General features: G+C 39.6%; 1 protein-coding gene across 1 annotated transcript; it reads right to left on the bottom strand.

The window, feature by feature from the left end:
• Window positions 1-47,799: 47,799 nt before the first annotated feature.
• Window positions 47,800-142,785, bottom strand: TACR1 (tachykinin receptor 1). Its single transcript, XM_065891039.1, has 5 exons — window positions 142,397-142,785; window positions 120,469-120,663; window positions 56,880-57,030; window positions 49,642-49,838; window positions 47,800-48,091 (listed from the first exon to the last, which is right to left on the bottom strand). Exons 1-5 carry the CDS (start codon window positions 142,783-142,785, stop codon window positions 47,800-47,802), a joined length of 1,224 nt encoding a protein of 407 aa, XP_065747111.1.
• Window positions 142,786-144,179: the final 1,394 nt, after the last annotated feature.

The raw sequence follows: 144,179 nt of genomic DNA, 5'->3' as shown, positions 1-144,179 counted from the left end.
TGAAGGTATTGTGTATCATTGAATCTTTTAATCTTTTCCAGTATGAGAGGTTTAAAAAAATAGTACCTTAGCAATTCATAAATTATGAGATTGAGCATGTTTTCATATGTTGGTAAGTCATTTGTATTTCTTTGTCTATAAATTGCCTATTTATGTCTTTATGGGTTGATTTAAAAAATTGTGTTATTAGCACTATTTTTGAGTGGGAAATCAGCCAGTGAGTGAGAGGGTAGGAAAGGAGAGAGGGAGCTGTACCCAGTGCTGGGAGCGCTAAATGTGGCTGGGAAGATCTATCTTGCTCAGATCTTTAATCTGCCTTCTTTGGGTTTGTGTCTCAATGTCTGGGTTTGAAACTCTCATAGGTTACCTTAGTCTTCCCTCCCCTTCCTACCCTGTCACGAGCACTGTGGGCACATATTGGTCAGCACTATGCAGGTGAGTGATGTTCAGTTACCAAGGGCAGGGGCACCGTGCTGGTTATCATCCACCTGCACCCTTCTCCATGCTGCCCTGTGCCCTGGGAAGCTGACCTGCATGCCCTTACATCAGTTCGCTTCCTTCAGTCTCCACAGGAGATGGGAGGCAGAGAGCGAGAGTCAAACCAATGGACATTTCCTTTCTCCCTGTGTGATCGCCACAAGTAGCTGTGGCCCTTGACCAAAGGCCTCAGCTTTTGACAGACCTCCTCTCAACTTAGCCTCCTCATCTTCGAGTTCCCTTAATCACACCTCCTTCACCCCTTCAGTCCTAGGGGTGAGATGATGGCTGTTTCTGACTTTGGGCTACCACACTACTCCTTGTGAAGTCCCTACTCCTTGCCTACACTTTTGTAAATAGTCCCTTAGTAAACTGCTCTCAAATTATCCAAAGTTGCATGTGACATCTCAGTTCAGGATGCTGGGGCCTTGACTGATACAGGCATCTCATGCTTAGCTGTATCCAGGGAGTCCTAAATAGGAAGATAATTAAGCAGCACCCAAGGCTGGTTTTAGATCCTTCAGCTACTCTCAAAAGGGGTCACACAGACTGGTACCAGGGACCAGTCAGCCCCACACTACACCATATTAGAGGGACCCTAAGAGCTGTATTTTGATAATGATGGCACCTAGGACCAGGTGGAGGAAGGATATAGTACCTGAGCAGTGAGATGCTCCTGGATTTACTTTAGCCCCTGGTGACCAACATAATTGAAAAAATTGTATTGGATGCAGCTCTGGGCCAACAGAGGTGGCTCTGTGCTTGAGGAAGAGGTGTCAACAACAGTAGAACTCTGTGATCAATCCCTGGGGCTTGGGTGAAGCTGGCTTCAGTGGGGATCCTAGGAGTGAGGGTGGCAATAACTCTAGGAGGGGCAGGGCATGAGGAAGATGGGATGGATTGGGGGATGGAAGGTGACCAGAATGTCTCAGCTGTAGGAGGACTCTGGGTAATGTTGGATTCAAGTCCAAAGCATCCCCAAGAGGCTGCCTGTGCCACAGTGCAGGTAGTGGAGCCTGGCTGGGTAGAAATCTGAGAAGATGCTTGGGTCAGGGAAGAAGTTAGGGTTGTAGCCAGTGGTCCAGCCTTTAGTACGTGGCTCACAGCCTGTGGGAGTCCAGGCTGTGAGAGAATTCCTTTCATTGCTGTTCCTGAGAGGCTCCAGGGGATGCTCACATGTCCTTCATATCCTTTCATTCCCACATGCAGCCGTAGCCAGTAGCTGCTCTGCTGGTCATTGCTTCTCATTACTCTTTTTCCAGGTGACTGTGCTTTCATCATAGTCCAGAAGTGACCTACTTTTTCTCTCCAAAGAACAGCCTAGAGCAGGCTTTACCTGAAGACTTGGTGAGAACAGGTGGTAATTACAATGCAGAAAAGGAAAATTCAAACTGCATGGTAGAGATCATGCCTCCTAGAGTTCCTTCCCGGAGGTTTTTCCCTTCCCCCACTCTGTCTTTAGCTCCTTAGCTGGGCTGCCTTTTACTCTTTAATTAATTAACTAGTTTATTTTTATTGTGGTAAAATGTACATAACATCAAATTTACCATTTTGATCATTTTAAGCGTACAGGTACAATTTAGGTGGCATTAGTTATATCTACTATGTTGTACAACCATCACCACTATCCATTTCCAGAACTTTTTCATCACCTGAACAGAAATGCTATATGCATTGAACAGTGACTTCTCATTTCTCCATCCCTGCCACCTCTGGTGACCTTTATTCCACCTTCTGTAACTGGGTCATCATTTTGCAGGATCCACCTCTGCTGGGTCTCGAGAGAAGAAAGTAACTTCTTCCTCCTTTCTTCAAGGGTAAAATAAAAAGATGAAAATAAAACAAAAAAGAGATACGGCTTAGCACATAAACCAGTATCTTTAATCTCTGAATTATTATGACAAATCTGTGATTTAAGCAGAGAAAACTGGACATAATATAATCATTTTGTGCTAATTACTGGAAGCTACTGTTAGGAAGTGGAATAGTTTAATGCTATACTAAATGGCCGCAACTTGTGCTTTGTGAGTTGACCTTATGTCTCTTTTATAATGTTTGGTCTCCTTTCCCTGATTTTTTGCTTCACATTTGCTGTGGACTGATAAACCAGACAGTTAAACTTGTTACTATGTGGTATAAAATAAGATCAATAAATTCTGAATGAGAGATTGAAGACTAATCCCATAAGTAGAATGCAGTAACTTTAACACCATTTTTTTTGTTGTTTGGAGACCTCTATGCATGTATTTTCTCAGACTTTATTTTCACCTATATTCCAAGGAGGTGAGGTTACCAGCTAATCTAGTTCTAGATTCGGGATTTGCACTGTACACTCTAGAAGGGACATGACCATGGTGGAACGGAGGGAGAGCAAAGAAAAGCCCCAAAGGTAGCTCCTGGCTTTGTTGCCTCTGTATATTGGGTACAGGATATGATGAACTGTTATGGCCAAAGGGCAGTGTGGCCAACAGATTTAGAAGAGACACTGTGGGCAGATGACCACCCTGACAGACTGGATCCCCAAGCACAGTTCTGTGGGGGTCCTGGGCTGTTTGTTTGGGTGCACTCCTTAGTACTGATGACATATTTAAGATCATTTAAAAATCAAAATGGAGTAACTATGGTTCAGGCATCCAAAATGGAGCCAGGTAGCCATTGTGGATATGGTTTCAGACATGTTTTTGCATCACTGAGAAGTTGAATTTTCTCTAAACTGTATCAAACTCAAGGACACTACCAGACATTTTCAAAACAATACCTGTTAAGCTGCTAGTTACAACCTTGTAGTTTCAAAGTAACCCCAATTCTGTCCTTTGCAACTATGTAATCATTTCAGACCCCAGCCAATCCTTGTTTAACAAGCACCCATACTTCTTGCCAGCTCCAGTCCTAATTCTTGACAAACAACTTATGCAACCTTGTGTTTTTTTGCCTTTATAAACCTCCTCTGTTTTGTAGTTCAGCAGAACATAATTTAAGTGCTTTTTGGATCTCCTGGGCTGCAGTCCTAACAAACCTCAAATAAATGCCTCTTTATTTCAATCAGGTCTCCATTTCTGAAGTTTTGGTTAACAGTACCTAGGCCATCCACCTCTGTTTTTTTTTTTTTTTTTTTAATATGTCCCATCTTTTGTCCTGGTCCTTGGTTCCTCACCTGAATCTTCTATTTCTGAGTCATATCTGTTTCTATATATCTCATTACCTTCCTAGTTCATTTTGACTCCAGCCTTCATAGTAATGCACAAACAAATCACTGCTTTTGGCTCTGATGTCTTGGCACTTGCTTGGATCTGGTGGGCCTGACTTTCCTGGGCTGGGATAAAATCACATGGGACAGTCAACTGGTATATAAAAAGAGGTATATATCCCACAGGATGGTTGTGTTGTAAAGATCCAGCAAGAAGATTCTCAGAAATGTGGGGGTTAATGAAAAATGGCTGATGCCACACAAACAAGCACTTATTTGTGGTCCCCAATCCAGATTCCCAGTAAGTGGGCAATGGAGCTTTGGTACCATCCTTCCTAATTCTGAGATAAGAAAACACAAGTCTCTGGGAAGAAAGATACATGTCCTAAGGTGAAAGAGCAGAATCTTTCTTGAGGAGCTCTTTGTCTCTCCTTTAGTCTAATCGGTATTGCCAATTGGCCTTCTAAGACCTTTAAGGAATGGGTGAAGTTGGGTGGGGGGGCAAAGGACTTTTGAATTTCTATTTTTTCTTTTGGCTGCACCACATGGCATGTGGGATCTTAGTTCCCCCACCAGGGATTGAACCCACGCCCCCTGTAGTGGAAGCACGGAGTCTTAACCACTGGACCACCAGGGAAGTCCTGGACTTTTGAATTAGAATTGCATTGTCTGGAAAAGGGGAAGATGTATCTCCAGTATTTACTAGGTAGCTTCCTTTTTAGCCACTTACCCTCCTGTGGGCAAATGCTATCCTATGGACTGGTACATGGTCTTCCTGTGGAGTCCGTAAGCAGATCTGTTAGCTCTACCACATGAGGACTTGACTCAGAGTCACACCACTGCCTTTAGGGCCCAGGTAACGAGGGGACCCTGTTATCATCTACTGCCTAGATAATTTCAAATCTAGTCTAGACCAGCACTGTCCAGTAGAACTCTCTACAATGATGAAAAATTTTGTCTGCCACTAAAAGTGTTTTCCTAATACCCTAATCTGGGTTGGGGACTGCAAATGGGTATTTGCTGGTGTAGCTTCATCAATTTTTCAGTAAACCCCATGTTTCTTAGAATCTTTTGGTTAGATCTTGACAACCCAACCATCCCCTGTCCAGCTGGCTATGAGATCAGTGGGCTGATTTGGCTCCTTGCAATGGCTTCTAGCATGCTCCTGGCACTTCTGTTCACAGCCCACATGTGGAACCATTTGCTCTTCCCTCCTTGTACCCCACTTCTTGCCCAGTCCCTTATCTTCCTCAATTTCTAACCATCTTTTTTTTTTCTTTTGGCTGCCTTGGGTCTTTGTTGCTGCACGCAGACTTTCTCTAGTTGCCGTGAGCAGGGGCTACTCTTCATTACAGTGCATGGGCTTCTCATTGCGGTGGTTTCTTTTATTGTGGAGCACGGGCTGTAGGTGCACGGACTTCAGTAGGTACACCACGCAGTCTCAGTAGTTGTGGCGCGCAGTCTCAGTAGTTGTGGCACATGGGCTTAGTTGCTCCGCATCATGTGGGATCTTCCTGGACCAGAGATTGAACCTGTGTCCCCTGCATTGGCAGGCGGATTCTTAACGACTGTGCCACCAGGGAAGTCCCTAACCATGTTCCATCTTGAACTCACTGGCAGGACCTTGGGAAAATTGTACTTCATAATGTGTAAAACAGAAGAGTCTCTAAGGACAAAAACCACTTGCTCTCATGTGTATAAGGTGATTTGCCAGATTCTTCCAGCCCTGTCCTTGGTCTCTGTTAAGCAGAGGTAATAACTAGGATAATAACAATAACACAAATGGAAACAATCCTTCCTGCACTCCTGCTAGAAGAATACAAAGAGATAATACATGTAAAATTACTTTGAAAATTTAGAAATGCTCTAAAATTTAAAGTATCATAGTTATTAAATCCTTGTTTTCCTCATGGGTGGGCCAACAATAAGTACTGCTCATTTTAGCCATCCCGTTTTGCTTTTTAATTTTCTCTTCCTTATTTCTTCTGGGCCAAGTAGAAGGTAGCTGATTAAAAAGTATCTTGGATTGAATGAGCTTCCCCCTCATGGTCTCCTTCAAAGTGCTTTCCTGTTGTCTTCTTTTATCTGAGTCACATTCAGAAATAGTTGGCTTTCTAGCTGGTTTGAAGAAACCACTTTCAAATTACTTGATAGAATAAAAAAAATCCAGACTCTGAAAACCCACAGGGCCTTGTGCATCCTATTGGCCATTTCCTTAAATGACATGAAGGAGTGTATGAATCTGATGACAAGCATGGCTTCAGTGAACAAATCCACCAAATTTGGACAAGTGACAGAGGACCCAGGATACTGAGGGTGATTTTAAAAGTACTCAGGGCTCCAGTAAACACATTTTGGAGGAGGGCATTTTATAGGGATTTTTATACTGAATGTCACCAGAAATGCACTTTAAAAGGTAAACAGAATATTATATTTTTAAATATTTTATAGCACAGAGCAAGAATTATTTTAAGTGAGTAGACACTGAGGTGCAGTGTATAAAGAAAGAAAATTCTCCATAACCCATTTATCTTGCTGGACTTAGAATGAGTTGAGTGACAGTTACAAATGACAGCCCTCTTAGGTATTCAGTTTCCTGTGGTATTTAAATGAGAAAATGTATTTTGGGGAATATTTACACAATAATAATAAAGTGGTGTTCAATTGCAGATGACAAAAACCAGGGTTGATTAAAATATTTTAATATGTGAATTGGATTTGTAAATTTTGTTTAAATATTTTCTGTTCATTATTGATATTAAAGAGGACAGAAGTGAAATCAAGAGGAAGGAAGGCCATCTAGGTGCTGAGATCAGGGCCCCAGAGGTGTCAGGCCATTATATTCATGGCTGGGTCTTTGCTTTTTTTGCCAGAAATTCAGAGACAGTCTCAGAAAAACCAAGTCCAAAGGAGATTTATGCATATGAGCACTCCATACCCCTGTAAGAGTGAGGACCTTGAAGATTGTCCCTGCAGAGGGCTGTGGACAAGGATGAGTGTCAGGTGCAGTCCATTGCCACTACTGTGGCCCTTGGTCTACCTCTCCTTGGTCTAACTGGGGCTTCCTCAGGCTGAGGTCCCTGGCTGGGCCATTGGAGGAACCTGTGTCTTCTCCTTCATCTCAAGTTTCTGTAGCCAGTGTTGCCTAGGTTTCCTATCAGAATCTACCCTCTGTGCCCCATGCCAAGAATTCCAGATAAACATGCTGCCTAGGGGAAGATGTTCCCAGATATAAAGGGAAAGAAGTGACCTCTGTTCTGTTTAGGACTGTACAATTGATCTGGTGCTCCCTCCTGAGCTTGAGGCCAAGGTTATTGGCAAGTCATCTGCACTTGCTCATGGAATGGGCTCATCAGGCTTTCCCTCTCTGCTAGTCAAGATGCTGACAAGGTGTGGGAGCTTCCTGGTTAGTTGAAGGCATCTAGTGATTCCTGGATAGGCTTCATGAAAATTATGGTGTTTTGTTCCTTACTTTCCACCCAGTCTTCTCTTGTAACCAAGATCCTTAAGAAAGAAAAGGTGGTGGTGGTGGTGTTCTGCAGTTGCAAAATTCTAGTGGCCAAGACAGCTGAAAACATACAGATCTTCACTAATTCTAGTTTATCTGATCCCACCCAGGCTTGCATGGCCAAGGCCAATGCCCACAGCACAGCACTGGGAGCCATATTATCAAGGGAAATCTCAGGTCTGGCAGTCTCTGTCCTGTTGCTTCTTTTCTTGGGAGCTGGTCCTAGTAGAGGTCAACCATCTGGTGTGGGGCTGAGAGTTGCTCACTATCCAGCTTGCTTCCATCTTCCAAAGAGTCTACCTTGAGGGTACCTGAACCATGTAAACTGGGAGAGCCATGCTGGATATGGCCACAAGTTACAAGTCTTAGTTTCTTGAGTTCACTCTTTATTATTTGTGTGTATGTGTGTATGTGTGTGTGTGTGTGTGTGTGTGTGTGTGTATATATATGTAATATGACACAGTAAATACAGCCTATATATTATATATAATATATACAGTATATATATATATATATATTATATATTTGGATAGTGAGGTTGTGAGAGAGGAGGGGAAGAATGCAGGTATACACTGTGTATATGTTATCATCTTATCTGAAATCAAGGATATGTAACTTAATGTTTTTATTTATTTATTTATTAGTTCAAACAAGTATTTATTAAATGCTTGAAAGTGTATAACACTGTGCTAAGAATGAAGGTGGGATACAGGACTTCAAAAGGTAAAAACGACATGTGTCCTGTCTTCAAAAAGCTCAGCATCTATGGGGGAGACAGGCATGTAACTTATCAAATTTTACATCTTACAAAAATTAAGTATCAAAAGAGAGATAAACTAAATATTGTGGAAGTTTTGATGAGAAAAGGATCAATTCTGTCGATGGGGATTAGGGGCCATGTTCCTGAGGAGGTAACCTTTGAGGTGGCCTTGAGAATATGAATAAAATTTCATTTCAATAGTTATGAAAAGAGTTAGTCTTGGCAGCAACACTCTTAACAACTTGTGTTTATTTAGCAGTTCCCCACTGACTGAGTAGCCTCACACACTTTCTTGTATTCAATTAGAACAATAACTTTGCAAAGTTAAGTAAGGGGATATTATTATTATTTTAAGGTCAAATTTTGGCTTAGAGAAGTTCTATGACTTGCCTACGAGGACACATTATTTAGTCGGGGTGGGGAAATGTAGATGTGGAACCAATATCTTCTATCTGCAAGTACTGTGAGAGCCCTTCCCCTGCCCACCCCTGCTTTTAGCAGGCTAACTAGAGGTGCATTCCTGGAGTTTACCAACTGTTGGTCATTCACAGCCTTACTAACTAGCCTCAGCAACTACTGATGGTGCACAAAGTGTGGTCGCCAGACAGCAGTATCAACATCACCTGGGAACTTGTTAGAAATATGAAGTCTCAGACCCCTTCCATACCTGCTGAATCAGAAATGCCAGCAATGTGTTTTAACAAGCCCCTCAGCTGATTCTGATGCAAGTTTAAGTGTGACCTAAACACTACACATTTGAGGATTCTTTTAACTTAAAATAGATGATATGAAACCATGAGAGCTGACTCTAGAAAAAAAAAAAAAGACCAATTAATCCTTACAGTATCTAGAAATTAAATTGTGTTCTCCTTTTCCTTCTGAGGATTGTTATTGAACAGGGTGATGTGGCATATAGGGCTGGAATAAATTTGGCATTAAAATTGCATTTACTTCTTTCTCATTGAAAAAGCAGATACATTCAAAGCCACAGGGAACATGGGACTCAGCCTGCAAAAGTCAAGGGCTCCAAGAGCTGAAGTACAAGGTCACACATTGCTTCAGAAAACAAAGGGTTAGATTTCTGACAAGGGTTACCCACAAAAGAGAGGCCTTAACCCTGAGAATTCATGAATCTGCTCTTGCGAACATGCAGTTTCCAAAGAAATTCAGCTGAAAATGGGAGATAGGCTGGTGTCATGGCATTTCATTCCTTTGAATAGTTTGTGAGAAAAAGCAAGAGAGATAAAGTTATTCTGTTACCATGACAACTTGGAGAGGCCCAGGCTGGATAATGATACAATGGAGCTGACAAAGCTTGGCATCCTAATTCTAGATGAGAAAAATGAGGCTGTGGAGGCCTGGGGATTATGTAGAATGAATATTCTTTTCTTCCCTTACAGTTCTGCCACATTGCCTGATTTAAAAAAACCCCATTAAACAGTGCACATAGTGACTATGACTGATGTACATCTATTCATGTGTTTTCCTGGAAGGCACTTCTCCCCTTTGTCTTGTTTCTATCTATCCTTTGCTGCATAGCTCCAAACGTGCTTCCTTAGGGAGGGTTCCTCATTGACTGGCCCTCAATGAACCACAGCATTGAAAGGCTCAGTCATGCATTTAGTCCCATTTTGCAATTTTTTTTTTTTTAAAGTTTTATTTATTTATTTATGGCTGTGTTGGGTCTTCGTTTCTGTGCGAGGGCTTTCTCTAGTTGCGGCAAGTGGGGGCCACTCCTCATTGCGGTGCGCGGGCCTCTCATTATTGCGGCCTCTCTTGTTGCGGAGCACAGGCTCCAGACGTGCAGGCTCAGTAGTTGTGGCTCACGGGCCTAGTTGCTCCGCGGCATGTGGGATCTTCCCAGACCAGGGCTCGAACCCGTGTGCCCTGCAATGGCAGGCAGATTCTCAACCACTGCGCCACCAGGGAAGCCCCTGCAATTTTTTTTTTAAACACATACAAACTCTTTCTTTCAGGGGAGAGAAAGACAATAATGTTACTTCCTTGTGACTTCAGGGTCTAAAAATAGCAAAACTGTCTATAATCATTTTTTTTTCCTCTTTTGTTTACAATAAAAATAGCTAAGAGTTATTGAGTGCTGATTGTATACCATTCCAGTACTACTTAAAGCGTGGTTGAAGACCAGCAGCAATAGCATCACCTGGGAACTTTTAAAAATGGAAATTTGAGGGCTCTACCCCAGACCTGCTCAATCTGAAACTCTAGAGGGTGGGGTCCAGGAATCTTTTTTTAATAAACGTTTAATAAATACCAAGTTTTCAGAATCACTGCATTAGACGTATCTAAGTGCATCATATTTTTTCTCACTTAATTTTCACAACAACCTGGGAATTAGTATCATCTCCCTGTACAGGTGGGGGAACTGAGGCACAGAAAGTATGAGTAAATTGCTCAAGGTCCCTGTAGTGTATTGTTTCCAAAGATTGTGGCAACAATCCCTTCTACTTTTTCAAAGTGACTTTGTCACTTCAATCAAGAAGTGTAGTCTATTTCTCTTTTCCTTAAACTGCACTGGTCTGTGACTTGCTTTGGCCAATAGAATGCAATGAAAGAGATATGGTACAACTTCTTTTGTTTTTTAAATTGAAGTATAGTTGATTTACAATGTTGTGTTAGTTTCAGGTATACACCAAAGCGAATCAGTGATTCATTGTATATATATATATATTCTTTTTCAGATTCTTTTCCCTTTTAGGTTATTACAAAATATTAAGTAGAGTTCCCTGTGCTATATAGTAGGTCCTTGTTGGTTATCTATTTTGTACACAGTAGTGTATATATGTTAATGCCAAATTCCTAATTTATCCCTCCCCCCATACTTTCCCCTTTGGTAACCGTAAATTTATTTTCTATGTCTGTGGGTCTATTTCTGTTTTGTAAATAGGTTCATTTATATCATCTTTTTTTTTAGATTCCACATATAAGCAATATCATATGATATTTGTCTTTGCCTGGCTTACTTCACTCAGTATGATAATCTCTAGGTCAATCCATGTTGCTGCAAATGGCATTATTTCATTCTTTTCATGGCTGAGTAATATGCCATTGTGTACATGTACCACATCTTCTTTATCCATTCCTCTGTCAATGGACATTTAGGTTTCTTCCATGTCTTGACTATTGTAAATAGTGCTGTAATGAACATTGGAGTACATGTATCTTTTCAAGTTATGGTTTTCTCTGGATATATGCTCGGGAGTGGGATCGCAGGATCATATGGTAGCTCTATTTTTAGTTTTTTAAGGGTCCTCATACTGTTTTCCATAGTGGTTGCACCGATTTATATTCCCACTGGCAGTGTAGGAGGGTTCCTTTTCCTCCACACCCTCTCCAGCATTTATTATTTGTAGACTTTTTGATGATGGACATTCTGACTTATGTGAGGTGATATCTCATTGTAGTTTTGATTTGCATTTTTCTAATAATTAGTGATGTTGAGCATCTTTTCATGTGCCTCTTGGCCATCTGTATGTCTTGTTTGGAGAAATGTCTGTTTAGATCTTCTGCCAGTTTTTTGATTGGGTTGTTTTTTTGATATTGATTTGATTTTTTTTTTTTTTTTTTGCTATGAGCTGTTTGTATATTTTGGAGATTAATCCCTTGTCAGTCACATACTTTGAAAATATTTTCTCCCATTCTTGTGGTTGCCTTTTCATTTTGTTTATGGTTTCTTTTGGAGGCCTTGCAGAGTCTGTTTTCATTCTCCTACTAACTTGACTCCCATGTAAAGTCCAGGCTGCTGGAGACAGAGGCCATATGATAATAGGGACCATGTGGAGATAGAGACCATGTGGAGGAGAACCAGAGTGTGCTAGCTGACAACCCCACCTAAGCCTTGTCCTGTGGGTGAAGCCATCTTGGACCTGTTAGCCCAGCCTAGTCACTAGCTGAATGCAGCCACGTGCAGGGGCCTTGCTAATGCCACATGGAGTAGAGACTTGCTTGCTGAGCCCTGCCCACATTTCCAACACGAAAAATTGTATGCAATAAAATGGTGGTGTTTTAAGCCACTGACTGTTGGGATAATATCTTATAGAGCAATAGATAATGGAAATAGTCATATAATTTGTCATCCGTAGATCCTGGAGTCCAACCCATGTACCTTTAGCTTTAGAGCTATCCATCTTAACCATTGCTCTTTTTTTTTAATTTAAAATTTTAAATTAATTAGTTAATTAATATTTTGGCTGTGTGGGTTCTCTGTTGCTGCACGTGGGCTTTCTCTAGTTGCGGTAAGCAGGCCTACTCTTCGTTGCACAGGCTTCTTATTGCAGTGGCTTCTCTTGTTGCAGAGCACAGTCTTTAGGCACATGGGCTTCCATAGTTGTGGCATCCGGGGTCAGTAGTTGTGGTGCACAGGCTTAGTTGCTCTGCGGCATGTGAAGTCTTCCTGGACCAGGGCTCAAACCTGTGTCCCCTGCATTGGCAGGTGGATTCTTAACCACTGCACCACCAGAGAAGTCCTTAACCATTGGCCTTTGCTTTGTTTCATTTTTTAAAAATTAGAATTGCTATTTTATTAACATATCAGTTTTTAAACTCACGTTCCAGGGCAGACAATCTGGTAAGTTTCTTTCAGTAAACCATGTAGCATATATAACACCCATTTTTACCCTAAGCTAGGTAATAATAATAGCTAACACTTTATGTTACTTGCTATATACCAGGCTAATCATGCTTTGATTATGTTTTAATTTGCTAATTTTTCTATAACTTTTGAAATACATACTTAGGTAATCAATTTTCAGCCTTTTTTCTAATGCAAGTATTTAAAGGTCTACATTTTCTTCTAAGTACTACTTTAGTTGCACCCTAAAATTTTTGATATGTTATATATTAACTATCATTTCATTTAGAATAATTGTTTTCCATTTAGAGTAATTTCTAATTTCCATTGTGATTTTTTTGACCCAGGAGTTTTGTTTTAGAAATATATTGCTTACTTTGGGATTTTTCTTACTGTCTTTTTATTAATTATTTTCTTCCTAAAATAATTCCATTGTGGTTGGAGGATATATATTCTATATGATTTCAAACATTTAAAATTGATTGGTGGACTTTCCAAGATGGCAGAGGAGTAGAAGGACATGGAGTTCATCTCTCCCCACAAATGCGTCAAGAATACAACTACAAATGGAACAATTCTCACAAAGCACCCGCTGAACACTAGCAGAGGACCTCAGACACCTAAAAGGACAAGAAAGATCCCCATGTAACCAGGTAGGATGAAATAAAGAAGAAAGGAAAAGGAAGAGGAGAGGAAGCAGGATGAGACTTGAGCCCCTGGCAGAGAGCTAAAGGTGAGGAGAGGTTCCTGTATCTGTGGAAGCCCCCTCACTGGTTGGGGGATCAACTGGGACAGAAGGGGAGTTTCAGGGGCTTGGAGGAGATCCTAGCAACCAGTCTGTGGCAGGCAGTACAGAGTGAGACCTACCCAGATTGTCCATGCCACAGCACTGCACACCCCAGGCTGAGACAGTTGTCTACCACTGTGCATGGGGGCTGAGTACTGGAACATGGGGTTTGGAGAGCAAACCCAGGGAGGGGACTGCTGTTATCTGTGAGGAGACAGCCTGAGGGTATGGTAATGAGGAGCTCCACAAATGGGAATGCTCGTGGAGGAAACCCAGACTGCCACAGAAGAGCAGTGCCATCATTGAGTGATGTACAAAGGGCTGGGCCACCATTGCAGCCTCTTTCCTCACATGCTCGCCCGGCCTCCATGGGCACTAGGGAGGGCTCCCACCAGAGCAGGCTCATGTTCCCCTGCTATTGCCTTCTCTGCCCCCACCTGCCCTGCCTGGGTGACCCACTCACCCTGATTGCCACCTCAGGTCCTTCCTGCCTGTTGGGCTCGTGTGCTCCAGCAACCTCTGGGGCAGACTGTGGTGGGAGGAAGACATGCAGAGGAAGGGCTGAAACCAGGGGTTGGCCATGTGACTAAGGAAGAAGAGCTGGAATCTCTCCTCATGGCTGTGCAAACTGTGGAGTTACACCTCCACTGACGGCTTCCTAAATTCAGCACCTGAGAAATATTGAAAAAGACAACAAGTGCTCCAGCAGCTGGGATGGGTCTGGCTTTAACAGCTGTGGGCTTTGTGGGCACATACATGCAGGGGTTGGGCTAAGCCAGAGTCTGAGCTACCTCCATAGCTCTCACAGCAGGTCCAGATGCACAACTACTGCAGTCCTGGGACCTGATCTCAGTGTATCTGTGCCAGTGGCCTGGTGAAAACAATGCCTGAGAGACACCAGGGCCAATTGCTGGCACACCCACAGTTAAGGTGGGACCAAGAGCAGTGCCAACAACAGTGTAATTTTTAAGTCCACACAGTGGGTGAAAGGGGACACAACAGAGCACATTCACAGGTGAACAGCTACAGAGGAGGAATACTCAGTGGCTTCTTTCGCAGTGGAAGTACTGAAATCCCACCTACCTCACACGACAGATCAGAAACACAATGAAGACACATATCTGGGGGCCTCTACTCCAATAACCAGAGAGCAGACCCTGACCCTGACAGGGAAGGGACAACCACAGAGCAAAGGGGAGGCCCCACTTAATATCCAGGGCAGACTCTTGTAACCACAAGTCAAACCCTCTATCAAGGGGATAATGGCATAAGCCTCTGAACCAACCTCACCCACCAGGGGACAGACACCAGAAGCAAGAGGACCTATGATCCTGCAGCCTGTGGAAAGGAGACCACAAACACAGTAAGTTTGACAAAATGAGATGACAAAGAAATATGTTGCAGATGAAGGAGCAAGGTACAAACTTACAAGAACAACTAAATGAAGAGGAGATAGGCAATCTACCTGAAAAAGAATTCAGAGTAATGATAGTAAAGATGATCCAAGATCTTGGAAAAAAAAATGGAGGCACAAATGGGAAAGCTCACTGGTAAAGGATTGAGAAGATACAAGAAACATTTAACAAAGGCCTAGAAGAACTAAAGAACAAACAAATAGGGATGAACAATACAAAAACTGAAACAAAAAATACACTAGAAGGAATCAATATCAGAATTACTGTGGCAGAAGAACAGATAAGTGAGCTTGAAGACAGAAGGGCATAAATCACTGCCATGGGACAGAATAAAGAAAAAAAGAATGAAAAGAAATGAAAACAGTCTAAGAGACCTCTTGGACAACATTAAATGCACCAACATTTGCATTATAGGTGTCCCAGAAGGAGAAGGGCCTGAAAAAATATTTGAAGAGATAACTGCTAAAAACTTTCCTAACATGGGAAAAGAAACAGTCACCCAAGTCCAGTAAATGCAGAGTCTCAGGCAGGATAAACCCAAAGAGGAACACGTTGAGACACATAGTAATCAAACTGACAAAAAATTAAACACAAAGAAAAAATATTAAAAGCAACAAGGGAAAAATGACAAATAACATACAAGGGAACTCACATAAAGTTATAGGCTGATTTCTCAGCAGAAACTCTGCAGGACAGGATTGGCACAACATATTTAAAGTGATGAAGTGGAAGAACCTTCAACCAAGAATACTCTACCCAATAAGACTCTCATTCAGATTCGACAGAGAAATTAAAAGCTTTACAGACAAGCAAAAGCTAAGAGAATTCAGCACCACCAGACAAGCTTTGCAACAAATGCTAAAGGGACTTCCCTAGGCAGGAAAGAGACCAGCAACTTAAAACAACCCTGTAGATATATAGACTACTATAGCAAAACCTCTTTGGAACAGCAAACCCCAGAACTACAATAGATACACACACAAAAAAGAAAAATCAACATCAACACAACACTAAAGATGGTCATCAAACCACACGAGAAGAGAACAAGAGAGGAAGGGAAGAAAAAAGACCTACAAAAATAAACCCAAAACAATTAAGAAAATGGCAATGGGAACATACATATTAATAATTACCTTAAAACAAATAGATTAAATTCTCCAACCAAAAGACATAGACTGGCTGAATGGATGCAGAAAATAAGACCCATATATATGCTGTCTACAAGAGACCTACTTCAGACATAGGGACACATACAGACTGAAAATGAGGGATGGAAAAAGGTACAGTAAGTCCCCTACATACAAACATTCAACTTGCAGACTTTCAAAGAGGCAAACGTGTGTTCACATGTCCAATCATGTAAGTTAGTTCATATGTCTGGTGTACATTGTCATGTGTGTGCATCCTCTACAAGTGGTTGTGCTTTTGTGTACTTTACTGTACAGTACTGTATAGACTACAATAGTACAGTATCTTTATTTCAAGCCAAGGATGTATGGAAGCAAGTGTAAAAGCAGTGGTGATGTAGTTGGTACTGCTAAGAAGCACCGAGTGCCAAGAAAGGATGAGAGAGACAAGAGGAAGAAGAAGTAACTGAAAAAAGAAGAGATTCATGACACAGGAAATGGCAAGGGGATTTTCTTTATTTGAGGAGGCACTGCTAGTTTTTGAGGCACCCAAACATAGAATGGTACACAAAGGTTGCACCAGCTGTTCAGAATGCAATCCAGTGCTACCATGTCATTATGATGAGACAAAAAGATCTACTACCCAGGCATCACTGGATTCATTTTTTCAAGAGGGTAGATAGAATTGAATCCAGCAAGGAACCAGAACCTGTGCCATCAACGTCAGGTATGAGTGAAATTTCAGCTTGTCCTCCATCTCCTATTGCTGATGATCCTTCAGCTCTACCACCTCCCACCTCCTCTCCCTTCCAGTCAGTAACTCTCCTTGCCTGTTCACTCGATGCCAGCCCCTGTATGCCAGCTGTTGTACTGTACTAGTCTACTTTTCAAGGTACTGTACTGTAAGATTTTAAATGTTTTCTTTATTTTTATCTGTTTTTTATGTATTATTTTGGTGAAAAGTATTATAAACCTATTACAGTACAGTACTATATAGCTGATTGTGTTAGTTGGGTATCTAGGTTAACTTTGAGGACTTATGAACAAATTGGACTTATGAATGTGTTCTCGGAACAGAACTTGTTCATATGTAGGAGACTTACTGTAGTCCATGCAAATGGAAATCAAAGGAAAGCTGGAGTAGCAATACTCATATCAGACAAAATAGACTTTAAAATAAAGAGTGTTACAAGAGGCAATGAAAGGCACTACATAATGATCAAGGAATCAATCCAAGAAGAAGATAACAATTGTAAATATATATGCAGTCAACACAGGAACACCTCAATGTATAAGGCAAATACTAACAGCCATAAAGGGAGAAATCGACAGTGACACAATAATGGTGGGGGACTTTAACACCCCATTTTCATCAATGGACAGATCATCCGGACAGAAAATCAATAAGGAAACACTGCCTTAAGTGACATATTAGACCAGATGGACTTAAATGATATTTATAGCGCACTCCAACCGAAAGCAGCAGAATACACATTCTTTTCATGTGCACATGAAACATTCTCCAGGATTGACCACATCCTGGGCCACAAAGTGAGCCTTGGTAAATTTAAGAAAATTGAAATCATATCAAGCATCTTTTCTGACCACACCGCTTTAAGATTAGAAGTAAACTACAAGGAAAAAAAGTGTAAAAAACACAAACACGTAGAGGATAAACAATATGCTATTAAAGAACCAATGGATCACTGGAGAAATCAAAGAGGAAATCAAAAAATACCTAGAGACAAATGAAAATGAGAGCACAATGATCCAAACCTAGGGGATGCAGCAAAAGCAGTTCTAAGAGGGAAGTTTATAGCAACACAATCTTACCGCAGGAAACAAGAAAAATCACAGATAAACAACCTAACCTTACACCTAAAGCAACTGGAGAAAGAAAAACCAACAAAACCTAAAATTAGTAGAAGGAAAGAAATCAAGAAATCAGAGCAGAAATAAATGAAATAGACATGAAGAAAACAGCAAAGATCAATGAAACTAAAAGCTGGTTCTTTAAAAATATAATATTTATAAACATTTAGCAGGACTCATCAAGAAAAAAAGGGGGAGAACACAAATCAATAACATCAGATATGAAAAAGAAGTTACAGTTGACACCACAGAAACACAAAGGATCAGAAGAGACTACAACAAGCAACTGTATGCCAAAAAGATGGACAACCTGGAAGAAACGGACAAATTCATAGAAAGATACAATCTCCCAAGACTGAACCAGGAAGAAATAGAAAATATGAACAGACCAGTCACAAGTACTGAAATTGAACCTGTGATTTAAAAACTGCCAGCAAACAAAAGTCTAAGGCCAGATGCCTTCACAGGTGAATTCTATCAAACATTTAGAGAAGAGCTAACAGCTATCCTTCTGAAACCATCCCAGAAATTTTCAGAGGAAGGAAAACTCCCAAACTCATTCTACGAGGCCACCATCATCCTGATACCAAAACTAACCAAAGATATCACACAAAAAATTATAGGCCAATATCACTGATGAATATAGATGCAAAAATTCTCTACAAAATACTAGCAAACAGAATCCAACAACACATTAAAAGGATCATACACCATGATCAAGTGGGGTTTATCCCAGGGATGCAAGGCTTCTTCAACATATGCAAACCAATCAATGTGATATACCATATTAACAAATTGAAGAATAAAATCCATATGATCATCTCAATAGATGCAGAAAAAGCTTTTGCCAAAACACAACACCTGTTTATGATGGAACTCTCCAGAAAGTAGGCAAAAACAGAACCTACCTCAACATCATAAAGGCCATATATGACAGACCCACAGCAAATATCATTCTCAATGGTGAAAAGCTGAAAGCATTTCCTCTAAGATCAGGAATAAGACAAGGATGTCTACTCTTGCCACTTTTATTCAACATAGCTTTGGAAGTGCTAGCCTTGGCAATCAGAGAAGAAAAAGAAGTAAAATGAATCCAAATGGGAATCCAAACTGTCACTGTTTGCAGATGACATGATACTATACATAGAAAATCCTAAAGATGCTACCAGAAAACTGCTAGAGATAATCAATGAATTTGGTAAAGTTGCAGGATACAAAATTAATACACATAAATCTCTTCCTATACACTAACAATGAAAGATCAGAAAGAGAAATTAAGAAAGCAATCCCATTTACCGTTGCAACAAAAAGAATAAAATACCTAGAAATAAGCCTACCTAAGGAAGTAAAAGAACCATACTCTGAAAACTATGACACTGATGAAAGAAATCAAAGATGACACAAACAGATGGAGAGATATACCATGTTCTTGGATTGGAAGAATCAATATTGTGAAAATGTCTATACTACCCAAAACAATCTAAAGATTCAATGCAATCCCTATCAAATTACCAGTGGCATTTTTCACAGAATTAGAACAAAAATTTTACAATTTATTTGGAAACACAAAGCACCCAAAATAGCCAAATCAAGCTTGAGAAAGAAAAACAGAGCTGGAGGAATAAGGAATCAGATTCCCTGACTTCAGACTGTACTACAAAGCTACAGCTATCAAGACAGTATCATACTGGCACAAAAACAGAAATATAGATCAATGGAACAGGATAGAAAGCCCAAAGATAAACCCACACACCTATGGTCACCTAATCTATGACAAAGAAGGCAATAATATACAATGGAGAAAAGAGAGTCTCTTCAGTAAGTGGTGCTGGGAAAACTGGACAGCTACATGTAAAAGAATGAAATTAGAACCCTCCCTAACACCATACACAAAAATAAACTCAAAATAGATTGAAGAGCTAAAAGTGAGACCAGACACTTTAAAACTATTAGAGGAAAACATAAGCAGAAAACTCTCTGACATAAAGCACAGCAAGATCTTTTTTGACCCACCTCCTAGAGTAATAAAAATAAAAACAAACAAAAGGGACCTAATTAAACTTAAAAGCTTTTGCACATTAAAGGAATACATAAACGAGACAAAAAGAGAGCCCTCAGAATGGGAGAAAATATTTGCAATCAAAGCAACTGACAAGGGATTAATCTCTAAAATATAGAAACGGCTCATGCAGCTCAATATTGAGAAAACATACAACCCAATCAAAAAGTGCACAGAAGACCTAAATAGACATTTCTCCAAAGAAGACATACAGATGGCCAAGAGGCACATGAAAAGATGTTCAACATTGCTAATTATTAGAGAAATGCATATCAAAACTACAATGAGGTGTCACCTCACACCAGTCAGAATGGCTATCATCAAAAAATCCACAAAGAATAAATGTTGGAAAAGGTGTGGAGAGAAGGGAACCCTCAGACACTGTTGGTGGGTATGTAAATTGGTATAGCCACTATGGACAACAGTATGGAGGGTACTGAAAAAACTAAAAGTAGAACCACCATATGACCCAACAATCCAACTCCTGGGCATATAACCAGAGGAAACCATAATTCGAAAATATACTTGCACCCCAATGTTCATTGCAGCACTATTTACAATAGCTAGGACATGGAAGCAACCTAAATATCCAACAACAGAGGAATGGATAAAGAAGATGTGGTACATATATAGAATGGAATATTACTCAGGCATTAAAAAGAATGAAATAATGCCACTTGCAGGAACACGGATGGGCCTAGAGATTGTCATACCGAGTGAAGTAAGTCAGACAGAGAAAGAAATATCATATGATATCGGTTATATGTAGATTCTAATAAAAATGATACAAATGAACTTATATACAAAACAGGAACAGACTCACAGACTTAGAGAAGGAACTTATGGTTACTGAGTGGGGGAAGGTTGAGGGGGAGGGATAGTTATTGAGTTTGGGATTGACATGTACACACTGTTATATTTAAAATGGATAACAAACAAGGACCTACTGTATAACACAAGGAACTCTGCTCAATATTATATAACAACCTAAATGGGAAAAGACTTTGAAAAAGGATAGATACATGTATATGTATAACTGAATCACTTTGCTATACACCTGAAACTAATACAATATTGTTAATTATACTGCTGGGCTTCCCTGGTGGCTCATTGGTTAAGAATCCACCTGCAGAGGGGGAGACCTTCAAGATGGCAGAGGAGTAAGACGTGGAGATTACCTTCCTCCCCACAAATACATCACAAATACATCTACATGTGGAATAGCTCCTACAGAACACCTACTGGACACTGGCAGAAGACCTCAGACTTCCCAAAAGGAAAGAAACTCCCCACGTACCTGGGTAGGGCAAAAGAAAAAAGAGATAAGAGAATAGGGACAGTACTTACACCTCTGGGAGGGAGCTGTGAAGGAGGAAAAGTTTCCACACACTAGGAAGCCCCTTCACTTGCAGAGATGGTGGGTGGGTGGGGGAAAGCTTCGGAGCCAGGGAGGAGAGCACACCAACAGGGGTGCAGAGGGCAAAGCGGAGAGATTCTCTCACAGAGAATCAGTGCTGACCAGCACTCACCAGCCCGAGAGGCTTGTCTGCTCACCCGCCAGGGCGGGTGGGGGCTGGGAGCTGAGGCTCAAGCTTCAGAGGTCAGAGCCCCTGGAGAAGACTGGGGTTGGTTGCGTGAACACAGCCTGAAGGGGACTAGTGAGCCACAGCTAGCTGGAAGGGAGTCCGGGAAAAAGTCTGGACCTGCCTAAGAGGCAAGAGACCATTGTTTCGGGGTGTGCGAGGAGAGGGGATGCAAAGCACTGCCTAAATGAGCTCCAGAGATGGGCTTGAGCCGTGGCTATCAGCTCAGACCCAGAGATGGGCATGAAACACTAAGGCTGCTGCTGCAGCCACCAAGAAGCCTGTGTGCAAGCACAGGTCACTATCCACACTTCCCTTCCTGGGAGCCTGTGCAGCCGGCCACTGCTAGCATCCTGTGATCCATGGAAAATGTCCCCAGGAGACCACACAGCATGCCTCAGGCTGTTGCAACGTCACTCCAGCTTCTGCCATGGCAGGCTCACCCTGCATTCTGTACACCTCCACTCACCCCACTTCCCCCAGACTGAGTGAGCCCGAGCCCCCTAATCAGAGGCTATTTTTACTCCGTACTGTCTGAATGGGGAACAGATGGCCTCAGGCAACCTACACGCAATGGTGGGGCCAAACCCAAGGCAGAACCCCAGGAGCTGTGCGAACAAAGAAGAGAAAGGGATATTTCTCCCAGCAGCCTCAGAAGCAGTGGATTAAATCTCCACAATCAACTTGATGTATGCTGCATCTCTGGAATACCTGAATAGACAACAAATCATCCAAAAACTGAGGTGGTGGACTTTGGGAACAACTTTAGACTTGGGGTTTGCTTTCTGCATCTAATATTTTCTGGTCTTATGTTTATATTAGTTTAGTATTTAGATTAGTATTAGTATTTAGTATTAGTATTTAGATTTAGTATTAGATTTTAGTGTTTTAGTATTAGTATTAGATTAGTATTAGTATTTTAGTATTAGTATTTAGATTTAGTATTAGATTAGTATTTAGATTAACAAATCATGGGTAGATTTGTTTATTGATTTGGTTGCTCTCTTCCTTTTTTAATATATATATAGATATGTATATATATTTTTCCTTTTTCTCTTTTTGTGAGTGTGCATGTGTATGCTTCTTTGTGTGATTTTGTCTGTATAGCTTTGCTTTTACCAATTGTCCTAGGGTTCTGTCTGTCCTTTTTTTTTAGTATAGTTTCTAGTGCTTGTTATCACTGGTGGATTTGTTTTTTGGTTTGAGTGCTCTCTTCTTTCTTTTATTAAATTACTTTTTAGTTTTTTATTTTTAATAATTTTTTATTTTAATAACTTCTTCCTTTCTTTCTTTATTTCATTCTTTCTTTCTCTTTATTTCTTCCTTCCTTCCTTCCTTTCTCTCTCTCTTTCCTTCTTTCTTTCTTTCTTTCTTTCTTTCTCCTTCCTTCCTTCCTTCCTTCCTTCCTTCCTTCCTTCCTTCCTTCCTTCCTTTCTTTCTTTGTTTCTTTCTTCCTTCCTTCCTTCCTCCTTTCTTTCTTTGTTTCTTTGTTTGTTTGTTTGTTTCTTTTGCTATTTTCTCCTGAGCTGTATGGCTGACAGGGTCTTCTTGCTCCAGCCAGGTGTGAGGCCTGTTCCTCTGAGGTGGGAGAGCCGAGTTCAGGACATTGGTCCACCAGAGACCTCCTGGCTCCATGTAATATCAAAAGGAAAAAGCTCTCCGAGAGATCTCCATCTCAATGCTAAGACCCAGCTCCACTCAACGACCAGCAACCTACAGTGCTGGAAACCCTATGCCAAACAACTAGAAAGACAGGAACACAACACAACCCATTAGCAGAGAGCCTGCCTAAAATCATAATAAGGTCACAGACACACCGAAATGCACCAATGGACAAGGTCCTGCCCACCAGAAAGACAAGATCCAGCCTCATCCACCAGAACACAGGCACCAGCCCACTCCACCAGGAAGCCTACACAACCCACTAAACCAAACTTAGCCCCTGGGGGCAGACACCAAAAACAATGGGAACTATGAAGCTGCAGCCTGTGAGAAGCAGACACCAAACACAGTAAGTTAAGAAAAATGAGAAGACAGAGAAACACACAGCAGATGAAGGAGCAAGGTAAAAACTCACCAGACCAAACAAACAAAGAGGGAGTAGGCAGGCTACCTGAAAAAGAGTTCAGAGTAATGATAGTAAAGAGGATCCAAAATCTTGGAAATAGAATGGAGAAAATACAACAAACGTTTAACAAGGACCTAGAAGAACAAAAGAGCAAACAACCAATGATGAAAAACACAATAAATGAAATTAAAAATTCTCTAGAAGGGGGCTTCCCTGGTGGCGCAGTTGTTGAGAGTCTGCCTGCCAATGCAGGGGACAAAGGTTCGTGCCCCGGTCCAGGAAGATCCCACATGCCGTGGAGCGGCTGGGCCTGTGAGCCATGGCTGCTGAGCCTGCGCATCCGGAGCCTGTGCTCCACAATGGGAGAGGCCACGTACAGAAAAAAAAAAATTCTCTAGAAGGAATCAATAGCAGAAATACTGAGGCAGAAGAACGGATAAGTGACCTGGAGGATAAAATAGTGGAAATAACGACCACAGAGCAGAATAAAGAATGAAAAGAATTGAGGACAGTCTCAGAGACCTCTGGGACAACATTAAATACACCAACATTCGAATGATAGAGGTCCCAGAAGAAGAGAAAAAGAAAGGGATGAGAAAATATTTGAAGAGTTTATAGTTGAAAACTTCCCTAATATGGGAAAGGAAAGAGTCAGTCAAGTTCAGGAATCACAGAGAGTCCCATACAGGATACATACAAGGAGAAACATGACAAGACACATATTAAGCTAACAAAAATTAAATACGAGGAAAAAATATTAAAAGCAACAAGAGAAATACAAGAAATAACATACAAAGGAAACCCTATAAGGTTAACAGCTGATCTTTCAGCAGAAACTCTGAAAGCCAGAAGGGAGTGGCAGGACATATTTAAAGTGATGAAAGAGAAAAACCTACAACCAACATTACCCAGGAAAATTCTCATTCAAATTCGACAGAGAAATTAAAACCTTTATGGACAAACAAAAGCTAAGAGAATTCAGCACCACCAAACCAGCTTTACACAAATGCTAAAGGAAATTCTCTAGGCAGGAAACAAAAGAGAAGGAAAAGACCTACAATAACAAACACAAAACAATTAAGAAAATGGGAATAGGAATATACATATTGATAATTACCTAAAATGTAAATATATTAAATGCTCCAACCAAGACATAGACTGGCTGAATGGATACAAAAGCATGACCCATGTATATGCTATCTACAAGAGACCCACTTCAGACCTAGGGGCACATAGAGACAGAAACTAAGGGAATGGAAAAAGATATTCCATGCAAATGGAAATCAAAAGAAACCTGGAGTAGCAATTCTCATATCAGACAAAATAGACTTTAAAATACAGACTATTACAAGAGACAAAAAAGGACACTACATAATGATCAAGGGATCATTCCAAGATAATCCAAGATATAACAATAGTAAATATTTATGCACCCAATATAGGAGTACCTCAATACATAAGGCAAATGCTAACAGCCATAAAAGGGGAAAATGACAGTAACACAATCATACTAGGGAAATTTTAAAACCACACTTTCACCAATGGACAGATAATCGAAAATGAAAATAAATAAAGAACCACATGCTTGAAATGATACATTAAACAAGATGGACTTAACTGATATTTATAGGACATTCCATCCAAAAACAACAGAATACACTTTCTTCTCAAGTGCTCATGGAACATTCACCAGAATACATCATATCTAGGGTCACAAATCAAGCCTTGATAAATTTAAGAAATTTGAAATCTTATCGAGTATCTTTTCTGACCACAACCCTATGAGACTAGATATCAACTAAAGGAAAAATCAGTAAAAAATAAAAATAGCTGGACGCTAAACAATACAGTACTAAATAACCAAGAGATCACTGATGAAATCAAAGAGGAAATCAAAAAATACCTAGAAACAAATGACAATGAAAACACGATGACCCAAACCTATGGGATGCAGCAAAAACAGTTCCAGAGGGAAGTTTACAGCGATACAATCCTACCTCAAGAAACAACTCAAATAAACAACCTAAACTTACACTTCAAGCAATTAGAGAAAGAAGGAAAAAAAAAACAACACAGTGTTAGCAGAATGACTGAAATGATAAAGATCAGATCACAAATAAATGAAAGAGAAATGAAGGAAATGATAGCAAAGATCAATAAAACTGAAAGTTGTTTCTTTGAGAAGATAAACAAAATTGATAAAGCATTAGCCAGACTTATCAAGAAAAAAAGGAAGAAAACTCAAATCAATAGAATTAGAAATGAAAAAGGAGAAGTAAAAACTGACACTGAAGAAATACAAAGGATCATGAGAGGTTAATTCAAGCAACTATATGCCAATAAAATGGACAACCTGGAAGAAATGGACAAATTCTTAGAAGTGCACAACCGTCCGAGACTGAACCAGGAAGAAATAGGAAGTATCAACAGACCAATCACAAGCACTGAAATTGAGACTGTGATTTAAAATCTTCCAACAAACAAAAGCCTAAGAACAGATGGCTTCACAGGCGAATTTTATCAAACATTTAGAGAAGAGCTGCCCCTATCCCTCTCAACTCTTCCAAAATATAGCAGTGAGAGGAAAACTCCCAAACTCATTCTATGAGGCCACCATCACTCTGATGCCAAAACCAGAGAAAGATGTCACAAAAAAAGCAAACTACAGGCCAATATCACTGATGAGCATAGATGCAAAAGTCCTCAACAAAATACTACCAAACAGAGTCCAACAGCACATTAAAAGGATCATACACTATGATCAAGTGCGGTTTATCCCAGGAATGCAAGGATTCTTCAATATATGCAAATCAATCAATGTGATACACCATATTAACCAACTGAAGGAGAAAAACCATATGATCATCTCAATAGATGCAGAGAGACCTTTCAACAACATACAACATCCATTTATGATAAAAACCCTCCAGAAGGTAGGCATACAAGGAAATTTCCTCAACATAATATAGGCCATATATGACAAACCCACAGCCAACATCATCCTCAATGGTGAAAAACTGAAACCTTTTCCACTAAGATCAGGAAGAGGACAAGGTAGCCCACTCTCACCACTATAATTCAACATAGTATTGGAAGTTTTAGCCACAGCAATTGGAGAAGAAAAAGAAATAAAGGAATCCAAACTGGAAAAGAAGAAGTGAAGATGTCACTGTTTGCAGATGACATGATACTATACATAGAGAATCCTAAAGATGCTACCAGAAAACTACAGACTTAATCAATGAATTTGGTAAAGTAGCAGGATACAAAATTAATGCACAGAAATCTTGCATTCCTATACACTAATGATGAAAAATCTGAAAGTGAAATTAAGAAAACACTCCCATTTACCATTGCAACAAAAAGAATAAAATATCTAGGAATAAACCTACCTAAAGAGATAAAAGACATGTATGCAGAAAATTATAAGACACTGATGAAAGAATTTAAAGATGATACAAATAGATGGAGAGATATACAATGTTCTTGGATTGGAAGAATCAACATTGTGAAAATGACTCTACTACCCAAAGCAATCTACAGATTCAATGCAATCCCTAACAAACTACCACTGGCATTTTTCACAGAGCTAGAAGAAAAAATTTCACAATTTGTATGGAAACACAAAAGACCCCGAATATCCAGAGCAATATTGAGAAAGAAAAATGGAGCTGGAGGAATCAGGATCTCTGGCTTCAGACTATACTACAAAGCTACAGTAATCAAGACAGTATGGTACTGGCACAGAAACAGAAATATAGATCAATGGAACAGTATAGAGAGCCCAGAGATAAACCCACACACATATGGTCACCTTATCTTTGATAAAGGAGGCAAGAATATACAGTGGAGAAAAGACAGCCTCTTCAGTAAGTGGTGCAGGGAAAACTGAACAGCTACATGTAAAAGAAGGAAAATAGAACACTCCCTAACACCATACACAAAAATAAACTCAAAATGGATTAAAGACCTAAATGTAAGGCCAGACACCATCAAACTCTTAGAGGAAAACATAGGCAGAACACACTTTGACATAAATCACAGCAAGATCTTTTTTGATCCACCACCTAGGGTAATGTAAATGAAAACAAATATAATGAAATGAATAATAATTATTATTATAACATATTATATATAATATTTATTATATATATAATATATATTATATAATATATATATGGTATATATATTATATATAATATATTATAATAATATAATAATAATAATGAAATGTAAATGAAAACAAAAATTAAAAAATGGGACCTAATGATACTTAAAAGCTTTTGCATAGCAGAAGGAAACCATAAACAAGACAAAGAAAGATAACCCTCAGAATGGAAGAAAATATTTGCAAATGAAGCAACTGACAAAGGATTAATATCCAAAATTACAGGCAGCTCATGCAGCTCAATATCAAAAAAAACAAACAACGCAATCCAAAAATGGGCAGAGTCTCTAAATAAATATTTCTCCAAAGAAGATATCCCGATTGCCAACAGATACATGAAAGAATGGTCAATATCATTAATCATTAAAGAAATGCAAATCAAATTACAGTGAGATATCATATCACACTAGTCAGAATGACCATTATCAAAAAATCTACAAACAATAAATGCTGGAGAGGGTGTGGAGAAAAGGGAACCCTCTTGCACTGTGGGTGGGAATGTAAATTGATACAGCCATGATGGAGAACAGTATGGAGGTTCCTTAAAAAACTAAAAATAGAACTACCATACGACCCAGCAATCTCACTACTGGGCATATACCCTGAGAAAACCATAATTCAAAAAGAGTCATGTACCAAAATATTCATTGCAGCTCTATTTGCAATAGCCAGGACATGGAAGCAACCAAAGTGTCCATCAACAGATGAATGGATAAAGATGTGACACATATATACAATGGAATATTATCAAGCCATAAAAAAGGAACAAAACTGAGTTATTTGTAGAGAGGTGGATGGACTTAGCGACTGTCATACAGAGTGAAGTAAGTCAGAAAGAGAAAAGCAAATACCATATGCTAACACATATATATGGTACCAAAAAAAAAAAAAGGTCCTGAAGAACCTAGACAAGACAGGAAAAATGATGCAGACTTACTGGAGAGTGGACTTGAGGATACAGGGAGGGGAAAGGGTATGCTGTGACAAAGTGAGAGAGTGGCATGGTCATATATACAGTACCAAGCGTAAAATAGATAGCTAGTGGGAAGCAGCCACATAGCAGAGGGAGATCACCTCAGTGCTTTGTGATCACTTAAAGTGGTGAGATATGGAGGGTGGGAGGGAGGGGCCAGCAAGAGGGAAGAGATATGGGAACATATATATATATGTATAACTGATTCATTTTGTTATAAAGCAGAAACTAACACACCATTGTAAAGAAATTACACTCCAATAAAGATGTTAAAAAAAGAAATAAATGAAAAAGAAATGAAGGAAATAATAGCAAAGATCAATAAAACTCAAAGCTGGTTCTTTGAGAAGATAAACAAAATTGATAAACCGTTAGCCAGACTCATCAAGAAAAAAAGGGAGAAGACTCAAATCAATAGAATTTGAAATGCAAAAGGAGAAGTAACAAGTGACACTGCAGAAATAAAACGATCATGAGAGATTACTACAGGCAATTCTATGCCAATAAAATGGACAACCTGGAAGACATGGGCAAATTCTTAGAAAAGCACAACCTCCTGAGACTGAACCAGGAAGAAATAGAAAATATAAACAGACCAATCACAAGCACTGAAATTGAGATTGTGATTAAAAATCATCTAACAAACAAAAGCCCACGACCAGATGGATTCACAGGTGAATTCTCTCAAATATTTAGAGAAGAGTTAACACCTATCCTTTTCAAACTCTTCCAAAATATAGCAGGCGGAGGAACACCCTCAATTCATTCTACGAGACCACCATCACCCTGATACCAAAACCAGACAAAGATGTCACATAGAAAGAAATCTACAGAACAATATCACTATGAACATAGATGCAAAAATCTTCAAAAAAAAATACTAGCAAACAGAATCCAACAGCACATTAAAAGAATCATGCACCATGATCAAGTGGGGTTTATCCCAGGAATGCAAGGATTCTTCAATATATGTAAATCAATCAATGTGATAAACCATGTTAACAAATTGAAGGATAAAAACCTGTGATCATCTGAATAGATGCAGAAAAGGCTTTGACAAAATTCAACGTCTATGTATGATTAAAAAAACTCCAGAAAGTGGGTATAGAGTGAACCTAGCTCAACATAATAAAGGCCATAGATGACAAACCCACAGCAAATATCATTCTCAATGGTGAAAAACTGAAAGCATTTCCTCAAAAATCAGGAACAAGACAAGGATGCCCATTCTCACCAATATTTTTCAACATAGTTTTGGAAGTCCTAGCCATGGCAATTAGAGAAGAAAAGAAATAAAAGTAATACAAATTGGAAAAGAAGAATTAAAACTGTCACTGTTTACAGATGACATGATCCTATATAGAGAATCTAAAAGATGCTACCAGAAAACTACTATAACTAATCAATGAATCTGGTAAAGTTCCAGGATACAAAATTAATGCACAGAAATCTCTTACATTCCTATACACTAACAATGAAAGATCACAAAGAGAAATTAAGGAAACAACCCCATTCACTATTGCAACAAAAAGAGTAAAATACCTAGGAATAAACCTACCTAAGGAGGTAAAAGACCTGTACTCAGAAAACTGTACAATGATAAAAGAAATCAAAGATGACACAAACAGGTGGAGAGATATACCATGTCCCTGGATTGGAAGAATCAATATTGTGAAAATGCCTATACTACCCAAAGAATCTACAGATTCAGTCCAATCCCTGTCATATTACCAATGCCATTTTTTACAGAACTAGAATGAAAAAATCTTAAAATTTGCATGGAGACACAAAAGATCCCAAATAGCCAAAGCAATCTTGAGGGAAAAAAACAGAGCTTGAGGAATCAGATGCCCTGACTTCAGACTATACTATAAAGCTGCAGTTATGAAGACATATGATACTGGCAAAAAAAACAAAATATAGATCAATGGAACAGGATACAAAGCCCAGAGATCAACCCACACACCTATGGTCAACTAATCTATGACAAAAAAGACTAGTATATACGACGGAGAAAAGACAGTCTCTTCAATAAGTGGTGCTGGGAAAACTGGACAGCTACATGTAAAAGAATGAAATTAGAACCCTCCCTAACACCATACACAAAAATAAACTCAAAACGGATTAAAGACCTAAATGTAAGACTGGACACTACAAAACTGTTAGAGGAAAACATAGGCAGAACAGTCTTCGACATAAATCACAGCAAGATGTATTTTGATCCATCTCCTAGAGTAACAAAAATAAAAACAAATATAAACAAATTGGACCTAATGAAACTTAAAAGCTTTTGCACAGCAAAGGAAACCACAAACAAGACAAAAAGACAACCCTCAGAATGGGAGAAAATATTTACATAGGAATCAATGGACAAAGGATTGCTCTCTAAAATATATAAACAGCTCATGCAGCTCAATATTAAAAAAACAAACAACCCAAAGATAAAGTGGGCAGAAGACCTAAATAGACATTTCTGCAAAGAAGACATACAGATGGCCAAGAGGCACATGAAAAGCTGTTCAACACCACTAATTATTAGAGAAATGCAATCAAAACTACAATGAGGTAGTTTTGAATGGGCATCATCAAAAATCTAGAAACAATAAATGCTGGAGAGGGTGTGGAGAAAAGGGAACCCTCTTGCACTGTTGGTGGGTATGTAAATTGATACAGCCACTATGGAGAACAGTATGGAGGTTCCTTAAAAAGCTAAAAACAGAATTGCCATATGACACAGCAAAAGTCCAGTCCCTCTACTGGACTTATACCCAGTGAAAACCATAATTCAAAAAACACATACACCCCAATGTTCATTACAGCACTGTTTACAATAGCCTGGTCATGAAAGCAACGTAAATGCCTATTGACAGACGAATGGATAAAGAAGATATAAATGGAATATTACTGAACCATAAAAAGGAACGAAATTGCGTCATTTGTAGAGACGTGGATGGACCTAGAGAGTGTCATACAGAGTGAAGTAAGTCAGAAAGAGGAAAACAAATATCGTATTTTAACGCATATATGTGGAACCTAGAAAAATGGAACAGATGTACCAGTTTTCAGGGCAGAAATAGACACAGATGTAGAAGACAAATGTATGGACACCAAGGGGGGAAAGCGGGGTGGGGCATGGTGGTGGTAATGGGATGAATTAGGAGATTGGGATTGACGTATATACACTAATATGTATAAAATAGAGAACTAATAAGAGCCTGCTGTATACAAAAATTAAATTAAAAAAGGGTGAAAATAGCAAAAAAAAGAAAAGAAAAAAGAAAAGGTAGAGTATCTTATTAGACAAGAAATTGTTTAAACCAGATACATATTGTTAGACCCTAATCAAGCATCCTGAGCAGAGTTTTAAGAGGCGGTAAATTGGAAAAATCAGGTTAAAAATAAAACTCACAAATCCATGACAAATTGGACTGATCAGTTGAAGCATAAACTTTCAAGGGAAGAATCAGAACTCCTTTGACCTGAAAATCTGAAATCAATTTTCAGAATGCAAGCACCATTATGGAGAATGGTTAGAGCCTTTAGAGTGATCACAGATTTGATGTCATACAGAATTCTAGAAGTCCTGCCCCCAAGCACAGTATGAACCGGTTAAGGAAAATCTAAAGGAGTCACAGGTTTCAAATTCTTTCTCTCCGTTTGTGTTAAATATTTTTTTCTGGTGAAATTTGGATAGTAATTGACATTTCTGATTAAACATTAAACTATCTCTCCCAAGGAATTTTTAGAGTCTTAACGAGGGGAAGGACATATTTCTGTGGTCACCACAGCTGCTAAAATGAAACAACTGAGGTAAACTAACAATACCAAACCTCTTTTAGATGAAAGGAAAAGGTTGTAGTATACCTATTTTGTTCTGAATGCATTATTCTTTTTGGATTTTTCTCATATGTTGAATCTCATGGATAGCTGTACTCATTTGCCAGAGGAATCAGAATACAGTTGTCACCATGACCCCTGGGCAACACATGCATATTTAAGTTCAAGTTATTTAATAAATTAAAAAGATTCTTTTAATTACGTACTCCTATTAGAGTAAGAGGCACATAATAGATGCTTATGTATAGCTGCTTCGAGAGTGGTTTCTATAATAGAGGATTCTTCCATTCTCTTTAAAGACCTCTAATGTTCTCACCAACGATTTTTTCATAGATTTCAGGGCTCTCCCTGGGTAGGAATCCAATAACTCCATTCTCCTTAAAACATATGAACATCCACCATATCCTGGAAGGTCCAGGAAAAGATATTTGGCTTCCAGAATTGTTTAAATGTTATCCCAAGTTGTGGGGTTTTTGCTCTCAATCTCCATTCACCGATTCCTCAGACAGTGCTCTCAGCATAAACTCAAAGTATGTTACTTTTTTGTTTGTTTAATTAAACTTATGTCTACTTTTCCTCTTTCCAAAAAGTTTTGAAGCAATTAGTAGCAACACAGCAAATAAAACGGAAATGGAAAGTGTTGACTGGAAGAAAAAGGCACAATGTGAGTGTTGTGAATAAAGGTTTATTCAGGGTCTTATTGAGGACCATAAACTGGGAGATAGCCTCTCAGATAGCTCTGAGGAACTGCTCCAAAGATGTAGGGGGGAAGCTAGTTTATATGTGATTTTTGTTAGGGAGTACATGCAGTTGAATATACATCTTGATGAAAAATTACTGAGAGTCACAAAGAACAGATATTTCAAGTTAATGATTATAGTGCTTTTCTATGTATGGCAAGATGCAAGAAGTGAGGTTCATTAAAATTCTTCTTGAAAAGCATCTAACAATCTAAGGTCTGTTTGTCCAAAGCACAGAACATCCTGTTATCACCTTTAATTTCTTCTCTCTGGATCACAGAGTGCTTCATCCTGTTATTGCCTTAATCTCTTTTTCTGAAGCACTGAGTATATTGTCAGTCAGTGACTGCAGCAGGTTAATATTTGTAGACTTGGATAGTGAGTGAAAAGCTCTTTGCTTTTCTTTTGTTTGTACTTCCCCCATTCTGGTCATAAATTCAGCCAAAGTTTGGGAGGCATTTCATGACAAATTTGTCCCATGGCCCTAGGAAGGCTAATTCCTAGGTCAAGAGAGTACTTCATTGATAGACCACTCGATGTGCTATGACTGAACTGGGCCCTGTTAATTGTAAATGTCTCTGGACCGCCTGTCTTACTAGTCTGTTATGGTCCAGGAAATGATTCTCCCTTGTTGCTTCTTCCCCTATCTAGAGTTTACACTATTACAATCAATCTTTTACTGTTATATAGAATTATATAGCTGGACAATTGTTTCAATTCACTTAGTCATCATTATTTTTATCACAGATTCAGTTGCACATTGTGTAATACAAGAAAAACAGTGTTAAGAGGAGGGGAAGATGGAGGAGGAGTAAGACACGGAGATCACCTTCCTCCCCACAGATACACCAGAAAAACATCTACATGGGGAGCAACTCCTACAGAACACCTACTGAACACTGGCGGAAGACCTCAGACCTCCCAAAAGGGAAGAAACTGCCCACGTAACTGGGTAGGGCAAAAGAAAAAAGAATAAAGAGAGACAAGGGGATAGGGATGGGACCTGCACCAGTGAGAGGGAGCTGTGAAGGAGGAAAGGTTTCCACACACGAAGCCCCTTCACGGGTGGAGACTGCGGGTGACGGAGGGGGAAGCGTCGGAGCCACAGAGGAGAGTGCAACAACAGGGGTGGGGAGGGCAAAGTGGAGAGATTCCCGCACAGAGGATCGGTGCCGACCGGCACTCACCAGCCCGAGAGGCTTGTCTGATCACCCGCCGGGGCCGGTGGGGCTGGTACCTGAGGCTCGGGTTTCGGTCGGAGCACAGGGAGAGGACTGGGGTTGGTGGCGGGAACACAGCCTGCAGGGTGTTAGTGCACCACTGCTAGCTGGGAGGGAGTCCGGGGAAAAGTCTGGACCTGCCAAAGAGGCAAGAGACTTTTTCTTCCCTCTTTGTTTCCTGGTGCGCGAGGAGAGGGGATTAAGAGCGCTGCTTAAAGGAGCTCCAGAGACGGACGCAAACTGTGGCTAAAAGCGCAGACCCTAGAGACGGGCAAGAGACGCTAAAGGCTTCTGTCGCCACCACCAAGAAGCCTGTGTGCGAGCACAGGTCACTATCCACACCCCCGTTCCGGGGAGCCTGTGCAGCCCGCCACTGCCAGGGTCCTGGGATCCAGGGACAATTTCCCCAGGAGAACGCACGGCACGCCTCAGGTTGGTGCAACGTTACGCTGGCCTCTGCCACCGCAGGCTCACCCCACACTCTGTGCCCCTCCCTCCCCCCCGGCCTGAGTGAGCCAGAGCCCCCAAATCAGCGGCTCCTTTAACCCCGTCCTGTCTGAGCGAAGAACAGATGCTCTCTGGTGACCTACACACTGAGGCAGGGCCAAATCCAAGGCTGAGCCCTTGGATGCTGTGAGAACAAAGAAGAGAAAGGGAGATCTCTCCCAGCAGCCTCAGAAGCAGCGAATTAAAGCTCCACAATCAACATGATGTACCCTGCATCTGTGGAATACATGAATAGACAACGAATCATCCCAAATTGAGGAGGTGGACTTTGAGAGCAAGATTTATGATTTTTTCCCCTTTTCCTCTTTTTGTAAGTGCGTATGTGTATGCTTCTGTGTGAGATTTTGTCTGTATAGCTTTGCTTCCACCATTTGTCCTAGGGTTCTATCCGTCTTTTTTAAAAATTTTTTTTCTTAATAATTACTTTTTATTTTAATAACTTTTTATATTTTATCTTATTTTATTTTATTTTACTATATCTTCTTTCTTGCTTACTTTTTTCCTTGCTTCTATCCTTCCTTCCTTCCTTCCTCCCTCCCTCCCTCCCTCCTTTCTTTCTACTTTGACTAATTCTTTCTTTCTACTTTTTCTCCCTTTTATTCTGAGCCATTTGGAAGAAAGGCTTTTGGTGCTGCAGCCAGGGGTCAGTGCTGTGCCTCTGAGGTGGGAGAGCCAACTTCAGGACACTGGTCCACAAGAGACCTCCCAGCTCCACAGAATATCAAATGGCAAAAATCTCCCAGAGATTTCCATCTCAAAGCCAGCACCCAGCTTCACTCAACGATGAGCAAGTTACAGTGCTGGACACCCTATGCCAAACAGCTAGCAAAACAGGAACACAACAACACCCATTAGCAGAGAGGCTGCCTAAAATCATAATAAGTCCACAGACACCCCAAAACACACCACCAGATGTGGACCTGCCCACCAGAAAGACAAGATCCAGCCTCATCTACCAGAACACAGGCACTAGTCCCCTCCACCAGGAGGCCTACATAACCCACTGAACCAACCTTAGCCACTGGGGACAGACACCAAAAACAACGGGAACTACAAACCTGCAGCCTGCAAAAAGGAGACCGCAAACACAGTAAGATAAGCAAAATGAGAAGACAGAAAAACACACAGCAGATGAAGGAACAAGGTTAAATCCCACCAGACCTAACAAATGAAGAGTAAATAGGCAGTCTACCAGAAAAAGAATTAAGAATAATGATAGTAAAGATGATCCAAGATCTTGGAAATAGAATAGAGAAAATGCAAGAAACATTTAACAAGGACCTAGAAGAACTAAAGATGAAACAAGCAATGATGAACAAAAATAACTGAAATTGAAAATACTGTAGAAGGGATCAATAGCAGAATAACTGAGGCAGAAGAACGGATAAGTGACCTGGAAGATAAAATAGTGGAAATAAGTACTGCAGAGGAGAATAAAGAAAAAAGAATGAGAAGAACTGAGGAGTGTCTCAGAGACCTCTGGGGCAACATTAAACACGCCAACATTCGAATTATAGGGATTCCAGAAGAAGAAGAGAAAAAGAAAGAGACTGAGAAAATATTTGAAGAGATTATAGTTGAAAACTTCCCTAATATGGGAAAAGAAATAGTTAATCAAATCCAGGAAGCACAGAGAGTCCCATACAGGATAAATCCAAGGAGAAACATGCCAAGGCACATATTAATCAAAGTGTCAAAAGTTAAATACAAAGAAAACATTTTAAAAGCAGCAAGGGAAAAACAACAAATAATACACAAGAGAATCCCCATAAGATTAACAGCTGATCTATCAGCAGAAACTGCAAGCCAGAAGGGACTGGCAGGACGTATTGAAAGTGATGAAGGAGAAAAAGCTACAACCAAGATTACTCTACCCAGCAAGGATCTCATTCAGATTTGATGGAGAAATTAAAATCTTTACAGACAAGAAAAAGCTGAGAGAGTTCAGCACCACCAAACCAGCTTTACAACAAATGCTAAAGTATCTTCTCTAGGCAAGAAACACAAGAGAAGGAAAACACCTACAATAACAAACCCAAAACAATTAAGAAAATGGGAATAGGAACATACATATCGATAATTACCTTAAATGTAAATGGATTAAATCCTCCACCCAAAAGACACAGACTGGCTTAAAGGATACAAAAACAAGACCCATATATATGCTGTCTACAAGAAACCCACTTCAGACCTAGAGACACATACAGACTGAAAGTGAGGGGATGGAAAAAGATATTCCATGCAAATGGAAACCAAAAGAAAGCTGGAGTAGCAATTCTCATATCAGACAAAATAGACTTTAAAATAAAGACTATTAGAAGAGACAAAGAAAGGCACTACATAATGATCAAGGGATTGATCCAAGAAGAAGATATAACATTGCAAATATATATGCACCCAACAAAGGAGCACCTCTATACATAAGGCAAATACTAACAGCCATAAAAGGGGAAATTGACAGTAACACGTTCATGCTAGGGGACTTTAACACCCCACTTTCACCAATGGACAGATCATCCAAAATGAAAATAAATAAGGAAACTCAAGCTTTAAATGATACATTAAACAAGATGGACTTAATTGATATTTATAGGACATTCCATCCAAAAACAACAGAATACACTTTCTTCTCAAGTGCACATGGGACATTCTCCAGGATAGATCATATCTTGGGTCACAAATCAAGCCTTGGTAAATTTAAGAAATTTGAAATTGTATCCAGTATCTTTTCCGACCACAATGCTATGAGACGAGATATCAATTAAAGGAAAAGATCTGTAAAAAATACAAACACATGGAGGCTAAACAATACACTACTTAATAACGAAGTGATCACTGAAGAAATCAAAGAGGAAATAAAAAAACACCTGGAAACAAATGACAATGGATACACAATGACCCAAAACCTATGGGATGCAGCTAAATCAGTTCTAAGAGGGAAGTTTATAGCAATACAAGCCCACCTTAGGAAACAGGAAACATCTCGAATAAACAACCTAAACTTGCACCTAAAGCAATTAGAGAAAGAAGAACAAAAAAACCCCAAAGTTAGCTGAAGGAAAGAAATCATAAAAATCAGATCAGAAATAAATGAAGAAGAAATGAAGGAAACAATAGCAAAGATCAATAAAAGTAAAAGGTGGTTCTTTGAGAAGATAAAAAAAATAGATAAACCATTAGCCAGATTCATCAAGAAAAAAAGGGAGAAGACTCAAGTCAATAGAATTTGAAATTAAAAAGAAGTAACAACTGACACTGCAGAAATACAAAAGATCATGAGAGATTACTTCAAGCAACTCTATGCCAATAAACTGGACAACCTGGAAGAAATGGAGAAATTCTTAGAAAGGCACAACGTGCCAAGACTGAATCAGGAAGAAATAGAAAATATGAACAGACCAATCACAAGCACTGAAATTGAAACTGTGATTAAAAATCTTCCAACAAACAAAAGCCCAGGACCAGACGGCTTCACAGGCGAATTCTATCAAACAGTTAGAGAAGAGCTAACACCTATCCTTCTCAAACTCTTCCAAAATATAGCAGAGGGAGGAGCACACCCAAATTCATTCTACGAGGCCAACATCACCTTGATACCAAAACCAGACAAGGATGTCACAAAGAAAGAAAATTACAGGCCAATATCACTGAAGAACATAGATGCAAATATCCTCAACAAAATACTAGCAAACAGAATCCAACAGCACATTGAAAGGATCATACACCATGATCAAGTGGGGTTTATTCTGGGAATGCAAGGATTCTTCAATATATGCAAATCAATCAATGTGATATAACATACTAACAAATTGAAGGAGAAAAACCATATGATCATCTCAATTGATGCAGAGAAAGCTTTTGACAAAATTCAACACCCATTTATGATAAAAACCCTGCAGAAAGTAGGCATAGAGGGAACTTTCCTCAACATAATAAAGGCCATGTATGACAAACTCACAGCCAACATCATCCTCAATGGTGAAAAACTGAAAGCATTTCCACTAAGATCAGGAACAAGACAAGGTTGCCCACTCTCACCACTATTATTCAACATAGTTTTAGAAGTTTTACCAATAGCAATCAGAAAAGAAAAGGAAATAAAATGAATTCAAATCGGAAAAGAAGAAGTAAAGCTGTCACTGTTTGCAGATGACATGATACTATACACAGAGAATCCTAAAGATGCTACCAGAAAACTTCTAGAGCTAATCAATGAATTTGGTAAAGTTGTAGGATACAAAATTAATGCACAGTAATCTGGCATTCTTTACACTAATGATGAAAAATCTGAAAGTGAAATCAAGAAAACACTCCCATTTACCATTGCAGCAAAATGAATAAAATATCTAGGAATAAACCTACCTAAGGAGACAAAACACTTGTATGCAGAAAATTATAAGACACTGATGAAAGAAATTAAAGATGAAACAAATAGATGGAGAGATATACCATGTTCTTGGATTGAAAGAATTAACATTGTGAAAATGACTCTACTACCCAAAACAATCTACAGATTCAATGCAATCACTATCAAACTACCACTGGCATTTTTCACAGAACTAGAACAAAAAATTTCACAATTTGTGTGGAAACACAAAAGACCCTGAATAGCCAAAGTAATCTTGAGAACGAAAAACGCAGCTGGAGGAATCAGGCTCCCTGACTTCAGACTATACTACAAAGCTACAGTAATCAAGACAGTGTGGTACTGGCACAAAAACAGAAAGATCAATGGAACAGGATAGAAAGCCCAGAGATAAACCCATGCACATATGGTCACCTTATCTTTGATAAAGGAGGCAGGAATGTACAGTGGAGAAATGACAGCCTCTTCAGTAAGTGGTGCTGGGAAAACTGGACAGCTACATGTAAAAGTATGAGATTAGATCACTTCCTAAGACCATACACAAAAATAAGCCCAGAATGGATTAAAGACCTAAATGTAAGGCCAGAAACTCTCAATCTCTTAGGGGAAAGCATAGGCAGAATACTCTATGATATAAATCACAGCAAGATCCTTTTTGACCCACCTCCTAGAGAAATGGAAATAAAAACAAAAATAAACAAATGGGACCTAATGAAACTTCAAAGCTTTTGCACAGCAAAGGAAACCATTAACAAGACCAAAAAACAACCCTCAGAATGGGAGAAAATATTTGCCAATGAAGCAACTGACAAAGGATTAATTTCCAAAATTTATAAGCAGCTCATGCAGCTCAATAACAAAAAAACAAGCAACCTAATCCAAAAATGGGCAGAAGACCTAAATAGACATTTCTCCACAGAATATATACAGATTGCCAAGAAACACCTGAAAGAATGCTCAACATCACTAATCATTAGAGAATTGCAAATCAAAACTACAATGAGATGTCATCTCACACCAGTCAGAATGTCCATCATCAAAAAATCTAGAAACAATAAATGCTGGAGAGGGTGTGGAGAAAAGGGAACACTCTTGCACTGCTGGTGGGAATGTGAATTGGTACAGCCACTATGGAGAACAGTATGTAGGTTCATTAAAAAACTACAAATAGAACTACCATATGACCCAGCAATCCCACTACTGGGCATATACCCTGAGAAAACCATAATTCAAAAAGTCATGTACCAAAATATTCATTGCAGCTCTATTTACAATAGCCCAGAGATGGAAACAACCTAAGTGTCCATCATCGGATGAATGGATAAAGAAGATGTGGCACATATATACAATGGAATATTACTCAGCCATAAAAAGAAATGAAATTTTGCTATTTGTAATGAGGTGGATAGACTTAGAGTCTGTCATACAGAGTGAAGTTAGTCAGAAAGAGAAAGACAAATACCTTATGCTAACACATATATATGGAATTTAAGAAAAAAAATGTCATGAAGAACCTAGGGGTAAGACAAGAATAAAGACACAGACCTGCTAGAGAACGGACCTGAGGATATGGAGAGGGGGAAGGGTGAGCTGTGACAAAGCGAGAGAGAGGCATGGACATATATACACTACCAAACGTAAAGTAGATAGCTAGTGGGAAGCAGCCACATAGCACAGGGAGATCAGCTCGGTGCTTTATGACCGCCTGGAGGGGTGGGATAGGGAGGGAGGGAGACGTAAGAGGGAAGAGATATGGGAACATGTGTATATGTATAACTGATTCACTTTGTTATAAAGCAGAAACTAACACACCATTGTAAAGCAATTATACTCCAATAAAGATGTTAAAAAAAAAAAAGAAGAGAGGAGGGTTATGAAAAGGCAAGAAGGGAGACTAGAAAAAAAAAACAACAACAATAAACCCAATTGAAAAATCCACAATTGAAAGAGGGTTAAAGAATTTGGAACTTCACAACCTAAAAAAGTAAGGATGTCTATCTGATATGAGAAAACTTAGGAGTTTGTGGAAGTCAGTCAGTGAGACAGGAAAACATTTTCTGTGAGTGATTGTATGTGCGTTGCCTGAGGAAAACCTTGGGCTTAAGATTTTGTTGTCTTTCGACAACATTTGGTGTGGGAGAACATCAAGGTTTCTTTCCAGCATCTCTACTTTGATATTCCTCCCACTGGACTGTGGTGAAACTGTCTACCCCTCTGGACTGTAAGTTTTTTGAGGGCAGGGACCATGCGCTATTGAAATTTATATTTCCAACCCCGCACAGACTGACTGCTACATCATGGCAAATCTTCAGTGGATGAAGTTGAATTACCAGCTGTCAAGACCTTATAGGTATAAAATAAGCAGAAAAGTGCTGCCTCTCTTTTTGAGATAGTGTTTGGGTTGTCCCCAAATTTCTGAGGTGAACCCAGAATCATGTTCATAATCATCCATAACAACATCTCTTTTTGACTATCTGGACCAGCCCAGGTGGCTGCCATGTTTCAGGAATAGTTATTGTCCCGTAGGACACTTTTGCCAAACCAGGTACTCCTCCAGGCGGTGGTTATGGAACAAGAGGGCAATGGGCATGGGTCAATGAGTCAGAAAAGGGCAGAGGAGCACGGCCAAATCCAGAAGGAGCTTTCTGGGCAGTGAGCATGCACTAACATTCTTCTTTAAATTCATGATTGGCATGGTTAGGAGATGACAGCACTGGAACCTGGCATCCCTCTGGAGTCTGCTGTTCTCCCAGCCCAGCCTAGTGGCTGGATCTCTTGCTTCAGCTGCTTCTTTTGAGTGTTGGCACTAATTCAGGAGCCCTGCTCTGAAAATCTTCTTAATTTCAGAAAATGGGTGAGTGGGAGGTGAGGTTAGGGGGTGAAAGAAAAGAGTGGGTGAGTGGGTACATGAAGTGGGCAAGAGGGTACTAGAGATAGGAAACGAGAATTTGTTAGGGATGGTGGGTTTTCACTATTCCACCAAATATGTTCTTTATTAAAATGTGTACTAAGAAGGCATCCAGAGTAGTGGGATTAAAACCTAGAGATTTCAGCAGGGAGTATGTTAGGAGGAGAGAGTTTCTAGGGATGAAAATAATTTTGGACTGAAGAGTGGAGTACAAAAGGATACTGGACATAAAAAGAAGAGGAAAGAGACAAAGGACATGTGAACACAATGCAGAGGACTTGGGTTTGAATCTGTCTGTGTGAAAATCTCTGAAGCTCGTGAAGTAGATGCTAACATGCCAGCAGGCAATGGTGAGGCAAGGGCAGCACCCCCGGTGGGGCTTATGTCATTGTTGATACACTTGGTCACTTGTCTCTAATTAGCAGCCTTTTCTCCTTGCTAGCTGCACTGCTTGAGAAAGAAGCCAGAACCCAAGGTTGAATTTTATGTTGAATTTGGTGTTCATGAGATGTGCCCTTCCATGCCTCATTCCACTTCCTCCCTGTTTTCCTAACTGGTAAAGATAAATGAGGGTGTCTCAGAACATTGCCTGTGGAGTTAAGGAAAGCAGTTTCTGCAGTCAAGTGCTCCCTTCACTTCTGAAAATGGAGAGGAATGCTTTCGGTGTGTCCCTACCTTGCCTGCCTCTGTTTGAGGCCTTGACTGAAACCCCCTCTTGGGTTCCAGAGCTGAGGAAATCCATTTACTCATGAAAAGAATCTGAGGCAGCTATGCAGAGAGAATTACCAAAGCCAGGCTGGCTCCTAAAGCTAAGCACCTTGAGCGCGTATGAGGTCACATGTGCCTACACAGGATTAAATGAAAACGTGCTTGCATTTCCACAAGAATGTCAGTACTCCACAGCTGATATTATTTGTTGACCTGTAACTAAGGTTAGTCTTTCTTCAGCTAACAAATATTCATATTTCCATGGAAGAGTAAGCACACCCCTTAATCATGAATTTGGTGTTTTTACTGCCACAAACATCTTTAAAGATGTTCTACAGCTTTAACACATCTGGGCGCCTGAGGTGAATTATGATTTTGTTCCAAAGTTGTTTCGAGTTTCATGGCAGCCACTCTGATTCTCCCAGGGCTCACCTACCTCCCAGTGTGCTCTGAAGGCCTCAGGGCTCCTCACCCCTCTCCCATAAACAATTTATTTTCTCTCCTTCTCTAGAGAGTGGAGGATGAATGATTTCTTCTGAAAAGATTCAGTTTTTGCACCCTTTATTACACACACACACACACACACACACACACACACACACAGTGTTTTACATATGATTTGTGGAGACCTTGAAGGGAAGTTGTGGATTTCTTGAAGCTTATCCAGGCATCTCAATTTAAGATGCCTTAGTTTAAACAGAGACATCTTTATTATTCGTTTCTGATACTCATCGTGTTGCGAAGCTATCTAGATTCTCCTCAAACCTCCCTCTTTTAATACAGACATAGAGAATGGACTTGAGGACACGCGGAGGGGGAAGGGTAAGCTGGGACGAAGTGAGAGAGTGGCAAGGACATATATACACTACCAAATGTAAAATAGATAGCTAGTGGGAAGCAGCCACATAGCACAGGGAGATCAGCTCAGTGCTTTGTGACCACATAGAGGGGTGGGTTAGGGAGTGTGGGAGGGAGGGAGACACAAGAGGGAGGAGATATGGGGATATATGTATATGTATAGCTGATTCACTTTGTTATAAAGCATAAACTAACACACCATTGTAAAGCAATTATACTCCAATAAAGATGTTTAAAAAAAAAACCCAAACTCCCTCTTGTAAAGGCTTTCCAATCTTTGTCATCGCAAGTTTGCTGACAGCTGCTCATCACTCTTTTGAGGATGCATGTCTGAGGGGTGAGGTGGTACAGGGTGGCCCCTACTTCCTGGGCTTCCGTTCGGGTTTGCTGGGCTTACAGAGATTAACCATTGACGTTTCTAATACTGCCAAGGGTTTCCTGATATGTGTTTTCAAACAGAGGGGGCTGGACCAAAGCTCTGGTGGAAGCTGTGGAAGTGATGGTACAGATCTCCCTTCAGGAGAGGCCCGGCAGTGGGTGTGCCATCAGCTGCCTGCTTCCAGCTGCTGTGATTTCAGGGACCACCACAGGGTTCAAGAGCAGACCACCCTCTCCCAGGAGAGCTCCCAGTCAGTGACCCAGCATGTTGAGGGTACCAGGCCTGGCCATTTCTGCCCACTGGGGCTTTTCTCTGGGCACCCTTTGCACACTGGTGGGCCAGCTGAGACTTTCTCAGGGCTGCTTCTCATATGGAAGCTCCTCCTGCCCAATCTTACCCTCCCCCTTTTTTCACAGGTGTCAGATCTGCATAGTGATCTCAAGGCCTCCCCTGCTTACCTTCCTCACCCCTTATCTTTCCCAAGTGTTCCCTCAATAAATCTCTTGCACTTCTGACTCTGTCTTGGTGTCTGCTTCTAGGAGGACCTGAACTGACACAGCTCTACTCATAGGTGACACTGTTGGTCACTTCATACAATCCCATATTACCTTCCCAGATTCCCACCTGGAAACAGTTCCCACATCTTGCCAACCCATTTTGTCACAGAGTTAGGAGTTTTCTGGGTGTTGGGTTCCATTCTTTGGTCTTTGCAATTTATTAAGATTCATAGTACCACCCCATTCAGTGTCTTGTAAGTTGCTTAGTTTCCCTGGAGATGAGACAGAGGCATGAGACAGTTAAAAACATACTTTATTTCTATATGGAGATTCTTTCTATGATCTCAGGTTGGAAAACATAGAAACTTCAAGAACTAGCCCTCTCCACTTACATGATTCTTCCTGAAACCAGGTCAATAAGGTTAGCTCCCAAGTCCCCTTTTCCAAGGGTTCCACTCAGTCCTTCCAAGAGAAAGGACATTCCAGTATGTCTTAGCACTCCAGTGGGAGGTGAGGAAGACAAGGACCCCTATCCTTTAGTTCTTGCCATGTAGTGTCCCTCCCCAACCCTCAGTTGCTATGGTACCACTGTGAGTCCATTATATACATCAGCTTCTCTGAAAGAATGAGGAGGAATCAGCACAATACATATAGCTCATTGACAGCAACTGGATCCCACATTTTAGAAGTAACATAACAGTGATAGCCCCATGATGCCTTATATTCTATTACTACTGAACAGAATATCAAGGAAAAACACTTAGGAGATAACACAGCATGACAGATTTCTATAAGAATGAGACCAATGCACAGTGCAGATCATGGTGTTTCTCACACATGGGAGGAGACAACAATTTTATAAGTTAAATGGGTATTGGAGAGTGGGTCAGAGGAAGACTTGCTGGGCTCTCTCAGAGGAAACGTTCTGCCATATTTGAAACTGTACACTCCTATTACGTGCAGGGATGATGCTGTCCAAACACAGCCCTTCAGTTCCCCTGGATTGGCTGGTGCTCTCTTTGGAATTATCTCAGAGAGCTCTCATTGCAAAAGGCTATCTTAAGGTCTTTGGCCCGATTACCCACGTTGAGTGTGGGTCTTTAGAATCCTGTGGAAAATCTGCTTCTCAACTTCCTCCATGCCTGCTGGGCAGCCTAGACCCACTAAGACTGGTGAGTTAACAATGTCCTGTTGGTAGGCTCCTCAAGAACAGAAGGAGCTGTGTGTCCCCAGCTCAGGGCCAAGTCCAGAGCAAGTGCTCAATAAACCTTGTTGAATTCAACTCTAACCTCTTCCATAGAGGGGATGTCCCCTACTCATTAACACTTTCTTCTTAGGTACTTCTCATAATCATGCCAGTTCTTTACATCCCTCTGAAGTGAATAATCCATACATGGCATGATTCTTTATCAGAAGTAAGACTAATGCTTTGGGCACTGACTTTTGTTACCCCTAAATTATGTGTTCCATTCATATATTTGCACTGAGCTGGTTTTCTTAGTTTATTTAATCCTTCTCATGCTGCTTTGGAGGATATCTTTCTGGCTTATACTGTTGCTATATAGCTTCTTCCTGGCCTGTCAATGCCCTGGTAGGGTTAGGGCCAGCACAGCTGGTAATGGCTGTAAACCCTATGTGCAGCACAGTTCTCCCTGAACATGATGGATGCAGAATATGTGCATGCATTCTTCAAACCACGAAGAAGGCATTTATGGTAGTTACATGAGGTTTCTGCTTTCAGCCACATCTGGACAAAGCACAGATCTGGGAGACAGAAAGAAACTGTACACTCACCTGCTATAACCCCAAAACTGTCAGGACACGAAGCTTTAAGTTTGTGACTCTCTGTCAACTGACTCTTCTGTAGGGTTGATCAATCATCCCACCTCTTTTAGACAGGAGGCCAGCAAAGCTGGTGGCAGGAAGGGGAGATTCAGAGAGTCTAAAGGGAAGATGCAAGGTGGCCTCTTCCCACAAGTGTTGTTGCAGGGTGCAGCCTCCTCAGTCACTGGGCATCTGAACTCATGCCTTATGCTAGTATAAAGCTAAAAATCTAGGTGAGTGCCCCTGCCCTAAGATACCCAAAAGTCCAGAGCAGGGAGCCTACATGTTTTTCTTCCCTGGTGGCATTCTCCAGCTGGGAGACTTAGCCTGTTAAATCCTTATAGAGAGATGTAGGATTTGACATGAAGTCCTCTGCTCTGTCAAAGGCCAAAATCTTCAGGAGAAGGAAAGTGCTCACAGTTTTAGGATAAATCAGAGAATGTCATATATGGATACTGATACATGGTCTTAGCAGTTGCTACATCTCTAGGTATTAATTCGCTGGACTTACTCCTTCTATTCTTCCTGAGACTACAAATTTTTTGTTGAACAGTAAAAAAAGACATACAATCATTGAACCAATGAATGTTAACATTCAAAAGGACACCTAAATGTAGTTCAGCTCATAATTTTACAAATAAGGAAAGAGAGGATCAGATAGATTAAGTATTGCACAGTTCTCCTGAGTCTTGGTTCATAACAGACATTAGCTAGTATCAGTGGACATATTCTATCAGCATTGATTGCTCAGGACAGTCACTGCGGACATAATGCAGATAAACTTGAGGCTCTCAATCCCATACTGCACTGAAATATTGAGATGCCAAAAAGGGGCAGAAGTATGCCTTCTTTTCATGGGTCCTTAGAAGAGAGTGTTACATCTTTCATTCAGATTTTATGTGGTTCCTCCTTTTGTTCACCTTATCAAGCAGAGGCTGATGCAGTATGAGCCACCAGCTAAAGGAAAATAATCTAAGCAAGACTGAGAACACCTTTATTGAAATAAGATAGCAGCTCTAGGCAAACAGATCAGTTGGATCTTTTGCTGCATTGCAGGAATTACCCTGAAATGAGTGCCAACATGCAATTAAAGTTAATTCTAGAATCTTGGAATGGACTGTAGAGAAAATCGAGTCTAACCTTCCCATTGTACAGGCTCAGAGAAGTTCGATGATTTGTTTTGGGTCACACAGCATGTGGGTGGCAAAGACATAGAAGAATGCAGGTTTTTGACTCCAGAATGGAATGTTTTTCCTAAACTATTCTGACCTTTTCACAAGCCGCAAAAGTGTTTCTTATGGTCTCTATATTGAGGATTTATCCATGCATGAAATGAAGCAAGACAAAGACAAAGGTGACTGCGCCTACTGAACGCCCCATAGTCTAGGAGAGCATGTTGGAGTAGAAGCTGAAGTTCTCCATCGTGGTCTTAGAGTCGCTGCGAGAGGAGTCATTGGAGGTCTTGTCCAGGGATGAGGGCATGGCCTTGGGGCCTTCCTCCAGGTCTTCCTCATGGGCCCCCACCACTGTGGAGACAGTGGTCTCCAGGCGGCTGACTTTATACACACTGCCCTGCGTCTGGAGGTACCTAGTGGATTTCATTTCAAGCCCCTCATAGTCACCAGCACTGATGAAAGGGCAGCACCGAAAGGCTTGCTTGAAGCCCAGACGGAACCTGAAGAGAGAGTAGAAGGAGAGGTAATCCTTGAGTATGGCCTGCTTTCAGAGGGTGTTCCCATCATTGTGGTAGCTCTTTAATATGTGGACATACCCAAATGAGACACTGTGTTATTATTTTCTTTAATTAATTGACAGCTGAAGATGCTAAGGGCAAAAAGATTCAAAGGTCAGTGATCAAGGTTAAATCCAGGACTAGAACCCAAGTTCATGTGAAATGCATGTCTGTACTTAGCGTGGCTGTTGAAATATACTGCCTCCACTGGTTCAGTGTCAGCTGATTTTGGGTCAATTCAACATCAGTAAAAACATTCACCAAGTGTTTACTATATGCACAATACTGTGTCAAGACTCAGTCCTTTCCTTCAAGTAGCCCACTGACTTTCTGCCAATCATGTCCCTTCAGAATCAGCTTTTGGGAGATTAAACTTAGAAGTGTTTAGGTATGTTGTGAGGCTCCTAGAAGAAAGATAAATCCATGAGTTAGACAAGCAAGACCATTTGGACAAGTCCCAGGGAATATCTGTCCCCAAATTCATAGCACCTGAGTGTCTCATTCAGAGAAGGCACGTTATAGACTGATAACTGTTGGCTATAAATGTGACAAGCCTTTTTTCCTTCCCCCTCCTTCTCCTGCCTTCTTTTTCACAGAGGCTGAGATGGTGCTCCAGATGAGTGAGCTGCCACCATGGCATACCAGCTGCCTCTTGGGGACTCTGCACACAGTGATGAATTCCCTATTACTGAACATCATTCTAGATGGCTCTCCCTTCTGTTACTTGTCTGAGGTTGGCTTCCACTTCAGGGAAGGCTCTCCTGGCCCCTGTGGCCAAGTAAAGGCAGAATCAGGCCTTTGAGGCTCTGACTTCTTTTTGCTTACCCTGTCCTGCTGGAAGTGCTGGAAGAAACTGGAAAAAGCTGCCCAGATTTTATGATGGGATGGGAAGAAGAAAATGAGAGACCAGAGAAGGGAAAAGATGCCATGTGGTGGATAATTATTCTAGGGGAATCAATCTCTCTCTTTCTCTCTTGTTCTCTCTCTCTCACTATCACTCTCTGACTCATTCACTCTCTGACTCTCTCTCTCTCTCTGATTCTCTTTCTCTCTGTCTGCATGGACAACCCTCTGTGCATGGAATCCATAGAGCAGATTGAGAAATTCATGAACTTGATCCAGCTTGCAACCTGCTTTATATACATTAATCACAGAGGTTTTTTAAATCTGCCCCTGCACCCCACCCTCTACTACTGATTTAGTAACAAGTGTTTAAAAGTCAGAAGATTTCACATAAAAACATGGATTTCTGGTTCATCTTGGAAAAGAAAAAAAAGTCTCCTCAGGGCTCATATTCCTGCATGGTGACAAGAAGACCATTTGTCTTTGTAGTCCCCAAGTAGCCAACCTAAGTGAGGAAAGCCAGCTGTGAGACAAGAGGGAGTGGTAAAGACTACAGCGAACTAATCATCACATGGTTCAGTCAGCAGGGATTGAACAGTGTGATGATTAGTTTCTTGTCCTGGAGAGAGTATGGGGGATGGGGTTCTTACCTGTCATTGAGGCAGCAGTAGATGATGGGGTTGTACATTGTAGAGCTCATGGCCAGCCACATGATGGCCAGGTAAACCTGCTGAATAAACTTCTCCAGGTAGAGATCAGGGTTGATGTAAGGCAGGAGGAAGAAGATGTGGAAGGGCAGCCAGCAGATGGCAAAGGTGCATACAACAATAATCATCATCTTAACCACCTGGCAAGAGGGTGAGACAGGTGAGACCACCAGCACATCCTCCCTTTCTCATGGTTATTTTCTCTCTTATCCTGCCCCCTGACTGTGCACAGTGTGATACGGAGTGTAAAGTAATTATAATAACACCTTTCAAGGTGGAGGAAGGACCATTTATATGTAGTACCAAAGGACTTTGGTTATGTCAGTGATTCTCAGAGGGTGGCCCCAGGACCAGCAACATGGCCATAACTTGAGTACTTGTCAGAAATGCAAATTCTTGGACCCCATTCTAGGCTAACTGAATCAAAAAGTTTGAGTGTGGAACCCAGAATTCGGACTTTGACAAGCCCTTCTGATTGTTCTGATGTGCATTCATGTTTGAGAACTTCTGTGTTATACCATACTTCTGGACAATGACTGGAGAAGCCAAGGGAGACCAGATTAATGAGCAAAGGGGAATGGGTGTTCAGGAGGAAAAGACCCAGGAATGGGGGGGAAGCAGCAGGGGGAAAGGGGCCATGAGCCAGAGTAGGCTTCTAGGTGTGAAGACTCAGGGAGAGGGAAAGAGAAGGGGTGGGATTTGGACAGCTGCAGCAAGGGAGTGTCAGATGTTTAAAGGGGATATTAATAAAATGGTTTTATGAATACTGGGTGATATAACCCATTCCTTTTTATTCCCAAGAAACCTTCAGAGAAAAAATGACCTAAGAGAGGTGTGGCCAAGATAGTGGAGTAGGAAGACACTGAGCTCACCTCCTCCCATGGGCACACCAACTAGTTACAGAGAAACTATTAATGAGAACGACCTGAAGACTAGCAGAAAAGATTTTCTTGAACTAAAGATATAAATAAGGAATCACAATGAGATGGATAGGAGGGACAGAGATGCAGTATAGTGAAGACCCATAACCCTGGGGAGGTCACCCCCAAATGGAAGGATGATCACAATTGCAGAGGTCCTCCCCAAGGAGCAAGAGGTCTGAGCCCCACATCAGCGGGGTATGCACTGGGAAGACAAACCCTCAGAATCTCTTGCTTTGAAGGCAAGCAGGGCTTGCACACAGGAGGGCTAGAGAGCTGTAGGAAACAGAGATTCTGCTCTTAAAGAGTGCACAAAAAGTCTCACATGCTCTGAGTCTCAGCACAGAGGCAGTGATTTGAGAGGAGCCTGAGCCAGACCCACTTGCTGACCTTGAAGAGCCTCCTGGAGAAGAAGGAGGCTATTGGGAACATCCCTGGGGACAAAAACACCAGTGGCAGCTGTTTTGGGGACCTCATTCTACCATGAGGACACTGGTTTTGGCAAATGCCATTTTGGAGTTCTTCTTTTAGTCTATTAGCTCTGGGAGGTTACCCACCCATCAGTGGGCTGGTACCAGCCCCAGGGCCCTCATAGACCCACAGCCATTTGCCCCAGGACCTGGCCCTGTGCACAAGTGCGCCAACAGTCACAAGGCAGAGTCGGCAGTGAACTGGGCTGGGGGCCAGCCCCACCTACCAACATGCCCACAGTAGTCAGTCCCACCACAACTGAACGGCCCACACAGCACACATAGGGGGCACCGCTAGAGCATATAGCTCTGTTGATCAGAGGAGAGTGTGCTGCTGGGCCCCACAGGACAGCTCCAACACAAGGCCACTTCTCCAAGATCAGAACATGTAACCAACTTACCTAATGCATAGAAATAAGCACAGAGAAATAAATACACACAATTTGAGGAGACAGAGGAATATGTTTTCAACAAAGGCACAAGACAAAACCTCAGAAAAAGAACTAAATGAGGTGGAGATAAGCAATCTACTTGAAAAAGATTTCAAAGTAATGATAATAAATATGCTCAATGAACTTGAGAGAAGAATGGATAAACCCAATGAGAATTTAAATAAAATTAGAAAATATGAAGAAGAACCAAACAGAGCTGAAGAATAACTGAAATAAAAAATTCACTAGAAGGAATCAACCGTGGATTAGGTGATACAGAGGAGTGGATCAGCAAACTGCAAGACACCCAAGTTGAACAAAAAATTAAAAAAGAAAATAATTAACAAAAAACTGAGTGTAGTTTAAGAGACCTCTGGGACAACCAAAGTATACAAATATTTGCATCATAGGGGTCCAAGAAGGATAAGAGAGAGAGAAAGCATCAAAGAACTTATTTGAAGGAATAATAGCTGAAAAGTTCCCCAATCTGGGAAAGGAAACAGACATCCATGTCCAAGAAGCACAAAGAGTCCCAAACAAGATGAACCCAAAGCAGCCCACACCAATACACATTATATTAATATGGCATATATTAAAGATAAAGAGAGAATATTAAGAGCAGCAGGAGGAAACAAATAGTTACACACATGGGAACTCCCATAAGACTGTCAGCTGACTTTTCAGTAGAAATTTTGCAGGCCAGAAGGGAGTGGCACCATATATTCAAAGTGATGAAAGGATAAAACATGCAACCAAGAATACTCTATCTGGCAAGATTATCATTCAGATTTGAAGGAGAGATACAAATTTTAAGACAAGCAACAGCTAAAAGAATTCAGCACCACTAAACTGGCTTAACAAGAAATGTTAAAGGGACTTCTCTAAGGGGAAAAGAAAAGACCACAACCAGAAATATGAAAATTATGAGAGGAAAAATCTCATTGGTTAAAGCAAACATACAATAAAGATAGTAAATCAACCACTTATAAAGCTAGTAGGAAGATTAAAGACAAAAGTCGTAAAATCATCTATATCCACAATAAGTAGTTAAGGGATACACAAAACAAAAAGATGTAAAATATGATGTCAAAAACATTAAATGTGAGGGGGGGCAAATAAAAATGAAGGGTGGTTAGAATGTGTTCAGACTTAACTGGTCACCAACTTAAAAATAATCACACGTGGGACTTCCCTTTGGTGCAGTGGTTAAGAATCTGCCTGCCAATGTGGGGGACACAGGTTCGAGCCCTGGTCTGGGAAGATCCCACATGCCACAGAGCCCACGCACCACAATTACTGAGCCTGCACTCTAGAGCCCGTGAGCCACAACTACTGAGGTTGCATGCCACAACTACTGAAGCCTGCGCACCTAGAGCCCATGATCCACAACAAGAGAAGCCACTGCAGTGAGAAGCCCTCACATCACAACGAAGAGTAGTCCCCACAACCCACAACTAGAGAAAGTCTGCATGTAGCAATGAAGACCCAACGCAGCCAAAAAAAAAAATCACACGTGTATGTATATATAGTTTGCTATATATAAACATCATGGTAACCACAAACCAAAAAAATCTCTAATAGATACACATGAAAAAAGAGAAAGGAATCCAAACATAACATTAAAGGCAGACGTTAAACCACAAGGGAAGAGAGCAAAAAAGAGAAGAAAAAAGAACTATAAAAACAACCAGAAAACAACAAAATGGCAATAAGTACATTACAGACCAATATAACTGATGAACATGGATGCAAAATCCTCAACAAAATATTAGCAAACAGAATTCAACAATACCTTAAAAGGATCATACACCATAATTGAGTGGAATTTGTGCCTGGGATGCAAGGATGTTTCAACATCAGCAAATTAGTCAATGTGTTACATCACACTAACAAATTGAAGAATAAAAATCATATGATCATTTTCATAAATATAGAAAAAACTTTTGACAGAATTCAGTATCCTTTTATGACAAAAACTCTCAACAAAGTGGGTATAGAGGGAACATACCTCAACATATAAAGGCCATATGTGACAAACCCATAGCTAACATCATATTCAGTGGTGAAAAGGTGAAAGCATTTCCTCTAAGATCAGAAACAAGAAAAGGTTGCCCACTCTCACCCTTTTTATTCAATGTAGTATTGGGAGTTCTATTCAAAGCAATCAGACAAGAAAAAGATATCCAAATTAGAAAGGAAGAATTCAAACTGTCACTGTTTGCAGATGACAAGATACTATACATTGAATATCCTAAAGAAGCCACCAAAAAACTATTAGAACTAATAAACAAATTCAATAAAGTTTCAGGATACAAAATTAACATACAGATATCTGTTGCATTTCTATATACTAACACTGAAATATCAGAATGAGAAATTAAGAAAACAGTCCCATTTACAACTGCATCAAAAAGAATAAAATACCTAAGAATAAACCTAACCAAGGAGGTAGACAACTTGTACTTGGAAAACTATAAGGCACTGATAAAATAACTTGAAGGGGACACAAGCAAAAACCAAAATATAGCATGCTCACATATTGGAAGAATTAATATTGTTAAAATGACCATACTACCCAAGGCAACCTACAGATTCAATGCAATCTATCAAAATACCAAAGGCAATTTCACAGAACTACAACAAATAATTCTAAAACTTATACAGAAACACAAAAAACCCCAAGTAGCCATAACAATCTTGAGAAAGAAGAACAAAGCTGGAGGCATTATGCTCTTGATTTCAAAATCATACTAAAAGCTACAGTAATCAAAACAATATGGTACTGGCACAAAACAGACACAGAGCTCAAAAGAACAGAATAGAGATCCCAGAAATAAACCCACACCCATATGGTCAATTAATCTATGACAAAGGAGGCAAGAATTATAGTGGGGAAAATACAGCCTCTTCAAAAAAACATGTTGGGAAAAGTTGACTGCTACATGCAAAAAAATAAAACAGGATTACATTCTCACATCATATATAAAAATAAATTCAAACTGGATTAAAAACTTAAATGGAAGACCTGAAACCACAAAACTTCTAGAAGAAAACAGGAAGCACCCTTTTTGACACTGGTATTAGCATTTTTTAAAAAAAATGTGTCTCCTCAGGCAAGGGAAACAAGAGCAAAAATTAACAAATGGGACTACATCAAAGTGAAAAGCTTTTGCACAGTGAAGGAAACTATAAACAAAACAAAAAGGCAGCTTACTGAATATTTGCAAATAATATATCTGATAGGGGATTAATATCTAAAATATACAAAGAACTAATATCACTCAACATCAAAAAAACCAAACAACTGCATTTTAAAAAATGGCAGGGACCTGAAGAGATGTTTTTCCAAATAAGGCATACAGATGGCAAAAAGGCACATGTAAAGATACCCAACATCACTCATCAAACCAAAACCACAATGAGATATCACTTCACATGTGTCAGAATGGCTATATCACAAAGACAGCAGATAACAAGCATTGGCAAGGATGTGGAGAAAAATGAGCCTTTGTAAACTGTTTGTGGAAATGTAAATTGGTGCAGCCATTCTGGAAAACAGTATGGAGATTCCTCAACAAATTGAAAAGAGAACTACCATACGATCCAGCAACTACACCCCTGGGTATTTATCCAAAGGAAACAAAAACACTTTGAAAAGATACAAGTACCCTGATGTTTATAGGAGCATTATTTACAATAGCCAAGATATGGAAGCAACCTAAGTGTCCATTGATAGAGGAATGGGTATAAAAATATATTTTATGTATATATATATACACACACACATACAATGGAATATTACCCAGACATTAAAAAATGAAATCTTGTCATTTGGGACAACATGGATGAATATAGAGGGTATTATCCTAAGAGAAAGTCAAATATCACATCATCTCACTTATATGTGGAATCTAAAAAACAAAACAAAGAAACAAACAAAACAAAAGCAGACTCATAAAGATGTAGAGAATAAAAGGGTGGTTGCCAGAAAGAAGGCGGATGGGTAGGTGGGTGAAATGGGTGAAGAGGATTAAGGGGTACAAACCTTAAATAAGTCATGGGGATGTAATAAGCAACATAAAGAATATGGTCAGTAACATTTTAATAACTTTGTATGGGGACAGATCGTTACTAGAATTATTGTGGTGCTAGTGGATGCAAATGTCAAATCATTATGTAATACACCTGAAATTAATATACTATTGTAAGTCAACTGTATTTCAATAAAAAAGAAAAGCTATCTAGCATCCACACAATGAAATACTATGCAAAGAAGTACCAAAAGAGAAAAATAAAGAATGAGAAATCTCTTTCTATATTGATTTTTGAAGATTTTGTGGATGTTGTTAAATTTAAAAATAAGAGGAAGAACAGCGTGTATTTACTATTTGTGTAAGAAAGAAAAGAATGTATATTTATTTGGCTTATAAATGCATTACAATATCTGAAAGGATTAACAACAACTGTGGTTATCATACTGTGTGTGTGTGTGTGTGTGTGTGTGTGTGCATACACATTTGGGAACTGTGTAGATGGAGGACCTAGAAAGGAGGGAGACCTTTCATGGTAAGACTCAATATATTTTTTGACTTTTAATTTCCGAATAATTTAAGACTCCCAAGAAGTTGCAAAAATAGGTCAGAGAGTTCCCAGGTACCCATCACACAGCTTCTCCCAATGATATCATCTTAGATAATTATGCCACATGATCAAAATCAGGAAACTGATGATAGTGCGGTACTATTAATGGACTGCATTTGGATTTTGCCAGTTTTTACATGCATTTTTTTGGGGGTGTATAGTTCTATGAAATTTTATCATATGCAGAGATAAGTGAAAAACCCACAGCAATCAGGATACATAGCTGCTCCATCATCACAAAGAAACTCACTCATGCTGTCCCTTTGTAGACAGACTCTTCCCCCAGTACTAATCCTGGCAACTCCTAGTCTATTCTCCATCACCATAATTTTGTTTCTTTTAGTACTTTTTGATGTTTGAACCAAGTAAATGTACTATTTTGTCAAATTTTAATAATAAAAGAGAACTGAATAACTCTTCATGCTTTTGTAGTTAAATATGTGTGTTTGTGTTTTAATGACTTGACAGTTTTCAATTAGCCTTAAGGCGAGAGTGAGGTGGCTTATGCCTGTACAGGCAGGCCTAGGTTACGAAAACATTGAAGAAAGATCTCTTCCCTCCCCTCCCTTCCCCTTTCCTCCACTCCCTTCTATTGTTCCCAGGACCCAGGGATGTTTTGTGCCTGCTGCCTCTGGGTCTCCTGAGGCTCTGGGGCTCATAAGCTTGCCGGTCTGTCACCTATGCCAGGGTGGGTTAAGTGCTGCCTGCCCTTTGCTCACCTTGCGCTTGGCAGAGACTTGCTCGTGGTAACGGTCAGAGGAGTCCCCAGGGATCTCGCTGGCCCACAGTGTGATACCCACTACAGTGTACGCATAGCCTATCACCAGCAGGGGGAGGAAGTAGATCAACACAGTCACACAGATGTGGTACCTGCAACAAGGTGGATGGAAGGGGTCAGTTCAAGAAATAATAGAGTTGGTCAAGCTTTGACGGTTACATTTCTCAGCATTTGCCATTAATAAGCTTTGATGATAAGGCTAGCCACCTGCATTGGATGGATGGGTGATATGTTAATGGATAAAGTAGAGAAAGCAAATCTCTTCAACTTATGTTTTTCTTATGGACTTTTTCCATAATGGAGATTCCTATTCAGAATGAAAAGAGAAGAACAAACACTGATCAGAGGGAACTGAATCTGTTGTATACCTACAGCAATTTTAGTTGATGTTAAGTTCAATATTGCTTACCTCTCCCTCCAAAGAGAAAATGAAATCTTAGGCTGCATTAATGGAAGTATATTCTCTAGAATAAAGGAGATGATTTTACTGCTCAATACATATTTGTCAGATTTAAACTTAGGGTCAGTTTTGGTGCAGGGACATAGACCAACTAGTACATTCAGATGAGAACCATCGTCATGGTTAATGAGACAATCTATCCTAAATGACAAATGGCTTCACAGATATAAGCATAATTATCTTGGAGAGAGATAAGACTTATCCTAGAATTAAGATCAGTAGGTGAGAGCCACAAAGTTTAAGCTACTTCTAGGCCTGGTCCTTAAATATATATGTCCAGATGGAAGCTGTCTGGGTCTCTGAGTCACCACTTGGAGGACAGATACCAAATGATTTGAGTCTGATTGGAATATGAGAAAGAAACAAACCTTTGCAGTGTTAAACCACAGATTTTGAGGTTTCTTACAACAGCACAACTTATCCTATTCTGTTTAAGATGAAGCTCATTGTAAGTTGGACATTTTAATAAGTTATTTGAATTTGGAGAAAGAGTATTTTTTCTCAGATGGTCCTTGGCATGTCTGGCTAGTTATAGGCCTTTCCCCCTGATGTGAGTTTAATGCAAAGCCTCAGCATTCCTGATAATAATAATAATAAGAAGAAGAAGAACAGCTAATATTTTGCGGGTTTTACTCTAGGTCACTGTGTTCATAATAACATTAATGATAGTATTAATAGCTGAACTGGAAGTTAGATTTTATTGAGTGAATAGCACAGTGCCATGCACTTTACTGGCATTATCTTCTTTAATCCTCAAAACAAATGATTAGGTAGATACTATCATAATCCCATTTTGTAGATAAGGAAACCAAAGCTTAGAATTTAATTAACTTTCCGAAATTCACAGCTGGTAAAATGAGGAACTGAGATTAGAACGCAGGACTGTGACCACAGAGCCAGCTTCTTTTCACTGGAGAAAAGTCACCCAGTGATATATATATATTTTAATATTTTAATTTAATTTAATTTATTTTTTTATACAGTAGGTTCTTATTAGTTATCTATTTTATACATATTAGTGTATACATGTCAATCCCAATCTCCCAATTCACCCAACCACCACCATCAGCACCACCACTTTCCCCCCTTGGTGTCCATACGTTTCTTCTCTACATTGTGTCTCTATTTCTGCCCTGCAAACTGGTTCATCTGTACCATTTTTCTAGGCTCCACATATATACGTTAATATACGATATTTGTTTTTCTCTTTCTGGCTCACTTCACTCTGTATGACAGTCTCTAGAACCATCCACGTCTCTACCAGTGACCCAATTTCATTCTTTTTTATGGCTGAGTAATATTCCATTGTATATATGTACCACATCTTATTTATCCATTCATCTGTTGATGGGCATTTAGGTTGCTTCCATGACCTGGCTATTGTAAATAGTGCTGCAAGGAACATCAGGGTGCATGTGTCTTTTTGAATTATGGTTTTCTCTGGGTGTATGCCCAGTAGTGGGATTGCTGGGTCACATGGTAATTCTATTTTTAGTTTTCAAAGGAACCTCCATACTGTTCTCGGTAGTGGCTGTATCAATTTATATTCCCACCAACAGTGCAAGAGGGTTCCCTTTACTCCACACCCTCTCCAGCATTTGTTGTTCGTAGATTTTCTGATGATGCCCATTCTAACTGGTGTAAGGTAATACCTCATTGTGGTTTTGATTTGCATTTCTCTAATAATTAGTGATGTTGAGCAGCTTTTCGTGTGCTTCTTGCCCATCTGTATGTCTTCTTTGGAGAAATGTCTATTTAAGTCTTCTGCCCATTTTTTGATTGGGTTATTTGTTTTATTAATATTGAGCTGCATGAGCTATTTATATATTTTGGAGATTAATCCTTTGTCCATTGATTCATTTGCAAATACATTCTCCCATTCTGAGGGTTTTCTTTTCATCTTGTTCATTGTTTCCTTGGCTGTGCAAAAACTTTTAAGCTTCATTAGGTCCCATTTGTTTATTTTTGTTTTTATTTCCATTACTCTAGGAGGTGGATCAAAAAAGATCTTGCTGTGATTTATGTCAAAGAGTGTTCTGCCTATGTTTTCCTCTAAGATTTTTATAGTGTCTGGTCTTACATTTACATCCATTTTGAGTTTATTTTTGTGTGTGGTGTTAGGGAGGGTTCTAATTTCATTCTTTAACATGTAGCTGTCCAGTTTTCCCAACACCACTTATTGAAGAGACTGTCTTTTCTCCATTGTGTATCCTTGCCTCCTTTGCCATAGATTAGTTTACCATAGGTGCGTGGGTTTACCTCTGGTCTTTCTATCCTGTTACATTGATCTATATTTCTGTTTTTGTGACAGTACCATATTTTCTTGATTACTGTAGCTTTGTAGTATAGTCTGAAGTCAGGGAGTCTGACTCCTCCACCTCCGTTTTTTTTTCCCCTCAAGACTGCTTTGGCTATTCAGGGTTTTTTGTCTCTATACAAATTTTAAGAGTTTTTTGTTCTAGTTCTGTAAAAAATGCCACTGGTAATTCAATAGGGATTGAATTGAATGTGTAGATTGCTTTGGGTAGTAGAGTCATTTTCACAATATTGATTCTTCCAATCCAAGAGCATGGTATATCTCTCCATCTGTTTGTGTCATCTTTGATTTCTTTCATCAGTGTCTTATAGTTTTCTGAGTACAGGTCTTTTACCTCCTTAGGTAGGTTTATTCCTAGGTATTTTATTCTTTTTGTTGAAATGGTGAATGGGATTATTTCCTTAATTTCTCTTTCTGATCTTTCATTCTTAGTGTATAGGAATGCAAGTGATTTCTGTGCATTAATTTTGTATCCTGCAACTTTACCAAATTCATTGATTAGCTCTAGTCACCCAATGATATTTTCTTCCACTATTTATGCTTATTTTCTGCAATATTTTTTTTCCAAAAAGGAAAACCCACTTACTCACTCACAATTTCTCCTTTATCAATTGTTTGTTTTCAATCACTTCTTTGCAAAGCCCCACAGTTTTACCACTTATTCTGCCTCCTCTGAATGCTAAAATTTGAAACTTGAAGAAACTTGGAAGAGTTCTTAAAGTAACAAGCCACAGATTCAGCAAAGCAGGGTGTTTAGTGCAAGCTGTTATGTACAGACTGGCTGTTCCATGCAGACAGGCTGTTCTGTGCAGACAGCCTGTTCCATGCAGACAGACTGTTCCAGTCTTACCAGACTTTCAATGTTCACTTTGATTGTCTCCTCCAGAAGACTTCTTGGGAGCCTCAGTTCTCTAGTCACCGCAGCAGTGACTACATACTTGTTTCCTACCTGATCTCAGTCCCTCTTCCTGATTGCTGTATAGATGCTGCTTGAAATCAAAATGTTTGGAGACTATGGTGTCAGGGAGACCCTGGGAACCTGCAGGTTGCACCTACTTCTTCTATCTGTAAGAACAGCCCTCCCTTTTGAAGACCAATACTTACTTGGCGATAAAAACATGTTAACTGAGCTTTGTGGGGTCTTTCCCTCAGAGCGCTGAGCATCTTTTTGGAGTCAGGGATGTGATGGGAGAACACTGCAGTCAAGTCACAGATGCTTCTTAACTTGGACCAGTGGTTCTCAAACTTAAACCAGCCTCAGAATCACCTAGAGGGCTTGTACAAATATGGAGGACTAGGCCCCACTCTGGGCCCCACCCAGTTTCCAACTTAGCATGTCTGAGGTAAGTCTGAGAATCTGAATTTATAACAAGTTCCCAGGTGACGCTGATGCTGGTTCTGGTTCAGACTTTGAGAAACATTTAGACCACTGGTTCTCAAGCTCAGAATCACATGAGAAACATCGGGGGAGATTATTAAATGATCAGTGTCCAGAGATACTCATGTAATTGGTCATGAGTGTGGGAGCAGAAAACCACAGTTTAGAAAATTCCCCAAGCCATTCTGGAATACAGCTGACATTGAGAATCACCTTTTCAGATCCAAGGCCTACAAGCCTGTTGGAACTACTATATTGTTGTTGGAGATTTAATGACATCAGTAAAGTACGTATTAACCATATTTTCTAGTTTCTGTATCTGATGCTTTGACATCTTGGGTCTTGCTGATGAATCTAGGAGGGACTGCGTGTCCAGAGCTAGCTAACTCCTAGAGATAACTCCTGCTAGTGTGACTTCATATTCAAACTAAACAACCCAAGGCCCCTACCTGCCGTCTATCTGCTTTTTCGGGGCTCTTACACTACAGGATACTATCCTCCTGCCCTAATCACCCCAGGGCCCCTTCAGACATCTATGGGCAGCCCCTACACTGGAGCCCACTGAAATGATTCAAACAAGAAAATGTTAGGCCTGTTTACCCTGCCTCACTGGTTGCTTCCCTCAAAAACATAGTAAAAGACTTTCCTACAGTTTCCCCATGCTCTCTGCCTGTGACCCTCTGTGGGGTGGTGTGCACCTTCCTCTTGGGAACTATGAGTAATAAACTATATTTTCAATGGAAATCATGTCCTGATCTGTTGGTCTCACTATACGTGAATTAAAAAAATGAAATCTATACTTTAAAACAAAGTGCTCCAGGGAGATCAGCTTGATGCTTTGTGACCACCTAGAGGGGTGGGATAGGGAGGGTGGGAGGGAGACGCAAGAGGGAGGAGGTATGGGGATATATGTATATGTATAGCTGATTCACTATGTTATAAAGCAGAAACTAACACACCATTGTAAAGCAATTATACTCCAATAAAGATGTTAAAAACAAAAAACAAAAAAAAACCCCACAAAGTGCTCTTTGGAAAATCACAGATCAGACCATTAGGAAAATGCTAAGCTAAATCAGTAAACATAAATTATCAGCCTCTTTTTTTTTTTTAAGAAGGAAAAGTTATTTTGTTATTCATTTGTAAGAAAGAAAAAGTATGGACTTAATTTCAACTAAAATGAGTTATAGACAGGTCCATGCTCTAACAGGGATAATTAAGAATAACAGGAATATGCCCCAGCAATTCCAGTTCTAGATACATACCCAGAATTGAATGCAGGGACTCAAACAAATACTTGTACACCAATGTTCATAGCAGCATTATTCACAATAACCAAAGGGTGGAAACAACCCAAATGCCCCTCAGTAGATGAATGGATAATCAAAATGTGGTATATACATAAAATAGAATATTATTTAGCCTTAAAAAGAATGAAGTTCTGATACATGCTACAACTGGATGAACCTTGCAAACATTATGCTAAGTGAATAAGCCAGACACAAAAGGACAAATATTGTATGACCCCACTTACATGAAATATTTAGAATAGGCAAATTCATAGAGACAGAAAATAGAACAGAGGTTACCAGGAGCTGGGATATGGGGATGGGAGTTACTGTTTAATAGGTACAGAATCTGGGATGATAAAAAGTTCTTGAAATGGATAGTGGTGACAGTTGCATAACATTGTGAATGTAAAATGATAAATTTTACATTATGAATATTTTATCACATATGTAAATGTCATACATACACATATATATTACATAATATAATAAAAAACCATAAGAACATTTAATCTGACCTGGGGTCCCGGGTCTCCAGATTTTCAGCCTTCTATTCCCCTCAGGTACTCCTCAAAAACCTCCAAAATAATAAAAATCCTCCACTGTGATCAAAAGGTAAGTAAATCTTGCTCAAATAAACCCTTTTCACATGGAAGTTGCAAGTGCTCAATCCAATGTCCAAGTTATCAAAAATTCTAAATGAATTTAGGTCAAATGAATGAAATTTAATCACTAGAAATTATGAAAATAAATATATTTCTTCCATCTTGACATATTCTTGGAGAAGTTTTACCTATTCTTGCAGTTAATTGGAGATAAACCTGCATTTTAATATTTTGCCAAAATCATTATTTTAGAGAACTGGTCAATAGGACCTAGTATAATCTTATTTTGTACAGCTTCATGGGTTTTTTTGGCTCTTGAATCTGATAGCTCTCAGAATTAATATCTGCCTTGGGAGAAGAGATCAGGGATCAGTGATCAGGAATGTGCCAAATGTGAGCCAGGGAAAGAATCAGGAGTGACTGCAATAGACTGTGACTGAAAGGACAGCTTGGTTCCCACATGATGAGATACATGAGACATGTGCATTGATTTTTTGTGTTTTTTATTAAGTCTTTTTAAAAACTGAGGCATAGTTGATTTATAAAATTATATGTTTCAGTGCAACATAGTGATTCACAATTTTAGAGGCTATACTCCATTTATAGTTATTATAAAATATTGACTATATCCCCTATACTGTACAATATATCCTTGTAACTTATTTATTTTATACATAGTAGTTTGTACCTCTTAATCCCATACTCCTATCTTGCCCCTCCACCCTTGCCTCTCACCACTGGTAAGCACTAGTTTGTCACTATATCTATGAATCTGTTTCTCTTTTGTTATATTCACTAGTTTGTTTTATTTTTTAGATTCCACATATAAGTGATAGCATACAGTATTTTGTCTTTCTCTGTCTGACTTATTTCACTAAGTACCTTCCAAGTCCATCCATGTTGTTGCAAGTGGCAAAATTTCATTCCTTTTTATGGCTGAGTAATAGTTCATTGTATTAATATTTATATACCACATCTTCTTTAGTCATTCATCTGGTGATGGAAACTTAGGTTGCTTGTCCTAGCTATTGTCAATTATGCTACTATGAACACTGGGATGCATGTATCTTTTTGATTTTTGAATTAGTGTTTTTGTTTTTTTGTATATACATCCAGGAATGGAATTGCTGGGTCATATGGCTAATTCTATTTTTAGTTTTTTGAGGAACCTCCTTTCTGATTTCCATAGTGGCTGCACCAATTTACATTCCCACCAACAGTGTAGGTTTCTTCACATCCTCACCAACATTTGTTATCTGTAGACTTTTTGAAGATAGCCATTCTGACAAGTGTGAGGTGATATCTCATTGTGGTTTTGATTTGCATTTCTCTGATGATTAGTGATACTAAGCATGTTTTCATGTGCCTGTTAACCATCTATATGTCTTCTTTGGAAATATGTCTAATCAGGTCTTCTGTCCATTTTTAATTGGGTTGTTTCTTGATATTGAGCTGTATGAACTGTTCATATATTTTAGATATTAAGCCCTTATTGGTTATATCATTTGTAAATATTTTCTCCCATTCAGTAGGTTGTCTTTTCATTTTGTCCATGGTTCCCTTTGCAGTACAAAAGCTTTTAAGTTCAATTAGGTCCCTTTTGTTTATTTTTGATTTTATTTCCTTTGCCTTAGGAGACAGATCCAAAACAATATTGTTATGATTTATGTCAAAGAGTGTTCTGCCTATGCTTTCTTCTAGGAGTTTTATGATTTCAAGCCTTGTATTTAGGTCTTTAACCCTAATATCATTTTCTTATATGTAGTTGTCCAATTTTTCCAGCATCACTTATTGAAGAAACTGTCTTTTTCCAATTGTATATTCCTGCCTCATTTGTCATAGATTAATTGACCATAAGTGCATGGGTTTATTTCTGGGCTCTCAATTCTGTTCCATTGATCTATGTGTCTGTTTTTGTGCCAGTACCATACTGTTTTTACTATGATAGTTTTGTAGTATAGTCTGATGTCCAGAAGCATGATCCTCCAGCTCTCTTCTTTTTCAAGATTATTTTGGCTATTCAGGGTCTTTTGCATTTCCATACAAATTTTAAAATTATTTGTTCTAGTTCTGTGAAAAATTACCCCAGCTTTCTTTTGATTTTCATTTGCATGGATTACCTTCTTCCATCCTCTACTTTCAGTCTGTGTCTTTAGATCTGAGGTGAGTATCTTGTAGGCAGCATTATATACAGGTCTTGTTTTATATTCTTTCAGCCACTCTATGTCTTTTGATAGGAGAATTTAGTCCATTTACATTTAAAGTAATTATTGTTATGTACTTTCTTACTGCTATTTTGTTTATTGTTTTTGCATTGTTTTTGTAGTTCTTTTTGTTTCTTCTTTTTTTCTCTTCTACTGTGATTTTATGTCTATCTTAGTGTTATGTTTGGCTTCCTTTCTCTTTTGTGTGTGTATCTATTATAGAGTTTTGGTTTGTGATTACCATAAAGTTTATATATATATAATTATCTATGTCTATATATGATTAAGTTGCTGATCTCTTAATTCAAACACACTTTAACAACCCTGCATTTGTACTCTCCTCTCCTCTCGATTACTGTTTTTGACTTCACATTTTACGTCTAATTGTTTGGGGTATCCCTTAGCTGCTTATTGTTGATATAGGTGACTTTTACTACTTCTGTCTTTTAACCTTCCTACTAGCTTTATGCATGGATCATTTCCTACCTTTACTGTATATTTGCCTTTACTAATGAGTCTTTTCCTTTCATAATTTCCATGTTTCTAGTTGTGGCCTTTCCTTTTTTTACTTAGAGAAGTCCCTTTAGTATTTCTATTAAAGCTGGTGTGGTTGCTGAACTATTTTAGCTTTTGCTTGTCTCTAAAATTTTTGACCCCTTCATCAAATCTGAAGGAGAGCCTTGCTGGGTACTGTGTTTTTGGTTGTAGGCTTCTCCTCTTTTATCACTTTAAATATATCATGCCACTCACTTCTGGCCTGCAGAGTTTCTACTGAAAAGTCAGCTGATGGCCTTATGGGAGTTTTCTTGTATGTTATTTGTTGCTTTTCCCTTGCTACTTTTAATATTCTTTCTTTATCTTTAATTTTTGTCATTTTAATTAGAATGTGTCTTGGTGTGTTCCTCTTTGGGTTAATCCTGTATGGGACTCTCTGCACTTCCTGGATTTGGATGACTGTTCCTTTCCCAGGTTAGGGAAGTTTTCAGCTATTATGTTTTCAAATATATTATCAGCCCCTTTCTCTTTCTCTCTTCTCCTGGAATCTCTATAAAGCAAATATTAGTGCACTTGGTGTTTTCCCAGAGGCCTTTTAAACTGTCCTCATTTCTTTACATTCTTTTCTTTCTGTTCAGTGGCAGTGATTTCCACTACCCTGTCTTCCAGCTCACTGGTTCATTCCTCTGTATCATTTAGTCTACTTTTGATTCCTTCTAGTGTATTTTTCATTTCAGTTATTGTGTTCTTCATCTCTATTTGGTTATTCTTTATATTTTCTAACTCTTTGTTAAAAACTTATAACTTCTGACTCTGTACATCTATTCTTCTCCCGAGTTCATTATCCTGAACTCTTTCTTGGGTATAGTGCATATCTCCACTTCACTTAGCTCCTCTTCTGGGGTTTTATCTTGTTCCTTCATTTTGAACAAGTTCCTCTGTTGCCTTATTTTTCCCAACTTGCTGTTTTTAATTCCTATGTATCTGGAAGTTTGGTTATATTTCCTGACTGTGGAAAGGTAGCCTTTCATAGGTGATGTCCTGTGTGTCTGACAGCACACTCCTCTCTCATCACTAGAGCTATATGTTCCCCTATGTGGGCTTTGTGTGTTCTTCTGTTGTGGCAGGTTGACTACTGTGAGTGGTCTGGTAGGCTTGGTTGGCCCTGGTCTGGTTGGTTGCTAGGCCCTGCCTTGTGTGAAGGTTGCTGGACACTAGTTGGTGAGGCTGGGTTACAAGGCATTTGGCTTCAGAACCCAAGGAGGACCAAGGGCTAGTGCTGATGCACTGGTGGATGGAGTTGGGGTCCAGGAGACTCCAGCATTGTTACCTGCCCACTGGTGGGTGAAGCCATGCTCTGGGGCTAATGCTGGTCCACTGGCAGGCAGAGTTGGGTCCTGGGATCTATCTTCAAGACCCAGGGGTCCCAGAGCTTGTGTCAGACTGCTGGTGGGTGGGGTCAGTTTCCGACACAGTAGGCTGTTTTGTCGGGTGTGTCCCAAAGCGTCTGTTGGCCTGCTAGTGGGCAGGGCCTGGGTTCAGTCAGACCAAGGGCCTGGGTTCAGTCAGTCCAAGCAGGTGTTGGACTGGTGGTGAGTGGGCTAGGTCTTCAGGCTGTGGGGTTGCAGTTGTCCTATGGCTGGGCTCCACCTGCGGTGGGTTATGCTTGTCCTGAGGAGAATATTCTCACTGGTGGGCAAAGCTGGGGCCCATCTTGTCCCAGGGCAGGATCTGGCCTGCTATTGTGTGGACTGGGTCCTCAGGCTATGGGGCTGTGTATGTTCTGTGGCTCATGTCTACCTGTTAGTGAGTGAGGCTGGTCTCAAGGCTAGAGCAGGGTTGGTGGGGCCAGGGATTCTGGGGAATGGGTTTGCCTACTGGTGGGTGAAGCTGAGTCCTGAGGTCTCTGAGTGCAAGGCCCTGGGGGTCCCAGTTTTCGTTCTTGCACTCTGGTGTGTGGGACCAGGTCCTGGACATTTTGGTGGGCCGGACTGTGTCCAGTGGTGGCTGTGGGCTCAGGGGGTTTTAAGGCACCCTGTTGTAGGTGGGGTGTTAAAGTCCCCTACTATTATTGTATTGCTGATTTCTTTTTTTAATATCTCTTAATATTTGCTTTATATATATAAGTGGTCCTGTATAGAGTGCATATATGTTAATATGTGTAGTACCCTCCTCTTGCACTGATCACTTTATCACTATATAATGCCCTTATTTGTCTTTTGTTATAGAATTTGTTTTAAATTCTATTTTGTCTGATATGAGTATTGCTATCTGCTTCCTTGTCATTTCCATTTGCATGAAATATCTATTTCTATCCGCTTAATTTCATTCTGTGTGTCTTTGGTTCTGCAGTGCATCTCTTGTAAGCAGCATATAGATAGGTCTTGTATCCATTCAGCCATTCTATATCTTTTGGTTGGAGCATTCAGTCCATTGACATTTAAAGTAATTATTGATAGATATGCACTTATTGACATTTTATTACTCATTTTCAAGTTGTTTTTGTAGTTTTTCCCTGTTCTCTTCTTTTTCTCTTAGTCTCTCCACTTGTGGTTTGATGATTTCCTTAGTGGTATGCTTGTCTTCCTCTCTCTCTTGTTTTTGAGTATTTACTGTAGCTTTTTGATTTATGGTTACCATGGGGTTCATATATGTTCACTTATAACTATATCTACTTGTTTTAAGCAGGTAGTCCTTTAAGTTCAAACATATTCTAAAAGATCTACATTTTTTATTCCCTTCCCCCATACATTGTGCTTTTGATGTCACATTTTACACCTTCATATTTATCCTTTTACTGATTATTCTAGTTATACTTGATTTTACACTTTTTTGTCCTTTAATCTTTGGATTAGCTTATTTAAGTTATTGATCCTCAGACTTTCAGCCTTTCTAGTGGGATTTTCCCCTTTCCTATAGAATCTTCATGTTTTAGCCTTTTCTTTTCCCTTTAGAGAAGACCCTTTAACATTTCTTTTAGGGAAGGTTTAGTATTGATTGACTCTTTTAGTTTTTGCTTATATGAAAATTTATTTACCTCTCCTTCTATTTTATTTTATTTTATTTTTTTTTTATTTTTATTTTTTTTTCTCCTTCTATTTTAAATGATAATCTTTCTGGGTAGATTATCCTTGGTTGCAGGCTTTTCCCTTTCAGTACTTTAAATATATCATGCTACTCCCTTCTGGTCTGCATAGTTTCTACAGAAAAAGCAGCTGTTAACCTTATGGGGGTTCCCTTGTATATAATTCTTGGTTTTTATTTTGCTACTTTTAGAATTCTCTCTTTAATTTTGCCATTTTAATTATGATATGTCTTGGTGTGGGTCTATTTAAGTTTATCTTGTTTGGGATTCTCTGTGCTTCCTGTACCTAGATATCTGTTTCCCTCTTTAGGCTTGGGAAGTTTTCAGCCATAATTTCATTAAATATATTTTTAACCCCCTTCTCTCTCTTTCCTCCTTCTGGGACCCCTATAATGTAAATGTTGGTATGTTTGCTATTGTCCTAAAGATCCCTTAAACTATTCTCATTGAAAAAAAATTTTTTTTTTGCTATTTTGATTGGGTGATTTCCATTATTCTATCATCTAGATCACATATGCATTCTTCTGTATCATCAAGTCTGCTGTTCATTCCTCTAGTGTGCTTGTCCTTTCATTTATTGTATTCTTTACTTCTGACTCATTCTTATTGATATATTCTAGTTCCTTGTTAAATTTCTCACTGTGTTCATCTGTTCTTTTTTCTAATTCAGTTAGCATTCTTATTACTAATGCTTTGAATTCTTTATCTGGTTTATTTCCGTTTTATTAGTTGTTTTTCCATGGATTTTCTCTTGTACTTTCAATTGTGACAAATTCCTCTGTCTTCTCATTTTGCTTATCTTTCTCTGTCTCTATGCAATTAAGTGAAACAGTTACCTATTGTAGTCTTGAAGATGTGTCCTTGTGTGAGAGTGTCCCTATACAGTCTCCCTATGTCCAGTGGCTTTGGTCAGAGAGCTGGATTTGATGTGAACACAAGTCACATCTTCTTCAGGGTGTGCTGGCAGCTATCATCTTGTAAAGAGCTGGGGCTGGGGATGGAAAGACTAGAGCCAGAGCCAAGTGTGACTCAGGGCTTCCCCTATGCTCAATGGCTGTTTCTGCCCTATCAGTTGTGGGGTCAGGTCCCAAGTTGCTGGAGCAGAAGAAATCCTGAAGGTTGGGTCCGAGTTGGCTCTGTTCCCTTTAAGTGTGTGTTCTTCTTCCTCTCAGCTCCTGCACCCAGCAGTACTGGTACAAGAGGGACTGTTGAGGGTAGTCAGCAAGGTTTGGGATGTGCGTTGTGGCAGTCTGGCTGCTGTCAGAAATCCAGACTGCCTCTGATGTGCCACCTGTACAATTGCCAATAATGGCTGCCTTTTCCCTGCTCAGACGCTACTTAGGGTTTGAGCTTCTTCAGCATCTCACAGCCCAGCTTTTCCCTTGGTTGTAGCAGTCCTTGCTCCAGTTTGGAGATGCAATGCAAGGCAAGCAGTGTTGGAGCATTTTCTCAGTTCAAGCTGGGGTGCATGCCGGGGAGGTGGAGGAAAACCAGTCAGCCACCAGTGTGATTTAAATTCTCCCTCTCTGCCCTGCTCAGGAGCAAGCAAGTGTTTATGTATTCCTCATGACTGAAGTTCAGGCTTCCCTCTGCTCTCCTGTTAGCGCCACCAGCCCTCCAACCAGCCAAGGGTGTTCATCTTGCTGGCATCAGACTCCAGGGTTGGGGTGGCCAATATGTGGCTCAAACTACTCACTCCCCAGGGAGGATCTCTGCCTGTGTAATTGCCCTTTTCCTCCTGGTCCCCTCCGAAGGGTACTGACCTGATCGCTTCTCTTCCCTTCTAACCCAAGTCCATGTGTATCTTTCTTACAGCTTTGATTGTACAGGAGTCTAGACTCTGCCAGTTTCCAGATAGTTTCCAGTGAGAATTGCTCCACACGTAGATGTATTTTTGATCTGTTTATGGGGAGAAGTAAACTCTGTGTTCCCTTACTATGCAATCTTGATCTCCCTCCCCATATCTGCTTGATTGGATGATATGGTCCTTAGAGGGAGGGCCCAGTGTTATTTCTCTTTAATTCCTTTTACAACACAGGCACCAAGGAAATATTGGGTTGGCCCGAATGAACTTTTTGGCCAACCCAATACTTCACAGAAAGGTATAATCTTAGGCTTCAAAGGACATTAGAATTCTCACCTCATCCATTCCGTACAGCAAGAAATCCCTCCTGATGGTATCCACCACAGGAGTGGATTCATTGTAAGTTGAAATTTTACAATTATGCTATTTAGTTATTGTCATTTCTTTTTTGTGAATTGACCACTTGCATAATTTACTTAATTTTACATTGGGGTGTTCATATTGTCTTTGCTAATTTGTAAGAACTCTTTATGGATTCTATCATATCATAGTTAAAATGTCTTTTCCATATAAAAATCATGAAAACATTCACTTATGCTTTCTCCTAGCTTATTTATTTATTTGCATTTAACTATTCAGTCTCTCAGGGATCTACTTTGGTATTATGAGAAAAGGCTCCAAATTTGCTTTCTCCAACAATTGTTAATAGTTTCCCAAGTACCATTATTGGATACTCCATCCTTTCCCTGATGATTTAAAATTGCACTTCTGTCTTATACACTCACATGGTTCTGTTTCTGGGCTTTTGCTGTTTCCTGGATCTATCCCTCCTTTCTGGTATCAGCTTCACACCATCTCAATTTCTGTGGCTTTGTAGTACATTTTTTTTAATCCTATGGCAGTACAAATCTCGTACTATTTTACTAAGCTCCAAAAAATAAAGTATCTCCATTCCTGCACATTTCTTAAGAAGAGGGTCAAGGGATGGTTTTAGTTATTTGCAGCCAGGTTTGCAGCTTCACAAAAGATATCATATGGTCAGTTCACTGGCCCATCCCAGCACTGATTTTCATGATGAAGTTCAGTGGTGGATGCTGTTGATCTGCCCAGGGTCTTATGTCCTTGTTTCAGATTCTTTCTTGGTCAGCTCTTTCAGGCAAACAGAAAGGTTCTATAAGGATGTGTTGCCAGGAATGGCTCCAGAGTTTGGAAATGCTCTAACAAGAAATATTTAAATACTGGACTCCAGCAGAAATAAACTCAGTTCCCTTATCCACACCCCTCCTCCTTCTAGCCTGCTTAGGGGCAGGGCAGGGATTTGTGTGGAGGCAGGTGGCTAGTAATCCTGCCTGAAATTTTTATTTGGTGGATATGTTAAAGAAAAAAACAAACCATAAATTACAAAGATTCTGCAGGCTTCATATATCTGAGAAAGAGGAACAAATTAGTAGTTGGTTTGTTGGTTGTTGGTAGTTGGTAGTTTGTTTGGCTGAGGATCTTATTGTGTTTTGTGATAAGAAAAGATAGGCCAATAGCTTAACTTAAGGTGGGGTGAAAAATGCCAAACTACTGTTTGTGAGGAAGAAAACTATCAAGAGTACCAGTAACAAGAAGGAGAGGGAAAAGGAGAGATTAAGAGAGAGAGAGAGAGAGAGAGAGAGAGAGAGAGAGAGAGAAAGACATTGAGAACCCTTGGTTGGTAACAGGGACTTGTAAAAGGACACATCTAGCAAGAAATTTTCTATGGTAAGGACTGCTCAGTATACTGCAGGAACCGTGGTATCTGAAAGTCAATTCAAGAAAGTACAATCCTGTCCTATACTGTAAATCTCTGATTTCTCTAACCACTCCCAAAATCTTCTGTAAAATATGCCTCACCCAACAACTCCATGTCAGTGGGACTTCGAGATGTGAATGAGGAGGACTGGTTTCCAGAGTGGAGCCAAGTGGGCTGGCCAGAAATAGTGGTGGCCACAAAGTTCCCATTACCTTGTGTGGGGTAGGAGATGTGGTGGAGAGGAAGTCTCTGTCTCAGGAAGCAGGGAGACAGAGACAGATTTCCTGAATCTGTATTATGCTCCCTGGTCAATCTTCCCAGTCTGGCAGATGACATCAAATCATGTAGATATTCCTTGAATCCCCATGGTAGTTCTGGAAACCCCAACCAGCCACAGGGCTCAGATAATTGACGTCTGAACAGACATTGCCACCACGTGGCACCAAACTGCAGCTGGCACCTGGACCATTCAGTATTTCATTTAGGTGACTGGTATTTCTGTAACCTATTAATAAAATAGCATGCATTTTATGTGCTTGAATTAATTGTAAACTGCATACTCCTCCTCCCAATCCCTTACCATGTCATGATGTCATTTTCCGGTATGTACCTTGGCCTGGTCTTTACCAACATGGCTTGGGCTTTGCAAACCTTCTCGGATAATTACAAGCCCATTGAGAACAAGATTGAATTTTATCTGTAATTTGTTTTTTCTGAGTGTCAGTGGACCTTGATAAATGTTTTGTTTATATAACTTACCCACTTTCAACCTCTCTAGATAGTGCTTAACTCTATGTGTTTTGCTCACCTCGAGGTTGGCTTCACTGACTATCACTGCAGTGGAATATTCCTTGCTATATAAGCAAGCAGGGACAGATCTGGGATGAGCTTATGCCTTGGCTACTGAAGCTTGTGATGAATGCTGAGCCAAAGAGGACTCAGATAAATGTAGCAGAACTGAAGCTTGTACTTTACCATTCTGTTGAGCATTTAAAATACTGTTATTTTTGGTAGGGCATTGTTTAAAATTTGATTGATGCTAACTGGTATTAGTAAACATTCCCTTATATAAGTAAGTTGCCTATAAATGTGGGTGTTTTTATACCCTAGTCCCTGGCATCTGAAAAATACAAAATAATCAAAACAATCGTAGTCACAAGAGCCTGCAACTAATAACCATTCATGTCCCCAGGTCTGGACTAAGTGCTCAGACCCATGGCCTTCATGCAGAGTGCCCATTTTCCTTGCTATGCCCTGATAGTATTTTCTCTCCACAAGGAAAATCTTGGCATAACAACCACTAACAAATGGCCAGGTAGTGGCCATTTTTCTTTTGATAAAGTCTGATGAAATTTAGTTTATCAAGTGTGGTACAACATAAACAGCCATTTGCTTGTAGAAGATGTAAAAACTTTACATTTTCTATGTGCAGTAGTTTCATTGTAAAGGTGTTTCTGAAAAGTGGATTTGACTTCATCTATTACTTCTGGGACTTAGGGTAAGGGACAGATATTGCTAACCCCATTTTAAATTGAAAAATAAAGGTACAAGGAAGATAACTGCTTTGTTCAAGTCACTCAGGGTTGAAATGGGAATAGAAAACAGATATGTTCTTTTCTCATTTCAACCCTTTGCATTTCTATTATTTCTGTTTAGATGAGCTTGAAAGAAGAATGGATAAATGTGTCTTAGAGCAGGGAAAACACAGTTTTCAAGAATAAGCACGTATATTAAGCACAAAAATTATTCACAGCATTTAATAATGCAGATAATTCACTGAAAAATATCATAGCTTAAAATATCAGACACAGAATTCCATTCCATCTACATGGGTGACTTGGAATGTGGCCAAGTCTTGGATTTCAGCTTACATCTGGATTCCTTTTTGTATTTCCACAGCCTTTTCCTGTCTTGAACCCTGAGCCCAAAGACTCTCAGTTGGCTGAAATATGTGGGAAAGACAAACACTTTACTTTCGGTACCTCAGCTAAAATTTCTCAGCATAGACAATAGACCGTTATGCTGTGAACCACACAAGCTGCTAGTCTATAGTTTTCATTAACAAATTGAGCAATGCAATTTGTGTGTTTCACAAGAAATTGTCAAGGAGACTACATTAATCAGTTTGAAGTCTGCTGTGAGTTATATGTGAGAGGACAAACATTTTTAATGAAGGAGTGTTGACAGCTTTTCATACCTCCTCAAGCAGGCCGAAGAGAATCTAGTCAATAGATGCTTTCATGCTTCTGTGGCTGAGGGGAATAGTTGTGACAGAGATCATAGGGCCTTCAAAACCTAAAATATTTACTACCTGGCCTCTTAAACTTTGCTCACTCTGTTCCACTGTACTGCAAAGAGAAGAGGCTATTACTAGTACAGAAAAAAAAGGGAGAGTATGCAAATCAATAAAATTAGAAATGAAAAAGGAGAAATCACAACTGATACCACAGAAATACAAAGGATTATGAGACTACTACTAGAAACAATATGCCAATAAAATGGACAACCTTGAATAAATGGACAACTTCTTGGAAAGGTACAGTTTTCCAAGACGGAACCAGGAAGAATTAGAAAATATAAACAGCTCTATCACAAGTAATGTAATTGAAACTGTAATTAAAAATTTTCCAACAAAGTCCAGGACCAGATGGCTTACCAGGCGAATTCCATCAAACATTTAGAGAAGAGCTAACACTGATTCTTCTCAAACTCTTGCAAAAAAATTGCAGAGGGAGGAACACTCCAAAATTCATTTTACAAAGCCACCATCACCCTGATGCCAAAACCAGAAAAAGATATCACAAAAAAAGAAAATTACAAACCAATATCACTGATGAACATGGATGAACAAAATACTAGCAAACTGAATCCAACAACATATTAAAAGGATCATGCACTATGATCAAGTGGGATTTATCCCAGGGATGCAAGGATTTATCAATATCTACAAATGAATCAGTGTGATATACTATATTAACAAATTAAGGAATAAAAACCATATGATCATCTCAATAGATGCAGAAAAAGCTTTTGACAAAATTCAACACCTTTTATGATAAAAAATAAAACTCTCCAGAAAATGGGCACAGAGGGAACCCATCTCAACATAATAAAGGCCATATATGACTAACCCACAGCAAACATCTTTCTCAATGGTGAAAAACTGAAAACATTTCCACTAAGATCAGGAACAAGACAAGATATCCACTCTCACCAATTTTATTCATCATGGGTTTGGAAGTCCTAGCCATAGCAATCAGAGAAGAAAAAGAAATAAACTGTATACAAATTGGAAAAGAAGAAGTAAAGCTGTCACTGCTTGCAGATGACATGATACTATACATAGAAAATCCTAAAGATGCCACCAGAAAACTACTAGAACTAATCAATGAATTTGGTAAGTTTGCAGGATACAAAATTAATGCACAGAAATCTCTGACATTCCTATACATTAACAATGAAAAAATCAGAAAAAGAAATTAAGGAAACAATTCCATTTACCATTGCAACAAAAAGAATAAAGTACCTAGGAATAAACCTGCCTAAGGAGGCGAAAGACTTGTACTCAGAAAACCATAAAACACTGAGGAAAGAAATCAAAGACGACATAAACAGACGGAGAAATATACCATGATCTTGGATTGGAAGAATCAATATTGTGAAAATTACCCAAAGCAATCTACAGATTCAATGTAATCCCTGTCAAACTACCAATGGCATTCTTCACAGAATTAGACAAACAATTTTACAATTTGTATGGAAACACAAAAGACCTCAAGTAGCCAAAGCAATCTTGAGAAAGAAAAACTGAGCTGGAGTAATCAGGCTTCCCAACTTCAAACTATACTATAAAGCTACAGTAATCAAGACATTATGGTACTGGCACAAAAACAGAATTATAGATCAATGGTACAGTGGGAGAAAATATTTGCAAATGAAAAAACGGACAAAGGATTAATGTCCAAAATATACAAATAGCCCATGGAGCTCAATATCAAAAAAAACAAACAACCCAATTAAAAAATGGGCAGAAGACCTTAATAGACATTTCACCAAAGAAGACATACAGATGGCCAAGAGGCACATGAAAAGATGCTCAATATCAATAATTATTAGAGAAATGCAAATCAAAACTACAATGCGGTATCACCTCACACTGGTCAGAATAGCCATTATCAAAAAATCTACAAACAATAAGTGCTGGGGAGGGTGTGGAGAAAAGGGAACCCTCTTGCACTGTTGGTGGGAATGTAATTTGATACAACCACTATGGAGAACAGTATGGAGGTTCCTTAAAAAACTAAAAATAGAAGTACTGTATGACCCAGCAATCCCACTGCTGGGCATATACCCTGAGAAAACCATAATTCAAAAAGAGACATGTACCACAATGTTCATTGCAGCACTATTTACAATAGCCAGGACATGGAAGCAACCCAAATATCCATCAAGAGATGAATGGATAAGGAAGATGTGCAACATATGGAATGGAATGGAATGGAATATTTCTCAGCCATAAAAAGAACTGAAATTGAGTTATTTGTGGTGAGGTGAATGGACCTTGAGTCCCTCATACAGAGTGAAATAAGTCAGAAAGAGAAAAACAAATACCATATGCTAATGCATATATATGGAATCTAAAAAAAAAAAAAAAAGGTTCTGATGAACCTAGTGGAGAAGCTGGGGCGAAGTGAGAGTAGCATCGACATATATACACTACCCAATGTAAAATAGATAGCTAGTGGGAAGCAGCAGCATAGCACAGGGAGATTAGCTCGGTGCTTTGTGACCACCTAGAAGGGTGGGATTGGGGGGGAGGCTCAAGAGGGTGGGGATATGGGGATATATATATGCATATGGCTGATTCACTTTGTTGTACAACAGAAACTAACACAGTATTGTGAAACAATTGTACTCCAATAAAGATGTATTAAAAAAAAAAGAAGAAAGTAGTATAGATCAACACTGTGCCTTCACTGGTCTTATTAGTGCTATTGTGATGCTCTCTCTTCTTCTGGCACCAACCCAACTCCTACCCTTCTTCAAGGTCCATCTCCTGATGCTGAGAACTTCTCTGGATGAGTCTAGTCTTCACAATTCCTCCTGTTCCTTTGATCTCCAAGACCACTTAACATCTACTAAGTTTTTGATTACTTGATGCCTTGTACAGTTCTTCATTTCAGGCAGCTTAGCTTTGTCTTCCAAGTTACCTGTAAACTCTGTGAAAGCACAGACCATGGGTATCTTTCTTCTCCCTACATTATCAACCATGGATTAAGTTTTCTACTACTCAGCTCTGATTGTTGATACAAATGTCCTCCCTGTTTAGGCTCCCTATTACCTACCAGATTAAGCATGAACTCCTTAGCACAACATTTAAAGCTCTCTATAATCTTCAGCCCCCATTCTTACTAGCTAACTAGTGCCCAGAGTGGCTGCTCAGGAATGGTCTTTTCTGCTTTCCCTTACTTTGCTTTCTCTTATGCTCTTACTTCATTGGAAGAGGCCTGAGAAGAGTTCTGGATTTGATAATGATGAGGTCAGTCATGAGCAATTTTAGTGTTAGGATGGGGACAAAAGCCAGAAAGCAGGAACAAAGGAATATGTCAATGAAAAAAATAACTGTAGCAGGCATAGTGTAGATGTTTGTGCTGAGAAGGAAGAGGTGGTGAGGCAGCCAGAAGACCAATGTTTAGTCTAGGGTGAGTACTGCATGGATTTGTGGGTGAATGACAGGAGTCAACGGCAATATGAAGAGGAAGTTAGCTAGGAATAGCTCAGAAGGAGCAGAAAGAGGGCTCAATTGCAGAGAGGGAGAGAGAAGAGAAGGGAGGTCCAGTTTCTGTCTTCTCAGTGTGGTTGACATGAGCCATCTACTGAGTCAAATATGTAGGACAGGATTAGAGATCTGAGGAGACTGGCCACAGGAAGGCAGCTGCTGACATCAGTAAGAGAAGATTGCCAAGTAGCATGAATTAATATGGACACGATTAGCCTCATTTCCTGGCTTTTGCTAGCATTCCTGGGAGATCTGAGTCTGATAGGGGAGAAAATATCAGGAGAAAATATAAGGTGGGAGAGTTGAAGTTGGGGATGACCATAGAAACCATGGAAAACCTTGGGAACAGTGCCTAGGTGAACACATTGGATTGAGCTACCTTTGATTTAGCACCAACTGCAGTCCAGAAAATTACCATGTCTTACCCTGTTTAACCAATTCTGTTAAGATTGGGGTTCATCATCCTAATTTTTCAATTTAATTTGAGGTTCAAAGATGTTCCTTGACTGATGTGGTTTGAGCTGAAACTTTAATCCAGATATTTATTTCTTTTCCCACTCTATCATTGTACCTTCGTACTATAGAAATGGTGTGCCAAGAGGCCCCAGGATACTACAGATTGGGTGGGGGGGTAAGTGAAGCCTTGAAAGGTTAAGATTCTTTAGCACCTTCATTTCTATCAACTCATATATCCTTCCTCATTGTGACACCATTCATCTAACCCCTCCTGGTCCACCCAGTCACATGCGTGGTGTTTGTTCTCTGCTGAATTTGTCTGTGAAAAGTGGAGTCCTGAGGGTACCAGTGTCCATCTGGGGGAACCATGGGTAGCACAGGTCACTCCTTGCTTTACCCTCTCTCCAGTAGAAGAAAATCAGGAGTGGAAAGGGGACCAGCAAGTGTCCAACCCCAAGACCCCTTTACTCTTTACTATGACTCTCCAAGAAAGACCTCTGTTAGGGACTGAATGTCTGTGTTCCCCAAATGGACCTGTTGAAATGCTAACTCCCAGAGGGATGGTATTAGGAGACGGGAGTCTTTGGGAGGTAATTAGGTCATGAGGGTGGAGCTCTTTTTTTTTTTTAAACATCTTTATTGGGGTATAATTGCTTTACAATGGTGTGTTAGTTTCTGCTTTATAACAAAATGAATCAGCTATACATATACATATGTTCCCATATGTCTTCCCTCTTGCGTCTCCCTCCCTCCCACTCTCCCCATCCCACCCCTCCAGGCTGTCACAAAGCACCGAGCTAATATCCCTGTGCCTTGCAGCTGCTTCCCCCTAGCTATCTACCTTACTACGTTTGTTAGTGTGTATATGTCCATGACACTCTCTCGCCCTGTCAAAACTCACCCTTCCCCCTCCCCATATCCTCAAGTCCGTTCTCCAGTAGGTCTGCATCTTTGTTCCTGTCTTAGAGGGTGGAGCTCTTATAAGAAGAGAGAAATGATCTCTCTTTCTCCACAACTGAGGATAGAGCAAGAAGGTGTCCCTCCACAAACCAGGAAGAGGGTTCTCACCAGGAAAAGAGTGGGCCAGCATCTTGATCTTGAATTTACCAGCCTTCAAAACTGTAAGAAATAAATGTTTGCTGTTTAAGCCACCTAGCCTATGGTATTTTGTTGCAGCAGCCCAAATTAAGATAACCCCAGTTTATTCCAGACTCAGATCTCTGAGCACAATTCTCTGGTGAAAACCTGTTTTGGTGCCATCTTGACAATAACAATAAAAAGTGTTTTTAAAGATAAGAAGGCAGTTTCATGGGTCTAGAAGCAGAAAGACAAGAGACTTTCCCATCATATTTAAACTCATTTCTTCCATCTTCATGGCAGTTAGTCTCAACAGAATGTTTTAAAAAATATCACTGTGAGCCAGCTTTAAAAATAATGATTTCTGGGCCCTACCCTAGGGATTCTGAGGGAAGTCCTGGGAGCACGAATTTTAACAAGTGCCTCAGTGATTCTGAGGCAGGTAGCTCTTCCTACATGTGAAAAAACGGTGCTCAGAGAGGGACATTGTGTCTGTCGTACACAATGGTGTTTCAGGGGATGGCTGGTTGGCCAGGCACCAAGAGACCCTCAAAGGCATTTTCCTTAATAAGTTTTCTATAGTGCAGGGGCTTGCTCCAGTCTTTGAGCCTCAGAACCCTCATTTGTCAGCATGCATAGCCTCACAGGCATGGACATACTAACCACACTCTCAGGAATCTGATTTGTAAACCATTTTTAAGGGAGAAATATGACTGCTAAGTAAACTGGGTGTTGGTGCTGGCCAAATCAAAAGGCTGCAGATCATGTAACCAGATTCAGCACCAGAGCGTTGGCTGGCTGAACCCAGGGCCTCCCTGGCATCAGACTCTGAGAGCCTGAAAGGCAGGTGCACCCCCTTCCACAGTGAGAATCTATTTGTCAGAGGGATGGACACACCTGTTCCTGAGGGGACACCTGCCCTTGCATAGTGCCTGGCACACAGTTGGTGTCCTGAAGGTGACTTAGCAGGGTGAGACCAGCTTCAGAACTCTTTCATCTAAAATCTCAAGATCTATGGTTCCCAGGCTTCTGCATCTCATGGAAAAATTTTAAATAAAATTTGGGAACTGATGTAGGTTTTGTTTTCAGTTTCTTATTGTTCCAAGTAAGGATGGAACAACAAAATTAACCTAAGCTAAACTAAGGTAAGCTGAACTAAGCTACTGATGATTGTCTTCATCATTCCATTTGGCAAAGTATATTTTAATAACAGAAAAGAAGGGTGGGTATAATTTCAGCATGAAAACCAGACCTTTAAATGAAAAAAACCTCATTACCCACAGGTATACAGACTGGGTATTTGGAAACACCTGACACTCTGGGCAATCAGTCTCTTTCTTTGCCTACAGTCACCCTCCAGACAAGCTACAATCGGATTCATTTTATTTCCATCTACTCACAATCATAGTCCAGCCCAACCTCTGAGATCACCCTGATTGGGGTTTTATGTGTTCTCAAACTGGGCAGTGTCACTTTCACAGACAAGCTTCTGATGTAAACACAGCTTTGGCATCCTCTGTGTGTGGAAGCTCCCAGTGAAAGTCTCAGAGGGTGATTTTATTTCCAAGAGGAGGCATTTGAGGAGAAGTGTGATGACTGCCTGGCGCTGGTCACCAGGGCTTGGAGCCTGCATCTTCACTCTGATCTCCCTCTTAGGGAGGGTGTGTGATAAGGGGGCCACACGATGGTGGTGTTGGCTGGGAAGACAGTAACTGGTTTGAGTCCAGTTTCTAAGTGGGACCAAGACAGAAGAAATAAAGAAACAAAAGGAATAAAGGATAAGCGCATGGTGGTTGCTCACAGGGGAGAGGGCAGCTTGCAGCTTTCCCTGCCTGGAGTCAGGTGGGCACCCACTGGGGCTGGCCTGGGAGGAGGGAGCAGTCAACCAGTGGGTAACGACGCTCCTCTGTCTGGAGACCAGTCACGGAGGAACTAGGAGAACAGAGAAAGGAATCTCTCCCACTTCCATTTAATGGAATTTCCCACAGCCTCACATAGGAATGGCCACCTCTTACCAAGAGACATAAGGCCAAATAAAGCAAGGCTCCCCAAACCCACCTGGAGGACCATTTCTGCTGGGCAGAGTGAGACATTTACAGAATAGGTTTCCTCAGCTCAGCTTTGAGGCCCTTTCCTACCCAAGAGCAACTTGACAAGCCCTGAAATAAAGGATACCTGCACCACCCCTCCCATTTTGTGTTCTGCCCAAACCCAAAACACATCTTGGAATTATATGACATGTATAGTGTCTGAGATGAACCACACATATTAGAGTTTATATTAGTGTATATTATTAAGTAGTGTGTTTTTTTAAAAAACACCTACTATGTAATATACTATCTACTAAATGGAAGGAAGTGTCAAAATATTTTCACAACTGGTGCAGCTGTGCCTGTTTGTTTCTGCTGAATGCCAGCCCAGCTCATGAGCAGCACCCAACTTATCTGCAAGGTAAGAAACGACTGACACAAGTGTTGGCTGGTGCTGTCGTAACTTGCTGCAAAGGAAAAAAATTGACGATGGGGGTTTTGTCATTTTTGTTTCCTGAAACTCCAGCCTCTAGCAAGAGCCCTATTAAATCTCTTAACTGTTAAGCCCTGTTAACAGTCCATCAGGAGCTCTTGGGCATACTGTGCCTTGTGGGGGAGGCAAAACTCAAACTTCATGTCCAAGTAACATGGCTCTATAGAATGTGGCTGATTTTTCCAGGTAGACTGGCCCTGGATCCTGCATCATTTTTGAGATGTCTTTCCCCACTATGGAGAAATAAGAATTTTTATAAAAATAGCTACTGAAGAATATACTGACATGAAATGCAATATGATCCAGATTTCTCTTTAAAACTTTTTTTTACAGATTTCTCTTTTAAAATGAGAAGTAAAATTATTTTATTCACCTTATTCACTAATAACAACAGTATTTTCAGGCAAGACGGTAGCTTCGAATTGTTGTCTATATGCTGCCATCTGCCATACAGAGGCCAGGCTAATTTGGGGTGTGTGTGCATGAGGATTAGTCTTCCTTCATGGAATAAAATGTTTTAGTCCTAATAGGGTTGGAGAGCATCTATATATGCAGTGTGAGTAGGTGACCAAATTGTCTTGGCTTGCCCGGGATTTTCCTGATTTTAAAATGAAAAGTCCTACATTCAGGGAAACCCCTCAGTTCCAGGCTCAGTGGCCACGACTCACGGACCCAGCCGCTCCGCGGCATGTGGGATCCTCCCAGACCGGGGCACGAACCCGCGTCCCCTGCATCGGCAGGCAGACTCGCAACCACTGAGCCACCAGGGAAGCCCTAAAATCCATTCTTTTGAGTTAAAACACTGTCCATATTAAAATGTAGGCATCTTTGAGAGGGGTGAACCATTATACCTGGAAGCAGCATTCTATGCAGCTGATCACTCCCTCTTCTTGAAACAAATATCTTCTTCCTCATAAAGATGCAAATTAAGATAGCATTTTACATTTACTATGTAGGCAAAAAATAAAGAAGTCTGGCAACACCAAGTGTTGACAAGGACACAGAACACCAGGAACTCTTATTTGCTGCTGGCAGGTATGTAGGTTGGTACACCCACTTTGGAAAACAATCATCATATAGACATTCTCTTATAAGGTTGAACATGTGTGAACTTAAGTTAATTTCACTTTAAGATATATGCCCTAGAGAAACTCTTCTACTTGGATCTCAGGAATCATACACAAGTATTTCATAGTAGCAAAAAATTGGAAACCACCTAAGTGATGACAAGTAATACAATGGATAAATGAATTATGGAGTACTTATACAGGAGACAATATGGAGCAGTTAACACTAATGAACCACAGCTACATAATGTCAAGCAAAAATGTTAAACTAATTATGAAAACTAAATGCAGCCTTTTCCATAAAGGTGAAAATCAAGAAAATTCCTATTTTTTAGGAATCCATACAGACTACCTATGGGAAGGAAGCAGAGATGGTTTCTATAGCTTAATAATGTTCTAGTTCACAAGATGAGTGTTAGATTCTTATATTATAAATTATTAATATGCCCAATTATTTACATATATGTTACATACATTTATTTGTAAAAATAAAAAATACATAACAAATGTTTTAGGAAAATAAAATGTGGAAATAAATCAAAATATTGTCAATGAATACAATAAACATAAAGAGACTAAATTCACTGGCTAAAAGGCCAGTAAGATTATATTTTAAACAACAACAATTATGAGAAATCCAGGTAAGTGCTCTTTATGAAAGTGACACACAAAACAAAAGAACACAGGAAAATTGACAGTAAAAGGGCAGAAGAAGATATTACAAGCAAGAGGTAACTATGTTAACATCAGACAAATAGATGTTAAGCCAAAATTTAGGAATATCCAATATCCTAATATCCAATATTAGGAATCAAGTCTCTGTAAAATCACCAGAAAGTTAAAACTTATTTCAATCTGTATAACATAGCTTTACTATGTTAGAAAGGTGTAAAGCAATACACAACATAAGTACTAGGAGAAATGGATAAATTCACAACAACACTGGGTGGGAGATTTTAACACAAGTGAATGGGAGATGCAGGTTTGTGCTTCAATCTGCCTCTGCTATTCTGTCCCTACTAATTTTTATGTGACCGTGAGCAAGTCTCTTCCTCTTGTTAAACCTTAGTTTCTCATATCTGAAAAGAAGAGACTGGACCATATGGACAGGAATTCCATGAAATACCCACAATCCTAGGCCAGGCAGTGTTTGGAAAAAGACCTTGTCATATGATGGATGCTTTTAAGAATCTACCACGTACTGTTTTCCCTGACAATGTCACCTCCCAACACCCCACTGCCTCTCACCCCCATCCCAGGAAGCTTTACAAATACAGAAGCTTATATGTGTTAGCTGAAAGGCTAAGAGAGTGAAAACACAGTCCAGTCGATCCAGCTTCTGGGAGCTGTACTTGTGGTTTGCCTCTTGAAGCTAATTAGAGTGAGGAAGGCAGTCCAAGCCACCTCCACTGGAAGGTTGGCATTAACACAGGACAAATGCACCTGCAAACCTGGAAGCAGCCATCTGTGAAAGTTGGGAGTACAGCTTCCTTCAGTGGCAATTCCAAGTGCAGCATAAAGGGACTAGTTGGACAGTGCTGGTGTGTAATAGAGGTTGGTTTTGCTGGCCTTGACAATCACTGGTGCAACGTTGGGCTGACTGCCGCTTATCTCTGTATCTCTTTCTCTTCTCTAAAGTGATTGGACTGGGTTCTAACCTCCAAGGCCTTCCCAGCTCTGGAAGAGACTGAGAACTCTAAGTCTTGGCAAGATAGCTCTTTTGTTAATTGACGTTTTTACTCAGTAGGAAAAGGGGAGTGTACTAGCATTTACTAGGTGCTACGAGGTTCCAGATGCTTTACACAAGTAATTTCATATAATTCTCACCATATACCTATTGTTATTTTAGTTTTACTTGTGAGAACTGAGGCTCAGAGAAAAAATACAGTAATATTGACAGGATTCAAACTCAGGTCTTTTGACACCACAGAGTGTGATTTTTCTATGCCAACCAACCTACAGTAGCTAATTCATCTCTAGTAAAAGATTGTTCAGATTGTTCTGCTGTGAATTTTTCTTCCTATAAGGTAGAATTCTTCCCGAAGAAGCTAAAAGAAAAGAGAGGTTTTTGGTAAATTGCTGACACAGGGCTACAAAAATTCCACAAATATCTGATGATTCACATGGGAACAACTCAAATACACAAACATTCTGGCAAGGGATGTGTAGGAGGTCATCCTGAGGCAGAGCCTTGTAGTCAACAAGGCAGCACATGCATTCATTCATTCTTACATCCACTTTTCAAATACTTTCTCAGCATTTATTGTGGGACAGGGCTGGAATGCCGAGGGTACAGTGATGAGCAACATAGACCCAGTCCCTGCTCTCTTTAGTTCTGCTAAATTCTCAGTAGCTCAGGTCTACTGAGAATTCAGTCACTGGATAATGCATTTCAATATGGTGTGAAAGTGCTGTGATGGGAGAGTACATGTATCATGGGAGCTTTTGGCTGGTGCCTGCTCCTCCAGACAAGAGGGTTCAGGGAAGGCTCCTAGGAACATAACCAATTAATGATCTTGTCCTCTTCTCTTTATCCTTCAATCTTCCCGTTTTTCTTGGTCTCAGCTCTGTGCTGTTCTCTCTTTCCTCCAATAATCAGACTCACATCAACTAACTCAGGTTGGAAAGCTCATCCACATCTATTGTGTTGCCCCTTCTGGAGAATCTACATTTTGATTTGGGACTCCTGATATCAAACAAACCAATTCTCTATTGGTGTGACTTCTATTATTAGAGCAGGGAAATGTTCCAGACTGGGAGTGAGATGGGCTCCCCTAGATCACCCAGGTAGGGCCTCTGACCATCAGCAGGGAGGAAAGAACAGGGGTTATTCATTTAAAGTACTTGGCATAGTACCTGGCTCATATAAGAGCTTGACAAAAAATTAATGTCATTCAAAATAATAATTTCATTTCTATTAGTTCCCCTTTGCTTCCATTTTATTATTTCTCCTTTCTATGAAGACCCTCTGCTTCTAGGCAAAATGTCCAATGGCATCTTGGTTTGCTTTTCCACGTTCCACTCTAATATGTTCCAATTACACCATCTATGCCACTTCCAACATTGTGGAGGTAGCACAGAGATGCAACCAGGGTCCTGGAAGTGATATATTCAGAGGAACTAAGGATCCTCTTTGGGCACCAAAAAAGCAAATAGTAACTCTAAGTGGTTTTCAAACCATGCATATTCTTGTCTGCCTTTGTTCCTTTTCTGATAGGAACAAAGTCACACTGTGTGCAAAATGTTTAGCACCATGACTTGTCTCCTATAGGCTCTTAGTAAATGAGAGTTTCTCTTTTTTGGTAGTTCTTCCACTACCCACCATATATATTTTAAAATCTATTTAGTAACAAATCCTGAAGATTCTCAGAATTATTAATGGGAAAATATGATAAAATAATTCTAAAGTTCATGTAAAGTGAACACAGACATTGAATCATGCACTCACAAGCTCTCTGACAAATGTATTAAAGCATCAAAATCCTGTCTGTGCTTGAGGCCTTACCAATGTCAGGGAGCTCACACTTCACAAGGCGGCAGTCTATACCATTACTTCTCAGTAGTAATTATTCCCAAAGTTGTCTTTACATGGATGCCACATAACATGCCTTCCTGCCACTTCCATTCATTGGTCCTAATTTGTTCTCTGGAACAACCCAAAGTAAGTCCCATACCTCTTTCATGTAAAAGGGCCGTAGGACTGTAGTGTTGTCCATCACAGTTGAAGGGGCTATTATAATAAGTCTCCTTAGCATATCTTTCTGTGTCTAGTCTCTCTTCCAGAGATAGTACATTAGTGCTCCCAGCCCCACCTTATACCTAGGCAAGAGGGGGTCATTATTCCATGTCCTTTGCTATAGGAGCCCCTGTCAGGCCCTTTCATGACCAGGACAACCCCATAAAGCAAGGAGTCTGTGCCCTTCCTGGGGTCAAGTAGACATGCCTGTAGGTGACCCCTCCACCCTCATCATGTTGTACTTGGAACCCTGGAATTCCCTAGACCCTATTTCTAGGGCCTGTGTAAGTCTCTTCCTTTGGGTCAGTCTCCCCAAGGGTAGACAATGCTGCTTGTGTTGCCTGTGGGGTGGCCAAGGGACAACTGCTTATAGGGACTGGATTTAGAAAGAACTTGGATGCAGCGATTGGGGTGTCACTGTGTGAGACCCCATCTCTGGGTAGGGGCAGAAGCAGTGGTGAGAAGGAAAGGAGACCAGTCTGCGAGCTAGAGGCTAGGTTGTCCTGCAAGATCATTTTCTCACAGAGAACGTCAAGGAGTAAAATGTTCAAACCTGGGCTTCAGGTCAACATTAAGGCATATTTTTTTCAAGATAAAGGATAAAGATGTTAATGAATGGTTTATTAGCTTGATTTATAACTTTTAAATATTTAGACATATTATGCGAGATGCACTCTTGTTTTGGCAGGCCTGCGTGCTACAGTAGTTTGGAGAAGGAAGAGACAAGCATTTGCTAAGCAGCTGCATCACCTGAGGCATCAGAAGATGCAGAGAAGGTTTTCAGAGGCTGGTTTTGAAGCAATTAAGTGGATCTGACCACAGATCACAGCATTAGCGGAAGCAGTTACTCTCTAATTTTGCAAATGGTTGTTACATGTTTATTACTTATACTTCAGGATATTAAGATTGTGAGGAAAGTAATTCTTACTGAAATTAACTGCAAGCATAAGGAAGGAAGGACCTCCCCTAGGAGATAAGGTTTGAATTTTGCCTTGCAGTATTTGTCAATATTGGGAAGGAATTCCAAGGCACACAAATTATTGAGCAAAGTCCTGGAGGTAATGAGGGTGACCTGGCTGGAGTCAGTCATTGTTGATTTCTTCCAGCCCCAACCACTCTTTATAGTCCCCCATGTGGCTAAATTCCTGACCTTTCTTCAAATCTTACTGAAGTTCCTCTTCTTCCATGGAGCTTACTTGGATTTCCTCATTTCATAGTCACCTTTCTTTTCTGCTTCCATTGGAATACTTTATCTACACCATCAGCATGTACAAGCATGTTTAGAAAATCTACTGTACATGGGCACTACTAGTTGGCACTAACCAGTTTAGAATTTAATTATGAACTAATACTTTTGGGAGTGTTATTTTGGCTCCAAAAACTAGAACTCGTGGAGATCAAGAGCCTTCAGTTAGAGAATGACAATAAAACTGGTCTGCGGCAAGGTCATTCTGACAGTTCTAAGTTGTTTGGGTTGAGGAGAGGGAAAACGAAGGAGGGGGAGCAATTATCAGTCTTCTCAGACTTTTTGATCAAAGTTGCTTCTTGCAGCAGAGGAACTGGGGACATGTGTATCCTCTGGGGAATCTGAGGGCATAGCCCTAAGCTATGCATGTCAAGCTCAGACATTTATGTATAAAGCCTCTTGCTTTATCTTAAAACTTCATGCAGATTTTATATTTTATGCCATGATACATTTTTGAATCTGTTAAAATTAAGTCTTAAATTACTTATCACTGAGTAAAACCAACTCTCCTGGAATATTTATCATGCCAGTTTTATAAAACATGAATTATTCTCAGGGCCAAGCACAGCACTTGACACATAGTGAACAATTGATAAATATTTGTTGAATGAATGAATCACATTGGGGAGTCTCATACGCCCAGTCCATTGCACTATATTTCCAGGAGGAAGCATGGCTGCATTTGAGTAGCTGGAGGTTAGATCACTATTTCAATGGTCATATCAGGTGTGAACAAAGAATGTTGCCTGCCATTTCAGTAAACAAAAGATGTTGCGGCCATCAAGCTATCAGCCATTACGGTGCACCCTGAGGGGATTCAGGATGGAGAAAAACAGGATACTGGCCCTAGATAGTTAGGGTGCATATCAAAGGAATAACTTCATTAAGCCAAGACTCTTGCATCTTTCCATACATAGAAAAGTGCTAAATTCATTAACTTGAGATGTCTGGTTTTTCTTTAATTAGCAGTAATGTTTTGATGTTGGCTTACCTGTTTTTGTTTTTGGTTTCTTTGCAAAAATTCCTATATATCCTGTCTCCTCCCTTACCTCGTTGGAAGAGTCCCTCAGAGCTTTTTGAGAGGCTGTATCCCAGGCTTAAGTCCTCAGTAATACCCCAAATAAAACACAATTTTTAACTTTTAGGTTGTGCATTTTTTTCAGTTGACAGTTTTAGCAACCAATGAAGGGACCCAGAGCAGACTTCTCTCCTTTGCCTGAACTCTATGAGGACCTGGAACCTTGGCATTGAGAAATGGAATATTTCCTGCCATATCAGTAAGCAAAGGATGTCACAGTCATCAGGGATTGCAGCCACAGCCTATGGTGAACTGGTGAGCCCTGAGGGAACTCAGGAAGTAAAGAATACCTGCCATCTAGCAACCAACAGACTTCAGCCACTTCCTACGGTGAGCCCTGAGGAAACTCAGGATATGAAAACAGAGGGTACTGGCCCCAGATAGCTGAGGTGCCTATCAAAGGAATGATTTCAGTGAGCTCAGACTCTTGCATCTTCCCATACATAGAAAAGTGCTAAGTTCCTTAACCTGGCATATCTGGTTTCCTTTAATTAACAGGAATCTGTTGATGTTCTCGACTCTCTGCCCTTTGTTGCAAAACTCCTGTATATACTAGCTCCCCCTTCGCCTCGTCGGGAACAGTTCTCTCAGGGTTACTTGAGATGCTGCCTCCCAGCCTTGAAGTCCTAAAAATTCCTGCCGAATAAAACGTAACTCTCAACTTTTAGGTTGTGAATATTTTTTAAGTCGACAGTATCAGCAGAGGCCTCTTGTGCCCATCTGCCTTCTCAGAGAGTCCAGACAAATTTGGGTGAGTCTCTTCCGGTTCTTGGATTTTCAGATTATTGGCAGATGATCCTGAATTTTATGTGGTGGTGTATAACAGGTACCTGACTCCCCAGTTGAAAGATACTGCAGGAATCTGGTTGAAAGACACTGGGAGTTGCTCATTTGAGAGACACTGAGCACTCTGGACTGGGTGATTATTTGAGAGGCTGGCTTAAATGAGGGGCACCAGAGAGCCGACCTCCAACTAACACTCCAGCTAGATTTATGTATGTACAAAACTTATACTTAACAAGTACTTACTTAATTGGGTGTTAAAGGAAATCTCCCCATGAAAATAGCCAATATGGGGCTCTTTCATTGCATACACATTAAGTTAGAGAATCTGTCTTGATGGAACATCTTTTCAGAATTCTGACCTTAAAGAAACAAAAGCCCTTCTGGGGGAACTTGTACTAGGTGGCTACAAAGAACAATTATCATTCACTACACACATTTGATAGGGTTTACTGTTGAGAAAAGCTGTATAAGTGTAAATTCAAATGGAAACTAATTAAAACCCTTGCCTAAAGAAGCCCCATCAGTCCCAAACAACTTCAAGTAGAGACCTTTGATTAAAGTCACTTTTGTGCTAGTCAGTACTTCTCCAGCTATATCTCCAGGTTGTCACTGATTTCCCCACCCCTTTCCATTTTAAACAAATAATTGGACACCTGTTTATCTCCTTACCATTCCTAATCACTTCTCCCCTGCTGAGACCTGGTCCTTTAAACTAAGTTGTCTGTTCACCTGGAGGAATTGAAGCATTTTTGATACTGTTACCAAGTCTATTTGCAGCTCTAGCAGGGTCAGGATTCTAATTACCTAGTTGCTATTCGTGGTATTTTCATGAGGCAAAGTGCTACATGCAGTTACATAGAGACCTACTCATTGATAAGGAACTTGACCCCCAGAGGCAGGCATTTAGTTATTGTTTTTGGAATCCTTCCAAGGGAAGCTCTCCTCTGTGGCAGAATGAACTTCTCTCATCTGCAGTCCTGCCACACCTGAGTCTTTGCTTGATCCTTGGTTTGATCTTGCAGCCTGAAGTTCCACCTATCCCTTTTGGTGATGGATAAAGACCTAGACGCTCAACTGGCCAGCAATGCATTGTCTGACCTGGCCCTGCCCCTTTCTGCAGCCACTTCTCAAGCCACTCTCCCATGAACCTTGTTCCAGCCATCCTGGCTGGACTTTGTCCTTGTTCTTGATCAGGTCCTACTGCTTTCAGCCTCAGGACCATTCCTTGCAGCCTCTCTGCTTGGAATAAGTCCCCCTACTCTCCTTTTTCATTCACAAACTCCTCAAGGCTTAGCCCCGCTGGGCATCTTCCTCGAAACCTCCAGCCTTTTAATTTGTTCTCAAGGTAGACTGTCTTTCAAATGCTTGTCACAGTTGATGGTATTACATTGTTAGATGATTATTTGATGTGTGTCTTTGCCACTTGATATTAAGCACATGGAAGATAGGGATAATCTTTGGTTTGTTCACTGTTGTATATCCAGGGGTAGAGACTCAATAAATATTTGCTGAATGAATTCATAAATGTGTTTGCTTTGTGACATGGTCATTCTGATAGTTCTGTGTTGTTCAGGTTGAGGAGAGAGAAAACGAAAGCGGGCGGGAGGCAATTACTGGTCCTCTCAGACTTTTTGATGAAAGTTACTTCTTGCAGCAGAGGAAATGGGGACATGTATCCTCTGGAGAATCTGAGGGCATAGCCCTAAGCTATGCATGTCAAGCTTAGACATTTATGTGAAGCCTCGCTTCATCTTAGACTGATGAAATTGTATTGGTGAGAGTGCTAAGGTGTATGTGCACGTACATGTAAGTGTGGTGTGTGTGTGTGTGTCTCCCTCCTCTTCCCTTCTTCTTCCATAAGGTGGAGACCCTTGTACTTTAGACAATAGCTACCATGTGTATGGCAATGGTGGCTTAGATGGGTCATTTACAAGGAACATGGAAGCAAAATGACTTATGGTAGCCTCCCAACCCACAAACCTTAAATCACGTCTCCCTTCTTAATTCCCTTCACGTGAGCTACCTATTCTCACTTCCTGAGAATCCTTATCTCTGGATTTCAAATCTTCTCCCTCTTCCCCAAAGCTCTTCTGCTTTAGCTGCTCACAACTCCTTCTCCCCCCTTTCCATGTGCTGCCCCCATCTTCTTGCTAGTCTGATAGATTCCCTTAGAGAATATTAAGCTCTCAGCCTGTGGCAATTTTCCATCTGATTATAGTGGTTTCCAGTTTTAACACACCCACGTAAGATAGCCCAGGCTCAATTAGATGCCATGGAGGCTTATCACATGTTCCTCTCTTTGGCCTAGAACACAGGACTGGGGGCCAGGTACAGAGTTTCAGATGAGGCCACTGGTTAGAGAGTTCTTCATGTTCCAGAGATCACATCTGCCACAATTTTACATAGGAAGTACACATGACTCATCTTTTGCATAAATGTAAGATTTTTCATCAGCAAAATCTACTAGCTCTCCTTTCAAAGATATATCAAGAATCAGACCACTTTTCACCACCTCCACTTGCAGCATTTTGACCTAAGCCACTGCCATCTTTCTCCAGAATTACTGCCATGGTCTCCCTGCTTCTGCCGTAAGTCCCTATTTCAACACTGCATTCTGAGTGATCTTACTGACATTGTAATTCAATCATGCTGCTCCTCTGCTTAATGTCCTCCAATGGAAGGAAATCCTGCCATTTGAAACAACATGGATGGACTTTGAGCATATATTGCTAGGTGAAATAAGTCAGACAAAGAAACGCAAATGCTGTATGATCTCACTTATATGTGGAATCTGAATAAAACCAAACTCACAGAGTATAGATTGGTGGTTGCCAGAAATAAGGGATAGAAAGTGGAGAAAATGGGTGAAGGTGGCCAAAAGGTACAAATTTCCAATTGTAACATAACTCCTAGGGACGTGATATACAAAATGTGACTATAGTTAAAAATATTGTATTGTATTTGAAAGTTGCTTAAAAGTTCTCACCTCAAGAAAAAAAAATTGTAACTGTGTGAAGTGATGAATGTTAACTAAACTTACTGTGGTAATCATTTCACAGTATATACATATATCAAACCATTATGTTGTACACCTAAATTCTTTAAATTTCATTTCAGAGAAATGAAATGCATAAACATGTGAACATGTTGGTAGGGACAGAGGTGTCACTCTCTTAGCTGACAGATTGGGAAAGTGTTGCCGAGAGGCTAAATTCTTAATGTAGAAGCTGGAAGCAGTTAAGGGAGCCTGAGTGGAGACGGCTTGGCTTTGTCACCACCACCACTCCATGTCCTACCTTCCCCCCATCCAACCATAGTGCATTACAAGGGTTTTATCAATACTAAAAGAAATAAATTTCTGGAAATCACAGCATACTGCCTGTCTTAAAATGAATGCACCAAATACGGTAACTCATCATTTCATCAAAATCATTATCAACACCATTCATCTAATTATTTATATTGCACCGTTTTTTCCATAAGTACAGTGTGAGGACTTATCACAGCATTTGTTGAAACAAATATATTATTGCCTCCTCAGGTCTGCTCAAAGATCACTTCTCAATGACATGACCATCCTACTGCAAAGTACAACCCACTCCTTTCCTGTCCTCTGAACTTCCATCTCCACTCTGATTTTATTTTTTCCCCCATATTGCTTTTCACCTTCTAACATGCTATACAATTTACTTATTTTTGTTTATCTATTGCTTAATTTCTCCCCCCACCCCGCTAGAATGTAAACTAAGCATGGGTATCTGCTCTGCCCATTAGCATTCCACTCTCCCTTCAAGTTCCAGTCAAGTCCCAGCCTTCTTTCCTGGCTCTGGTTTGCACTGATTCTGCCTCCCTTGGTTACTCATGGAGTAAATTTTTTATTTCACATCTCAGTGTTTGACAGAATTCCTTTTTGTAATCTTCTATTTCTTATGTGCTTGGAGGTAAAAAATAATTTCACACTGGGCTATTACTCTTAATTTAGTCATAAGTTAATGATGGCCTTGAAAAATTACCCAACCAGTCTAGACCTCATTCTCTCCATTTTACAATAAGGGGCTCAATTAGATGATATTCAAGTTCTCCTCAGATTTTATGTTCTAAGACATGATAAGTAGTTTGACAGCAGGGTCCATGGCCAATAATAATAATGACAGTTCTCATTCACAATTTCCTGCTTGCTACATTGTTTCCAATCCTCTCAATAATCCTATTAGGGAGGTACTATCATACCCATTTTACAGATTAGGAAACTAATACTCAGAACTGTTAAAAAAAACTTACTTAAGTGACTGTTAGTGAGACAGTCACTAACAGCAGTGACTGATAGGCTGGAACTCTATCTTAAGTCTGTCTAACTTCAAAGGCTGTGTCCATTTCCCACTTCTAAATGGCTTCTTGCCTTATATTTCTTTTATATTACTCTTGACCATGGATGACATACCCGGGTACAATAAATGATCTGAGGTGAAATTTGAATTGTATTTCAAAGCTCAAAAAGAGGAATCTGTTTGCATTTTCTTGCGTGGCTCTGACACCTGCCTGTTGTTTGGGCTGGGGCTTACCCTCAGAGGCTCCTTGATCTTGGCAGTTGGACAGAAGGCAGCCCACCTGGTGAAGAAGTTGCTCTCCCACCCACTGATGTATGACTGTGGGCAGGTTACATAAGTTTTTTATGCCTCAGTTTACAAATTGTTTTCATTCATTAAATAAGGATAATAACACCTACCTCCTGGGATTTTTAGGAGAAATTTAAATGAGGAATGATTGTAACATCACCATGAGATGCTTTAAAGATTTTTTTTAATTGTGGTAAAATATATATAATATTTACCATCATTTTAAAAATATTTACCATCTTAACCATTTTTAATGTACAGTTCATTGGTATTAAATACATTCATTTTGTTATACAACCACTACCACTCTCCACCTCCAAAACTCTTTTCATCTTGCAAAACTGAAACTCTATATATGGTGGGGTTTTTTTTATTACAACTTAACCTGGATGCAGAACTCAGCACACCTTCCAATTCTCTCAAAAGAATACACAAACACCAAACATACACTCACATCAATGAGCAGCAAAGACCTCCCTGATAATCTGACGGGGTGATAGGAGGGAGGGTTTTCATCACACACACTGTAGTAAACAATTCCATATTCACATATTGTGAGTCACCTTTCCCGATATAATGCCAATCCTCTGGTTCCCATCCTTCTCATCCCTCCCCCAACTTCAAATGCCTCCTCCATTGATTGTGCAGAATGCAATACCACCAGCTTTCTTTTCCAAATTCATGTTTCCAACTTATTATGGTGCTCAGAAAACAAAGTCCTTGCCAGTTAACATGGCAGTTGTTGGGGTTCTAAATAATAAAGATTATTTTCCTTGTACATTATCATCATCACCTACATCATCAAAAACTTCTGTTGTGAAGAAGAGACCAAGATGACGGAGGAGTAGGAAGCAGAGTTCACCTTCTTCCACAGAAACATGGAAAATACAAGTGGAACAATTGTATTTTTACAAGTGGAATGATTCACACAGAACAGCTACTGAGTGCTGACAGAAGACCTCAGACATCCAAAAAGGGAAGAAAATCTCCATGTAACTGGGTAGGAAAAAAAGAAAAGGAAAAAGAACGAATCAGGATGGGACCTGTGCCCCATGGAGGGAGCTGTGAAGGAGGAAATGTTCCCGCACCTTGGGAAGTCTCCTCACTGGTGGGGAGATCAGCCTGGAAGGAGGGGGAGCTTCAAAGCCTAAGAGGAGAGAGCAGCAATCAGTTTGTGGAAGGCAAAAGTAAGAGTAACCTGCACAGAGGGTTGGCACCACCACCCTGCGCTCCCCAACCTGAGACATTCCTCTCTCAATGTGGGGGGGTGTCAGGGAATGAAACTCAGGCTCTGAAGGTTAGTCCCAAGGAGAGTAGTAGGGTTAGGTGTGGAAACAGCCTTAAGAGGTTGGACAGTGGCAACTGAGGGTGTACTAGGAAGAAACTTTGACCCAACAGAGAGGCAAGTCACAGTTATTGGAAGGCACATGGAGAGGGGTGGGACCACCATAAGAACTTCTTTTCCTGCGAGTGTTCCCAGGCAACAGGACACCACCGACAGGAGCTCTGGGGGCAGGCGCAAGTCGCAGCTGCCATCTTGGGCTCCAGAGGTGGACACTGGCCACCTCTTCCAAACCCATGGGCAGACACCAGGACATGCCCCTGCTGACCCAGAAGGTCAGGGATAGCTTCTGAAACTAGGAAATCTGTCAGTGGGCACTGCGACCTGCCCTGTTCTCTTGAGAGGGCATAGATAGCTCCCCCCACTAAGAAATCTGCCCAGAGGGGGGCTGAAACCACAGCAGAACCACAGGGGCCATATGACTAAGGAAGAAGAGCTGAAGTCTCTCCTCATGGCTTCATGAACTATGGAGTTACAACTCTGGTGACAGCTTCCTAAATGCAGCACCTGTGGAACATCCAAAAGGACAACAAGTGCTCTGGCAGCTGGGACGGGGCTGGATTTAGCAGCTATGGGCTTTGTGGGCATGTACATGTGGGGGTTGGGCAAAGCCAGAGTCTGAGCTGCTTCCATAGCTCTCACAGTGGGTCCAGGTGTATGACAACTGCAGTCGTGGGACCTGATCTCAGTGGATCTGTGCTTGTGGCCTGGTGAAAACGAAAGTCACCAGGGCCAATTATTGGCACATGCACAGTTAAGGTGGGACTGAGAGCAGTGTCAACAAGAGTGTACTTTGTGAGCCCATACAATGGGTGAAAAGTGACACAACAGAACACATTCACGGGTGAAAAGTGACACAACAGAACACATTCACAGGTGAACAGCTCCAGAGGAGGAATAGTCAGTGGCTTCTCTCCCAGTGAGGGTGTTACAATTCCATCTACCTCACACCACAGGTCAGAAACACAGCTAAGAAACAGATCTGGGGGCCTCTACTCCAACGATGAGGGAGCAGCCACTGGCCCTGAAGGGCAGTGAGAACCACAGAGCAAAGGGGAGACCCTGCTCAATATCTAGGGCAGGCTCTGGTCTCCACACCAGTCAAAACCCATATCAAGGCAATAATGGCACAAGCCTCTGGACCAACCTCACCCAACAGGGGGCAGACACCAGAAGCAAGAAGAACTATGATATTGCAGCCTGTGGAAAGGAGACCACAAACACAGTAAGTTTCACAAAATGAGATGACAAAGAAACATGTTGCAGACAAAGGAGAAAGATAAAAACTTACAAGAAAACTTCTTCCTTTGAAGAGATGGGCAATCTACCTGAAAAAGAATTCAGAGTAATGATATTAAAGATATCCAAGATCTCGAAAAAAGAATGGAGGCACAAATTGAGAAGATATAAGAAATGTTTAACAAAGACCTAGAAGAACTAAAGAACAAACAAACAGAGATGAACAATACAATCACTGAAATGAAAAATACACTAGAAGGAACCAACAGCAGAATAACTTAAGCAGAAGAATGGGTAAGTGAGCTGGAAGACAGAATGATGGCAATCACTGCTGCAGAATAGAACAAAGAAAAAAGAATAAAAAGAAATAAGGGCAGTCTCAGAGACACCTGGGACAACATTAAATGCACCAACATTCACATTATAGGGGTCCCAGGAGAGGAAGAGAAAAAGAAAGAGCCTAAGAAAATATTTGAAGAGATTCTAGTTGAAAACTTACCTAACATGGGAAAGGGAATAGTCACCAAAGTCCAGGAAGTTCAGAGAGTCCCATATAGGATAAACCCAAGGAAGAACACACCAAGACACACATTAATCAAACTAACAAAAATTAAATATAATGAAAAAATATTGAAAGCAACAAGGGAAAAGCAGCAAATAACATACAAGGGAATTCCCAGAAGGTTATCAGCTGATTTTTCAGCAGAAACTGCAGGTCAGAAGGGAGTGACATGATAAATTCAAAGTGATGAAAGGGAAAAACCTACAACCAAGAATACTCTACCCAGCAAGGCTCTCATTCAGATTTGAAGGAGAAATCAAAAGCTTTAGAGACAAGCAAAAGCTAAGAGAATTCAGCACCACCAAACCATCTTTACAACAAATACCAAAGGATCTTCTCTAATCAAAGGGGTTGGGGAGAGAAGTCACAGCTAGAAATAAGAAAATCACAAATGGGAAAGCCCACTGGTAAAGGCAAACATACAATAAAAGCAGGAAATCATCCACACACAAATGTGATATCAAAACCAGTAACCATGATGAGAAGAGAGAACAAAGGTAGGAAATGGGAATTGCATTTGAAATTAAGAGACTAGCAACTTAAACAACCTTGTACATATATAGACTGCTTTATCAAAACATCATGGGAAATGCAAACCAAAAAACTACGATAGCTACACACACAAAAAAGAAAAAGCAACCCAAACACAACACTAAAGATGGTCATCAAACCACAAGAGAAGAGAACAAAAGAGGAAGGGAAGAAAAAAGACCTATGAAAAAAAACCCAAAACAATTAATAAAATGGCAATAAGAACATACATATCAGTAATTACCTTAAATGTAAAAGGATTAAATGCTCCAACCAAAAAGCACAGACTGGCTGAATGGGTACAAAAACAAGACCTGTATATATGCCGTCTACAAGAGACCCACTTCAGACCTAGGGAAACATACAGACTGAAAGCAATGGGATGGAAAAATATATTCCATGCAAATGGAAATCAAAAGAAAGCTGGAGTAGCAATACTCATATTAGACAAAATAGACTTTAAAATAATGACTGTTGCAAGAGACAAGGAAGGACACGATGTAATGATCAAGGCATCAATCTAAAAAGAAGATATAACAATTGTAAATATATGTGCACCCAATATAGAAGCACCTCAATATATAAGGCAAATGCTAATAGTCATAAAAGGGGAAATTGACAGTAACACAATAATAGTGGGGGACTATAACACCCCACTTACACCAATGGACAGAAAATCCAGACAGATAATTAATGAGAAAACATAAGCCTTAAATGACAAACTAGACCCGATAAACTTAATTGATGTTTATAGGACATTCCATCCAAAAACAACAGATTACACTTTCTTCTCAAATGCACACAGAATATTCTCCAGGATAGATCACATCTTGCATCACAAATCAAGCCTCAGTAAATTTAAGCATCTTTTCTGACCACAGTGCTATGAGACTAGAAATCAATTACAGGGGGAAAAAAACCATAAAAAACACAAACATATGGAGGCTAAACAATATGTAACTAAATAACAAATGGATCACTGAAGAAGTCAAAGAGGAAATCAAAAAGTACCTGGAGATAAATGACAACGATGATCCAAAACCTATGGAATGCAGCAAAAGCAGTTCTAAGAGGGAAGTTTACAGCAATACAATCTCACCTCAAGAGAGAAGCAAAATCTCAAATAAACAACCTAACCTTACATCTAAAGCAACTAGAGAAGGAAGAACAAACAAAATCAAAAGTTAGTAGAAGGAAAGGAATCATAAATATCAGAGCAGAAGTAAATGAAATAGAGATGAAGAAAACGATAGCAACAATCAATGAAACTAAAAGCTGGTTCTTTGAGAAGATATAAAAAATTGATATACCTTTAGCCAGACTCATGAAGAAAAAAGAGAGAGGACTCAAATCAATAAAATTTGAAATGAAAAGAAGTTAAAACAGACACCACAGAAATACAAAAGATCATAAGAGACTGCTGTGAAGAACTATGTGCCAATAAAGTGGACAACCTGGAAGAAATGGAAAAATTCTTTGAAAGGTACAACCTTCCATGATAGAACCACGAAGAAACAGAAATTATAAAGAGGCCAGTCACTAGTACTGAAATTCAAACTGTAATTAAAAATCTTCCAAGAAAATAAAGTCCAGGATGAGATGGCTTCACATGAAAATTCTATCCAACATTTGGAGAAGAGTTAACACCTACCCTTCTGAAACTCCTCAGAAAATTGCAGAGGAAAGAACACTCCCAAGCTCATACTAGGAGGGCACCATCACCCTGATACTAAAACCAGACAAAGATATCACACACAAAAATTACAGACCAATATCATTGATGAACATAGTTGTAAAAATCCTCAACAAAATACCAGCAAACAGAATCCAACAACACATTAAAAGGATTATACACCATGATCAAGTGGGATTTATGCCAGGGATGCAAGGATACTTCAATATATACAAATCAATCAGTGTGATACACCATATTAACAAATTGAAGAATAAAAACTATATGGTCATCTCAATAGATGAAGAAAAAGCTTTTGACAAAATTCAACACCGATTTATGATAAAAAAAAAACTCTCCAGAAAGTAGGCATAGAGGGAACCTACCTCAACATAATAAAGGCCATATACGACAAACCCACAGCAAACATCACTTTCAATGGTGCAAAACTGAAAGCATTTCCTCAGAGATCAGAAACAAGAGAAGGATGTCCACTCTCGCCACTTTTATTCAACATAGTTTTGGAAGTCTTAGCCATGGCAATCAGAGAAGAAAAAGAAATAAACTGTATAGAAATTGGAAAGGAAGAAGCTAAAGTGTCACTGCTTGCAGATGAGGATACTATACATAAAAAATTCTAAAGATGCTACCAGAAAACTACTACAGCTCATCAATGAATTTGGTAAAGTTGCAGGATACAAAATTAATACAAGAAATATCTCTCATTCTTATACACTAACAACAAAAGATATGAAAGATAAATTAAGGAAACAATCTCATTTACCATTGGAACAAAACGTATAAAATACCTAGGATTCAACCTAGCTAAGGAGGCAAAAGACCTGTACTCAGAAAACTATAAGATACTAATGAAATGAATAAAATATGACACAGACAAATGGAGAGATATACCATGTTCTTGGATTGGAAGAATCAACATTGTCAAAATGACTGAACTACCCAAAGAGGTCTACAGATTCAGTGCAATCCCTATCAAATTACCAATAGCAATTTTCACAGAATTAGAACAAAAATTTTTTACAATTTGTATGGAAACACAAAAACCTCCAAATAGCCAAAGCAAACCTGAGGGGAAAAAAAAATCAGAGCTGGAAGAATCAACTCCTTGACTTCAGACCATACTGCAAAGCTACAGTCATCAAAATTGTATGTTACTGACATAAAAACAGAAATAGAGATAAATGGAACAGAATAGAAAGCCCAGAAATAAACCCATGCACCATGATTACCTAATCTATGACAAAGGAGGCAAGAATATACAATGGAGAAAAGACAGTCTCTTCAATAAATGGTGCTGGGAAAACAGGAGAGCTACGTGTAAAAGAATGAAATTAGAACACTCCTTAACACCATACACACAAATAAACTCAAAATGGATTAAAGACCTAAATGTAAGGTCAGACACCATCAAATGGTTAGAGGAAAACATAGGCAGAACACTCTACGACATAAATCACAGCAAGATCTTTTTTGACCCACCTCCTAAAGAAATGGAAATAAAACCAAAAATAAACAAATGGGACCTAATGAAACTTAAAACGTTTGCACAGCAAAGGAAACCATAAACAAGATGAAAAGATAATCCTCAGAATGGGAGAAAATATTTGCAAATGAAGCAACTGACAAAGGATTAATCTCCAAAACATACAAGCAACTCATGAAGCTCAATAACAAAGAAACAAACAACCCAATCCAAAAATGGGCAGAAGACCTAAAGAGACATTTATCCAAAGAAGATATACAGATTGCCAACAAACACATGAAAGAAGGCTCAACATCATTAATCATTAGAGAAATGCAAATCAAAACTACAATGAGATATCATCTCACACCAGTCAAAATGTCCATCATCAAAAAATCTAGAAACAATAAATGCTGGAGAGAGTGTGGAGAAAAGGGAACCCTCTTGCACTGTTGGTGGGCATGTGAACTGATACAGCCACTATAGAGAACAGTATGGATTTTCCTTTAAAAACTACAAATAGAACTACCATATGGCCCAGCAATCCCACTACTGGGCATATAACCTGAGAAAACCATAACTCAAAAAGAGTCATGTACCAAAATGTTCATTGCAGCTCTATTTACAATAGCCAGGACATGGAAGCAACCTAAGTGTCCATCAACAGATGAATTGATAAAGAAGATGTGGCACATATATACAATGGAATATTACTCAGCCATAAAAAGAAACAAAATTGAGCTATTTGTAATGAGGTGGATAGACCTAGAGTCTGTCATATAGAGTGAAATAAGTCAGAGAGAGAAAGACAAATACCGTATGCTAACACATATATATGGAATTTAAGAAAAAAAAATGTCATGAAGAACCAAGGGGTAAGACAGGAATAAAGACACAGACCTACTATAGAATGGACTTGAGGGTATGGGGAGGGGGAAGGGTAAGTTGTGACAAAGCGAGAGAGAGGCATGGACATATATACACTACCAAACGTAAGGCATGGACATATATACACTACCAAATGGACATATATATACACTACCAAATGGTAGATGGCTAATGGGACACAGCTGCATAGCACAGGGAGATCAGCTCGGTTGTTTGTGACTGCCTGGAGGGGTGGTATAGGGAGGGTGGGAGGGAGAGAGACACAAGAGGGAAGACATATGGGAACATATGTATATGTTTAACTGATTCACTTTGTTATAAAGCAGAAACTAACACACCATTGTAAAGCAATTATACTCCAATAAAGATGTAAAAAAAAGAAGATGTGGCACATATATACAATGGAATATTACTAAACCATAAAAAGGAATGAAACTGAATTATTTGTAGTGAGGTGGATGGACCTAGAGACTGTCATACAGAGTGAAGTAAGTCAGAAAGAGAAAAACAAATACCATATGCTAACACATATATATGGAATCTAAAAAAAAAAAAAAAGAAAATAGAAAATGATCAGAAGAACCTAGGGGTAAGACTGGAATAAAGATGCAGACCTACTAGAGAATGGACTTGAGGATATGGGGAGGGGGAAGGGTAAGCTTGGACAAAGTGAGAGCATGGCATGGACATATATACACTACCAAACATAAAGTAAATAGCTGGTGGGAAGAAGCTGCATAGCACAGGAGATCAGCTTGGTATATTGTGACCACCAGGAGGGGTGGGATGGGGGAGTGGGAGAGAGGGAGATGCAGGGGGGAAGATATATGGGGACATAGGTATATGTATAACTGATTCATTTTGTTATAAAGCAGAAACTGACACACCATTGTAAAGCAATTACACTCTAATGAAGATGTTAAAAAAAAAACCAAAAACTTCAAAATGGGTGAAAGACCTAAACATAAGACCAGACACTATAAAACTATTTGAGGAAAACATAGGCAGAACACTCTTTGACATAAATCGCAGGAAGATATATATATATATATTTTTTGCGGTACGCGGGCCTCTCACTGTTGTGTCCTCTCCCGTTGCCGAGCATAGGCTCCGGACGCGCAGGCTCAGCGGCCATGGCTCACGGGCGCAGCCGCTCGGCGGCATGTGGGATCTTCCCGGACCGGGGCACGAACCTGTGTCCCCTGCATCGGCAGGCAGACTCTCAACCACTGCGCCACCAGGGAAGCCCAGGAAGATATTTTTTGATTCACCTCCTAGTGTAACAAAAATTAAAAAAAAATAATAAGCAAATGGGACCTAATGAAACTTAAAACTTTTACACAGCAGAGGAAATCACAAACAAAACGAAAAGACGACCCTCAGAATGGCAGAAAATATTTGCAAATGAAGCAGCCGACAAGGACTTTATCTCCAAAATATACAAAGAGCTCATGTAGCTCAATATCAAAAAAACCCAAAAAACCCAATCAAAAAATGGGGGGAAGATCTAAATAGACATTTCTCCAAAGAAGACATACAGGTGTCTGAAAAGCACATGAAAAGATCCTCAACATTGCTAATTATTAGAGAAATGTAAATCAAAACTACAATGAGGTATCACCTCACACTGGTGAGAATGACTATCATCAAGAAATCTACAAACAATAAATGCTGAAGAGGGTGTGGAGAAAAGGGGATCCTCCTCACTGTTGGTGGGAATGTAAATTGGTTCAGCCACTATGGAGAACAGTATGGAGGTTCCTTAAAAATTTTTAAATAGAACTACCATATGACCCAGTAGTCCTACACCTAGGCAGTTACCCAGAGAAAATCATAATTCAAAAAGATATGTGCACCCCAGTGTTCATTGCAGTATTATTTACAATAGCCAGGACATGGAAACAACCTTAAGTCTAACAGAGGAATGGACAAAGAAGATGTGGTACATATATACAATGGAATATTACTCAGCCATAAAAAAGAACTAAATAATGCCTTTTGCATCAACATGGATGGACCTAGAGATTGTCTTTTCTTCATTGCATATCATTGCCTCCTTTGTCATAGATTGGGTGACATATATGTGTGGGTTTACCTCTGGGCTTTGTATCCTGTACTATTGATCTATATTTCTGTTTTTGTGCCAGTACAATACTGTTTTGATTACTGTAGCTTTGTAGTATAGTCTGAAGTCAGGGAGTCTGATTCCTCTAGCTCTGTTTTACTCTCTCCAGATTGTTTTGGCTATTTACAGCTTTTCTGTTTCCACGCAAATTGTAAATTTTTTTTTGTTCTAATTCTTTGAAAAATGCCATTGGTAATTTGTAGGGATTGCATTGAATCTGTGGATTACTTGAGGTAGTACAGCCATGTTGATAATATTGATTTTTCCAATACATGGTATATCTCTCCATCTGTTTACATTATCTTTGATTTCTATCATCAGTGTTTTATAGTTTTGTGAGTACAGGTCTTTTTTCTCCTTAGGTAGGTTTATTCCTAGGTATTTTATTCTATTTGTTGCAATGGTAATTGGGAGTGTTTCCTTAATTTCTCTTTCTGATCTTTCATCATTAGAGTATAGGAATGCAAGAGATTTCTGTGCATTAACTTTATATCCTGCAACTTTACTAAATTCATTGATTAGCTCTAGTAGTTTTCTGGTAGCATCTTTAGGATTTTCTATTATGTCATCTGTGAACAGTGACTGTTTTACTTCTTCTTTTCCAATTTGTTTTCCTTTTTTTTTTTTTCTGATTGCCATGGCTAGGACTTCCAAAACTATGTTAAATAAAAGTGGAGAGAGTGGACAACCTTGTCTTGTTCCTCATCTTGGAGGAAAGCTTTCAGTTTATCAACATTATGAATGATGTTTGCTGTGGGTTTGTCATATATGGCCTTTTTTATGTTGAGGTAGATTACCTCTATGCCCACTTTCTGGAGAGTTTTTATCATAAATGGGTGTTGAATTTTGTCAAAAGCTTTTTTTTTTGCATCTATTGAGATGATCGTATGCTTTTTATTCTTAATTTGTTAATATGGTGTATCACACTGATTAATTTGTGTGTATTGAAGAATCCTTGCATCCCTGGGATAAATCCAACTTTATCATGGTGTATGATCCTTTTAATGTGTTGCTGGATTCTGTTTGCTATTATTTTTTTGAGGATTTTTGCATCTATATTCTTCAGTGATATTGGTCTGTAATTTTCTTTTTTTGTGATATATTTATCTGGTTTTGGTAACAGTGTGATCGTGGCCTCATAGAATGAGTTCAGGTGTGTTCCTCCCTCTGCAATTTTTTGGAAGAGTTTGAGAAGCAAAGGTGTTAGCTCTTCTCTAAATGTTTGATAGAATTCGCCTGTGAAGCCCTCTGGTCCTGGAGTTTTGTTTACTGAAAAAAAATTTTTTTAATTTATTTTATTTATTTTTGGCTGCATTGGGTTTTTGTTGCTGTGCATGGGCTTTCTCCAATTGTGGTGAGTGAGGAGTAATCTTGGTTACAGTGCACGGGCTTCTCATTGTGGTGGCTTCTCTTTGTTGTTGAGCATGGGCTCTAGGTGTGTGGGCTTCAGTAGTTGCAGCATGCAGGCTCACTGCTTGTGGCTCACGTGCCCTAGAGCACAGTCCCCATAGTTGCACCACATGTGCTTAGTTGCTCCGCGGCATGTGAGATCTTCCCAGACCAGGGCTTGAACCTGTGTCCCCTGCATTGGCAGGCAGATTCTTAACCACTGCACCACCAGGGAAGCCCTACTGGAAGATTTTAATTACAGTTTCAATTTCATTACTTGTGATTGGTATGTTCATGTCTTCTAATTCTTCTTGGTTCATTTTTGGAAGGTTGTACATTTCTAAGAATTTTTCCATTTCTTCCACGTTGTCCATTCTATTGGCATAGTGTTGCTTGTGTAGTCTCTTATGATCCTTTGTATTCCTGCATTGTCAGTTATAATTTCTCCATTTCATTTCTAATTTTATTGATTTGAATTCTATCCTTTTTTCTTTTTTTTTTTTTTTTTTTTTTTTTTTTTTTTTTTTTTTTTTTAGTTTTTTGCCATACGCGGGCCTCTCACTGCTGTGGCCTCTCCCCTTGCGGAGCACAGGCTCCGGACGCGCAGGCTCAGCGGCCACGGCCCACGGGCCCAGCCGCTCCGCGGCATGTGGGATCTTCCCGGACCGGGGCACAAACCCGCGTCCCCTGCATCGGCAGGCGGACTCCCAACCACTGCGCCACCAGGGAAGCCCCTATCCTTTTTTCTTGATGAGTCTGGTTAAAGGTTTATCAATTTTTTTTATGTTCTCAAGGAATCAACTTTTAGTTTTATTGATATTTGCTATTGTTTTCTTCATTCCTATTTCATGTATTTCTACTCTGCTCTTTATGATTTCTTTCCTTTTATTAACTTTGGGGGTTTCATTCTTCTTTCTCTAGTTGCTTTAGGTATAAGGTTAGATTTTTTATTTGAGACTTTTCTGGTTTCTTGAGGTGAGATTGAATTGCTATAAACTTCCCTCTTAGAACTGCTTTTGCTGTGTCCCATAGGTTTTGGGTTTTCATGTTTTCATTGTCATTTGTTTCTATGTACTTTTTGATTTCTTCTGTGATCTCTTAGTTATTTAGTAGCATAATGTTTAGCCTCCATTTGTTTGTGTTTTGTACAGTTTTTTTCCCTGTAATTGATTTCTAATCTCATATTGTTGTGGTCAGAAAAGATTCTTGATATGATTTCAATTGTTTTAAATCTACTAAGTCTTGATTTGGGACCCAAGATGTGATATATCCTGGAGAATGTTCCATGTGCACTTGAGAAGAAAGTGTATTCTGCCACTTTCAGGTGGAATGTTCTATAAATATCAATTAAATCTATGTGGTCTATTGTGTCATTTAAAGCTTGTGTTTCTTTGTTTATTTTCTCTCTGGATGAGCTGTCTATTGATGTAAGTGGGGTGTTAAAGTCCGCCACTATTATTGTGTTACTGGCGATTTCCCCTTTCATGACTATTAGCATTTGTCTTATATATCGAGGTGTTCCTATGTTGGGTGCATGTATATTTAAAATTGTTATATCTTCTTTTTTGATTGATCCCTTGATCATTATGTGGTGTCCTTTCTTGTCTCTTGCAACAGTCTTTATTTTAAAGTCTATTTTTTCTGATATGAATATTGCTACTCCATCTTTCTTTTGATTTCCATTTGCATGGAATATCTTTTCCCATCCCCTCGCTTGCTGTCTGTATGTGTCCCTAGGACTGAAATGGGTCTGTTGTAGACAGCTTATATACGGATCTTGTTTTTGTATCCATTCAGCCAATCTGTGTCTTTTGGTTGGAGCACTTAATCTATTTACATTCAAGATAATTATTGATATGTATGTTCCTATTGCTATTTTCTTAATTGTTTTGTGTTTGTTTATGTGGGTCTCTTTCTTTTCTTGAGAAGAGAAGCTTAGAGAAGAGAAGCCACTTAGAGAAGCTCCTTTAGCATTTGTTGGAAAGTTGGTTTGGTGGTGCTGAATTCCCTTAGCTTTTGCTTGTCTGTAAAGCTTTTCATTTCTCTGTTGAATCTGAGTGAGATCCTTGCTGGGTAGAGTAATCTTGGTTGTAGGATTTTCCCTTTCATCACTTTAAATATATCCTGGCACTCCCTTCTATCCTACAGAGTTTCTGCTTAAAAACCAGCTGATAACCTTATGGGAATTCTCTTTTATATTATTTGTTGCTTTTCCCTTGATGTTTTTAATATTTTTTTCCTTGAATTTATGTTTTTTACTTTGATTAATATGTGTCTTAGTGTGTTTCTTCTTGGGTTTATGCTGTATGGGACTCTGTGTTTCCTGGACCTGTGTGGCTATTTCCTTTCCCATGTCAGGGAAGTTTTTGACTATAATCTCTTCAAATATTTTCTCAGACCCTATCTTTGTCTCTTCCTCTTCTGGGACTCCTATAATTCGAATTTTGGTGAATTTAATTTGTCCCAGAGGTCTCTGACGGTGTCCTCATTTCTTTTCAGTCTTTTTTCTTTATTCCATTCCATGGCAGTTATTTTCACCATTCTATCCTCCAGTTCACTTATCTGTTCTTCTGCCTCAGTTATTCTGCTATTGATTCCTTCTAGTGTATTTTTCATTTCAGTAATTGTGCTGTTCATCACTGTTTGTTTGTTCTTTAGGTCTTGTATGTCCTTGTTAAACATTTCTTTTATTTTCTCAATCCATGCCTCCATTTCTATTACTATTTGGATCATCTTTACTATTGTTACTCTGAATACTTTTTCAGTTATGTTGCCTATTTCCTCTTCACTTATTTGCTCTTGTAGGTTTTTACCTTAATCCTTCATCTGTAACATATTTTTTGGTCATCTCATTTTTTTGATGGGTGCAGCTGTGTTCCTGTCTTGCTGATTGTTTGGCCTGAGGCATCCACCACTGAAGTTTGCAGGCAGTTGGTTGGAGGCAGGTCTCATCGCTGAGATGAGGGCCTCTGGGAGAGCTCACACTGACTAATATTCCTGGTACCTGAAGATCTCTGTTAGTCCAGTGGTTTGGACTTGGTGCTCCAACCACAGGTGCTCAGGTCTCCTCTATGTTAATTTTGTCAATGGTTTGTCTCATACATTGTAGGTTTTTCCCTCACTTTGTCATTTGCCAAACTCTCTCATGGAATTTCCTGGCATACAGTATTTAACAAATATATCTATACCTGTATCTATATCTATGTTTATACTCAAACCAACCATCTCTTCATTTTAGTTTTGTCTTGAGTGTTATTTTTTGAAAGTTTTCACTCCTTTCCAATATATTTGGAATTTATATTCATTTTAAGATGTGAGAAAGAAACACATTTTTTTGATTAGTGCAGAGTTTCACCAGAATATATATTATGGACAATATTTCTGTGGGATGTTACCAGGGTTAGTCAAAAGAAGGATTCTATGATCAAGTAAATTTGGGAAACACAAGGTTTAAACAAAACCATCAGGTTTCTTTGCTGAAAAATTATCAAAGTGGAGCCTATTCATTACAATATTATTTGAAGTAGCAAAGCACTAGGAGCAATCCAAATATAAATCAATATCATGCCAGATAAATAAGTTATGATTTTTCAATACAAAGTAATACTATGCAGCTGTAAAGAAAAAATGAGACTATTTGCTTAATACTAAGGGGAAAGAATATCTGAGTTAAACTGTAAGTGGAAAAAACAAGAATATGGTATGTCATATATGACACTTTGTGTTAAGAAAGGAGACAATTAGAATATATAGTCAAACCCTTTTTGATAAGCAGAGAGGAATTTTGGAAAGCTCACAAGAAACTAAGAACAAAACAGATGGAGAGATATACCATGCTCTTGGATTGGAAGAATCAATATTGTGAAAATGACTATACTACCTAAAGCAATCTACAGATTCAATGCAATCCCTATCAAATTACCAATGGCATTTTTTTTTAAAGAACTAGAACAAAAAAATCTTAAAATTTGTATGGAGACAAAAAAGACTCCGAATAGCCAAAGCAGTCTTCCGGGAAACAAATGGAGCTGGAGGAATCAGACTCCCTGACTTCAGACTATGCTACGAAGCTACAGTAATCAAGACAATATGGTACTGGCACAAAAAGAGAAGCATAGATGAATGAAATAGGATAGAAAGCCCAGAGATAAACCCACGCACATATGGTCAACTAAACTATGAAAAAGGAGGCAAAGATATACAATGGAGAAAAGACAATCTCTTCAATAAGTGGTGCTGGGAAAACTGGACAGCTACATGTAAAAGAATGAAATTACAACCCTCCCTAACACCATACACAAAATTAAACTCAAAATGGATTAGAGACCTAAGTGTAAGACCAGACACTGTAAAACTCTTAGAGGAAAACATAGGCAGAATACTCTTTGACATAAATCACAGCAAAATCCTTTTTGATCCACCTCCTAGACTAATGGAAATAAAAACCAAAATAAACACATGGGACCTAATGAAACTTAAAAGCTTTTGCACAGAAAAGGAAACTACAAACAAGATGAAAAGACAACCCTCAGAATGGGAGAAAATATGTGAAAATGAATCAATGGACACAGGATTAATCTCCAAAATATATAAACAGCTCATGCAGCTCAATATTAAAAAAAACAAATAACCCAATCAAAAAATGGGCAGAAGACCTAAATAGACATTTCTCCAAAGAAGACATACAGATGGCCAAGAAACACACGAAAAGCTGCTCAACATCACTAATTATTAGAGAAATGCAAATCAAAATTACAATGAGGTATCACCTCACACCAGTTAGAATGGACATCATCAGAAAATCTAAAAACAAGAAATGCTGGAGAGGGTGTGGGGAAAAGGGAACCCTCTTGCACTGTTGGTGGGAATGTAAAATGATACAGCCACTATGGAGAACAGTATGGAGGTTCCTTTAAAAACTAAAAATAGAATTACCATATGACTCAGCAATCCCACTACTGGGCATATACCCTGAGAAAACCATAATTCAAAAAGACACATGCCCCCCTATGTTCATTGCAGCACTGTTTACAATAGCCAGGTCATAGAACAACCTAAATGCCCATTGACAGAGGAATGGATAAATAAGATGTGGTACATATACACAATGGAATATTACTCAGCCATAAAAAGGAATGAATTTGGGTCATTTGTAGAAATGTGGATGGATCTAGAGACTATCATATAGAGTGAAGTAAGTCAGAAAGAGAAAAACAAATGTCAAATATTAACACATATATGTGGAACCTAGAAAAATGGTACAGATGAACCGGTTTGCAGGGCAGAAATAGAGACACAGATATAGAGAACAAACATATGGACACCAAGGGGGGAAAGTGGCGGGGTAGGGGTTGTGCTGTGATGAATTGGGAGATTGGGATTGACATATATACATTAATATGTATAAAATGTATAACTAATAAGAACCTGCTGTATAAAAAAGTAATTAAAATTTAAAAATTCAAAAGAAACTAAGAACAGTGGTTAGAGGAAGAAATCTTTTTTCTGATTACTTTTGAAACTTACTGGTTTTTAAACCACATGAATATATTATATTAAAAAAGTAAATAAAAAATTAAAAAATGGAAAGCCTCTTAGAGGCTTCAGTATACTAATGTAATTTTGACTCTCTAAGTTGTGGGTAGCTGTGAGTTATGTGGTTACCCACAATGGTTACTTATAAACTCATTCAAGTTACAAAATCCTACAGAATTTGGGGTTCTCACATTTCCAAAAAAAATTATGGAAAAATCATTTCAGAATTCACATGTTATCTGTAGCATTATACTATATACAAAGTTTTATATTCTTGGGTTTCTGTGTGTGTGTGTATGTATGTGTGTGTGTGTGTCTGTGTGTGTGATTTCTATTCTGTTTTTTATTGACCAATTCTATCCTCAGTACTGAGTATTTTCATCTCTGAAAGAACAAGCCACTTCTTATATTTCTTTTTTGTTATTTTGCTGATATCAAAATTAATTCTTCTTTTTCAACATTTTCTTGAACTATTTTTATCCATTTATTCTTTCAGATGATTTTCTTTATCAGCCACCTAAACATACTTGTTGGCATGGTTTGAGAAGAACTGATATCTTCATGGAATTACATAAAGACAGAAGGGCGTTTCCACCTTTTTGGCTATTGTGAATAATGTTGCTATGAACATTGGTGTACAAAAAAAAAATGTATATAGAAGGGAGACTGTTTCCTATATACCCTTAGATAATTTCCAGGTTTTGGATCATGTGAAATGTTTCTCAAGTATTCTGTTATGCCATTCAGTAAAGTCTAAAATAGCATGATTTTTTTGTTTTTCTTCATATAATGCCTATTTCTTAATTTTCTGGGGTTTTCTTTGTTTCTGTTGTAAAGAAGATGTGTTATTCACTTTATTTTCTCAAGGATTATTATTGATATAAACTATTTTTTTTCTTTAATACATATTACCTTTTAAAAATTTTATTTTTGACATTTATTGAGACAAATATATACTTCCCTTTGACCAATTCATTTGATAAAATAAAATAACAATTTACTGATAACTTACTAACGTTATTGTTGGAAGAAGTCATGCTCAAAAAATAAAAATTGCTATTTTAATATAATTTTGAATTCTTTTGTGTGGATCTCTTATCTATAGTTGGAAATGGAATTGGCCTAAATGTTTGTTTTTGGAGCTTAGTTTGTCAACTTTTTACATTTAGGTCATACCAAATGCATATAATAAATTAGCAAGTTCTCCATATGGTTCTGAACTCATTAAGAGCTTATAAGGTATTTGAAAGAAATTTTCTGCACAAATTTTGATTCCATTGCCTTTTATAATTGTTACTCTCGAACAGTATTTTCATTCTTCGCCTCTCAAGCTGCATTAATGTGATTTACAGTTTTGTAGAAAATTGTCCATTTAATCTTACATTCAATTACACTTTCAGGCGTGGTTGTGTTTTCTCTTTCAGTAAGGTCAGCTATCTCTGGAAATTTAACAAGACAGCACAAAGGAATCCCAAATTTGGTAGTCTCATCTTTTTCAGGCTTACACTTTCACCTCCAAATTAGGGGTTGCCATATGTATTGCACATGACTTCCCATGGTGGCTACTGCCTCCTCTTTGTCTCTATCTGTGTAATATCTACCAGAAAGGTAGTGAAATTTATGGCATTTTTATGGCAACCTTCCTAGTTTCTGCATTAATGTAGGCTTCTTCTCTTTCTCCTTCTTTTTTTAAAATTTTATTTACTGTAACTTTTTGTCTGAGTGTCAGGGTTAAAGACTTGCTTTTGTGCAACCATTTTCCCCTGAAATATCAATGCACTTTTCATTATCAGTTTAACTGCTTTCCATCAACAGCAGTGACAATACTAGGAGTGCTGGGCTATATAAATGTAGTGGGCGTCAGGGAGGAGATTAATCATACAAGCTAGCATAAACAGTCCTGGAACCACTAATATGCTGACACCCTTTTGGCAAAGCCTGGAGCAGCTTGGTAAAGGATCCACACTTGTTTTTTATTTGTGAAATAATCAAGAATGTGGAAAATTGGGGAAGTAAACTGCAGGTACTTTTTCTAATATTCTTTTTTCCTTCTTATTCTCCACCAATTAGTTGATTTTTAATTTTCATTATTATTAATGAAACTAAAGGATATGTATAAGTGTAAATATTTCAGCTAAGATGACGGGATATGACATACAAAAGACAAAATGCTATAAATAAAGACAGTCTTCTGTTACAATTGGTACTAATAAAGAATTATATTAGAGGACCTCCCTGGTGGTGCAGTGGTTAAAAATCCACCTGCCAGACGTAGAGAATGGACTTGAGGACACAAGGAGGGGGAAGGGTAAGCTGGGACAAAGAGTGAGAGTGGCAGTGACATATATACACTATGAAATGTAAGATAGATAACTAGTGGGAAGCAGCTGCATAGCACAGGGATATCAGCTCAGAGCTTTGTGACCACCTATAGGGGTGGGATAGGGAAGATGGGAGGAAGACGCAAGAGGGAAGGGATATGGGGATATATGTTTATGTATAGCTGATTCACTTTGCTATACAGCAGAAACTAACACAACATTGTAAAACAATTATACTCCAATAAAGATGTTAAAAAAAAAAAAGAATCTGCCTGCCGATGCAGGGGACTAGGGCTTGGAGCCCTAGTCTTGGAAGATCCCACATGCCACAGAGCAACTAAGCCCGTGTGCCACAACTACTGAGCCTGCATGCCAAAACTACTGAAGCCCATGCACCTAGAGCCCATGCTCTGCAAGAAGAGAAGCTACCACAATGAGAAGCCCGTGCACTGCAGTGAAGAGTAGCCCCCAGTCGCCACAACTAGAGAAAGCCCGAGGGCAGCAATGAAGACCCAATGCAGCCAAAAATAAATAAATAAAATGAATAAATTTATAAAAAAATAAAAGAATTATATTAGAGTTAATATATCCACATTCACGTACATTTTCACAAAATCTCCAGGTAATTATAGTCATGAGTGATGCTGTTTTCTGACATAGTTTCCTTTCCCAGGACTATTGGTAATATTTGTAATTCAGATAAGCACATCTTACTTCATGCTAAAACTTTACCACAAAGTTATGTACAGAGAAGTTTAATTAACAGAAAATGACATATGACCAATATTAATAAATGATTCAGGGAAGCTGAAATTCCCCAGGCTGCCTAAATCTCATTCTTTGGGATGTATTTCTCATTTTTCATCCTTATTACAGACTTTTTTTGGGCCATATTGATGAGCCCTCTGATAAAGAAATATTGACTCATTCATCTTCCTTGCCCTCAGGGGTATTACCCCATAACCTTCCAGGGCCACGGCAACTTGACACCCTGGATAGCATCCTCAAGAGTGGGCTTGGATCCAGATAATTTTGAAAGCTACTGAATTTGCAAAGCCAAATATTTCTTCTTTATACTTTAATTTTTCTTTTACTGTGCTTTTTTTCTCCATTGGGAAGAGTTACTTTTGGTTACCCGTACCCGTGAAATTTTTCTTCCTCACCAGTCAATCACTCTACCATTATAGGACTTCCTAGGTAGTGTCACAGTTTCACAAGAGCAGTCACAGCTGCCAAGTTGCTAAAATTATGGCAGGACTCAATCACAAGCTATGACAATACTATATTAATAATGAACTCAAGTCTCCAGTTGCATGAATAATTTTAGAATAACATTCCATAACTGCAGATTGTAGACATAAACAGTGGATGACAGAAGACATTGAACCTGTCCCTGCAGAGATCTAGGGATGTAGCTAGAAGCAGCCTGCTTATGAAGTTTGCTGTTTTATCTTACTAGTCAGCTAAGGGAAATCACTAATCAATTTTCAAAGAAGGAGATTAGTTAAAAAAACTATTATTTACATATGGATACACACATATATGTTCACATCCAATTGTACAAACATGTTTAATGACATAAGAAATTCTTTATGATACGGTAAATGGCGGATTATAAAATGTAAATACAAATGATTCAAACTATGAAAAAAATTCAACCCCATTCCAATAAGAGAAATGCATTTTTAACTTTAGTGGGTAAAAATCTAAAATCTTGACAATACCGTCTGTTGACGAGGCTGTGGAGAAACAGAGACTTTCACACATTTCTGGTGGGAATGTAAATTAGTATGGAGGGCAAATATAAAAATTTGACCCAGCAATTCCATTTTGGGGATTTTTATGCTCCACATAGCCTTACATGATAAATGTAAAGGTTATTCATGACAGCAATCCAATAGCAAAAGGCTGGAGACAATCCCAAGTCCACTAAAAGTGACCGGTTAAATAATATTGTACATTTATAACATGGAGTACTGTGTAGCTGAAAAAAAGAATAGAGAAGCTCTTCATGAACTGATATGAAAAGATCTCTAAGACGTATTAAGTTAAATAAAAAGCAGAACAATGTGCATAATAAGCTACATTTTGTGTTACAAAAAGGGAAACAATCTATATTTGTGTTGACCTGTAGGTACACAAGACACTTCAAAAGAAACTAAGAACAATATTTCCCTGGATGGAAATTCATCAAAATGTTAGAGCCTTTGTAAATGATGGGAATATGGGTGATTAAAGAAATTATAAGAACTTTCATTATACCCCATAATTTATTTATATTTTTAAATGCAAAATGAAGTTTTAAATGGCTTTCCAGGAAGATGAACCAAGTCTATCTGTAGCATTTTGTAGCCCAGATGTACGTGTTTATGAATAATAGCAGTAAGGGATGAGTGCTGTGGAGAGTCTATGGGCTTGTTCTCTGGTTAACATTTGTCACATCCTTCCAGGGACAATAATTTGTCCTAACCCCCCTTAGACCAATTGGAAAAATTCCAAATGGGCTGACACATAGGAGTTAGCAAGGTAAAATGCAAGTAAACATGAGAATGAAACAGGGCCCATCCATACTTCGGCTAATTCAGAGATGAGTACTTATGAATGTCACCCCAGGCACAGCCCACACTTCAGAAGATAATTTCTTATGGAGGAAATTTGGGGTTATCCCAATGGAAGCAGTATCTTGAGAGCTTGCAAAAGCAAAAACCTTTGGATAGCATTTAATTTTAAGTTAAATAAAAATGAAACATAAATTCCAGAAAAAGTGCCTAAGTCAAACTACTTGGTATTATGAGTAATTTTAAAGCAAACACTCATGCTACTACCATTGTGCTGGAGAAATATAATGCCATATCCTCAGAAGCAACTCCTAGTGTCCCTTCTTGATCACATCCCTTTCTCTCCCTTGAAAGATAATCATAGTCTTCACTTTCATGGTAACTACTTCTTTGCTTGCAGTTGTAGTATTACCACCTTTCATTTTGCTTGTTTTAAAACCTTATTTACAAGAGCCATTTATGCTGCATGGAGCTACATTTTGTTCATTCTGCCAACTACATAATATTCCATTGCATGCTTGCACCACCTTTAAAATATCCATCTAACTGAAGATGGACATTTGGAATATCTCCAGTTTAGGGCTTTAAGAATGATGCTGATATAAACAATATCTAGATGTATGTGGGTTCATAGCATGAGTTTTTCTAGGGTAATTAATTGTCCCTGAGTGAAATTGCAGGGTTATGAATAGTTTCTTCTTTTCTAGATACTACAAAATGTTTTCCAATGTGGTTTTATCAATGTATACTTTTAGCAGTCTACTAAGGTTCTTCACCAGAAGTTCTAAATGCTTAGTTTAGTCAGACTTCTGAACATTTGCTAGTCTAATAGGTAGATAGTAAGATCTCATTATGGTTTTAATTTTCATTTCACTGTTGATGAATGAAGTTGTGTGCCTCCTTATATATTAATTGGCCATTTAATATATAAGGATATCTTTTGCCTGTCCTTTTATTGGATTGCATTTCTTTAAAAGTGTTTACTTTAATACATGTATTTATAAGAATCTAAATGATAAATGATCAGGGTTAGAGGTTAACCATGTAGCCAGAAGGCAAATGCCAGATTTTCAAAGATTTTCAAAAGACCCAGATTTTCACAAAACCTTTTAGTGTAATTATCTGGCATAAATTATTCATCAGATAAATTGGGCCTAAGCATTTGCCCATCTCACTCCCTGCTGCCAGTTTTCTGCCCATGTACCCAGATCAATGAACGATGCTAACAACAGTAGGTAACATTCACTAGATTCTTTCCAATGTGCATGGCACTGAGCTAAGCAAGTACCTTATTTACTTCTCTCAGCACCTCTATATGGACTGTACTATTAGGCTGAGGAGCTTGAATAACGACTATTACGACTCAACTAGAGAGAGATGTAGCTGGGAGTTGATCACTCATTTAACTCTCAAGCCTATGCTCTTACCCTGTCTCAAAATAAAATTTCCTTATGGTTTCAAATTTGGAATCACTGTGTACTGTGGAAATGGCAATCATTAGTTCTAATAAAAGAGAATATAATAAAGTACGTAGTTTAGAACTGATGGAATTTAAATTCCCTAAAAAACATATCATGATGCATTATGACAGATACTGACAAAAATAAAATAGGTTTGCATAAAGCTTACACTTATGTTTGTATCACAGACAATATGTGAATGGCAAATGTGGACGCTTTCAACTTACTACTGCATCTATAAACATTTTATACATCTTGAATAGATAAAATCAGGAGCTCTTATTCCAGGCCCATTTTTTTTGAGGTTAAAATCATGAAATAAACAATAATGGCAAACCTAACCATGCATCCAGGAGCAGTTACCCAAAATTCTTTAAAGGTAACTTGAAAGGACAGTCCAAAACATTGAGTCTCAAAGGGACTTTCTAATCATTAGTAAGCATAAAATAGAAAAATGTTTAAAAGTAAAACACTACTGTTTCTTGCATGAGATCCCAGAGATCTGTGAGAAAATAAACCTTTATTTCCAAGTTAAAATTTGAATCTGTTGGAAGATAAAAGAACTGTGCTTATTTGAAGCAAAAAGTTGCAGAAAGGTGATCAGACTTTGAAAAGCTCACAAGAACTAAGAACTGAGCTAAGGTCCATGAAGTTGACGGCAGTTTCTGAAGCAGTTTATATAATGAACTTTAATTCAGAGGGTTCGTTTTTCCCCCTTTTGAGGGAAGCTTCTGGCTTGAACATGTTCATGGGTCCCATACAGCTTGTAAATCTATGTTCTTTCTCCCGCTATGACTCTGCTCAGGCTTGTAGTTTCACTTGAAAGAAAAATGTTCAACATCTCCTAGGCTAAGCATTAATCCTCCCACTGCTTGATCAATTAAATCCCACTGTCTGTGTCTGGAAGGCAAAGTCTGAGCTTTATGTATTGCTTTCTGACAAGCTCCATTTCCATGCTCCATGGAACAGATGCAGTAGTGTAACTCTGTGTGCAACAGGATTTTGGACCCTCAAATCTAGAGGGCCAACAGGTACAGTGTCTCATTTTACCATTTAATAAGTTCAAAGGTCTATAATGATTATATTATACTATCTAATGAATAGCTTACAAGGTGAGAATACATTATCTTGTTTGCTCTTCAAAGCAGTTTTTTATGTGAGGCAGTGCTTTATCATATTCCATTTAACAACGAGGAGAGACTGTGCTCTTGCCCAGGGTCACATAGCTAGAAACTGGCAATCTTGTAATTAACATCCAGATCTTCTGATTCTAATACAAGTGGTCTTTCTTTTTCAATTCACTTAATAAACCCAAGATTGGAAAATTATAGAGGACTTTCAAAAGGAGCCATATTATCAATGTGCTTTGAATCCAGAAAACTGATGATAATATAAATGTCAAATTGCTGCTCACTTGAATAGAACAAAACAAAGAATAAGCCATTTTAATGTTGCCTCTAAGATAAGAAATTTTGGAAAATGTGCCAAGATAGCTTTAAAAAGCCCTAAATGTGATCGGTCAGGCCGCTGGAAGAGAAACAGGCTTGTCCTGTGGGGGACCTGTTACTCATAAGGTCCCAATGTTCTGGCCTTGCCTTCTCATGCATTTCACATGTATAGGTATTTTTCCAGCTGCAAAATCCTAGAAGGTAAGTGTTTTGGTTTAGTTTTCCCCAGAGACACATCCTGAGATAAAGATTCAGGTGCAAAAGACTTATTTGGAAGGAGAAAGAAACACCAGTAGGGAGTGGGGCTAACAAAGCGTGTGTCATTGAGCTAGCTGCTACCAGGGTGACTGGAGATTAATCCCAAGAGGAAACCCTGAACACAGTAAAACACACACCTCAGAGACCTCCCACCTGAAGGGGGAGGGAGCTGGGGTGTTCATATGCCAACTCCCATCAGTTTGTGTGTGTGTTTTTTTTTGGTTGAGTTGGATCATTGTTGCTGTGTGCAGGCTCTCTCTAGTTGCAGTGAGCGGGGGCTACTCTTCATTGCAGTGCGCAGGCTTCTCATTGTGGTGGCATCACTTGCGGAGCACAGGATCTAGGCGTGTGGGTTTCAATAGATGTGGCTCGCAGGCTTTAGAGCACAAGCTCAGTAGTTGTGGTGCACTGGCTTAGTTGCTCAATGGTATGTGGGACCTTCCCAGACCAGGGCTTGAACCCCTGTCCCCTGCATTGGCAGGCGGATTCTTAACCACTGCACCACCAGGGAAGTTCCCCCATCAGTTGTTTTTGAGAGCTGCTGGGAGTGTGGAGGGAAGGATAATTCCCTTACCCTCTGGCATGCTGTGCAAGAGGGCAAAATGGCATTCTATAGAGTGGGAAAAAGTTCCCAGGCAAAGAAATGCAGACACTGGCAGGGCAAAGTCAGTGGTAAGAGGGACACGGTAGTGTGCCCAAAGGGTATGCTATATCAGGATCCAGGTCTTATATTTTAAAACTTTTCATTCAAAGTCCAGAATAGTATTTGGGACATAATAGTCTCCTGATAATTATGGACACATCAACCTGACACAGAGTGGTTGTGAGAAATGTTTACAAATTAAATTCTAACATACAAATTAAATCCTAACCACCAGAAGAACAAAAGAAAGAAGGAACAAGAAAGGACAAAGAAGGCACTGAAATTCATCTCTACTCACACTTTCTCATAAATCTTGTTGGGATGCTCCGGCCATTCAATCATGCACACCACTCGGTTGGGCATGGTCTCAGTGGTTGAGTAGTAGCCCTGGGGGAAGGCCAGGAGGAGAGCCAGGACCCAGATGACACAGATGACCACCTTGGTGGCTGTGGCCGACAGTCGGGGCTGGAGTGGGTGGATGATGGCCATGTACCTGGAACAGAGAAGAAAGGACAAACATTCCAATTTGGTCACCAAAATCTGCATTAGTGATTATGCATTGCTCCTGCCCAGTGAAAAATTCTCCAGAAGCCCTTTGAGTCCTGGTGATTTTTACAATTATTTTCTTTTTCATATTCTATCCTTAAGTTTTATGACTTTTATGACATAAATGCTAAACTCAGCCATATATTTTTAATATTTTAGAACCCATCGAGCAACATTACAGGAGAGAAATTTTCATTCTTGTCCTTATGCTAGGGACATGATGCCTAAGTATATGTCAGTGGCTTACAGTGAAATAAGAAAAATAAGAACAACTTTGTGAATTTAGCCAATGTAAAGCCTATCTTTACCTTTTTTGGATTAAGGAATAGTGGTGATAGAAATAGTAGTTTTTAAAGTCCTGGTGTGGCAATTTAAAAGGCTAGCAATCCTGTACAGGTCCATACAATTTGAAGGGAAGTGAATGTGTACGAATGAGAAAGCAGTGGCCTAAAGCCAACAAAAAACCAATAGCTCCTGGAGAAATCTTCACCAACTCTTTGAACATCTAGAAGTCAGTGTATGGCTAACAAAGTATGCTTCATGAAGAGAAAGAGACCCTCCACCTCCTGAGACAGACACACTTGAGCATATCAAAGCCCAGGGTAGATGAAACCTCTCTGCAGGAAGAGGGAAGCAAAGTGAATGATGACTTTAGGTCTGGAGCCATTTCTCCATCTCTTACTTGGGATCAAGCACTGAGTGGTGTCATCTGAATGAGTGTCCACGTCTGAATTTGTGTATAGACTTTGAGATTCAGCAGAGATTTTAGAATTAACAAATATTCCAATCAGCATTTAATACCAGTTATAGTCACATCAATTCTGCCTCCTGCCTTGAAAAAATCATCTACCTTTTAAAGGGATAGGTTTAGCCCAGTCCCCTAACACCCCTGCCCCGAGCTTTTGAGGTGTGTGGTGGACAGGAACAAAGCAGCTTGGGACGGAACACAGCTCACGCCCCTTCTAGGGTACTGCTCCCTTCCCCCATGTTGTGAGGACCCCTCCTGTCTGGAATCTTGTTCTCCAGTGGATGCTGGACTCAAAGTGGCTGAAGTCAAGTACTCCCACCTCACTGGCCTGGTTACAGGGTCCTCACTTGGCGAAGGGGAGCCATGCCAACCTCTTTTCTCATCCCTTTGTTACTATTTTGCACTCTTAACACCTGCCAGTAAATATTGTCTACACTGAAAACAATTATTTTTTGCAGAGTTCATGGATCCATCCCTTAAAATATGCATTTTTTTTTCACAGTCGGAATTATGTCTTATACCGCCTTTGGGGTTTAAGTATCTGACAAAATCTCCGAATCATGCATTTGATTCTCTGACAGGCAGGTGTTTCTGGCTTCCATGGGACTGAATAGTCAATGGAGACTTCAGAAATGAGCAGACAAATAGAACAGCTGTCAGCTGGCTCCAAATAATTCCACATAATTCTTTTTTACAGTCTTTGGACTCTAGGATCTCTAGGCTGGAACTGGGGCCAGGCTTACAAGGAAAGTAATTTCATTCAGTATGTGCACTACAAATTCACACTGTGCACCTGCCACACGCAGAGCACTGTGTTTCCTTGTGAACTCCGAGCTTCTAATTTCTCCAAGGAGAAAACGCATATAAATAAACAGCCACAAAACATGACAGTAGGATATGTGACCTCAAGCGGTAATCTGATAAATACCTCAGAGCCTTAGGGAGGCTGCAGATTCGGAATGGCAGGTGGATTATTGAAGAGGCTTAAAGGGGTGTGCTTTGCTGGATTTGGGGTGAGCCTGCTGAGCATCTGGCTTGAAGGGCAAGAAGCATTCAGAGACTTCCTCCTTTCTCCATGTTATGATTTGTTAGATCTTCCCTGTCTGAGAAGCTTGATGGCTCAGTTTTCATGAAGGCTTTCCTGATTGTCCTTTTATAGAATACCTTTTAGAATACCTTTTCCTAGATTTTCTTGCTAGGGACTTAGGCTTTCCTTCTCTGGTCTGTAAGAGTGATGGCACTGACAGTGTTCAGTATATGAAAGTATATTAGGATGCCTCAGGTCAGCTTTTACACATGTAATCAGAACTGATGATAGCTGCCCGGAAGGAAATCCCCAGGATCTTTTCCTTCTCCCTCTTTTGGAAAGTGGTTAGGTAGTCTTTTTAAAAATTTATTTTATTCAAGTATTGTTGATTTATAATATAGTGTTAGTTTCTACTGTACACCAAAGTGGTTTATATATATATATATATATATATATATATACATTCTAAGGGTTGATAGTAATTTTTTTCCTTCTGATGAGAGCTCTTAGGATTTATTCTCTTAACAACTTTCATATATAACATACAGCAGTGTCAATTATATTTATCATGTTATACATTACAGCCTTAGTACTTTTTTATCTTATAATGAAAAGTTTGTACCTTTTGGCTACTTTTACCCAATTCTCACTCCCCCAACCCCCACCTCTGAAAACCACAAATATGATCTTCTTTTTCTATAAGTTTGTTTGTTTTTGAAGTATAACACTATGTTAGTTCCTGGTATACAGCATAGTGATTGGATATTTCTATGCAGTTCAAAATGATCACCATAAGAAGTCTGGTTATGACCTGTCACCATAAAAAGATATTACATAATTATTGACTTCCCACACTGTACATTTCATACCCATGTCTCTACTCTTATTTGAATATTTTAGTCATGACATATCAGCAAGTCACTGTGCCCCTCCTTTGTCAAACACACAAAAGTGTCAGCATGACTCTGAAAATGTTATCACCTATTTGGGAAATATAATTATGCTTTAACAAAAAGACACTAAGTGTAGGTAGTCTTGAAGTCAGGAGAGAGCGGAATTAGGAATAGATTTGCAAAAGATATTGTGGTGGAGGTGAGTAGTAATCTATAAATCTCTGGGCAAATTTCCCTGGTTGATTTGGTGGCTATAAAGTCTGTTACTCAACTATCATCTACAGAGCATTGAAAGGGCAAAGACAGAGATTTCCCTGGTGGCACAGTGGTTAAGAATCTGCCTGCCAATGCAGGGGACATGGGTTTGAGCCTTGGTTCGGGAAGATGCCACATGCCACGGGGCAACTAAACCTGTGCATCACAACTACTGAGCCTGTGCTCTAGAGCCCATGAACCACAAATACTGAGCCCACACGCCACAACCACTGAAGCCCGCGTGCCTAGAGCCCGTGCTCCGCAACAAGAGGAGCCACTGTAATAAGCCCACGCACCCCAACGAAGAGTAGCCTCCGCCTGCCGCAACTAGAGTATGCCCGCACGCAACAAGGAAGACCCAACGCAGCCAAAAATAAATAAATAAATTTATATATAAAAAAGAAAGGGCAGGGCTTCCCTGGTGGCGCAGTGGTTGAGAGTCCGCCTGCCGATGCAGGGGACACGGGTTCATGCCCCGGTCCGGGAAGATCCCACATGCCGCGGAGCGGCTGGGCCCGTGAGCCATGGCCGCTGAGCCTGAGCGTCCGGAGCCTGTGCTCCGCAACGGGAGAGGCCACAGCAGTGAGAGGCCCGCGTACCGCAAAAAAAGAAAGAAATAAAGGGCAAAGACAACTCTCAACCTGCAGTGAATCGAGCATTGTCTGGCTACTTCCAACGGAGGTCCAGTATACTGCAGACCTGATGACCTTCTATACTTGGGGTAGTATCCTGAAAAGAATCCTGAGAAGTCTTGGTTCCCTCTTGGTTCTGCCTCTTTCCTGCTGCCTGACAGCAATGAAACCTTTGTTTCCTCTTTAGTCATGGGGTGGTTGTGGCAATCCTAGAATCAGAGCCAGTGGATGTGGATTTGTGCAATCACTATTGTCTTCTTTCCAATTTGCTGAAGGGCTGGACCTGGTTGGTCATGACTAGAGTCTCTTTTGAGTGTCTGTATTAAAATTGTAGAATTGCTTACTGAAGCATTTCCCAGAGACAAGAGCTTTCCCCTACAAAGCTGGACATGCAGCCGTGAAGATGCCTGTCTCAGTTTCAGCACCTCCCAGGCTCCTGCTTTCACTGTGTCTGTGCATTCTCAGACTTCACAGGAGCTTACAGAGGATGCACAAGGGAGAATGTGGTGATTACACTGTCCTTTTTGGATATTATTTCAAATGCAAATTTTTAATTTACTTTTAACTCAGAATAAATGTTCAGACTTTAATAAATTTAACCTAACAGTCATCCTCATGGCCAAATTGGTGATACCTGGCTCAGAATCTAATGTGACTGGGGCTTAAGGGGGAATCGCATAAGCATATCAGTGCTGTAGCTCCAAATGGGTGGGGAAAGCCATATTTTATTATTATTGCAAAAATTGTAATTTGGAAGCCCATTTCAGTTAACTCTGCCATTTCCTGAGTGTAGGAGCTATTTCAGTGACAGATAAAAGTATTGTACACATAAAGCCAGAGAGACTAAAAAAGATTGACTTTAAAAACGTATATATTTTCATTTGTATGAAATAGAGCTATTTATAAATCTCCTTCCTCCCTTTTTTTCTTTCTTCTTTCTCTCTCTTGCAATTCTCACTTCTGGGGCTTGTGTAATGCACTTCTTTCTTATTTACCCTAAATCTAGTACCACTTGGATGACTTGTCTGCAGAAGGATACATATTTCCTTTCTTACTGTCCATTTGTATTTTGGATTCCATTAACATACATTTATATATTTATTTGTAACCACCCTGAACAATTCTTGCTTATTCGCTTGTAAGTTATCACAGAGTAAGTGCTGCAAGCACCAGGAAATTACATTCAATAAATATTTATTGACTACATTGTGCTCATGGGACTAGAAGGCAGTCAATGAAATGTCTTTCTAGTTTATGCATTAATCATCAGGCTACCAGAGAGACTGTCTGGAGGCTGTGTGGGATGTAGATTATGTTCTCCACTTCAGGTTGTTTCAGTCCCATGGTGGGCCATGAGCTCTGATTTGAATTGTATGTGGCCTCTCTGATGAAAACTTGAGGTACTGTCTTCCTCCTGCATAATTTTGCTTTATAAAATGAATTCTCCATATAGTGCTTTAAGTCTGGCAAAATATAAGCCTGCACATTTTTAAAAACACAGAGTGAAACAATCCTATTGTGAGAAAGAATTCCAATCTTCTGACAAGCTGCAGTATTCTCATAACTTTCACCTATACCAGCCCTAAGTCATTTGGCAAACAGAATGTCTTTCCTCTACTAGGAGATCTGTCTTACCACATCCTTCTTCTACACTTTCCCTTCCAATTCCAGTCCTTGCTCTCCCTTATCCACACTCACTTCTTCCTGTGATGGTACAAGTTTCCTTTGAGGGACTGCATCTCCCTGGGTTCAAATGACCAGGAGGGGTGACAGCTGAGAGCATGGCTATCTCTTCTCTCTTTATCCTCCACAGATTCTTTGAGGATGGTAGTTGCTGTGACTTATTCATGCTGGTATCCTTGGCTTCCTCAGTGCCTAGGATATAGTAAATACTCAATGAAAGCTTAATTTAATAAATGAATATACAAATTTCTTGGCACATGGCAGGGGCTCTGTAAATGGTTGTTGAATAAAAATACATGCAGCAGGAGAAGTACATGCATATTATACCTTTGTTTCTCCCAGTCTGAACATATGTGAGAATAATTATTGCTCAATGTTTTCTGTTGTACAGACATCCAGGATCATCCTGCAGGAGTGATCTCACTGGACCCAGGTCTTCAGAATTTCCTAGATCTTGACGTTAAGCCCTAAAATTCTCAATAAGTATTTGTCAAATAAATTCTGCATTGACCAGCATGTTGGGAACTGTACAAAACAAAACTCAGTCTTTCTACATGGCAACACCCCTTGGCTCTTCCTCTGAACAAGAGGTCACGTCATCCTTTCTCCTACTCCCCTTCCTTCCATTATAAGGAGCACATAGTCTTTCTACCTGAGGTCACTAACATTTCATCAGTTGGGGTTTTCTTCCAGGACATTTCCTTAATCATCAAAATTCAGGGAACTTATTTAGCCAGATCATTTGACCAGCAACTTTATCTACTCAACTAAGACAAATCTCACAACTTATAACCAAAGAGGTCTTTGAGCAGCCAATAGAGATGACACAGAGTCATCTACTAAATCATTGTGGTAATGGCAGAGCCTCTCACATTCTCACTGCTGTTATGTACAACTCTAAATAGCATGAATTTTTTGCCTCCAAGCCCAAGTAGATTCATAGCACTGTTGGTGGACTCATTTCAAAAAGTACCAAATAACAACAAGATTTCAGTAAACAAGACCATAAGAAATGGGTACAAAGACAGATGAAACCAAGAGCCTGTGACAATTTAGAGTGAATTGAAGGAGGGGATGTGGCTGACTGTTGTCCAAGTTGTCCTATTCAGGTGGACCCATGTGGTTCAAATATGATTCAGATATAGAGTCTCCAGCCAGGGTTACCATAAAAGTATACGTGACTAAAGACTGAAATGGACTATGGGTAAAATGCAGTAAAGGTCTAAACCAAATATAATATCCTGAGTGTTTTGAGGAACAGCCAAGATGACAGAGTAGGAAGACCCTGAGCTTGACTCCTCCCATGGACACACCAAAATTAGTGAGAATGACATGAAGCTGAACCAAAAAGATTTTCCACATCTAAATATATAAAGAAGGAACCACAAGGAGACAGGTGGGATGGGGGCAAAGACATAGTATAGTCAAGACCCACAATCCTGGCGAGGTGACCAACAAATAGGAGGATAATCACAATTGAAGAAGTTCTTCCCAAGGAGTGAGGGGTCCAAGCCCCACCGAGGGCTCCCAATCCCAGAGGTCCTTTACTTGGAAGGTGAGTCCCCAAACATCGGGGTTTGAAGGCTAACCAAGTTTGCATATGGGAGAGCTGGAGGCCTTTGGGAAAAAGACTCTGGGCTTGAAGGGTACATGCAAAATTTCACACTCTCTGAGACCCACTGCAGAAGCAGTAATTTGAAAGAAGACCAGGTCAGACCCACTTGTTGATCTTAGAGAGCCCCTCAGAGAGGCAAGAGGGAACTGGGACTCCCACTGGAGACATAGACAATCAAGGCAGCCATTTTTTAAAAAATGGGCAAAGATGTTTATTCCATATTAAAAACAAACAAAAGGAACGGCAAACAAGTTAAAACCACACACCACCTGATGTCAGTAGGGATGCTGGTATTTTAACCTACCAATCTGTTTGTAATGAAGGCTTTTAAGCAATCCCACTTTCTATAATGGAAGCTTTCAAAGGAGCTGGGGTAGCTGGTATGGGTAGGTTAACATTTAATAGGCTCTGGATCATTCACATCCAGATATCAATCTCTGTGGTTTTTTTTTTTAATTTTTATTTTACTCTATTGGAGCATAGTTGATTAACAATGTTTTGTTAGTTTCAGGTGTATAGCAAAGTGATTCAGTTATACATATGCATGTGTCTATTCTTTTTTAAAATTCTTTTCCCATTTACATTATTACAGAGCATTAAGCAGAGTTCCCTGTGCTATACAGTAGGTACTTGTTGGTTATCCATTTTAAATACAAGAGTAGTGTGTACTCCAAACTCCCAATCTATCCCTCCCACCCACCCTTCACCTCTGGTAACCATAAGTTCCTTCTCTGTTTCTGTTTTGTAAATAAGTTCATTTGTATCATTTTTTAAAAATTCTGCATATAAGCGATATCATATGGCATTTGTCTTTCCCTGTCTGACTTCACTTACTATGATAATCTCCAGGTCCATCCATGTTTTTGCAAATCACATTATTTCATTCTTTGTAATGACTGAATAATATTCCATTTCATATATACTACATTTTCTTTATGTATTCATTTGTTGATGGACATTTAGGTTGCTTCCATGTCCTGGCTATTGTAAACAGTGCTACAATGAACATTGGGGTGCATGTATCTTTCTGAACCATGTTTTTCTCTGGATATATGCCGAAGAGTGGGATTACTGGATCATATGGTAGCTCTATTTTTAGTTCCTTAAGGAACCTCCATACTGTTCTCCACAGTGGCTGTACCAATTTACATTCCCACCAACAGTGTAGGAGGGTTCCCTTTTCTCCACACCGTCTCCAGTATTTACTGTTTGTAGATTTTTTGATGATGGCCATACTGACAAGTGTGAGGTGATATCTCATTGTAGTTTTGATTTTTATTTCTCTAATACTTAGTGATATTGAACATCTTTTCATGTGCCTCTTGGACATCTGTATGTCTTCTTTGGAGAAGTGTCTGTTTAGGTCTTCAGCCCATTTTTTGATTGGGTTTTTTGTTTTTTTCATATTGAGTTACATGAGCTGTTTGTAAATTTTGGAGACTGATCCCTTGTCATTGCATTGTTTGCAAATATTTTCTCCCATTCTGTGGGTTGTCTTTTTGTTTTGTCCATGGTTTTCTTTGCTGTGCAAAAGGTTCTGAGTTTAATTAGGTCCCATTTGTTTATTTTTGATCTGTCTAGGAAACATATCAAAAAAGATATTGCTGTGATTTATGTCAAAGTATGTTCTGCCTAATTTTCCTCTAAGAGTTTTATAGTAACCAGTCTTACATTTAGGCTTTAATCCATTTTGAGTTTGTTTTTGTATATGGTGTTAAAAATGTTCTAAGTTCATTTTTTTTACATGTGGATGTCCAGTTTTCCCAGCATCATTTATTGAAGAGACTGTCTTTCTTCCATTGTACAGTCTTGCTTCCATTGTCAGAGATTAATTGACCATAGGTGCATGGGTTTACTTCTGGGCTTTCTATCCTATCCCATTGATCTATATTTCTGGTTTTGTGCCAGTACCATACTGTTTTGATGACTATAGTTTCATAGTATAGTCTAAAGTCAAGGAGCCTGATTCCTCTAGCTCCGTTTTTTTCCTCAAGATTGCTTTGGCTATTCGGTGTCTTTTGTGCCTCCATACAAATTTTAACATACTTTGTTCTAGTTCTGTGAAAAATGCCATTGGTAATTTGATAGGGATGGCATTGACTCTGTAGATTGCCTTGGGTAGTAGTCTTTTTGACATTATTGATTCTTTCAATCTAGAACATGGTATACCTTTCCATTTGTTTGTGCCACCTTCAATTACTTTCATCAGCATCTTACAGTTTTTGGAGTAAAGGTCCTTTGTATCCTTAGGTAGTTATATTCCTAGGTATTTTATTCTTTTTGATGCGATGGTAAATGGGATTGTTTCTTTAATTTCTCTTTCTGATCTTTTGTTGTTGTTACTGTAGAGAAGTGCAAGAGATTTCTGTGTATTAATTTTGTATCCTGAAACGTTACCAAATTCATTGATGAGCTCTAGTATTTTACTGGTGGCATCTTTAGGATTATCTACGTATAGTATTGTGTCATCTGCAAACTGTGAGTGTTTTACTTCTTCCTTTCCAGTTTGCATTTATCTTATTCTTTTTCTGCTTTAATGCCATGGCAAGGACTTCCAAAACTATGTTGAATAAAAGTGGTGAGATTGGACATCCTTGTCTTGTTCCTGATCTTAGAGGAAATGCTTTCACCTTTTCACCAGTGAGCATGATGTTAGTGGTAGGTTTGTCATATATGGCCTTTATTATGTTGAGGTAAGTTCCCTCTATGCCTACTTTCTGGAGCTTTTTTTTTTTTATCATAATGGGTGTTGAATTTGTCAAAAGGTTTTCTGTATTTATTTAGATGATCATATGGGTTTTATTCCTCAATTTGTTATGTGGTGTATCACACTGATTGATTTGTGGATATTGAAAAATCCTTGCATCCCTGGGATAAATCTCACTTGATCATGGAGTACATCATAATGTATTGTTGGATTTAGATTGCTAGTGTTTTCTTGAGGATTTTTTACATCTATGTTAATCAGTGATATTGGCCTATAATTTTCTTTTTCTGTGGGATCTCTGTCTGGTTTTGGTATCAGTGTGATGGTGGCCTCATAGAATGAGTTTGCAATTATTCCTTCCTCTGCAAGTTTTCGGAGGAGCTTGAGAGTGGTGTTAACTTGTCTCTAAACGTTTGATAGAATTCTGCTGTGAAGCCATTGGGTCCTGGAATTTTGTTTATTGGGAGTTTTTAAATCACAGTTTCAATTTCAGTACTTGTGATTTGTCTGTTCATATTTTCTATTGCTTCTGGGTTCAGACTTGGGAGATTGTACCTTTCTAAGAATTTGGCCATTTCTTCCAGGCTGTGCATTTTATTGGCACATAGTTGCTTGTAATAGTCTCTTATGATCCTTTGTATTTCTGTGGTGTCCGTTGCAACTTCTCCTTATTCATTTCTAATTTTATTGATTTGAGCTCTCTCCCTTTATTTCTTGATGAGTTTGGATAAAGGTTTATCAATTCTATTTATCTTTGCAAAAACCAGCTTTTCATCTTTTAATTTTTTTAACAACGTTATTGGAGTATAATTGCTTTACAAAGGTGGTTACATTCTGCTTTATAACAAAGTGAATCAGCTATATATATATATATACATATATCCCCATATCTCCTCCACCTTGTGTCTTCCTCACACCCTCCTTATCCCACCCCTCTAGGTGGTCACAAACCACCAAGCTGAACTCCCTGTGCTTTGCAGCTGCATCCAACTAACTATCTATTTTACATTTGGTAGTATAAAGAAGTCAATGCCACTCTCTCACTTCATCCCAGGTTACCCTTCCTCTTCCCCATGTCCTCAAATCCATTCTCTACATCTGTGCCTTTATTCCTGTCCTGCCCCTAGGTTCTTCAGAACCATTTTCTTCTCTTTTTTTAGATTCCATATATATGTGTTACCATACGGTATTTATTTTACTCTTTATGACTTACTTCACTCTGTATGACAGTCTCTAGGTCCTTCCACCTCACTACAAATAACTCAGTTTCATTTTATTTTATTGCTGAGTAATATTGTATTGTACATATGTGCCATATCTTCTTATTCCATTCATCTTTTGATGGACACTTAGGTTGCTTCCAAGCTAATGTCCAAGCTAATGTAAATAGAGCTGCAATGGACATTGTGTTACATGACTCACTTGGAATTATGGTTTTCTCAGGGTATATGCCCAGTAGTGAGATTGCTGGGTCATACGGTAGTTATAATTTTAGTTTCTTAGGGAACGTCCATACTGTTCTCCATACTGGCTGTATCAATTTCCATTCCCACCAACAGTGTAAGAGGGTTCCATTTACTCCACACCCTCTCCAGCATTTATTGTTTGTAGATTTTTTGCTGATGGCCATTCTGACTGGTGTGAGGTGATACCTCATTGAAGTTTGATTTGCATTTCTCTAATGATTAGTGATGCTGAGCATCCTTTCATGTTTGTTGGCAATCTGTATATCTTCTTTGGAGAAATGTCTATTTAGGTCTTCTGCACATTTTTGAACAGCGTAGTTTTTTTTTTTTTTTTTTTTGATATTGAGCTGTATGAGCTGCTTGTAAATTTGGAGATTAATCTTTTGTCTGTTGCTTCATTTGCAAATATTTTCTCCAATTATGAGGGTTGTCTTTTTGCCTTGTTTATGGTTTCCTTTGCTGTGTAAAAGCTTTTAAGTTTCATAAGGTCCCATTTGTTTATTTTTGATTTATTTCCGTTTCTCTAGGAAGTGGGTCCAAAAGCATCTTGCTGTGATTCATGTCATAGAGTGTTCTGCCTATGTTTTCCTCTAAGAGTTTTATAGTGTCTGGCCTTACATTTAGGTCTGTAATCCATTTTGAGTTTATTTTTGTGTATAGTGTTAAGGAGTGTTCTAATTTCATTCTTTTACAGGTAGCTGTCCAGTTTTCCCAGCACCACTTACTGAAGAGACAGTCTTTTCCCCATTGTATACTCTTGCTTTCTTTATTAAAAATAAGGTGAACGTATATACATGGGTTTATCTCTGTGCTTTCTATCCTGTTCCATTGATCTATATTTCTGGTTTTGTGCCAGTACCATACTCTCCTGATTACTGTAGCTTTGTAGTATAATCTGAAGCCTGGGAGCCTGTTTGCCCCAGCTCCGCTTTTTCCTCAAGTTGTCTTTTGCTATTTGGGGTCTTTTGCATTTGCATACAAATTGTGAAATTTTTTGTTCTAGTTCTGTGAAAAATGCCATTGGTAGTTTGATAGGGATTGCACTGAATCTGTAAATTGCTGTGGGTAGTATAGTCATTTTCACAACATTGACTCTTCCAATCCAATAACATGGTATATTTCTCCATCTATTTGTATCATCTTTAATTTCTTTCATCAGTGTCTTATAGTTTACTGCATACAGGTCTTTTGTCTCCTTAGGTAGGTTTATTCCTAGGTATTTTATTCCTTTTGTTGCAAAGATAAATGAGACTGTTTCCTTAATTTCTCTTTCAGATTTTTCACTTATTAGTGTGTAGGAATGCAGGAGATTTCTGTGCATTAATTTGTATCCTGCTATTTTACCAAATTCATTGATTAGCTCTAGTAGTTTTCTGGTAGCATCTTTAGGATTGTCTATATATAGTATCATGTCATCTGCAAAGAATGATAGCTTTACTTCGTTTTTTCCTATTTGGATTCCTTTTATTTCTTTTTCTTCTCTGACTGCTGTGGCTAAAACTTCCAATACTATGTTGAATAATAGTGGTGAGAGTGGACAACCTTGTCTTTTTCCTCATCTTAGAGGAAATGGTTTCAGTTTTCCACCATTGAGAATGATGTTAGCTGTGTGTTTGTCATATATGGTCTTTATTGTGTTGAGGTAAGTTCCCTCTATGCCTACTTTCTGGAGGATTTTTTATCATAAAAGCGTATTGAACTTTGTCAAAAGATTTTTCTTTATCTATTGAGATGATCATATGGTTTTCTCCTTCAATCTGCTAATATTGTTTATCACATTGATTCATCTGCGTGTATTCAAGAATCCTTGCATTCCTGGGATAAATCTCACTTGATCATGCTGTATGATCATTTTAATGTTCTGTTGGATTCTGTTTGCTAGCATTTTGTTCAGGATTTTTCATCTATGTTCATCAGTGATATTGACCTGTAGTTTTCTTTCTTTGTGACATCTTTGTCTGTTTTTGTTATCATGGTGATGGTGACCTCAGAGAATGAGTTTGGGAGTGTTCCTCCTGCTGCTATATTTTAGAAGATTTTTAGAAGGATAGGTGTTAGCTCTTCTCTAAATACTTGAGAGAATTCTCCCGTGAAGCCTTCTGGTCCTGGGCTTTTGTTTGTTGGAAGATTTTTAATCACAGTCTCAATTTCAGTGCTTGTGATTTGTCTGGTTATATTTTCTGTTTCTTCCTGGTTCAGTCTTGGAAGGTTGTGCTTTTCTAAGAACTTGTCCATTTCTTCCATGTTTTCCATTTTATTGGCATATAGGTGCTTGTAGTAATCCCTCATGATCCTTTGTATTTCTGCACTGTCAGTTGTTACTTCTCCTTTTTCATTTCTAATTCTATTGATTTGAGTCTTCTCCCTTTTTTTCTTGATGAGTCTGGCTAATGGTTTATCAATTTTGTTTATCTTCTCAATGAACCAGCTTTCAGTTTTATTGATCTTTGCTATTGTTTCCTTCATTTCTTTTTCATTTATGTCTGATCTGATCTTTATGATTTCTTTCTTTCTGCTAACTTTGGTTTGTTTTGTTCTTTTTTCTCTAATTGCTTTAGTTGTAAGTTTATGTTGTTTAATTGAGATGTTTCTTATTTATTAAGGTAGGATTGTATTGCTATAAACTTCCATCTTAGAACAGCTTTTGCTGCATTCAGTAGGTTTTGGTGTTTTCATTGTCATTTGTTTCTAGGTATTTTTTGATTTACTCTTTGATTTCTTCAATGATATCTTGGTTATTAAGTAGTGTATTGTTTACCATCCATGTGTTTGTATTTTTATAGATATTTTTCCTGTAATTGATTTCTAGTCTCATAGCACTGTGGTTGGAAAAGATACTTGATACGATTTCAATTTTCTTAAATTAACCAAAGCTTGATTTATGACCCAATGTATGATCTATCATGGAGAATATTCCATGAGCCCTTGAGAAGAAAGTGTATTCTGTTGTTTTTTGATGGAATGTCCTATAAATGTCAATTAGTCCATCTTGTTTAAAGTATCATTTAAAGCTTCTGTTTCCCTATTTATTTTCATTTTTGATGATCTGTACATTGGTGAAAGTGGGGTGTTAGAAGCCCCTACTATGATTGTGTTACTGTTGATTTCCCCTTTTATAGCTGTTAGTATTTTCCTTAGGTATTGAAGTTCACCTATGGTGGGTGCGTAAATACTTACAATTGTTATATCTTCTTCTTGGATTGATCCCTTGATCATTTTGTAGTGTCCTTCTTTGTTTCTTCTAATAGTCTTTATTTTAAAGTCTATTTTGTCTGATATGAAAATTGTTACTCCAGCTTTCTTTGTTTTCCATTTGAATGGAATAACTTTTTCCATGATGTCACTTTCAGTGTTTATGTGTCCCTAGGTCTGAAGTGGGTCTCTTGTGGACAGCATATATATGGGTCTTGTTTTTGTATCCAATCAGCCAGTCTATGTCTTTCGGTGGGAACATCTAATCCATTTACATTTAAGGTAATTATCGATATGTATATTTCTATTACCATTTCCTGAATTGTTTTGGATTTGTTATTTTAGGTCTTTTCCTGTCTGCTGGTGGGTGGAGCTGGGTCTTGTCCCTCTGGTGTCAGGGATGTGCTCAGGAAGACTTTAAGCAGACTGTCTGCTGATGGATTGGGCTGTTTTCCTGCCCTGTTTGTTGTTTGGCCTGTTGTATCCCAGCAACAGAGCCTAAAGTCTGTTGGGTGGGGCTGGGTCTTGGGGGAAAATGGTGGCCTCCAGAAGGGCTAATACCAATAAATACTCACCAGAGCTTCTGCTGCCAGTGTTTTTCTTCCTGTAGTGAGCCACAGCCACCCCCTGCCTCTGCAGGAGACCTTCTAATACTAACAAGTAGCTCTGGCCCAGTCTCTTACGATGTCACTGCTTTTTTCCCTGGGCCTTCCTGCACAATAGACCTTGGGTGACCCTTCCAAGAATAGAGCTTCTGTTTCTTCCAGTCCTGTGGAAGTCCTGCAATCAAACCCCACTGGCTCTCAAAGCCAGATTCTCTGGGACTCCTCCTCCCATTGCCAGACCCCCCAGGCTGGGAAGCCTGATGTGGGGCTCAGGACTTTCACTTCTGTGGGAGAACTTCTGTGGTATAATTGTTTTCTGGTTTGTTGGCCACCCACCTGGCAGGTATGGGATTTGCTTTTATTGCAATTGCACCCCTCCTATTATCTCATTGTGGCTTCTTTTTTGTCTTTGGACTTAAGGTACCTTTTTTGGTAGGTTCCAGCATTTTATTTTTTTAGATGTTTTTTCAGCAGTTAGTTTTGATTTTGATGCTTTTGTAAGAAGGGATAAGCTCTCATCCTTCTACTCTGCCATCTTGCTGGCAAGTCTCTAAAGGCAGCTATTTTTGAGAGCTCACTCTACCACAAGGACACTGGTTCTGGCAAGGACAAGTTTGACATCTTCCCTCTAGCCTATTAACACTGGAGCCAGGTCCCATGCACCAGTAGTCCAGAACCAGCTCTGGGAATCCCTGGGCTATGCAGTCAACTATGCCAGGAACCAGCAATGCCCACCAGTAGGATAGGATCAGCCCAGTGACTTCCTGGGTCACATAATCAGCCATGCTGGACCCTATACCACCCACCCATGTACTAGGAACAGCCCCATGACCTCCTGGCACACACAGCCATGCTGGAATTTAGCACTACTCACCAGTAGTACTGCAGTAGCTCCAGGACACCCAAGGCCCTAGCCCTGCCCACTAGTGGGCCAGTATCAGGGCTGGGACCCCCTAACACATGCAGTCAGCCATCCCAGGACCAGGATGTGCCCACCAGTGACTGGCAGCATACACACAAGGCAGGACTGGCAGCCAGCTGGGCTGGGAAATAGCCCTGCCAACCAGCACACTCACAGTAGTTGGTCCCACCACAACAGATGGGCCCACTCAGCCCACACAGAGGGCACACCAAGATAATATATCTCTAGTGTCCAAAGGGGAATGTGCTACTGGTACCCAATGGAATCTGCTACATAAGTTCTTTTCTCCAACACTGGAAAAAATAACTGACCTAACTAAAATATACAAATAAACACAGAGTCTTGGGCAAAATGAGACAACAAAGAAATATATTCCAAATGAGGGAACAAGATAAAACTCCAGGTGAAGGACTAAGTGAAGTGGAGAAGAGCAAAGCACTGAGTAAAGGACTGATACTTATACAATAATAGAAGGTGACCTTAACACCCCACTTACATTAATGGATGATCTTTGAGACACAAATCAATAGGAAAACACTGGCAACAATGCATTAGAGAAGCAATACATTAGATCAGATGAACTTAATAGACATATGTAGAACATTCCATCCAAAAGTAGCAGAACACACATTCTTTTCAAGGGCACATGGAACATTCTCTAAAAATAGATCACATACTGATCCACAAAACAATCAATAAATTTAGAAAAATTGAAAACATATCAAGCATCTATTCTTTTTTAATATTTTATTTATTTATTTATTTATTTGGCTGCATCAGGTCTTAGTTGCAGCATGCAGGATCTTTGTTGTGACATATGGGATCTTTAGTTGTGGTGTGTGGTCTCTTTGTTGCAGCACACGGGCTTCTCTATTTACAGCATGTGGGTTTCTCTCTAGCTGTGGCTCACGGGCTCCAGAGTATGCGGGCTCAGTACTTGTGGCATGGGGGCTTAGTTGCACTGCAGCATGTGGGATATAAGTTCTCCAACCAGGGATTATACCTGTATCCCTGCATTGGAAGGTGAATTCTTAATCACTGGACCACCAGGGAAGTTCCCAAGCATCTACTCTGACCACAATGGTATGAGACTAGAAATCAACTACAAGAAAAAAAACTGCAAAAACACAAACACATGGAGTCTAAACAATATGCTAGAAAACAACCAATGGGTCACTGAAGAAATCAAAGAGGAAATAAAAAATACCTGGAGAGAAATTGAAAGTGGATCCAAAATCTATGGTGTGCAGCAAAAACATTTACAAGAGGGAAGTTTATACAAGTGTACATCAGGAAACAAGAAAAATCTCGAACAAATAATTTAACCTTAAACCTAAAGGAACTAGAAAAAGAAACAAAATCCAAAGTAGTGGAAGGAAAAAAATAAAAAATATCAGAACAGAAATAAATGAAATAGAGACTGAAAAAACAATAGGAAAGATCAATGAAACTAAGAGCTGGTTCTTTGAAAAGATAAACAAAATTGATAAATCTTTAGCCAGACTCATCAAGAGAAAAAGAGAGAGGACCTAAATAAACAAAATCAGAAATGAAAAAGGAGAAGTTACAGATCAATACTTCAGAAATACAAAGGATAATAAGAGATTACTATGAAAAATATACACCAATAAAATGGACAACTTAGAAGAAATGGAAAATTCTTAGAAATGCACGATCTCCCAAGACTGAATCAGGAAGAAATAAAAAAGTATGAATAGACAAATTAACAGTAAAGAAGCTGAGTCAGTAATTTAAAAACTCCCAACTAGGGTTTCCCTGGTGGCGCAGTGGTTGACAGTCCATCTGCCAATGCAGGGGACGTGGGTTCATGCCCTGGTCCAGGAAGATCCCACATGCCGCAGAGCGGCTGGGCCCGTGAGCCATGGCCGCTGAGCCTGCGCATCTGGAGCCTGTTGCTCCGCAACGGGAGAGGCCACAACAGTGAGAGGCCCGTGTACTGCAAAACAAAACAAACAAACAACAAAAAAAAAACCTCCCAACTAACAAAAGTGAAGAATCAGGCAGCTTCACAGGTGAACTTTACAAAACATTTAAAGAAGAGTTAACATCTAACCTTCTCAAATTATTCCAAAATACTCAAGAGGAAGGAACACTTCCAAATTCATTATATGAAGCCAGCATCACCCTGATACCAACATCAGACAAAGATACCACAAAAAAGTAAAGTACAGGTCAATATCACTGATGAAAATTCATGCAAAAATCCTGAACAAAATGCTAGCAAACCGAATTAGACAATACATTAATAGTACCATTCATTATGATCTAATGGAATCTATCACAGGGATGAAAGGGTGGTTCAATATCAGCAAATCAGTCAATGTGACACCCAAGTTAACAAATGAAGAATAAAAATTATAAGTTCATTCATTAGATGTAGAAAAAATTTTGGCAAAATTTAACATCCATTTATGATCAAAACTCTCAACAATTGGATATAGAGGGAATGTACCTCAACATATAAAGGCCATATATGACAAGCCCACCACTAACATCATACTTAATGGTGAAATGCTGAAAGCATTTCCTCTAAGATCAGGAACAAGGCAAGGATGTCCACTTTTGCCCCTTTTATTCAACATAGTATTAGAAGTCCTAGTCACAGCAATTAAACAAGAAAAATAAATAAAAGGAATCAAAAATGGAAAGGAACAAGTAAAGTTGTCAATGTTTGCTGATGACATGATATTATACATAGAGAATCCTAAAGACACCACCAATAAATATTCAAATTAATAAATTAATTCAGTAAAGGTGCAGCCTCCAAATTAATATACAATAATCTGTTCTGTTTCTATGTTATAGCAATGAACCATCATAAAGAGAAATTGAGAAAACAATCCTATTTAAAATCACATCAAAAAGAATAAAATCCCTAAGAATTGCTAAGACAGTTTTGTACTCCAAAAACTAGAAAACTCTGATGAAGTAACTTTAAGATAACACAAACAGATGGAAAGATATACCATGATCACAAATTGGAAAAATTAATATTGTTATAATGATCATACTATCCAAGGAAATCTACAGATTAAATGCAATTTCTATTAAAATACCAATGACATTTTTTAAAAATTTCATTTCATTTTACCCAGTAATTCTACTTCTGGGAAATCTACCCTAAAGAAATAATCAAGAAAGCAAAATAAAATTATCATACAGAAATGTTTATTAGTACCTTAATCATAATGGCAAAAAAATCTAGACATCACCTAGGCTCCCAGCAGTAGGGAGATGGTTAAAGTAATAATGGCACATTCATAAAATGGAATAATAGGAAGCCACTATGATTATGTGACTGAAGACACTTTAATAATATAGGAAAATATTATTAATGTTTTCCATTAATATCAATGGAGAAATGTAAGCTACAAAATTATCTAGAATCTGACTTCAATTATGTAGTGTAATAGTCATAAAAGAAATTCAACTGTTAACAGGTGTTACTTTTACATTGTGAATTAGTGGTTGATTTGTATTTTTGTTTCTATGTCCTTCATGAACAAGGTTTAATTTTACAATCTGGAAAACCATGTTGCTTTCATTTTTAATATGATTCAAAGATTATCTGTTAAAAATTCAAGGAGCATACAAAAAGCTAATTTAACATTTCCTCAAAGTCTGCATTGTCATGGTAGAGAAAGAAGCAATCATTCATATGGAAAGAGCTCGAGGTCTCTTCCTTTCTAAAGCATTCTTGGGAGAGAATGGATGACCATGCCTGTGGTGGAGCTAGATTCATCAAAGGACCTGAGGAGATTAATTTACTCAGCTCATGAGGCCGAGCAAGGAAAAACAGAAGGAGCACTTAGAGGACTTGGAGACACAGCCTTAAGGCATCCTCCCTAACTCTACCTTGAACTCTAACCCTGAGCATGCCATTGATAATCTGCACATCAGGCACAGATGACATTTCTTGTTGTCATTGCTCTCAGCTCTGACACCAGAGATCCTCTGACCTCACTGAGCTGGTGTCATGGAGGGTCAGGGTCTATGGTTTGCCTGGAAAGAAACAGTGGAGCCTGTGATGCCAGAGTCAAGGCAGCCAAAATCTGGCTCCTTGCCCAACCCACTGAAGAGTTTGACCCTGAATCTTGCCCCTAACCTTCTAAGTTCAAAGGGAAAGAGAAGGGCTGTGGAACATGTCATTTCTGTGTAAGCCAAAGCAAGAGAGCTGTCCTCTGGTGTTCCATCAGCTACTGAATGCTTGGGCTCATGCTGACTGTCAGGTCTCCCTTGAGCTCACACAAGTACCTGATGCAGTAAAAATACCAACTTCCCCTCTAATTTAGGGATAATCAAGACAGCATGTGTAAGGCCGAAAAGGCACCAGGTTTCACTGCACATATAATCAGTTATACATCATGCTGTGAGTTTTCTAAGTTTAAGAGGACTGATGTGAAGTTAAAAGAGCAAGTCAGTGCAGAAAGATTACAGGTACCTCACTTTCAGCAAACCAAATGTCTAAAAACCAGAATAGCATAAGAGATAAATTTACAAAAGAATTCATTTCACTACCACTTTGAGTAATTGGTTTCCCCTCTACATTTAAAATATAAATTGATTCACCACAACTTATTTTACACACAACATATTAAGCACTTACGAGTTGTATAAAGGGAACTTAAAAATTAGCATTTGGACGTCACTGCAAAGAAAACATAGTTTTCTCCGATTTTAAAAGTGATCATTGACTACAGAACCTGCAAAAGACCTCAAATCAATTGCAAATCTCTATACAAAAGAATTCAGTAATTTGGGAATTTTTTTTTTTTGAAGTTTTTCTCTTAGCTCCTTCTTTGGGCTTCTCATATTCATTTATCTCAGCAAGGCCATCAAAAGAACCCATTTTAAAATCACAGTGGTAGGAGTTTTAAACATACCTCCACATCCTAGGTAAACATTTAACACTTGTACACCCAGAGATATACACATTAGAGACCTAGGACACCCACAAAAAAGTCAATACAAATAGAGCTGTGCTCTAATGATCAATTTTCCATCATGCCACCTGAGGACACTTTCATTCCAGAACTGTAGCTCCAATGTGTGAAAATGCCAACACTTTCACTTTTAATCAGCTTCTGAAACCTTAGCCTGTTGGTTGCAGGAAAGAAAGAGCTTTCAATTGCCTTTAATTGCCTTTGCCAAGCATGTTTATCTGTAGATGTAGAGAGGCTAAAAACATTGACCTCACATGGCCAGAGAAGTTTAGAAAAACTCTTGGATCCTTAAGAACAGCATAGCTGCCTCTCATTTCTGAATGAGAACCCCTAGCAGCATAGAGAGAGCTGAATTAGAATCCTGAGTATTTTATGATTCTAATAAAATGCTTTTCACATCCAAATAATATTGGAGAGTTGTGTTGGGAGCAGAAAGTTCCTGAATATTCAGGAAAAATTGAAGATGAGAAAGTTGTCCTATGTGTACTTAAAGCTGGAAGGTATCAAAAGGCTGTATAGCTGAATAGCAGGCCTGCAAGGATTCACAAAGCCCTAGCCAGGGGTTGGCCCCTTGGCCACATCCTGGGTATCTCCAGGCTTTAAAGGCAAAAGAGAGAAGGAATATATGGAAAGAAGCAAAGTAGGAGTTGAATGGAAAATGTCAGGAAGATGAGTGGAAAAGGGAAAAATAAAAGAGAGAAATGGAGAAAAAAGATAGCATGTATACATAAAGGAAGGGAGACTGGTGATGGGTGGAAAAGAGTAGAAAAAGAAAGAGAAGTAGAAAAGAAAATCGTGAGATAAGATAAAATCCCCCATCAACAACTGATTCAGCTAACTGTCAGTATAAATCCAGGGGTTCAGGTGGCCAATCTCCACCTTGAACCAGGCACTATCCAAGCCTGAAGTTGCATAGCAATGCTATCTTCCTTTAAGGATTTTTTTCCCTTTTCCACAAAGGGCAAGCTCACCTATCGAAGGCCACAGCTGTCATGGAGTAGATACTGGCAAAGACAGCAGCAATGGGGAAGAAGTTGTGGAATTTGCAGTAGAACAGGCCATAGTACCACTCGTTGTGGACAGCATAAGTGAAGTTCACCACTGTATTGAATGCAGCCATGGAGGCCTCTGCGAAGGCCAGGTTCACCAGGAAATAGTTAGTAACTGTCCTCATTCTCTTGTGAGCCAAGATGATCCACATCACCACCACGTTGCCCACCACGGAGGTCACCACAATGACTGTGTAGGCAGCTGCCCAAAGGACAATTTGCCAGGCTGGCTGCACAAACTGGTTGGGCTCCGAGGTGTTGGTGGAGATGTTTGGGAAGAGGTCTGAGTCCACAGGGAGGACGTTATCCATTCTTCTGCTAAGCGATTAAACCTTCCTCTCTGTACACACACACAAATCCTTTGCAGCAGGGTCCTGAGCCAGCGCCTGGGGTCAGAGTCCTGTTTAACCAAGACAGGAGGGCTGCAGGCTCTTTCTAGACAGAACTCTTTCCTTGTAAGCAGAAGACTTGACGCTAAGATAAAAGCTTCTAGATGTGCTGTATGCCCTTGGTGGCTTTGAATTCCTCCACTTTCGAGCTTCAGAAAGCACTTGAGTTCTGTAATCTGGAGACAGCGTCTCTCCTGCGTTGAGCTGGAAAAGAGAAAGAAATTCCACGGGTCGCGGTTCCAGGAAGCAGAGATCCTCCACCTTACTGCACCTGCTGCTGCTTGAAACTGCTATTCCTCCTATCTGCAGCGGGAAAGGCAAAGCCCTGTGCTGCGTGAGGACTTCGGGGCGAAGGTGGGGGTGGGAGGTATTAGTCACAGCACGACCTGTTAAAGTTCAGAGCCTGTGGCAGGAATTCTGGGGCCCTGCGTCCAGCTGGAGATTTTTTCCTTTGCTTTCACTACAGCCGCCGCCGCCGCCGCCACCGTCTGCAGCTTTGCAGGCGCCTCTTGGCTCGGGTCCTGCTCGGCTCGGGAGTTAGCAGAACCTTGGCAGGCTGCGCGTGAGGTCTTTATAACCCACTGTAAAGACGTCACTGGGAAGGGGCAGTACCTGGCTACGTGCTCGCCAGTCCCCTTGCGCAGAGCTGCAGCTGCATCGTCTGTTAACAACTGTCTCACTGCACCATCTCAGGCACCAAGCCTTTTGCTGCTACCTGCTGTGAGAGTCTGCAAGCCGGGTTCCCCACGCACTCCTCGAGGGGGCGCTAGCGAGGTCCCCTCGGAGTAACTGCGCCAGATGGGGTCCGCAGCTGGAACCCCAGATGAACCAAGGAGAAAGGAAGGATTCGCGAAAGAGCTGTAGCGATGGACGCTCAACATCCAGGGAGGTCAGGAATGCTGCCATAGCTCTGCAGAGGCCCCTGCTTCTGGAGGTCGGAGTTGGCCAAGTGTGGGGGCGACGTGCCAGCGCTCGCTCCAGCCCGAAGCGCTCCCAAAATACCTAGTTCCTTTCCCTAGCAGGCCGATTCCCCTGGGAAGCAGTGATAGGTTCTAAGCTTTGGGGACACCTTCCCCAGCCACCCTTGTCCCGTGAAAAGCTCCAGTAGCGCTCTCCAGATGAGGCCCCCGCGCAGGCGGTGGGGACTGGGCTGAGCTCCCTGCGAAGGGGTATGTCTCCCAGGCACGCATCTCTGGGCTCTCTGCCAGCAACCACTGCGGCCTCGCGTTGGCTGTCCCGAGACCAGCAGCCTCTGTCTCCGCGCCTCTCCGGCCTGTGGGCCAGAGCCGGTCCCGGGGTGGCGTCGGGGGCTCTTC

The sequence above is a fragment of the Phocoena phocoena genome, chromosome 14 (genome assembly GCF_963924675.1).
Source record: "Phocoena phocoena chromosome 14, mPhoPho1.1, whole genome shotgun sequence".
NCBI classification, from domain to species: Eukaryota; Metazoa; Chordata; class Mammalia; order Artiodactyla; family Phocoenidae; genus Phocoena; species Phocoena phocoena.
This window is presented reverse-complemented; position numbering and strand designations above follow the sequence as displayed.

Coding starts and splice junctions, on each gene's coding strand:
- TACR1 (XM_065891039.1), bottom strand. CDS start 142,785: ATGGATAACGTCCTCCCTGTGGACTCAGACCTCTTCCCAAACATCTCC. Junction 120,664..142,396: donor ACAGCTGTGGCCTTCGATAG/GTGAGCTTGCCC, acceptor TCTCTGTTCCAG/GTACATGGCCATCATCCACC. Junction 57,031..120,468: donor AACAAGATTTATGAGAAAGT/GTGAGTAGAGAT, acceptor ACCTTGTTGCAG/GTACCACATCTGTGTGACTG.